General features: G+C 45.5%; 3 protein-coding genes across 4 annotated transcripts; all 3 read left to right on the top strand.

Annotated features, from left to right (window-relative positions):
• The first annotated feature begins 30,834 nt into the window (after positions 1-30,834).
• LOC115772511 (NACHT, LRR and PYD domains-containing protein 12-like) lies at positions 30,835-60,783 on the top strand. The gene is made up of 11 exons (XM_030718801.1): positions 30,835-30,873; positions 32,270-32,408; positions 46,698-46,930; positions 47,049-48,543; positions 48,605-48,778; positions 49,860-50,033; positions 50,459-50,632; positions 51,082-51,255; positions 58,029-58,202; positions 59,014-59,187; positions 59,767-60,783. Exons 2-11 carry the CDS (start codon positions 32,281-32,283, stop codon positions 59,783-59,785), a joined length of 2,919 nt encoding a protein of 972 aa, XP_030574661.1. The 5' UTR covers positions 30,835-30,873; positions 32,270-32,280; the 3' UTR covers positions 59,786-60,783.
• Positions 60,784-61,001: 218 nt separating this feature from the next.
• Positions 61,002-110,075, top strand: fhod1 (formin homology 2 domain containing 1). 2 transcript variants are annotated; one of them, XM_030726229.1, is made up of 28 exons: positions 61,002-61,236; positions 68,923-69,029; positions 71,514-71,578; positions 84,706-84,773; positions 86,949-87,054; positions 87,837-87,931; positions 88,546-88,657; positions 89,517-89,611; positions 89,688-89,831; positions 90,555-90,970; positions 92,912-93,019; positions 93,738-93,827; positions 94,738-94,764; positions 95,277-95,327; positions 98,991-99,139; positions 99,301-99,357; positions 99,736-99,873; positions 100,018-100,184; positions 100,368-100,955; positions 101,913-102,068; positions 102,219-102,401; positions 102,543-102,662; positions 103,911-104,072; positions 104,154-104,344; positions 104,417-104,609; positions 105,255-105,435; positions 106,485-106,661; positions 108,238-110,075. In XM_030726229.1, the coding sequence occupies exons 1-28, from the start codon at positions 61,072-61,074 to the stop codon at positions 108,318-108,320; spliced, it is 4,194 nt and encodes a 1,397-aa protein (XP_030582089.1). In that variant the 5' UTR covers positions 61,002-61,071; the 3' UTR covers positions 108,321-110,075. The 2 variants fall into 2 exon arrangements, with proteins under 2 accessions (XP_030582089.1, XP_030582090.1); XM_030726230.1 differs by lacking the exons at positions 94,738-94,764; positions 95,277-95,327.
• Positions 110,076-111,476: 1,401 nt separating this feature from the next.
• LOC115774732 (sodium/hydrogen exchanger 5-like) lies at positions 111,477-138,754 on the top strand. Its single transcript, XM_030722129.1, is given in 19 exon segments — positions 111,477-111,831; positions 120,675-120,977; positions 122,636-122,799; positions 124,968-125,046; positions 125,122-125,299; positions 125,817-126,037; positions 126,455-126,657; positions 128,701-128,790; positions 129,103-129,173; positions 129,268-129,394; positions 134,697-134,788; positions 135,067-135,193; positions 135,423-135,482; positions 135,484-135,573; positions 137,230-137,299; positions 137,557-137,634; positions 137,637-137,679; positions 138,122-138,638; positions 138,641-138,754. Coding segments are annotated over 19 exon segments (2,982 nt in total).
• The last annotated feature ends 5,425 nt before the right edge of the window (positions 138,755-144,179 follow it).

Below are 144,179 nucleotides of genomic sequence, written 5' to 3'. Positions count from 1 at the left end.
AGTTTAGTAAGCGTGGTGGGAACAGTCCGGTAGTCCCTGGTCTGGTTTTGGCCCTCTGGTGGGTCCCCACCCTGTACTGTAACTGTGCGGCTGAAGTTTGAATCTGCTGCTGCATGGATGAATTATGGGTCTGGTGCTAATTGGTTCAGTTCATCGAGCGTCTCCTTTGCTGGGTCCAATTAAAGCGAACCATAACTCAGGGGCTGCGGCCTGGCAGCCGGGTTTACCGCCGCAGCTAACGCGAGCAGCAGGTACAGAAGTCTGACACATTACTGATGAATCACATGATTCACTGCGTGTGGATGAGCTCAGGCTGTCAGAGCAGCTTCGTGTTTACGGCCATAAATATGTTGTGGAGGCGCGTCTTCGATCCGATGATAGTGCTGTGAGATAACCGGCTCTGCTGTGCTTCCACAGTCAGATGTGTTCAATGAAAGTCTGCTGTACCAATAACCAGGAGCACAATAGCATTTTGTTTTCAGTCCATTCATTTGTCCACTTATTCAGCTCAAGGTTGTGAAATGATTTTGTTTTGTAATCTGTAATTTTCAGATCTGAGGAGCCGATTTTTGTCTTTCCCTTCAGTGAGATTAAAAAACTCCAAATGATTCGTGTAAAGATCTGTTTTTTGGGAGCCACAGGGCACTCCCCCGTTTTCTCCAATTATACGCTGTTCATTTTCCCAGAGGGAGGGGGGGGGGGGGGGGGGGGGGCAACGTCAGAGGAACAAATGGAGCAGACATGCACCAGGCTGGTATTAAACCAGAATCATCCTGTAATATATTCTGTATATAATCCTCATTTATCTTATACTACTTTTTAATACACCCTTCAGTTCGTCCTCTGGCTGAACAAACTGTTTTAGCTCCTCCCCCTTTAAACTTAACCTCTCTAAAAGCCCACTTTCCTCTGATTGGACAGTTTCTGGAAGCCTGCTAAAGGGCAAGGGGCAGTTTATGAGTCTCGGTCACTGGTTTCATTGTTATTAAATACATCACAGTGTTACTTTCACAAATAGTCCTGTAGAGATAAAGCAGGGCATGCTATAAGGCGGCCCACTTTGTGACTGGTCTAACATATGAGTGCGTAGCATCCTTCGGTTTTTCAGTCAAACAGTCTCCATCACTGCTTTCATTGTTAGAGGCAGAGAGGACCTTGGAACATCCAGCTGGTGATCACAGCAACCTCATTCAACAATGAGTGATGTCACTGTGGCCATAATCAGCTTTTATATACAGCAGCACCCTGTGATTGTGATCTAACCGAGTGGACATGCTGGGCCTGCTGCAGATAACCACGTCCATAAATCTGACTTCAGCTTGTTGTAAAAGTTGGGAAAAACTTTGTAACCTGAGAGAAATCTGAAGCTGGCGCCGCCTGCAACAATCACAGCTATATACAGAAAATAAGGGGTCGACTCTGAAACTGCAACACGATGTGGCCGAGTCTTCAGGTGTGGCTGCGTTTCACTCACTGATGCAGGAAATATTCACTTTGATCAGGAAATCATTTAAGTCCTGGGAGCTGAAGTCATGCAGTTCAGCACGTGTGTGTGTGTGTGTGTGTGTGTGTGTGTGTGTGTGTGTGTGTGTGTGTGTGTGTGTGTGTGTGTGTGTGTGTGTGTGTGTGTTGCAGCTGTCTCACTTTTGTACAGCAGAGACCAGAGAGCCTGTCTGTAGGGGAGGAAGGAGGAGGGGGCAAATGACTGCCTAGGGACCTTTGAGCAACAGTGGAAGCGTGGTGTTCACGTGTCCTCCTTGCTCCTCCACACCTCGGGTGAGCCAATCGGGCTGGCCGCCTGCCTGAGATGGCGACGACCCCATCGACGAGGGGAGGACGGATGGAGGAGTGGACAGCATCCAAGTAGAGTAATCCTGGAGCCAGACAAAGAATCCGACTGGGTGAAGCTGATCCAGCGCTCCGATTGGCTGATTGTTTCACCCAGGCCTTCGCTCTGCTCCTCGTCCTACCTGGACTTTGGTTTCAGCTCTGACCTCTGACCCTGCAGACTGGCCACAGTCCAGCCGGGTTCAAACACAGAGGAAATCAATATTTGGTGACTTTAGTCCGAACCCTGTCCATGCCTCTCTCTCATCAAGGATTGGTTATAATTTTATGAAATAATAATAAAATTGATATGTGATAATATGTGTAACGTGTGCTTGTTAATTATTATTTTTAAAAGTGTGTAAAGTTTCCACATACGTTTTTCTAGCATTCAGTACAGCGAGTTTACTCATGCTGCTGTTTGATGGAAGCTGCCGTCACAAAGAGAATCTCATCAGCTGTGTGGACCAGAAGGACCCCCCTCTGCATCACTGATGACTTCATTTCAGCTTGCCGAAGCTTTCTGGGTTACAGAGCGCTTCAGCCTCAGCGAGCTGTGCTCAGGTTTGGTTATGAAACCACTTCTGGCAGCCAGGTTTGGCAGCAGCTCTAAGGCCTGGGCAGTGTTGCTCAATCCACCCTCCCTTTCATCATAGCAGCTCACAAATTAAACATGAGCTGATGGTTCGGAGATAAAACTAATCTGAGCCTGATCTGCACAATTTCAGTTCTGCCTGCTGTTATCTGCAGGCCTGGCTGAGGAAGACTGTGATATGAGTGCAGCACGTTGTCATCACACCACAGCGTCTGACCTTTGTCACCATTAAACTGGAGTCACTCGTTTTTTATGTGTCTGCTGCGACAGACGGCTGCTGGAAACATTTCATCTGCGGGAGGGAGGACTGCTGATGGCAGCCAGCCCTTTTAGAGGCTCTGGGGCTGCATGATGAAGGATGGTCCCGGGGGGCTTCCAGGATTTCTTTATGTGAGGTGGCACAAAGGAGACCAAGGAGCATGCATTTATATCTAAGATGAATAAATATCAAATCAGCAGTTATGATGAATTTAACTGAACAGCCAGACCAGGAGACATGAATTCATCTACATATGTTATTAATCTCTGTCCCCCCCCTCAGCAGATGACCCCCCCTCCCTGAGCCTGGTTCTGCTGGAGGTTTCTTCCTGTTAAAGGGAGTTTTTCCTTCCCACTGTCGCCAAGTGCTGCTCATATGGGGTCGTTCTGACTGTTGGGTTTTCTCTGTATTATTGTAGGGTCTTTACCTACAATACAAAGTGCATTGAGGGGTCTGTTTGTTGTGATTTGGTGCTTTATAAATAAAATTGAATTGAATTGAACCTAAGAAATGAATCTGGTTACACCTGTAAATATATGAACTGAGTGGTTCTTGGTTACAGTTGTGAAGTTGTGGTTTGGATTTTCTCTGGATCTCATGTTCTTATTTTCCCTTATTTTCTGTGCATTTATAGGCTCATCTTTTCTTTTGTAAAATCAACTTTGTGTTTCTTAGTTTTTGTTACAACTACAATTAAAACACAGCTGTCTAGCTTTAAGATTACAGGCAATCATATATTTACACATTTTTTGTACATAAAGGGTTTTTATCCATGTAAAAACAGTCAAATGCTGCAGATAAAGAAGAATTATTATTAGTTTGGTTTATTATGTAAGTTTATGTGAAAGGTTTTGTACATTTAAGCCATATTTAATTTAAAATGATAAACCACCCAAAAATTTCATAATATTGCTGTAAAACTAGTGATTGTGTTTATTATTACTATCAATCCTTTCTGATTATATCAGCTGTGGTAACATTGTCGTGCTTTTTTTGCATAAATCATCGTATTTTCCATGTTTGCTGTTTTCTGTTTTCTTTACTGTTTAAAAGTTATTCCAACCTATGAAGGTAATGGATTCAGCTTTTTAAAAATATCCAGAAAATAATAATTACACTGTTAATGACGAACCCTGTCAAGTACATATGGATTGATCAGACACGATTCCACATAAAATCATGTGTATTTAATGGATATTAAAATTGAAAGACCTGCATTTGACATTAGCTTTACTTTGTTTGATCCTTCAGGATGGCACCTCTGTGGGTGCTGTAAGGTTTGCTGTGCGTCCCAGTGCAGCACAGGGTGGCAGAGATGCAGGAGACATGAGGACAGCTGGACGGGGCTGCAGAAGGGCATCACCCGGCAGCAGGAACAGTATCTGCAGAACAAACACTGCCAGTCCCACAAAATTACCTAATGTGCAGGTTTCTGACCAAACTGTTACAAACTGACTCTGTGAGGTTCCGTGAGGACTCCTCATAGGAATCTGAGGAATATATTAAAGGCTTGTTGCATCATGCATCCTCCTACCAACACGTACCTTCACCACTTACCCAGCGAGGGTCAGCATGTGAAAGGTCATACTCTCACATCACCAGTTTAGAATCGCCCGCATGTCTTTGGACTACCTGAACTTCACACCAAATCAACTCGACCGTAGGCCTGAACTTTAGCCACACCCAGGGGGGACACAGTGGAAGTCAAAGGTCAACTAGAAAGTTCACCCTGTTGGTATTAGAGGGTTCAGGATGTCATAAACAACAACAGGACCAAAAATCAGGTGGAAATTCCTCATTCTGCTGCTAATTCATATTTGATAAGGTGGTCTCTTTAATGTCCATCCATCCATGGATGTTGACTCTCATTAATGCGTCACTAAAATTTTAAAATGAAGACTGTGCACTGATAAAAATGATTCTGCGGTGAAGTAAATCTAACATAACTGAACTGTGAAATCAACAATAAAAAATCAAGTTAGTATCTTTACACAAATATACATAGTAATGAGGTCAAAAACATTTGTTCAAGATACAAGACACTGTAAGTTTTTTCAGAAAATAAATTGTTCAAGTAATAGGAGCCAATCTTTTTAAGTTCATCCACACAACAAAAAATAATCTTGTTATCTTCACTGCGTTTCATCTGCGTTGTTCATTTGATATAGACCCTTTTCACATGACGTTACACAACTTCCGTTTGGCCTCGATGCTTCCTGTGGATGGAGTTTACACAGTCTAATACATTTGCCACAAATACGGTTTTAGGATATACTATGACATGCAGACAACACGTTCAAAACTGGACAAAGGCTACAAATTCTTCACTGAAAGTCATGTATTTATATATATATATATATATATATATATATATATATATATATATATATATATATATATATATATATATATATATATATATATATATATATATATATATATATCACCATCTTTAAATATTTAAATAGCTGGGGGCTCATATATATATATATATATATATATATATATATATATATATATATATGAGCCCCCAGCTATTTAAATATTTAAAGATGGTGATGCATTTCTAAGATAAACATAAGAGTGAATAGTAGGTATTACTTTCCTTATATGCCTTTTATATTATCTTTGCCAATTTATGATAACATTTTACAATTAAAATTTTTAGCAGCTTAAACTAACTATTAAAAGAGTCATTTTGCATTACAAACATGTACAGGGAGGTGATTAGTGTGACTGTCATAGTATGAAAGGTCTCATGACATAATGAAATCTATGTTGAAATTGACATATCTCGCTTTGCAGGTCCTCTTCCAGATCCTCACATCATGGCCAGCAGGGAGAAACACGTCCACTACCAGGGATATACAAGCTGCTGCATGGACTTGAAGGGATGAGGAGCTGATCCTCTCAATGAGACAGAGGCTCGATCATTTCTATCATGACATCTACATGGATGTCTTCTTAAGTTGTAAACCCTGAGGAATGTGGGTTAATATTGAAATGCAACTGATATGCCTTTCGTAAATACATTTTCTCTGCCAATGCAAAATTGACTTAAATTGTGTATGTACTTCACACACACACACACACATCTAGTTTTTTTTCTTTTTTGTAGCCCCTTAACTGGCAAGGGCCCGGTGACGGGCCGTTTGTAGTCTCTTTTATATGGCAGGCTAGACCCTCCCATTTTTATTGACACGTCATTCGGCCAATCATGTAACTGGCTGCACCAAATCACCTGACAAAGCTACGTGACGCCCTCTGAGTATTATTGGCTCTGGGAAACCCATTTCTTAACATTATTGGCCGAATGAGGTGTCAGTCAAAATGGGAGGGTCTAGCCTGCCATATAAATGCACTTCATTCGGCCCGCGGACCAGACGCAGCCGATTAAAAGGCTATGAAATGGGTTGTTCAGAGCCAATAATAACCAGAAGGCGTTATGTAGTTTTTGTCAGGTGATTTTTTTGCTGCCAGTTAAGGGGTTAAACAATCATTGCTCCATGTACAGTGTTTAATAGAATTATTAAATGTTTGCAATAAACTGCCACAGACCTTGTTTCTGCTCACAGTTGTTTTTGAGTTGGTTGTATTTTATGTTTCCTCTGTTCTATCCATGGAAACCACTTTAATTTCAGTGCTTTTATTTAGCTTGTATTTTGTATAACAGCTTGAGCTAGCTGTTTGATTCATGGAGCTCATGTTGAAGCCAGGGAGCAGAAGTGAACACATGAGTCAACAGTTCTTTACTCTGTTGCCTGTTTTACTTGTCAGATGTTTCTAGAAGATTCAAATGATTCGTTCTCCTTTGATAGGAGAAAGTTTGGGGAAAATTCAGTTCAATTCATTTCAGTCCATTTTTATTTATATAGCGCCAAATCACAACAAACAGTCGCCTCAAGGCGCTTTGTATTGTGGGTAAAGACCCTACAATAATACAGAGAAAACAGTCAGAACGACCCCCTATGAGCAGCACTTGGTGACAGTGGGAAGGAAAAACTCCCTTTAACAGGAAGAAACCTCCATCAGAACCAGGCTCAGGGAGGGGGGGGTCATCACTGAGGGGGGGCTGAGGGGAGAGAAAAGACATGCTGTGGAAGAGAGCCAGAGATTAACCCTCATTTTGCTTTCATACTACACATCATTGTCAATTGGTCTGGCACTTCTAGGGGAGACAAAATTTCTCTTTTTTTGGTATGTTGTTCACATGATATTTGCATATTCAAAATAAAACAAGTGGCTCAAAAAAGTGATAATTTCTGACATGAGAAATGCTTTTTTCCCCCAATATCACTCCTTTGTTTATGAAGTTTTTGTCATTATCAGGCATGCAGTCCAGATAAGATTGAATACATGTTCAATATGAAATGCTACTTTAAAATAACAACTCTCATTTTGTTAGGAATAGTAAAATAGTGAATAGAATCTGTATTTGTGCTCAATCTGTTATAAATTCAATAAATTTCACTTTCAGAAATAATTTTAGATATCTAAAAAAATATATATGACTACAAATGAAATTAGCTGTAGCTCAGGAGGTAGAGCAGGTCACCTACTGATCGGAAGGTCAGTGGTTCGATTCCTGGCTGCTCTGGGCTGCATGCCAAAGTATCCTTGGGCAAGATACTGAACCCCAAGTTGCTCTCCGATGCAAGCATTGGAGCATGAATATGTGTGAACGTTAGACAATAACTCATGGAAGTGCTTGTGTGAATGGGTAAATGTGAACGTGTTGTATGAGTGCTCAGAGTAGAAAAGCACTATATAAGAACCAGTCCATTTACCAAATAGTTTTGCTTTACATGTACATGCAAAAATCAGGTTAGTTCTACTTAAGAAAAATCATTAAATACATTTAACAAAATTAAGTAATTTATACAAAGGTTTTTTGTTTGATCTACATAATGAAATGAAGTTGCTTTTACTTGCTAATTTAATTTACAACATTGAAAAAGTTGAGTGATTTATACAGAGTTTAGTTTTGCTTAATCTACTTAACAAAATTAAGTTCACTTTACTTGGATTTTATATTTCATGTAAAGAAATAAGTAAGTACTTTAAGCACAGAACAGTCTTGCTTGATCAACATAAATAAATTATGCACATAGTTGCCTTAATTTGATTATGTAGATAGGGCAGGATATTTTTATCAGTGTGTTTCTTCTAACTAAAGTAAAGAAGTTTAAGCCTGACTCATGGAGAGACTTCACATATTTCTGTGTCATTTGTGTTTTTAATTTCATGGTGAACCTCTTTAGTTGTTTTTCAGAAAAGTCCAGCTAATCTAGTCAGTGACAGGATATCCAGTATGCTCCTCAGTGCTCATAACATCTTCACATCAAGCCTCAAATCACCACATCTGGTAAACCAGGAATCTTTACTGTGTTGGCAGAAATCTGATTAAGTCACATTAACAGAGAAGGTTCATCTGGGACAGTTCATCCTTGTTAATTTATAATGTACATGTATAATAGAGCTGCAGACAATTATACAGATAAATAAGATGTGTGTTATCCAGTGCAGAGAGATACCAGCTGCAGCTCTGTGTTGTCAGGGTTCTGCCTCCCTGAAGAGTGAGAACGCAGCTTTAAACAGTGCCGTCACCATCGTCACCGCATCTCTACACGATGAAAGTTTAATAAATGCCATCATGACTACATCGCTCATCTAAGTGCTGATCACTGAACGTTCAGTTTAACCTCCCACTCTCAGCTGCCCGTGTTTCATCAGATGCATACAGTTTGCAACCGCAGCATCACGTTAATACCACGATGGATGACATCACATGCAGTCACAGTCATTAAGACTGCAGCTCCATAAAAAACATCATGTCAGGCAGTGAAGCTGTGCCTGCACCTGGATCTCTGGGGTGGGGTGGTGTGGGGAGCTAAGGTGGGCATCCTGTGGGTCTGGTCATCCTGTGCTGCTGGGGCTGTGCCTCGGCCCCCTGGTTGTGCTGGCTGGTGTCCTTCCTGGGCTTTGGGTCTGTTGCCTGTGTGGTGCTGTGGGCTCCTCTTTGTGGATGCTGCCTGTGGAGGACCGGGTTGTCCTCAGAACATAAATCCCGACACTGGCTGGTTTTGTGTCTTCATCCTTGTTTCAGTGTCTGGTTTCTGGTTTCACTGAGATGCATTTTGCGGCGTTTGAAATTATTTGAGGAAGATCACATGTATGTCTTCACAAATACATCAGGAGAATAGCAGGTGACTCAACCAGGTACTCAGCTTGCTACCTATTTCATCTTCAGGAGCAGGTCACCTGTCAATACTTTCCACCCCACCCCCACCCCGACAGTGAAACTGTGATTTATTCTGTTGGATTAGTTGCAGATCAATTAAACATGAATTATTACATATGAGTGAATTAAACTCATTATAAAACGACAGTAAATTAAAACTGAATGAGCAGAGGGAAACTTAATTCAATTACAAGTATGTGGTGACTCGTACTCACATTAATCTTCAAAATGAAGGAACAGAAACAAGCAAGTAAACATCCTGAACTGAATTCTCTTTGTTAGTAACATCAGTGAACAGATGATGCAGCTTCACTCTGTGCTGTGTATTCTTTCCTATATGAACTTTAGTTTTCAATGATTCTTTGAAGACCTTTGTATGATATACTTCTTTGATTTAATAAGAAATAACCTTCCACACACACTATATTACCAATTATTATATTACCTTCACACACACACATGAACCTGAGTAACATCCATTCTTAATCCAGAGGGTCTAATATGATGTGGGCCCACCCTCTGCAGCTATAACAGCTTCAGCTCTTCTGGGAAGACTTTCCACAGGTTTAGGAGTGTTTATGGGAATTTCTGCCCATTCTTCCAGAAGCACATCTGTGAGGTCAGACACTGATGTTGGAGAGAAGGCCTGGCTCACAGTCTCCGCTCTAATCCATCCCAAAGGTGTTCTATCAGGCTGAGGTCAGGACTCTGTGCAGGCCAGTCAAGTTCTTCCACAGCAAACTGGCTCATCCATGTCTTTATGGAGCTGCTTTGTGCACTGGTGTGCAGTCATGTTGGAACAGGAAGGGGCCATCCCCAAACTGTTCCCACAGAGTTGGAGCATCAAACTGTCCCAAATGTCTTGGTATGCTGAAGCATTAAGAGTTCCTTTCACTGGAACTAAGGGGCCGAGCCCAACTCCTGAAAAACACCCCCACACCATAACCCCACCACCACCAAACTTTACACAATGCAGTCAGACAGGTACCGTTCCCCTGGCAACCACCAAACCCAGACGCCTCCCTCAGATTGGCAGATGGAGAAGTGTGATTGATCCCTCCAGAGAACACATCTGCACTGCTCTAGAGTCCAGTGTCGGTGTGCTTTACACCACTGCATCAACACTTTGCATTGAGCTTGGTGATGGAAGGCTTGGATGCAGCTGCCATGGAAACCCATCCATGAAGCTCTCTCTGTTCTTGAGCTGATCTGAAGGCCACATGAAGGTTGGAGGTCTGTAGTGATTGACTCTGCAGAAAGTTGGTGCCCTCTGTGCACTATGACCCTCAGCATCCTCTGACCCCACTCTGTGATTTTACGTGGCCTACCACTACATGGCTGAGTTGCTGCCATTCCCAATTGCTTCCACTTTGAATTGTTGCACAGCTGGTATCCTATCACGCTGGAGTTCACTGAGCACCTGAGAGCGACCCATTCTTTCACTAATGTTTATAGAAGCAGTCTGCATGCCTAGGTGCTTGGTTTATACACCTGTGGCTGTGGAAGTGACTGGAACCCCTGAACTCATTGATCTGGATGGTGAGTGGATACTTTTGGTAGTATAGTGCAGGTCCTGTAGAGCACTAAGTTGAATATACACATTCTTAAGGGAAAACTTCATTTTAACCAAGCAGTTAAACAATCAGCCAACCACTGTGGCAGCTGCTGCTGGTTAGGAGCGCCATCAAAGAGCAGTGGTGTGGATAGCTGTGTCATACAGCTGGTCTGAGTGTTTTGGAAGCTGCTGATCTCTTGGATTTTTCACCATAAGTGTCCACAGAGTTTACTGGGAATGGTGAAAAACCAAAACTATTCAGTGAGGAAACAACATGCTGAGGAGAGGAACAGAGGTCAGACTGGAGCTAATAAAGAGACAACATAATTCAGTTAAACACTTTTTACAAGTGTGATGAAAAGCAGCTGAACAAAGATGAGATGGAATCGGGTGCAACAGGTGAAGACCTTGTGTGATTGAGATGGGTAGAAGATGACAGATAACTGGGCAACTGAAGACTGGTATAATGAATCTCCATTTCTGCTAAGGCCACAGATAATAGGTTAGAATCCTCTGAGCCAACCTGCTTCATATCAACAGTCCAGGCTGCTGCTCTTGGTGCTACAATAGTGTGGGGAATATTTTCTTGGCACACATTAGGCACCCTAATTCTTTGAGGTCTGAGTCATCATTAAAACGTACCCTAATCAATATCACTATGCCATTACAGCAGTATAGATGTTGCTTGTAATGTGGCTGCTTAAGTCCCTGCCATTGGTGGCCATTCACAGAGGTGAAGACGGGTATATATGCTACAGCTTTTTACCTGTCTCCTCTGCGCTCCTACCTGACATGTCATTTCCAGGCTTAAGGCCTTCGTCTCCAGCAGGTATGATTTCAGTGGCTTTGATTGTTTTCTGGTCTCTTTTGAGGTGCTCAGAGTAATAATTGTTCTCCGGAGCAGCAGAGTTGCATGCCTCTGGTATTTATACTGGCTGCATAAAGCAAGCGTCCTGTAGCAGTAAGCCTGTCTCTCTCTGTGTTATGAAGCACCTTTCTGAGACTGGGTCTCTTTCATACATATTTGTTTAATATGTGCATTGAAGGACATATCCTGGTCAAAAATGACTCCAAGATTTCTCACAGTGTTACTGGAGGCCAAAGTAATGCCATCCAGAGTAAGTATCTGGTTTGACACCATGTTTCTAAGATTTGTGGGGCCGAGTACAAGAACTTCAGTTTGATCTGAATTTAAAAGCAGGAAATTAGAGGTCATCCAGGCCTTAATGTCTTTAAGACATTCCTGCAGTTTAACTCATTGATGTGTGTCATCTGGCTTCATGGATAGGTAAAGCTGAGTATCATCTGCATAACAATGAAAATTGATGCAATGCTTTCTAATAATACTGCCTAAGGGAAGCATGTATAATGTAAATAGAATTGACTCCCCATTTACATGAATGTTATGTTTATATTTGTTTTCTGATTAGTTTTTTTTTAATTTAGTGCCTTTTTCACTTTGTTTTCGTCTCTTTTCAGTTGCAGGAGGCTGTGGTGGAGGCAGTCCTGGTGGTGTGGGTGTTGGTGCCTCCCCTTCCTTTTCTTTGTGTTTGCTGTGCTTCCCTGGGATTGTGGTCATCACGTGTCTGAGTGACTTATTTTTTTGCTTTTTGGGGGGGACCCCATCCTCCCATGCACTGGTCTCTGACAGTGGCGGTTTCTGATATGGGCGACATGGGCAGCCGCCCAGGGCGGCATTTCATCTAGGGCGGCATGACCGCCCCCCTCCCCCCAACGCATTGCGATCGCCGCAGCAACGCCTACCGCACTGCTCCACTTGTGGGATAATGGGCGCCCTCTATTTGCTGTGTATTGCATGTAGCTTTCTGCCATGGTCAGACAGGTTGTAACAGAAGAAAAAGGGCAGGCGGGGGATTCTCTCTCTGTCTCGCTGTCACTGCTTCACTCGATCGTCACACACACAGCGCTGCCCCGCCCCCTTCTCCTCTCAGCCTGGGGTGCGAGTCGAGTGAAGCAGTGATGGCGTGAGAGTGAGACTGTCAGCCGGGTTCATTCATTCATGCCTGTACAGTTTGGGCCTGGTTACAGCCAACAGTAACCGCTGAATTATAAATAAAGGCGACTTTTGCTGGCAGTCTCTTGCCAAACCTTTTATCCTCACGGACACTGCCATATCAAGATTAACACGAAGTGTATGTCCTAATATTGAAAAGTTTTGCGAGATCTCGCAAAAGTAACTCAGGATCTCGCAAAACTTTTGCGAGATATGCAAAACTGACTCTTTTTTTTTTTTTTTTTCCTCCCATGTTCCACAGAATGAATCTGTGCGTCTAATAAAATTAGATGCACACAACTGATAGAACACAAAGCCAATTTCATTTATAATACTGTAAATATGGTCATTAAATCACAGTATTTGTGTGAACCCGAATCCTGATAAAAAAAATAACACAAATACGAATCTAGACAGTTTGGACAAATGTTGGTGGATGGCGCAGTGTTGCCAGATTGGGCAGCTTGTGAACACATTGGGGTGGAATATTATATAGATATTTCTATATAATTATAAAATTATATAGATATATAATTTTACAATAAAAACTTCCTAAAAACCTACCAAATATGGTGAAAAGCAGCCAAAATTTTAACAAGTTACCCAAAGCTTGTATATTTAAATATATATCACACCTGGTGCTATTAACATGAGTTTCAGTGGAGGTTTTGTTGTGTTGGGCTGGCAACTGTCAGTCAGATCTGACAACCCTGGGGATGGGCGGTGGTGGTGGCGAATTGTGGCAGATGGAAAGGAAAAGGTCAAAGCCATCAGGTGCACAGTTTAGGAAAAAGAGAAAAGAAGAAGAGGAGAAACAAGCAAAGATAAAGGTAAGCAGAAGCTCTGGAGCTTGAAAAAGGCGACTGGACTTCTTTTTGTTTCTTGAAGACGTTTCACCTCTCATCCGAAAGGCTTCTTCAGTTCTCAACCAAATGGTGGAGAGACCCAGGTATTTAAACCCCTGTGGGCGTAGTCCCCTGGAGGTGGTTATGACCCTCTATTGATCATGTGCTTGAACACATGTGCCCAGGTGTGAAGGGGGCGTGGGTCATATTTAATCAGTGGTTTCAGTTGGACAAGATTCAGCAGTACATCTGCATCTGAAGGAAAAAGGGCACTCTTTTGAGGATGCCAATGTCCACATTTTGGACAGGGAAAACAGATGGTTTGAAAGAGGAGTGAAAGAAGCCATCTATGTCCACTGTGAACAACCATCATTGAACAGAGGAGGTGGATTACGTCACCAACTTTCCCCCGCTTACAGTGCTGTCCTGAGCTCCCTTCCCAGACGTCTCAACCCCCATTCACACCTTTGTTCCAGTGACCTCAATAGGCCACAGGAAACAATGGAGCGGAGTCCTAAGTTGGTTTCAACTGAAACCACTGATTAAATATGACCCACGCCCCCTTCACACCTGGGCACATGTGTTCAAGCACATGATCAATAGAGGGTCATAACCACCTCCAGGGGACTACGCCCACAGGGGTTTAAATACCTGGGTCTCTCCACCATTTGGTTGAGAACTGAAGAAGCCTTTCGGATGAGAGGTGAAACGTCTTCAAGAAACAAAAAGAAGTCCAGTCGCCTTTTTCAAGCTCCAGAGACTACTATGACCTGGATGACTGAGAATCTACACAGACGTAAGCAGAAGCTGTGTAATATTTCAGTTTCTTCCATGTTTTTTCAAATAAAAATTTAAAAGAAATTCTGAGTGTGCCTGTGATGGTGGGGGGACCTTCTGTTAAAGCCTGTCTGTCAGACCATGGCAGAAAGCTACATACACCACACAGCAGTCGCTCATTACCCCCCCAAGTGTAGTAGTGCGGCGATCGCTATTGTGTGTGTGTGTGGGGGGGGCGCCGGCGGGAATGCTCGCCCAGGGCGCCAAACAGGCTAGGACCGCCACTGGTCTCTGATCACCCCCCCACCCCCACCCCTCATAGGGCCCCAGCTGCTGTTCCTTAGTTTTTGTGTGCGTTTAATGCTTTTAGCCTTAAAATAAAAATTGTATTGTTTTCTCCTGCCTGGGCAAAGCTGTGTGTGCTTTTTTAATTCCCTGGGTGAAACTCCCAGGTCTGGCAGTTTGGTAGGATTGTGTCAGTTATCATTTCTCTGATTTGTGTTTGATAATCATTCCTTTTCACTCACTCCTCCCATCACTACACCATGAAAATATGTTGTTGTTTTTTTTTTTATTTTGAAAATTGTTCTTCCCAGTCTTGGAGTCCAGGGAACCAAAAGCTAAAATTCTGATATCCAATAATACACTATTTACAAGTTTAGGGTTGGACTGAAGAGGGCTCATAAGGAAAATGGTGAGTGTCAGAGCTCGTCTCAGTGTTGCTACTAACCACTAATCTGATGTCAGTCAGAACTGTCCAGATTTAAATGTCTGTTTATGGCCACCGTTCATATCTCATAATGGCTGCTTTCAGCAGCAAAATGCTTCATGTCACACTGGAAAAGTTAGACTGGTTGAATGGACTTCAGTGGACTTCAGTGGTCTTCCCCTGATCTGAATCCAGTAGAAGACCTTTGGGATGTTGTAGAAAGGCAGATTGGCAGCATGAATATGCAGCTGACAGATCTGCAGAAATGATGTGATGAATCATGTCAACAAGCAGAATTCTGAAGGAAGGTTTCCAAACTCTCATCAAGAACTCAGAGCAAAACGAAGCCAGTGTTATTCTGTTCCTAATAAAGTGCTCGGTAAGTGTAAATTCACAACCTTGGACAGCCTTGGGCATTTCATGCTATGTTATGATTTTAAGCTACATCTGGCTTGAATGAGGAGCACTGGCAGAATTGCACATTTTTTAGTAAAATATAGTTTCATGCAGGTGTTCCTCAGTAAACACCCGAGCACAGCGAATGGTTCTGGGGCCTCGCCTTAGTGTCCTGAAAAAGCTTCTTGCTAAGAAGAGTTTTTGGCCTCCCTTTAGGAAACAGAGCATCTTCTGGGCAGTGAACTAAAGTCGGTGATACTGAAGCTCATGTGTTTTGCTGGCATTCGATTCGGCACCGCTTTTTTGCCAAAATATTCATAGGGAGCAGAAGTTTATTCATGTTTGAGGTGGGAAAGCCTGTCAAGCAGAATTTAGAGCATCATGGGACCGCTGCAGTCAGCGTGGAAACTCATGAATCATAGAGATACCCTCCACCATCCCTCCGCCAGTTCACACTGAGCTGTGTTCCATTAAGAGAAAATCATGAAGAGCAAAAAAAAACAAGGCTCCAAACAAAGATGATATCTGCAGTTTGACCTGTAACTGTGATCAGACCCCTGTCATGGCCCTGGGTGTGTTGAGTTTTGCATTTTTCCTTAAGACGTTAGGTTGTATTTAGTTTTTGTGCTCATGGTATTAAGTTTGTGCTGCTGTTACTCTGCTCTTCTGTGCGCCTTCGTCTCTGAGTTTGTTTCCCGGTTGGTGTGTTCACGTGACCTAGTCTGTGTTTTATCTCTCCCTGTCTTGCATCTTGTGCAGCGTGTTCAGTTTTGCCCCCCCGGACTCGTTACTGTGATTCGTTTCACCTGTTTTCCCCGGATGTTTCCCATTGTCTCACGACCTGGTGTGTGTGTATTGTCTGTGTTCTTGTCAGTTATTCACGTCGTTAGCAGTGTCTTCCCCTCGTCAGTGGTGTGTCTGTACTCGGTTTAGTATTATGCCTTTAGCTCTGCTCTTGGAGGAGATCTTGTACTTTGCTTTTGTTCCCTGTAATGGAGTAATGTAAGCTTATGGCTGTGTCTGGAGTACTGCGTTTGGGTCCAGCCCTGCCTGCCACACCGCTCGCTATGACACCCCCATTTACACATGAAGTTAACGAGGTGCCTGTATCTGGATACAGACCACCAGGGCCTCAAAAGCCAAATGTTCCCATCATATATCTTCTGTTTTTCTTCATTTTCTGCGGTTTCTAATGTGTCACAGGTCATTCCATGTCAGTTCATCAAAGGCATCAAACCGGAACAACTCGGAATGGAAAAATTCCAGCAGAAAGACACTTCTTCAACGGAGCTGTGCAAATTTTCAGGTCCCAGCTGTCATTAATTGAGGAATCAGGTTTTTTAAATGACATGGATGGACAGACTCTAGTGCTTGAACCAGGTCCTTTTTAGGGTTTTTTGGTTTTTTTTGGGGGGGGGGGGCATTCTGACCACCCCCTATGGGACTAAAGAGGGCTCATAAGGTAATGAAACCTGCAGAAATATTCTAACAGTGGTTGTATATATATATATGAGTGATGGGCAGCAGGAGGAGTACAGAGTACTGATGGAGCACTCTTTGGAGTGCTGTTGGAGGAATCATCAGTTCCTGAATGAGAATAAAACCAGAGACATGATGATCATCTTCAGAAGGTAGAAGATGGCTACATGACCTGTGTCAGTCCTGGGACAGGATGCTGATATGGAGTACCTGGGCATTCACATCGATGACAGGCTGAACTGGAACAACACAGAAGCTGTAAATAAGAAGAGGATGAGCAGGCTTTGTTTCCTAAGGAAAATGAGATCCTTCATTGCAAAATGCTGACGACTCAGCATCAGTCGTTTTGGTCTGCTGGGGGAGCAGCATCAGAGCTGATGACACCAACTGATCGGGAAGGCTGGATCTGTGATTGGCGGCAAACTGGACAGTTCTGAAGCTGTGGTGGAGAGGAGGTTGCTGAGCAAACTTTTATCCATCATGGCCAATCCCGTGCACCCTCTGCACCACGTACTGGACAAACTGATTCTCTGTCCTCCCCCCATCTTGACTTCTTTGCTGCTGGTCCTCAGCAATCCACTCCACTCGTCCTCCCTCCACCTCCTAATAGCCTGCCCCCCTCCTGCGGTAGCCCACCTCACACCTCCACCCCTCCCCCACGCATCACCTCTACAGTTAGCAGCGTTTTCACCCGTTTACATGGAAACAGAGTCCAGAGCGTTTCTCCAGCATTTCCACTCTGGAGCCAGTTTTATCGTCCTCATGCCGTTCTCGTGTAAACGGGAGGCCCAAACACAACAAAATGTTACCGTTTTCATCTGAAAAAGTTATTGTGTAAAGGGGCCTTAGTCTCACTGCTGACCAGGTGAGAAGACCCCTGAAGAGACTCCACACAAACAAGTCTGCAGGCCCTGATGGGGTCTCCCCCAGGGTGCTTAAAGCCTGTGCCACCCAGCTTTGTGGAGTACAGCACCATGTCTTCAACATGAGTCTGAGTCTCCAGAGGGTCCCTGTGACGTGGAAGACATCTTGCATTGTTCCTGTTCTGAAGACGATGCGACTCAGTGACGTCAAGGACTACAGGCCAGTGGCACTGACGTCCCACGTAATGAAGACCATGGAGAGACTGGTCCCGGATCAGCTCTGGCCCGTGGTCCAGCCATTTCTGGACCCCCTCCAGTTCACCCATCAGCCCCACCTGGGAGTTGAGGAAGCCATCATCTACCTGCTAAACTGAGTCTAGGCTCTCCTGGATAAGCCAGCCAGCACTGTGAGGATCATGTTTTTGACTTCTCGAGCGCATTCAGCACCCTTCGGCCTGCTCTTCTGGGTGATAAGTTGACAGTGATGCAAGTTGAAGCCCCCCTTGTGTTCTGGATTGTTGACTACCTGACTGGCAGACCACAGTATGTATGCCTGCAACACTGTGTCTGACTGGAGAGGAGCTGGACTTGCTGATGGCAGTGTCAGAGAGGAGGATGCTGTCTAAGCTGCAGGCCTTTGTGGACAGTGGCTCCCACCCACTCTACGACACAGTGATGAGACACAGGAGCACATTCAATGCAAGACTCATCCGAGCACCACGGGAGGTCATTCCTGCCTGTGGCCATCCAACTCTATAACTCCTCCCAGTGTGGTTCATCTGTGCAGTTTATCATGTGTGCAATAATCTGATCTGCTTATACAGCATGTTCCAGATTCATATTTATTATCACAGCCACTGACTTTACTTTGTGTGTGTATTGGAAATTTCTCTTTTTGGTTTTTAAATTATTTAAATGATTAGAGTTTATTGTTTTTAGATGATAAATGGTTGCAGCTGTAACAACTCAAAGTTCCCTCTGGGATCAATAAAGTATTTCTGATTCTGATTCAGCCTCCTGCTTCCAGGTGACAAGGAAATGACGTACCTTCATGGAGCTTCCTGATTGGCAGAGCTATTAACTGTTTTTTGTTTTTTTTTTCAGTGGTGGAAACAAGCTTCCATATATTTGTCTGTATTTATTCTGCCTGCTGATGCGCTCTGTGTGGAGACATGTGATGCTGAGGTGGTCCAGTGCTCAGTGCTGTTATTGGACAAAGAGGCTGCAATCATTTCAAGTACAAAAACCTCAGCTGAACCTCTCACAAACACACAAAGCACAAACACATGCACACTTATTCAACGGCACTTCATTAATCATTGTACCTCTGTCTGTCCGTCCAGCTCAATGGTGCTGCTTGTTACATCAACTGGTTTTGAAACTCCTCCCCCGGGGAACATGGAGGCAGCGAGCAGTGCCAGAAAAGCACATCAGGCAGCTTGGCATGTCAGAGTAGGAGGGAAGCACATGCGTGCTCAGCTGGATGAGGAGGCTGGAGTGGAGGCGCTGGCTCTCGGTGTCGTGGAACAGAGGAGGAAGGAGGCCCAGTTGAGCAACAGCACCGGGCCGACTGCCACCCCTCACCCAGTTGGTTTGTTCTCTGATTGGCTGTGGATGTGGGGGGAAGGTGGCTTAGCAGCAAGCGACCCCCTCTTAGCGGTAGCCCACTGAGACTCAGTTAACACGTGCTGTCAGGGTCAAGCCCTCGAACCCCCGCAGAGTCGTTCAATATGTGGAGCAAGGTGCCAATTGCACCACCATTGTTGCTGCAGGGACCACCAGTACTGAAGGCCAGGACAGTATTACAGTATTTCAGTGTCGAACTAATATCCTACGTTCCTATGCACATGCAGTAGCACTTAGCACTCTGCAGTATTACTGCTCACCAACACCTGATCACCAACATTTTTCCAAGAGATCGATGAACAAACAGAACTAATTGACTTTCTCAAACAACCTGTTTATTGCAGATCTGGGACCAGTACTTTTTATACTATACATGCTTCCCTTAGGCAGTATTATTAGAAAGCATTGCATGCATTTTCATTGTTATGCAGATGATACTCAGCTTTATCTATCAATGAAGCCAGATGACACACATCAATTAGTTAAACTGCAGGAATGTCTTAAAGACATAAAGGCCTGGATGACCTCTAATTTCCTCTAAATTAGAAACATCCTTTCTCAGAGTGATGCTGAAAAGCTAGTTCATGCATTTATTACTTCTAGGCTGGACTATTGTAATTCATTATTATCAGGCTGTCCTAAAAGCTCCCTGAAAAGCCTTCAGCTGATCCGAAATGCTGCAGCTAGAGTACTGACAGGGACTAGAAAGAGAGAGCAGATTTCTCCCATATTGGCTTCTCTTCATTGGCTCCCTGTTAAATCTACAATAGAATTTAAAATCCTTCTCCTCACATACAAGGTCTTGAATAATCAGGCCCCATCTTATCTCAAAGACCTCATAGTCCCATATCACCCCAACAGAGCACTTCGCTCTCAGACTGCTGGCTTACTTGTGGTTCCTAGGATACTTAAGAGTAGAATGGGAGGCAGAGCCTTCAGCTTTCAGGCCCCTCTTCTGTGGAACCAGCTCCCAGCTTGGATTCAGGAGACAGACACCCTCTCTATTTTTAAAATTAGGCTTAAAACTTTCCTTTATGATCAAGCTTATAGTTAGGGCTGGATCAGGTGACCCTGAACCCTCCCTTAGTTATGCTGCTATAGGCCTAGTCTGCTGGTGATCGTAGAGATACCATTAAGGAGGACTTGTTATAGATTTTTGTACTGTTACAATAGTAGATGCTCATATTAAACATGGTCAGTGTTTCAGATATTCAGGTATAAATATGTCCTCACTGTGAGCCAAAAGCTCAGACTTCAGACTGCTCTAAATGCTCTTTTCAGGCAGTTTTTTCTACTCTTTGCTCTGTATGATGTCATAGAGAGGGGATATTCTTAACATGGGTAGCTCGGGCTCATAACTGGCTGTGAGCAAATAAGCCCCACCCGCCTGCCTTTCAAACCTTCTGTTTTTTAAGGGGCAGCCAACAGGAAGAAGGCTGGTTTACAGGGAGAGGAGCTAAAACAGTTCGTTTCAAACAGAGGATGAGCTGAGGGCCTGCAGAGGTCTGTACAGGATCACGCAAAGCTGCTCCAGTAGATACTGAGAATAAAAACATGGAGCTGGGAATGAGTAAAAAAGACAAAAAAGAAAAAAGCAGAGTTCGTCTAATGTGAGCAAACCTATCATAAATGGAGTTTGATATTCTCTCAGAGTGACAGCACCTCTGAGATCACAGGGAATATACATGATTCAGCCGTGTCTCAGTTCACTGAGAAGGACTACTCAACATCACTGGAACAGAAACAAGCTGAGTGTCATCATGGAAACAGACACAATCAAAGCTGCTTCTCTGTGTGATTAAAAGCTTCGTCCTGATTTTGTTAGTATTTGTCTGTCAGTGAGTCGTCCCAGGAATTTTTTCCTCAAGTAAACTGGAGTGTTTTTACACCAGGCCTTACTCAGCAAATCCATTTATTCTGATTCAGGATGAGGACCCACAGTCTGAAGGTCCTGTGATGGGGAAGTGCAGCTCCATCACTGTGTGCTGCACACAGGTTGAAACAATCACACCTGACTCCTGCCAGCAGCCTGCAGAGTGACAGGAGGCACGCTGCTGCTTGTAATCAGATCTCCCCCAGGCTGTGGCATCTTCTCATGATGCAACTGAAGAACAAAATAAATCATACAAATACCATGATGACATATCACACCCCTACACACACATCCCCACACTGACCTATGATTCTTCTTGAAGAAGGAGCTGAGAGCCCTCCTCCAGCTGCCTGCACACTGGAGGTTGTGCAGGTTCAGGATGGACCTGGCAGCATGAGAGCTGCCTGTTGCGTAACCTCTGATTATCCAGGCATCTTGCCATTATTCAGCTGGGTTTGTTATTCAGATCTGGGTCTGTTGGTGATGGAGCGCTCCGTAGCATCTTATGAAGCCACAGGCTGCTTAGATAAGCATCTCTTCAAAAGTTACAGAAATCTGTCAGCTGGATGTCAAATTAATACTTGATTCTGATTCGCTGGTAGCTGTTAAAACAACAAACACTTAAAACATACCTGTAGTTCAGGTATTGAGCTGCAGGTAATAATAGAACCATTGATGCTCCAGCAGGTCAGACTGGATTTCAGTTTGTGGGGGCGGTGCATGTTTCCAGCTTGCCCAAATGTAAGAGATTAAAGATTATATATATTATAAACTGATTCTTTAATTCTAGGACATCATACAGAATTTTTATGTGTGTGTGTGTGTGTGTGTGTGGGGGGGGGGGGGGGGGGTGAAGAAAGAGTTCTTAGCCCACAATCACCACATTCTCAGAGGCACAAAAGAAATCAACCCTATTTAGAAGACAGCCACCACACAGTGATCTGATGGCTGATTGCTTTTATGCTCCACATCAGGACCGCCTCCAGGTCGGACTGACACCTCACCCTGAGAAGCCTGTCCCAGCTCAACTGGTTCCTTTCACTGTGGAGGTGCATTGGCTCGACTTTGAGCCCCTCTTGATTGACCGAACTCTTCATCCTGTCTCTAACTGTGAGCCCGGACACTGTCCAGAGGAAGCACATTTCCACTCACTGGTCCCCACCCGGAGCTCGTGGTCAGAGGTGAGGGTGGGAATGTGGATCGGCTTAATGCTCCGCTCTCACTGCAGCTTCTGCATCGCTGCCACGCTGCACCAAACCATCTGTCAGTCTCCTGCTCCACTCTCACTACCCCAGAAACTTAACAGCTTAATCCAAAATGCAAAAGCAACCAGTGTCTCTGACATGTGTCAGTGCAGCAGCAGCCAACACTTTGTGTAGAAGCTGGACACACACTTTACTCTGGCTGTTGATTGGCTCGTTGGGGGCAGGGGTGGAGCCATCGCCATGCCTCTGTCTTCTGCTTCTCCTCATCATTCAGTCTTTAGTGACCAGCATTTTTGTGGTGTTTTGAAATTATGTGGCAGTGTGAGCGAATGAATGGCTTTAAAAAGTGAGCCTGTGTATGTGCTCGTTGCTGTCGGTGCCAGATGGAAAGGTAACGCTGATGTTTCCTGCCCATAGATCTGCTGTTAGTGAAGGTGCTCAGAGGCTGGCTGCAGTCAGGAAGTCTCCACAATAACCCAGTAATGAATTATTAGTGGATAAAATGTTTATCCTCACATCTTAAAATAATACGGCACACCTGCAGGATGACACAGACTCACCTGTGTGAGATTTTCTTGTCGGTGCTGGTTTGTGTTTTATCAATAATGGTCCTGTTGACTGAGAGATTTACAGCCAGCACAGAGCCGTAAAAACCTGCCTGTTATTTCAGACCTGCAGCCAGAGCATTCCTGGCCTCAGACCAGCGGCAGGTTCACACTCATCGTACGCAAGAATAGACACGGTGTTTTTCCTGCCTGGTTTCAGGTCTGATACCAGATCAAAGGTGTGTTTGCTCTGCAGCATCACAGTGGAAAACACTCCTCTCTGTGGTTCAGCAGCAGCGCTCAAACAAAAGCAGCTGTCAATCAAAGACATAGTCCATTTGTGACAAACACAGAGAAGCACGAGGACGACCGTCAGGCGTCATCTTTACGAAACCGCTCCATCCACAGAAGAGATTCACAGCCGGGGGGGGGGGGGGGGGGGGGGGGGGGGGGGGGTTAACCCTTCAGTTTCCAACATGAGAGAAGTTTGAATGTTTGAAAACAGGCCAGGCTGTTTCTGTGATGATGTCATTACAGGAAAACAGCAGCAGAGAAGCTCAGACATCAGCTTTTGTCATGGGTCTAAGCTGTGTTATCAACCTACGGCAGCCTCACCCATAGCTCCTCTGTGAGCATTTGCTTTGATAGTAAGCAAATATTCCTGACATAATAAGTTACTTGACTAAATAATGAAGTGGTTGTAACAGCCGCGGCTAAAAAGTACAAGTTGAAAAAGCTGAAATGATGATTTATTACTGAAGTTTATTTATTATTATTTATATTATTTATTATTATTATTTATATTATTATTATTTATTTATTTATTTATTACATTGTTTATTTCTGTATATCTCTTGATTATATTGATCATACTAGATTATAATATTTTCATAATATTTTTATTTTAGAGAGTTTGATTTTCTGTTACATGGCACTGAACAGGAGTGGTCCTCCAATCTCATTGTACATCCTGTATAATGACAATAAAGGCATTCTATTCTAAGTGTGCTGAAACATCCAGCTGAGAACTGCAAACTTTACCACAGACAAAAGCTTAAGAAAAAACACTTTGATGTGCACACAGTGGTGCAGTGGTTGCTTCACACTGTTGTCTGTTCTGAGTTTGAATCCACTGGCCTGCTGGGCCTTCCTGGTTCCTCCCACAGTCCAAAGACATGCATGTGGGTTAGCTGGTGATCCTGACCTGGCTGCAGGCATGAGCGTGACTGGTTGCCTGTCTCCAAAGCGTACCCTGCAGCTGGGACAGACTCCAGCAAGCTTGTGAGCCTGAGGAGGATAAATGGATGGAGCATCCAGTGGGTCCTGATGGTTTCTGTTGATATTAAGTACGTGTGAGTTCATGTGACCGTCCTGTGGATGTGTATGATTTTATAATAAAAAGTGTCACGTTTGATTTGTCAAAGTCTGTATAAGAAGAGGAACTGTCTGTCACACTTCTCAGCTTTCTGTGGTCTTTTGGACTGCATGTCCCCCTCAGCACTCGGGGCCTCTGTGGGTGGAGGAGGGGGGCGTCATAAGGGGGTCCTTCCAGAGTTTGCAGGCTGTCCATCACTCCTCCTGTCCTCCCCGCTCTGCTCAGCAGAGCTTGCATAAGATGACGCTGGACTCGCTGCTTGGTCTGTTTATCTGATTGTTCTGTGTGTATTTTTAACTTCTCTCTAGAAACCAGGCTGATGCAGTGGTTGTGAAACAGCTGGCGAGAATGATGTGTCATTGCAGGGTGATTTGGCTGAAATTGCTGGCTCAGCATGATGGATACTGGAGTTTAATGAAGCTAGTTGCAAGAAGAGGCACCGAGTTGCTGGACCGGAGGCTGCTCTGCATCTATCATGCATCTTGATTCTTGCATCAGTGCTGTGATCTCTGACCCCATCGCTCTGGTGCACCAGTGGTCCAAAATGCTCACTTAACACAGGCGCACTGTGTTTCATAGCTGCTCAGTCCAACATGTTTTGTAACTGTATGAAGAATGAACCGCATTCTCCCAAATGATATTAACTCATTTAGAGTTCAAACTCCTAAAGGAGCTCATGAAGCCACCACCAGAATCTACTCGAGCTCCTCACTCCTGACAGGAAGTCATGTTTGAAACGACTGATTCGTCACAGCAGCAGAACGCAGGAAGAGTTTGGCATCTGGGCTCTGAGCTCATCAGTCCTCACAAATATAATGCACATGGATAGATTAGGCACACAGAAGCTGGGACAGTGATGTGTGGACGTGTCCCAGGAGCCAACAGGTGGATGTGGGCGTTGAAAGAGCAGGCAGATGCAACAACAGCACTGAGAGAGACAAAGGGGAACTGTTGCTGCTTATACAGAACACCAAAGCAGGAGGGTGTGTTTGCTGTCTGATGTGAGGAGCGTGAGCCATGTAACGCTGCATGTTGCAGTGCACCTCGAGCTGCCTGGCCTAGCTCGTAGTTCAGGCAGGACCACTATCTTCAGTTCAATCAAGCCGTGTGGTGTAGTTCTCTTCTGAGAAGAAGCCTCCAGCACAGAACAGAGAAGGCATCAGCGACAATGACATGTCGGGCAGAGCATGGAAGGAGGAGTTGGGGCACAGCGGTAGCAGCTACAGGCAGGCTGAAACAAGTCAGATAAACCAGATGTTAGATCTACCTGCTGCATGTGCAGAAGGGTGTCACTGAGCCTTCATGGGGGGGTCACACTGAGATCAGCACCTGACTTCAGAGCCTGAACGCACTTACATAACGACTAGGCCTCAATCACTGATGTATCTAAACTCTTCATTATTACAGAGTTCAATGACCCGCTGTGAGGGTCCAAGGACCTGCACCCGAGAAGGTGCTCCTTCTCAAATACTCTGGAAACATGGAGAGGACAGATCCTGTGGACAGAAACTACATAATGAAGCTTGAAATGGACTTTAGAGGAACTGCAGTTAAAGACCACGTGGGCTAAATGAGTTTAAATATCTGTGATTCTGATAAAAAAATATATATATATTTCTATGGTTTAAATAAGCTCAAAATCTAAACGGTCCTAAATGAAGCAGCAGGAAATGTGTGGCTGAGGAAGGTAAAGTGAAGTCCGCACCAGCTGAAACACGATGGTCAGTGGATAGATGGTGCCCCCTGCAGGCCGCGTGGAGCATGTCGGTCCTTCCTGCGCAGCTCTCGCTCAGATCTCTCCGACTTTAAAGCAGGGATCCTCAAATCCAGGCCTCGAGGGCCGGTGTCCTGCAGCTTTTAGATGTGTCTCTGCTTCAACACACCTGAGTCAAATATAGAAGTCATTAGCAGGACTCTGGAGAACCTGACTGCAGACTGAGGAGGTAATTCAGCCATTTGATTCAGGTGTGTTGGAGCATGGACACATCTAAAAGCTGCAGGACACCGGCTCTCGAGGCCTGGATTTGAGGATCCCTGCTTTAAAGGCTTTCAGGAAAAAGCCAAAGCGGAAATTGCATCAATAATAATAATAAATTAGATTTTCACTGCATCGTCTCTGTGAGGATGCACACTTTAATATATCTGATAATGAGATCATGAGCGTTTGGTTTGTGTGTGTCTCCATGTGATGTAATAAAACAGAGACCTGAGTTTCTTTCTCCACGAAATCACAGCTGCACTGAAAAAAATAAAACAATAACCAATTTAAAAATCAATAAATTCACCTAAAATTAGAACAAAAGGTTTCTGTTTTTCTCAAAATGATATTTTATATGCATGAAATCATAAATTCACTTATAGATAACTGTGCTTTCCAGACTTGTAACTGATTTGTGATTGTGCGCGTGTTTACATTTACACAAGTGTTAGTTTAGTTTAGCGTGTGTGTTGACGTCACTCTCTGATGCTTCTGTGGTGATCAGCTGAGCAGCAGCTGGTGTGAAGTCACGTGTGGGGCGTTTAAGGACACGTCAGTGTTCAGCAGCTTCTCTGCTGCCAAACCAGAAATGATGCTGTGAGCAAATCAGACCTGCCGGGCAGACGGGGACAGATGAAACCTTCATCACAGGGAAATGTTTCAGAGCCTCACTCACCACTTTATTAGGAACACCTGTACGATTGTGCAATCCGACACAATAGTTCTGTTTGTTCTGTTTGTCCCATTAATCTCTGTTAATGGAGTGGGGAAACTATTAGACACACTTTTCACTATAATTAAGTTTATTACTCCATCTGCTATAAAATCAAAAACCTGTAATGTCAAAGCTCTATAAAAATAAAGTTTGTTCTGTTCCAGACTGGTAGCTTACTTATCAGCTAATCAGCTAGCTTGGTTAGCAAGCTGCATCCTGTCCATATGCATAGACTCAGATACCTGCTAATTGGTACTCAGTAACAAACTAATAAAACACCAGAATTTCTCCAAAACTAGTGCAAAGTTTCTGTTTGCAGTGTGTTATATGTCAGATAATTGTTTTAAAACCACAAACACAGTTCAGTGACTCAAATTAGCTGAGGTGAAGCACCCACCTGTCAGTCAGAGCGGTTAGGTCTGAATTTCAAGCATCAAGAAAACACACAAACACACCAGTTTATAAAGGAGGACTTACAGAGACCAAAACCTCTTTTTTTTTTTTTTTTTTTAAACACCAAATAAACCTGACTCATTTTTGGAGTCAGCCTCAAATGGTCATTTGAAGGACTGCAGGTTTGGTACTTCTTCATAGGCTTAGTCTTTCATCCCCACATGTGAGGTAAATTCTCAGGAAATTTTGGAAAGTGCAGCTGAGTCTGAAATAATTGTTTCTGCCTCCATTACTGCTCCTGGATAACGGATGCTCAAAGAGCAGTTAACCTTGATGTGGTGGTGCCTCCAAACACATGCAGTCAAAAGTCCAACAGTCAAACGACCCCCTATGAGCAGCACTTGGCGACAGTGGGAAGGAAAAACTCCCTTTAAACAGGAAGAAACCTCCAGCAGAACCAGGCTCAGGGAGGGGGGGGGTCATCTGCTGAGGGGGGAGAGAGAGACAGGACAAAAGACACACTGTGGAAGAGAGCCAGAGATTAATAACAATTAATGATTAAATGCAGAGTGGAGTATAAACAAAGTAAATAAGGTGAATGAAAAGAAACAGTGCATCATGGGAACCCCCCAGCAGCCTAGGCCTATAGCAGCATAACTAAGGGAGGGTTCAGGGTCACCTGATCCAGCCCTAACTATAAGCTTGATCATAAAGGAAAGTTTTAAGCCTAATCTTAAAAATAGAGAGGGTGTCTGTCTCCTGAATCCAAGCTGGGAGCTGGTTCCACAGAAGAGGGGCCTGAAAGCTGAAGGCTCTGCCTCCCATTCTACTCTTAAGTATCCTAGGAACCACAAGTAAGCCAGCAGTCTGAGAGAGAAGTGCTCTGTTGGGGTGATATGGTACTATGAGGTCTTTGAGATAAGATGGGGCCTGATTATTCAAGACCTTGTAGGTGAGGAGAAGGATTTTAAATTCTATTCTAGATTTAACAGGGAGCCAATGAAGAGAAGCCAATATGGGAGAAATCTGCTCTCTCTTTCTAGTCCCTGTCAGTACTCTAGCTGCAGCATTTTGGATCAGCTGAAGGCTTTTCAGGGAGATTTTAGGACAGCCTGATAATAATGAATTACAATAGTCCAGCCTAGAAGTAATAAATGCATGAATGAGCTTTTCAGCATCTACATGGACATTAAAATCACCCACTATAATTATTTTATCTGACAAGACAAGAGTCAGGCTTTCAAAAGAATGAAAACTTTGTCTGGGTCTTTGATTAATTAATAAGCTGGAATTGAAGATTGCAGCTACTCCTCCTCCTTGACCTTATTGATGCTCATTTAGCCTGGAAAAAGAGTTTTATGTTTAATAATCCACATTTAATTGTTTTATTCTTTGGTGCAGTTGATGAAGCTGTATTATTTGTTGTTTTTGAGTTTTTATGCTTAAATAGCTTTTTGCTGATTTTAGCTTTGGTGTTTGGTGGTCTGGGAGCAGGCACCGACTCTATGGGGATGGGGTTTTGGGGGGATGGCAGGAGGAGAGAAGCTGCAGAGAGGCGTGTAAGACTGCAGCTCTGCTTCCTGGTCTCAACCCTGGGTCGTCAGGTTTTAGGAGGGTTAATAAATTTGGCCAGATTTCTAGAAATGAGAGCTGCTCCATCCAAAGTGGGATGGATGCCGTCTCTCCTAACAAGACCAGGTTTTCCCCAGAAACTTTGCCAATTATCTATGAAGTCCTGTCAAAGCAAAGGACAGGAGCACACCTGCACATACCTGATGAATTTTAGCAGAGACAACAAAGAATGTGGAGAACCAGGAGAGAAAAAGAAACGTATCCCACTGGGAGACAGAAACCCAATGCAGGTTCACTCCTCTGGGAGTGCTGTATTACCAGTGCACGAGTCTGTGGCTAAACTGGTGTAATCCCAGTGTGACTGTTTTGCAGTGTAGCTGGAAGGAGCTCAGAGAGATTCAGGAAAAAGCAGACAATGAGAAACAGCTGTGCTGATGGAGTCAGAGGTAGTAACCAGCACTGCAGAGCCAAAACCACAACAGGCCAAATTTTCAGGGCCAGTTTGTTAGTTTCCACTTCAGAAGTCAAAGGTTAGTTAAGTGAGAGCGAGAGCAGGAAATAACGGGGAAAGGAACACAAATATTGATCGAGAGGTTTCTACATATTAACCCCTCACCCTCATTACTTAGAGACACCCCCCCTTCCCTTCCATGTCTTTTCCCTTCCTGATTCCTTATTCCTTCCCTTACTGCCCAGTATCCTTCAGTGCATCTTTCATACCTCTTCACTCCTTCCTTACGCTGGTCTTTTGCTCCCTTTCCTACTCATTCCTTCCCTCCTTCTCCTCCTCCTTGCTGTTCATTAATGATGCTTTGACTGGACAGATAAAACTTAAGGTTGTCATGGAAACAAGTTTTACTGGGGGCAAGTCCTCATTCAGACCCAGGTGGGTGTGGTCTCTGTTCAGTGTTGCTGTGAATGATTGATAGTCGAGTTAAAATGACCAACAACACTCAATTTATCATTTTGGCCAAAGTCCGTGTGTGTGTGTGTGTGTGTGTGTGTGTGTGTGTGTGTGTGTGTGTGTGTGTGTGTGTGTGTTACAACCTGTTTCATCACTTTTCTTATGCAATCACATTGCAAGCTGTCAACCACTGAAATGTAGAGAAACGCTGCCACCTGCTGGAACAAACACAAACTGCACTTTCCTTCATTGATTTATTCATTTATTTATTTATATTTCGCTGCTGTTGAAACACTGAAACATGTAGCAGAAGCCGTCCTAAGAAGAAGAGATTACGGTCAGGTTTGTGAACGTCTGAGGATCTGCTCAGGATCTGGGCAGCTGACTGCTGATGGACTCAAAGGAGATCATTAGATGAGGACTCACTGGACTGAGATCTGTGATGCTCACTCAGGCAGCAGCAGAAGGCCTGAGAGCAGTTTCTCACACAAATGTATGTCTCAGCTGACAGATGTGAAAGAAATACAAAAAATGGCAAAATGATAAAGACCACAGATACTTTTCATTTGCAGTCATTTGTGTTTCTCTGAGGACTGTTACGGGTCAGTATCCAGAGGTCTCCTGTGGCTGTCTGACTGATGCATGACTTCACCACACTGACTGGTTTTTCCTGCATGAAAGCCTTCAGTTAAAATACATTTATGCATTGTAATGACCCCTCACTGACCTGCTGTAACTGCACAGCTCTAAACCATCTGCAGACTTTGATATTCATCTCTGGATTATAGGTTCCTGACCCATCAGCAGCGTCATCTTCACTTTCTGTCGATCATCACAAAACCTGGTTTACTGTAAACTGCAGTGACCCACTGAGACATGTAGCATCCAGAAGCAGCTGTTTGTTTATCAGTATGAAGTTCCTGGATGGCGGTCTGAGGACTGCAGCTGTAAATGAAGTAAGATCACTTTCAGTTTCTGTGTGTGTGTGTGTGTGTGTGTGTGTGTGTGTGTGTGTGTGTGTGTGTGTGTGTGTGTGTGTGTGTGTGTGTGTGTGTGTGTGTGTGTGTAAAAACGAAAGTAAAGCCTTCACTGACTCCATTTTAGAGTCGACAGCAGGAGGACTTCGGGTGAGTGTTATTGTGTTACTGTGTGTTATTGTGATGTTAGAATAACCGGATTAATTTTAAAGTCAGTTCCCGGGTTCCGTCCTTTTATCCTCCTCCTTCCGTTTATCTGAACAGCGGAAAGACGAGCCTGAGGATCCCGAACCTTTTAGCTGAGGTCCGTAAACGTCAGTATGTGAGGCTACACTCAGCAGAAGCAGCAAAAGAAGGGCCGTTATCGCCGTCTTTAATACAGGACACGCTGCACGTCCCTTTATGAAAGATGGTGGCGCCCCGCAGTGACGCACCACCGCTCTTTGTCAACCTTTTATGAGCTGTCGCACATTTCATGCATTAAAAATATCCTGCAGCATTAAACCAGATCAACGTGTGACAGATCGCAGGCGGTGCATTTATTCTCTGCCTGTTTACACTCGCTCGGCCTGCTAAAAGCTGACATCCGGGCGCACCGGAAGCTCTTCCTCAGCAGCTCCGGCTCTCTGTTGGTGGATATGTTGTAGAAAATGTGGGAAAAGCTCCTCTGCAGCGCTCAACCATAGACTGTCCTAAGGTAGATCAGCACAGCTTAGCTTGAACCTGGTCTCAGGTCTCTGGTCTCAGGTCAGTTAGCTCCTCCTGCACACACAGTGGCAGTGCTGAGTGAGGGTGGCATTTTCCAGATGTTGTTTCCAGAGGTGCACCTTTGAAGGGAATCTGTGCATTTTATCTGTGCTCGTGAGCAGGTTCTCATATGCATCCAAAGCTGAAATATACCTTTCATATGTGCCTGCCTCACACACCACTCATCACTTGGAAGCAGCTTTCCATCATCTCATCTCATCTCATCTCAAAAACACTTTTATTTCCTCCAACACTCGACACACGGGCCTGTACCATCGGACCTCCGTATGGAGCAATAAGCCTCCACACGCTTTATGCTCCTTTTCCTCACACAAAGATACAAATTTGAGAGTAGCTTTGAGAGCTCTGTCAGACCCCTCTGTGGCTTTAAAGTTGCCTGTTTCTCAGTGTGATGGTCTTTAGGCTTGCTTGGGACCATGGCACTGAGCTTTTCCTCATCCCAAGCAGAACCGAGTCGGTGCAGTCGGATCTCCAGTGAATCCAAATGAAAGAGAACTTTCTCTGTATTGCTTCAAGCTCGCTGTTGTTTCTCTCTTTTGCCACTCACACCAGCATCTTCTGGGTCCAGGACTCCAGTTCAGAGTCTGCATTTCTTTCTTTTTGAATATTCATCCATTGTTGTTGTGCCTCACGTCACAGCCACTTACTGCACACATTTAATAAGGTCATTACTGTGCGCCCGACTGCCACCCACTGATGTGACTCTATTTCTACATATTTGCATCAGCCAGTTTCCACTGTTTCAGTAAAATGAACCTTCTGCTGTTTTTCCTCTCAGACTGATTGAAGATGAGTGATGAGGTGTTAGAGGAGGACAGACCAAAGTCTCCAGGATCCGGCTGTCTGTCCATGAAGAGCGACTGCTCCAAAGGAGAACCTCTAAACTTCAGTAATGAACCTTTGTCCTCAGACACAAAGTAAGAGACTCTTTTCAAAACCCTGTTTAATTGTTATCTGTCATCCACCTGGTCCTTACTCAGAGTTTCTGTCTGATCATTTCTTAGTAACATTTACATTTACTTTAATGGATTACACAGCAGTGGGGAATAAGTTTTATTACAGTAGAAGTCTTTCTGAAAGTGCTGTAACTAAGTTTAAGGATCTAATTCCTTCATTGTTATGCTCTTCAGTGCCAACACAGTGCAGAGCAGCTACCTAAACTCTGCTCCCAGTGAGGTCGATTATCTCGTCAATAGTTTTACATCCTCACTGCGTATAACTTTGGATACTGTGGCTCCTCTGAAAAGGAAAGCTTCAAATCAGAAGTGCCTGACTCCGTGGTATAATTCACAAACGCACAGCTTAAAGCAGATAACCCGAAAGCTGGAGAGGGAATGGCGTCTCACTAAATTAGAAGATGCTCATTTAGCCTGGAAAAAGAGTTTGTTGCTCTATAAAAAAGCCCTCCGTAAAGCTAGGACATCTTACTATTCATCATTAATTGAAGAAAATTTAAAATTAAAATTAAAATAGTTACTTCCTCCAAACCATCAACATGTTCATTAGTGTTGGAATCTGCAGGATGTGCAGATTTAATATGGAGTAAGACCCAAATGCAGATGCGTGCAAGCAGGCTGAGTTTAACGAGAGAGCAGATTTCTCCCATACTGGCTTCTCTTCAACACCCACAGGAAACGAATCCGACTTATTACCGGCTAAGCTCCAAGCTCTCACTGTGGTTGTACAGAGACTGAATGGCGCTTACATTTGTTTAATATAAGTTGTTTGAATTTTTAAGCCCTTGAATCCCCTTATACAATCTTGAGATTAGTTTGTGTAGCAGTTCTGAATCGGTTGCTAATGAGACGAGGACACTTGCTCTGGTCACAGCTTTTATTTCAGTCCCTTTAAAATGGGGAACGAGGGGCATTGGTTTGGTGTACACAGCCGGGCTACACTCTCTGTAAGACGTGGATGAAAGAAACATCGATGATTTAAAATCTATTATTTCACAGGCTGGAAATAGATACAACCCTATTAACATTTATAATGCCTAATGCAGTAATTACATATTTTCAAAGTCTATTAACACAGTCTTTTCAGCTGCTAGCTTAGTTTACGAGTGGAGGAACAAGTCTTACCATCTCAAGCTGCTTGTCTCCCCTGAGCGGGAAACAGCAGCTGTGACACATGTAGCGGGGGTGTGTCACGCCATTTAATGTCCCCAAGCAACAGGTGGCGATAAGGAACCACAATAAGGAGCCATAGTAGAAAGCCATGATAACATTAACGGCTTGATACAAAGAAATATATTTACTTGAAAAAAAAGAAAAAAAATATACATAAACATTGTAACCTGTATTAAAGTACTATTAAACAATACACAGCAATATTTCCGACCTAGGGCCTGACAGGAGGATTTAAGTAAAAGGAGGGGTGACACTCTTAAGCTGGACACAAATAAATTTATTAACAAAATAAAAGCAAATAAAACTTCAGTTCACATTTCTCTTCTGTTTGTTTCCAATAACACAAATACACTTAGGGATTGTCCCTTTCTGTTGACAGCTCTTGTGGAATAATAACCAAAATAAAAAAATAGATAAATAAAATTGTCCACCCTTCTCTTTAAATTTCTACCCGGGTAGTAAAAATCCTTAAGTTTATCAGGGTCTTTTTATCTTCCCTGATGGAAGCAACAGTTTAAAGTTTCTTCACTTGAAATGTTCAGTTCAGTCAAAAGTGTTTCAGTCAACCGTTTGGTTTAAGTTCAGTAAGGTCAAAATATCTGTCAGTCAACTGCGCAGTTTTAGTTCAATTAGGGGCCCCCTATTGGTTGTCTGCTTAAGCTTATCTGTTATCCAGTGGAGAATCGTGTGCATCCAAATCCATGGAACCAATCTTTCACTCCTCCGCACCGCTGCAACGACCACTGTTGTGCCTCCTGCTCGCAGTGGATCTGCAGTCGTCCTCTCTCAGAATCCGACCGTAGTCATAAAACCAACCGGAGAAAATCTCGACCAATCACATCAACTCGGCTCCTCCGAATTCCTCCCTCACAAACAACAAAAATCCAAACACGGTTGTTACACTTAACAAAACCTTAAATTCAACATTAAAGAAGCAACTCGATTACGTTTTTGGCTAAGCTAGGTTGCTAGAGCCGAACCACGTTGGCTTCTTTGCATGGTGTCTCGCTTTTTTTTCCTTCCTCCTCTTTCTTCTCTGACCCCATGGTAGGTTTGGATCACCACATAGGCACCTAGCGCCCTCTGTGGGACATTTCAAGAAATTGCAAAAAAAAATAAAACATACATTAAATCCAATGGTTTTTTCTCTGTAAAACTCATGGGGGTTACATCCTCCCCCTCTGACCTTGCATGCGTCCCTGCATGCTCAAAATTCTACACAATCTCAGACATTTCAGGTTGAAATTGACAAATATGTAGTCCAGTATCAACAGTAAGTGCTTCAGTAAGAGCTTGATCTAAACCACTTAGCAAGGACTGCATGACTACCACCAGAGGATTCCCTAATGATGGATATGTCAGTCTTTTAGGAAGGGTTCTTTCTCGAGTAGATTTCCTCAATTCCACTTTTTCTGCATTTCCTTCCACTCCATGAGCCTCATCCACATCAGGAGTCTGAGACTTCTTAATTATTTCATCCACACCTGGGTTTCCAGGTTCAACAGCCTCTGGTGTTGTCTCAGCTTCAAGGGCTGTGATCTCATGTCTCTTCTTCGACTCTTGTGGTTGAAAGGTCAGTGCTTCTGGGTCAAGAGTAGATTTCTCCACTGATTCCTCAACCTCAATTTCTGGTGCTGGATTCTGTGGTGCAACACTATCAGGCACAGTTGGGCTGTTTCTTTGCCATGAAGAATCCTTTACAACTTCATCACTTTCCTTTGTGGGACTGGCTTCAACACTGGAACTTGGTCCAGGTTCAGGTGCATTATGAACTGTATTATCCATCCCTCCTTCATTACCGGTAGCATTTCTAGCACTGGTAACTGTGAAGCGTGGATAATAATACTCAACACCATCCTCTTCATCATCACTTTCTGATAACACAGTGTTTTCATCATCATTTCTGTCAGATCTGCTCCCCTTAGCTGGACTGTCGGGCTCGGACCCTTTTGAACCACATTTGGCTCTGGTTTGGCTGGGTCCCTGCTCTACAACTGTAGGGGGCAGAAAACCGCAGGGTAGCAACAAATCCCTGTGCAGCACTCTTTCTGGCCCATCGGAGTCGCAAGGTGCAACGACATAGACCGGTAGATCTCGCACTTGCTTCACGACCTTGTAAATGGTCTCACTCCATTTGTTGGCTATTTTGTGTTTCCCACGGATCCCAACATTTCTCACAAGGACACGATCTCCAGCCTCCAGCTTTGACTCTCTGACTCTCTTGTCAAAGCGCTGTTTATTGTGAAAAGCACTTTGTGCACTGTGATCAGCTGCAATCTTGTAGCTCTCTGTTAGAGTTTCTCTGAGATTCTTGACGTACTCAGTGTGAGACACTTTCCCTTGTCCAACAGGGGTCAGACCAAAAGCAATGTCAATAGGTAGGTTGGGTTGTCTCCCAAACATGAGCTGATATGGGGAATACCCAGTAGTGTCATGCTTGGTGCAGTTGTAAGTATGCACTAATGGTTGCACAAAGTCCTTCCATTTAACTTTGTTCTCTTCCTGAAGCGTACCTAACATGGCTAGAAGAGTCCTGTTAAATCTCTCCACAGGGTTGCCACGTGGATGATACGGTGTCGTTCGGGATTTCTTTATCCCAAGCAGGCTACACAGCTCCTTTATGAGAGTGGATTCAAAATCCCTCCCCTGGTCGCGATGCAACCGCTCAGGGAAACCATAATGGACAAAGAAGTTGTTCCACAATGCCTTTGCGACAGTTGTCGCCTTCTGGTCAGGTGTTGGGACAGCCACAGCATACTTAGTGAAATGGTCTGTCATAACGAGTATATTCTTAGTACCTCGTCCATCTGGCTCTAAGGACAAATAGTCAATACAGACCAATTCCAGTGGTCTGTTTGTCTGAATGTTTACAAGAGGAGCACTGCGTTCAGCTCTGGCCTTTTGCCTGATGCAACGCTCACAGGTTCGAACTTTGTTGTCAATATCTGTTGCCATGTGTGGCCAATAAAAGCGATTGCGCACCAAGTCCATAGTGCGATCAACTCCCATGTGGCCAGTGGCATCATGGAGGCTTTCTAGAGCCACATTCCTGTAGCTCTGTGGTAAGACAAGTTGGTAAGTAACCTCTCCATTCACCATCCGCTTTCTGTAGAGCACTTCACTGTTTAGAACCAGCTGGCTCCAAAGACGTAGCATGAGTTGAACCTCTCTATCCTCACGCAGTCGCATTCTGTATGAAAGTCGCCTCCCTCCTTTCAGCAAAGAGATGACCCGGCCAATGGCAGGATCCTTCTTTTGCTCAAGGGCCCAGTCTTGCTGGGACAGGCAGGGTAATGTGCATGACCCTGGTATCAAATCAGCATGGCAGTACTCTGGTGGGATGACACCATCGCCAATAGCTAGACATTCGACTGGGCTCGATACAAAAGGAAACTCATGGTCGGTGTTGCATGTTTGCTGAGTGAGGTGCCTCTGGCAGATGATTTTTACAATGTCTGCTGAGACTCCTGGTTCCTCTTTCTCCTGAACAACCCGGGACACGAACCGCTTTATTTGGTTGTCCTCGTCCTCAGAAGTATGGTCTGTCCCACTTTGGAGATGAGGCCGCCTCGAAAGGCTGTCTGCATCTTGATTTTTCTTTCCAGCCCTGTACTGTAACTGGAAATCAAAAGTCGAAAGACCAGCCAACCATCGATGCCCTGCAGCATCCAGTTTGGCGGTCGTCAGTACATATGTCAATGGGTTGTTGTCAGTTACTACTGTGAATTTTGCTCCATAAAGGTAGTCAAAGAATTTATCTGTCACAGACCACTTAAGAGCAAGGAACTCTAGTTTATGGGTGGGATAGCGCTTTTCACAGTTGGATAGCCCTCGGCTAGCATATGCTATCACCCTCAGTTGACCATCTTGCTCCTGATAAAGAGCTGCCCCTAATCCATGCAAACTTGCATCAGTATGCAAAATATAAGGCTTTTTAGGATCTGCAAAGCCTAAGACTGGGGCGGTCGTGAGTTTGTGAATCAGCATGTTAAATGCTTCATCACATTTTGAAGTCCATTTTTCCGCAAATGGTTTCTTTGAATCAACAACAGGGGTGTTCTTTGGATTTCCCCTACCAGACTTCTTAGACGGTATGAAGCCTGCTGTCAGATCATTTAGGGGTCTTGCTATCTTGGAATAATCTCTAATGAATCTCCGATAGTATCCCGCAAACCCCAAAAATGATTTTAGCTCTTGCATGTTCTTGGGTTTCGGCCATGTTGTCAGAGCAGCTATCTTTGCTGGGTCTGTCTCCACTCCTTTCTCTGACACAACGTGCCCAAGGTACTTGACAGATGTTTTGAAAAACTGACACTTCTCGGGTGAGAGCTTAAGTCCGAATTCTCTCAGTTTGCCGAGGACACTCATTAGGCGTTCTTCATGCTCCTCAAGGGTGTTAGAGAAGACAATGAGGTCGTCTAAGAACACTAGAACTTCCCTAAGGTTCATGCTGCCCATGCACTTCTCCATCACACGTTGAAAAGTACTGGGAGCATTGGTCACACCCTGGGGCATGCGATTGAATTCCCAAAATCCCATTGGTGTTACAAAGGCTGTCTTATGCTTATCCTCCTCAGCCACTTCGACTTGGTAATATCCTGATTTTAAGTCCATTACTGAAAACCATTTTGAGCCTGTTAGTGCTGAAAAGGCTTCTTCAATGTTTGGTAAGGCGTATGCATCCTTGATGGTCTGGCTGTTCAATTTGCGATAGTCAATGCATAGCCTGATCGTGCCATTTTTCTTTTTTACGACCACAATGGGGGATGCAAATGGGCTTTCGGATTCACGTATGACATTGGCATCATACAGTTCTTTTAAATGTAGCCTAACGGCCTCAAAGTCTGAGGGGTGAATGGGCCTCGGTCGTTGCTTGAAAGGAGTAGGGTCTGAAAGTCGTATGTGATGCTTTACTGCTGTGGTGTGTCCAAAGTCTAAATCATGTTTGGCAAAGACATCTGAGACAGAATTGAGCTTCTCAGTGACTCTCTTTTTCCACTCTTCAGGCAGAGGGGAATCACTGAAGTCAAATTTCAGGGGACACGCTGAATCAGGTGAGTGGATGTTATTGCATATGGCAGTTATAGTGGTTTGGGGATCTTTGCCTGCATCACCGACTTTAGTCTCAGCCAGTGGTAATGGTGAGATGGACAATGGTATGTGGAGTTCAGCCATGTTCTGACTAGCAGGAACTCTGACGACATGAGCGCTCTCATTTTTCACAAGAATGGGAACTTTAAAGGATGTCTGAGCTGGGGCAGTCATGATATAACTGCAAAATATTAGGCCACCTGGTAAACTGGGAACTGTACCTTCAACTAGCAATGGTGTGCCTGGGGAAACTGAAACGTTTCTGGTGTAGCCCGTCAAAGCAACTTTACCACCTGCTGGTATGGTAACACACCTTTTACTCAACAGTTTTACTTTCCCAACTCTTGCATTGTCTTGTTCATTGTCATGTATGCTATACAATCTTTTGATCAGTGGAGGATTAGCACAGTGCACTTGTTTGTTGCTGACACTAGTCTCCTTAGAGGTTAAATAGGTTTCATACAGTACATCCAAAACATTTGTTCCAACCAGAACAGGAACTTCTCGATTAGCCCTACAATCGGGTACAATGAGGGCTAGAGTGCATATCTCCTCAGGCTTCCCAGCAACTCGATCTGGAAAGAAGATGCTCAACTCTGTGTACCCCAAATAAGGGACGGCTTGTCCACCTGCACCTTCTATATCTAAAAGGTTTTTCAGTGGTTGGATTGATCGCGAAGGCAGATGGAGCTTATGAAAGGACTCTGACACTGTTGTGACTTGGGAGCCTGAATCGAGGAGACACAAACACTGGACTCCATCAATGGTCAGTGTAGCAGTGTGCTTTGAACCAACTAATGCATTTAGAATGGCCTCTTCTGACATCTCAGCCATAGGCTGACTAGCTTTTCTGCGCTCACAGTCATGTGTGAAACTTTGTGCTGATTGGGGACTTTGTTTTGGTTGGGCCTCAGTCCATCCCTCTACTGAAACCCGGTCCAGTTTAAAGTTTGACCGTACTTAGCTTTCCACTCATGCTGTTTAGCTTTCAATTCCTTGTATTTCTGGTCAACCAGATCTTTATTGGGAGCATTTTCACATTGTCTAGCAATGTGGCCATTTTCACCGCATTTAAAGCAGAACCAAGGTTTTGGTTCGGGCCTTGGGACATGTTGTCTTGCTAGCTGCGTCTGAATTTCAGCTGCTTGTGTCTCTAAGGCAGCCTGGGGGGGCTTTTGCTCTTGTTTTTGTCTTCGTTGAGCTCTCTTTTCTGTGAGCTGCACTTGCAGTTCGGCCACTTGTTTTCTAAGGCTTTCTGTCTCTGTTATGTATTTCTGTAGTATTTCTGCATTGGGGTCATATTTGGGATTGTTGTCTGAAACAGACTGAAGTTGTGAAGAAAGTTTCACCTTAGAACTCCCAAAGTGGTGTTGCATTCTATCCATTTTAACTGCTCTCCTTTCCTCTTCTGTTCGCAGCTGAAGGAGTAGTTCTGAAAAGTCAGGTGGTGAATGCATTTGAAATTTTTGTTGAGGAGTCAAGAGCAAGGTTTGATCCCAGCAGCCACGTGTAAACTGTTTGAAAAGCTGTCGGTTGGCATCCGCTTTGTGTACGCCATCACGTCTGACTGCTGTGTTGAGAAGTACTTGTAATCTTTGAAGATATTCAGATGCTTTCTCACCTGGATTTTGGTGAGTGTTAAGAAACTTGGCAAAGATTTCCTCGCCATCATCAACAAGCCCATATGCTGACTGAAGGAGTCTGACATAATCACAGGGAGATGCCTGTGTTCCAAGCTGCTTCACAATGTCTGAAGCAGGGGAAAGCAAACTTTCCAAGATCATCCTTCTCTGCACGTCAGTGGGTAAGCCATCTTGAAACATGAGCTCAGTATGTAAGCACCACATTTCAAAGTCAACTTCTCCAGGAGGTTTGGGCAACCTGCCTGAGAAGGAACGTAATCGTTTGGAGCCTAAGTTTGAAGTAGGAGCTGTTTCAGTTTTGATAACATGCTCTACTATTATTCGTTGCACATCTTGGGGGTTCAACACGTCATTGTCAAATGCTGCTGAAGTGACTGATACAGCTTTTCTCTTGGGTTTTGTACTTTTATTTGAGAACGCGGAAGCATACTGAGTTGTAGTTGGTGAGCTAGGCTTAGGACCTTTAGACACATGTGATGTTTCACTACTGTCTGATTCAGCCTCAGAACTTCCTGACTCAATGGAGCATACTGTTTCTGGAGCAACTTTACTAGGTGCTGCACTTACTGGAGAAGAGGGCTTACTCAATAGAGGAATTATTTTGTCAAGGCTGTCTAAGCACCATTTTACAGTGGGGTCTCTAGCTGTGGCTATTTCACATGGAAATTGTGGTTTTAGGTGTGTAACCACTTCCTCTGAATCAAACTCAACAATGGCCCTTGTTGGGTTCAACCTGACTATCTTGGACACAATACCATATGTCTCAAGGAGTTCAGAAATGCCTTCATCTGTGTCATCACCAGTAATACCTAGAGCAAGGACTGACCTCTCTGGAATTACATCATATTCTTGACCAATATCAGTAGTGGTAGGCATGTTTATGCTCTTAGTTCAAACAGTAATCAATTGGCAAATTTTCAGAAATAAAACTCTTTGAATTCAACTCCTCCTGGCTGCTGGCTCGCCACAAAAATTCTCTTGCTGTAACCTGTATTAAAGTACTATTAAACAATACACAGCAATATTTCCGACCTAGGGCCTGACAGGAGGATTTAAGTAAAAGGAGGGGTGACACTCTTAAGCTGGACACAAATAAATTTATTAACAAAATAAAAGCAAATAAAACTTCAGTTCACATTTCTCTTCTGTTTGTTTCCAATAACACAAATACACTTAGGGATTGTCCCTTTCTGTTGACAGCTCTTGTGGAATAATAACCAAAATAAAAAAATAGATAAATAAAATTGTCCACCCTTCTCTTTAAATTTCTACCCGGGTAGTAAAAATCCTTAAGTTTATCAGGGTCTTTTTATCTTCCCTGATGGAAGCAACAGTTTAAAGTTTCTTCACTTGAAATGTTCAGTTCAGTCAAAAGTGTTTCAGTCAACCGTTTGGTTTAAGTTCAGTAAGGTCAAAATATCTGTCAGTCAACTGCGCAGTTTTAGTTCAATTAGGGGCCCCCTATTGGTTGTCTGCTTAAGCTTATCTGTTATCCAGTGGAGAATCGTGTGCATCCAAATCCATGGAACCAATCCTTCACTCCTCCGCACCGCTGCAACGACCACTGTTGTGCCTCCTGCTCGCAGTGGATCTGCAGTCGTCCTCTCTCAGAATCCGACCGTAGTCATAAAACCAACCGGAGAAAATCTCGACCAATCACATCAACTCGGCTCCTCCGAATTCCTCCCTCACAAACAACAAAAATCCAAACACGGTTGTTACACTTAACAAAACCTTAAATTCAACATTAAAGAAGCAACTCGATTACGTTTTTGGCTAAGCTAGGTTGCTAGAGCCGAACCACGTTGGCTTCTTTGCATGGTGTCTCGCTTTTTTTTCCTTCCTCCTCTTTCTTCTCTGACCCCATGGTAGGTTTGGATCACCACATAGGCACCTAGCGCCCTCTGTGGGACATTTCAAGAAATTGCAAAAAAAATAAAACATACATTAAATCCAATGGTTTTTTCTCTGTAAAACTCATGGGGGTTACAACATGAACTGACTTTCACTGTGGAGTTTTGAGAACGTTCATCTAAATTAACTTGCTACATTTGCATCTGGAGTCTGAGTAGCAATGGGATATCCCATATCTCTCTGCTGTCAGGAATAACATTTTGTAAATGATGCTGTATTTGAAGATACCAATAAAAGTCTGTATTTTTTAAACAATACTGACTCTTTAATGAATTAAATCCTTTCATATTGTTTCTGTCAAAAAAGTGCAGTATGCAGTTAATCCGTGTTCAGTCCAAGTTTTATAGGTCGCGTCAAGTTTATTTGCTGGAAAATCAAGATCATGCACACCATCTCAAAATCCCAGCTTCTTCATGCCAATCGTTCTTATTAAGAAAGTGTACCCACTGTCTCTATTGCAAATCAAAAGATTATGAATCCAGTAGTCTCTCATTCTGTTAAACTCTGGTCCCAAATAAGAAAGTATTATAGATGGACAGACACGTCAGTTCTTAGTCCATTGATAAATAATCATGTGTTCCCTCCATCAGTCTTAACACTAGAACTACCAGACTCCTGCCAAATGGCAGTTATACCTTTAAATCCCAAGGTGCTGCCAAATGGCAGCTGTGAATTGTGTCATGCAAATGAGGCCAGCACAACTAGACACTAGACGACCCCCTTTCATTTGTAAATGCAGCCATTACCTGCCAGACCTGGAGGTTCAAGCACAGACCTTAGGGGGAGGGGTATGCTTGAGCAGAGCCTAGAAGTCTGAAATGCCTGAGACATCTCTCCTGAGTAGGGACTAGAAGGGGCTTTCAAAATGCACTGTATTGTTTCACTCATCACATTTACTGTATCATATAAACTTTTGACCATTTCATACATTTTTACATGCCCTTTATTCAGCATCGGTCAACAAGACAAAGTAGGCTTCCTATTGCCGTGTACTGTAAGGAAATTCTAACTGTAAATATCTGTAAAACTATTATAAATCATTTGTGTTCCATAGTCCATACACAAATGCCCTTGTGTAAAGCTGCCATTAACTTTAGAGTGTAAGTTTTTATTTGATAGTGTTTTGGCTTATTTTCAAATATTAATTTATTTTTTTATTTTGAAGTTTTGAACTGCCATACTTAGAACTCCATATATGTATATATAAGTTCTATGTGATTGTTGTTATGTTATGTTTTTTAGGAATACTTTATCTCAGTATTGATGGACAGTTGTATACGACTATAAAAGGACTGAAGACGACCAAAATATTTATCCAGCACATTTTTATTGGTATATTTGTTACAGATTGTCTGAACACATCTGGCACTGCCACAACATCTCCTTTCTGCATTTTCCACATGTCAACTTGTTGCAATAAACACAACGCTTAGTGGCATGGTTATTCTTGCAGCAACACTTCACCTGGCACAATGCCCTTTTCCCTGTGTCAGGTGAGAGTGGTTTCTGCTGAAGGTTTTCCTTATGCACCGCCTTGGCTGCCATATGAGACTGTGCAAGCTCTCTTGCAAGCTTCACCAAGAAGTCCGTCCGTCTCTCTTTGACCCCAGCGCATGCTTGGTAAAGCACATGTGCATTCAGTGCTGCAATGTCAATCAAGTTGTAAAACACAGCGACTGGCCAACGCCGTGTTCCTGAACGCACAGTGTACTTTCGCACCATCTGGTCCATGACATCCACACCACATTTCAGGCAGTTGTAGTCGGTGACTGTGTTTGTTTTTTTTTTCCGGGTATCCCCAGTCTCCACCACACTGTGCATGCTACTGAGGATGCAGACAGTCTTTCTCCGTTTGGGCGCGTAAATGGTCAGTGTGGCACCAGAGGTTGAAAACACCTGTGTGCTGAATTCCTCATGGGCCAAAGTCTTTTTGGCGGAGTCTGGAAGCTCACGGCAAACCCTGTTTACTGTGCCAAGGAGTGTGGTCTTCCGGCTGAGCAGTCGTTGTGCTAGTGACAATGATTAAAAAAATTGTCTGTGGTAACGGTTCTTCCTTTGTCCATAAATGGTTCCATAAGCTTCATCACCACATTTTCTGATAGTTTTCCCCCGTGGGACGACTGGGGTCTTTGCCAAGATATGGGATGATGTTGCATACATACTTGGATTTCAGGTCACATGCCACCCAGAACTTTATGCCACACTTGTCAGGATTTGTAGCACTGTACTGCAGGAAACAGCAACGGGTCTTAGTTGGAAAAAGTTGCTCATCTATGGTGATGTGCCTTCCTGGGTTGTAAGAGGTAATGCAGTTGGTAACAAAAGACCCCCAAATGTCAGAGACTGCAGCATACCGATCATTTGCAACTCGTTCATTGCGTGTGTCCTTGTCATCGAAGCGTAGGTGCCGCATGATGTCCTGGAAGCGGTTTCGGGCCATAATCTTGCTGATTGCGGGCACTCCCAGTGTTGATGATCATACATCATGCACCGCTGGAAGGCGGACAATCCCTCGCAGGATGAGGATTGCAATGAACGCCTTTAGTTCAGGGAGGGCCATGAACCAGTTTCCCTGCTGTGTCTGGCGTGCATGCTGGACAGTCCACTCCTGAATGGTCCGAAGCATTTCCAGAGTGATGAAACAGAGGAAACTCTGTAAGCGACTCGACACCTTTCTTCTGGCCAAAGCAGTTGGCTCTCCATCTGTGGCATAACAATCAATTGGGCTGTGATGCAGAGGCCTTCTGATCTGTTCCTCACGCCACACTGTGCCGTCTTTTGCCGTCTCTGTCAGTCACTCGTGTCTCCATGCGACCTCTCTTTTCTGGAGGTGGCGAAGTTTCCTCATCTACAGGGTGACCATGTTTGAGATTTGATTAGTGAAATGTTGAAATAATGTGCAATCACAAAGATATTCGTCTCTTCCTAAAACGCAACAAACGGCAAACGAAAATAGGAAATTTAGGAATCTTACCAGAAGAATTTTCAGAGTCGGAATTTAGCACAAGGGTTATTTCATCTCCATCGGAGTCACAGGGGTTGACATGGTTGAGGATCATGTCCAAAGCTTGCTGTGTGCCGTAAACCTTTGGCATCTTTGCTTCTCAGTCAACAGAGTAGGTGAAATATGTGTTGTGACCTGGCTTTTTATACACCTGGCGACCCTGAGTCATCATTGGTCATCATTGGTAACCCATCCCCACCCCCACACACATTCCAATCTACTGGCCCCGTGTACATAACAAAAGGTGGCCTAATGAGATGTAAAACTGCCATTTGGCAGCGCTTGGTAGAAAAAGGAGTAGAGGGAAAATGCTGGTAGTTCTAGTGTTAAACACATAATTTAAGCAGTGGATCCATAAAGAGATTCAATGTATAAAAGATTTATTTATTGAAAATGTTTTTCCCACATTTCAATAAAACAAGTTTCTTTAAATACCTACAGATTCAAAGTTGCCTAAAAAGCCTATTTCCATCCTTCCCCAATCAGCCTCCAGCCTCCTCTATGGAGACAATCCTTCTGTTTGATCCAGTCAAAAAAGGCTTAATTACAAGGATCCATAATTGGCTGTCACAGGAAGACTCAGCACCTCCATTAGACCACCTGAAAAAAAGCTTGGCAAGAAGATCTAGGAATGATCATTACAGATGATCAATGGTCTGAAGCCCAGGAATATGTTCTACTTCTGTGTGTGTGTTAGGCATGGCCTTTTACAATTCAAGGTTTTACACAGGTTGCATTTATCGAAACTGAAAATGTCAAAGATGTTTCCCTCTGTTGATCCTTCCTCTGACAGGTGTACACTGGGACCGGCCTCACATGTGTTCTGGAACTGTCCACACATTATTACATATTGGAATATTATTTTTCAGACCCTTTCCAAAATGTTGAAAAAACAGATCAAACCTGACCCACTTTTGGCTCTATTTGGTGTGAGGCCGACTTCTGTGCAGGATGGAATGATCCGTTCCTGACTTTAATGGCACAGAGACTGACTTTGCTATGTTAGAAGCAAAAAACCCCTCCCTCCCACTGAGCTTTAATGAAAGATATTTTGGGACATTTAAAATTGGAGAAAATTTAATATTCATTAAAGGGGAAATCTAATATTTTCAACTCAACTTGGCAGTGCTTTTTAAATTATTTCAACACAAATATATGATTTGTTTATTTTGGTATAACGATGCAACAATGTCCTCTGATGTTTGCTCTTTTGATTTTATGTACCCTTTTTGTTTTGTTTTGTTTTGTTTTGTTTTGTTTTGTTTTGTTTTGTTTTGTTTTGTTTTGTAACTTGATGGCAAAAAAATCATCAATAATGAGAAGATTAAAAAAAAAAGTGTAACCAGAGGTTCAATGGTAAAATAATCCACTGATTTCCCCGTTCAAATTGTTTTTTTATCCCCTAATTTTCCTTTGTGTCCACAGAAAGAAGAGGAGTTGTGTCTGTGAGGAAGAGCGGCCGTCCTGCTGTGCTTCCTGTCAGGACGTCCTGAAGGATCCGGTCTCTACCAGCTGTGGACGCTGGTTCTGCAGACAGTGCATCTCCTCATACTGGGACCAGTCTGCTTCATCAGGAGACTCCTCCTGTCCCCAGTGTGGACAAAGATCCAGAACCACAGCTGGACTGCAGACAGCCAGTCAGAGCAGCTGTGGACAAAGTAAGACTGAACATCTGTCTGCTGATGGACTCATTTCTGAAAACTGGACTTCTTGTTGTGTTGTTGACACATTTCAGAGTTTCTTTCTCTTTAGTCTCAGTGTTTTTCTGTCTTTCAGCAGATGCTGGTCTGCAGGAGGTTTTAGAGGAACATAAGATCAGTCTGAGGAGGAGATGTGAACGTGTGACTGAAGGAAGTGATGAAACAGGAAGTGGAACCCTCCTGAACAGGATCTACACTGAGCTCTACATCACAGAGGGACAGAGTGAAGAGGTTCATACCCAACATGAGGTGAGGCAGCTGGAGACAGCTTCCAAGATGGACGCCCTCCATGACCATCCAATCAGGTGCCACGACATCTTTAAAGCCTTCCCTGACCAACAGAGACCCATCAGAGTGGTTCTGACCAACGGCGTCGCTGGAGTTGGAAAAACGTTCTCAGTGCAGAAGTTCAGTCTGGACTGGGCAGAGGGCTTGGAAAACCAACATGTCAGTGTGGTGATGCTGCTTTCATTCAGGGAGCTGAACCTGATCAGAGATCAGCAGTACAGTCTTCTGGAGCTGCTCCATGTTTTCCATCCAACATTACAGAAGGTCCCAGCAGAGAAGCTCGCTGTCTGGAAGCTTCTGTTCATCTTTGACGGCCTGGATGAAAGCAGACTTTCATTGGATTTCACCAACAGGAAGCTCGTGTCTGATGTCACACAGAAGTCATCAGTCAGCGAGCTGCTGACAAACCTCATCGAGGGGAAGCTGCTTCCCTCGGCTCTCGTCTGGATAACTTCCCGACCTGCAGCAGCCAATCAGATCCCTCCTACATGTGTGGACAGGCTGACAGAAGTACGAGGCTTCACTGACGCCCAGAAGGAGGAGTACTTCAGGAGGAGATTCAGTGATGAAGAGCTGTCCAGCAGAATCATCTCCCACATGAAGACATCCAGGAGCCTCCACATCATGTGCAGAATCCCAGTCTTCTGCTGGATCACTGCTACAGTTCTGGAGCACATGTTGACCACAGAGCAGAGAGGAGAGCTGCCCAAGACCCTGACTGACATGTACTCACACTTCCTGCTGGTTCAGACAAAGAGGAAGAAGAACAAGTACCATGAGGGACATGAGACGAGTCCACAGGAGCTGATGGAGGCTGACAGGGAAGTTCTTCTGAAGCTGGGGAGGCTGGCGTTTGAACATCTGGAGAAAGGAAACATCATGTTCTACCAAAAAGACCTGGAGCAGTGTGGTCTGGATGTGACAGAGGCCTCGGTGTACTCAGGAGTTTGTACAGAGATCTTCAAAAGAGAGTGTGTGATCTTCCAGAAACCAGTCTACTGCTTTGTTCACCTGAGCATTCAGGAGTTTCTGGCTGCAGTCTACATGTTCCACTGTTACACCAGCAGGAGGACAGAGGAGCTGAGGGACTTCCTGAGGAGAGACTGGGAATACAAAAACACCTTCCCATCTATGGATGCCTTTCTACAGAGAGTCATGCAGAAATCCCTTCAAAGTAAAAACGGCCACCTGGACCTGTTTGTTCGCTTCCTTCATGGCCTCTCTCTGGAGTCCAACCAGAGACTCTTAGGACATCTGGTGAGTCAGACAGAGAAGAGCCAAATGTCAAAATGTATGAATTAAATATTTTTGTGATAACATGTTTTGTAACGTGTGTCATCACAGATTTTGTGGCTGTCAACTCTCAGAGACTCACTGTGAAGTTGTGGCCTCAGCTCTGAAGTCCAGCCCATCCCATCTGACAGAGCTGGACCTGAGCTACAACGACCTGCAAGATTCTGGCGTGAAGCATCTGTCTGCTGCACTGGACAACCCAAACTGTAGACTGGAGAACCTGAGGTCAGGTCACAGACTTTTTACAGGTGGCGCAATAAGTTTTTGGACAATTATGCCATTTTTTTATAATGCTGCCTTTGTACATACGCCTCTGGATCTTAAATCAAACAATGAAATGTGATAGAGCTGCAGACTTTCAGCATATTTAAAGGAGTTTGACAAAAGCGTTGCATTAACTGTTCAGGACTTAGAAGTATTTTTATTCATAATAACCCAATTTCAGAGGTTTAAACTAACTGGACTAATAATTTTATATCAAAGGACTATTGAAAATCCTTTGCAGTCAATGACTGCTTGAAGTTTTTGTCATCACCATGCAGTTCTTTCTGCCTTGAGATGCTCTGTGAGGCCTTTGCTGCAGCCACATTCAGCTGCTGCTAGTTTGTGGGTCTCTGCCCTCAGTTCTGTCTTCAGTAACTGAAAAACATGCTCTGCTGGGTTGAGATCAACTGACTGACTCTACTATTGAATATTATCCCTTTAAAAATCTTGGGTTGGTTTTGCAGGATGCTTTGGCTCGTTATCTGATTGCTCTGCAGAGTGCCTTCTGATCAGGAATGCAGCTGAATCAGAGCAGACAGTAACGCCCTGTACACTTCATCCTGCTGCTTCTATCAGCAGTCACATCATCAAAAACACCTTTGTTTTTTGGGGGGGTTTTTGCACAGAAGTAAAAATACAGATATAACCTGACTCAAATATTATGCGATTAAGGATAACGTGCTATTCTGTGTATTACTGTAAAGCTGATGTTTAAGTAATCTCAGATTAAGGCATGATGTGACCCTCTGCTTGAATAAATCAAATATTGAGCAGCTCATGTGACTGATCTGATACTAATTCTGTTCTAAGAGGCTTGACTGAGGTCAGCAGCACGTTTGTTGATCTGTGTTGGCACGAACACACCTTTGTGCTCATATTTGGATTATGTCTTCAGAAGGCTGACCTACAATAACATGACAAGGTCACCAAACTCATGTTATAGAAAGCTCAGTGGTTATTACATAGTGACACTGAACTGCACATTTAAAACATTCAATTTTATTATTGATTATTTTATCTACATATTTTATTCTTTGTTTAGACTGGAGGGCTGCAGGTTGTCAGAGTTCAGCTGTGCATCTCTGAGCTCAGCTCTGAAGTCCAACCCCTCCCATCTGAAACATTTGAACCTGAGTGACAACAATCTGCAGGACTCAGGGCTGAAACAGTTGTGTGGTTTTCTGGAGAGTCCACAGTGTAGACTGGAAACTTTAAGGTAAACTTCTGAGACTGAGGTTTGTTATCTTCGACCATTTAATAGCTTTTCCTTTCTCGCCTTGCCGGGGGCAGGTATCACAAGATGCAGAAGAACGCTTTTAGTAACACTCAGAAGTTCCTACAGAGCAATGCAGAACATGGCTGCCATACTCAGAAGTCATGATCAAGGATTTGCATCCAGACCCACAACTTTTTATTGTTTTGTTTGCTTGTCATGAACAAATAATAATAATAATAACAGTAATGTAGAGAGTTTGTTTGGAAAATTGACTTTTTTTGCCTGCTACCATGTCATGACCAAGGTTCATCGGTGGCCTTTTGATGAAGAGTTTGGTTATAGATTTTGGCCACTGCAGTAAAGCTGCACAGTTCAAGCCTGGAATTATCTGTGATTTTTATCTGCATGTTTTATTTCTTGTTCAGACTGATTCGCTGCAGTTTCCCAGGGACCAGCTGTGCTTCTCTGGCTACAGCTCTGAGGTCCATCCACTCCCATCTGAAGCTTCTGGACCTCAGTCACAACAACTTGCAGGATTCAGGAGAGGAGAAGCTGTTTGGTTTTCTGGAGAGTCCACAGTGTAGACTGGAGACTCTCAGGTCAGACACCATGATTTACTTCTTTACTGACATGAATATGATGTTGTGGTGATGCTAAACTACAGATAGGATCATCATGCAAAGTCTGTTTTCTTCAGAACAGTGAGTGTTCTGGAGCAATGCTGAGCTAAGGACTAAAAACTTCATATGGGAAGAAAAATCCTCGACTAGATCATTCATTGTTTTTCTTCTAAACCTTCTTTCTTCTGATAGTGGCAGTGGCGCAGTGGGTAGGCGCTTGCCTTGCAGCCGGAGGGTTGCCGGTTTGAGCCCCTGTCCCTGTTGTGTCCTTGGGCAAGACACTTAAACCACATTGCCTAACGGTAGCACCGGTCTCTGGCTGCATGACTGTGGATGCTCGTCTCTGGATGAGTGATCTGGAACCATCATTTCGTTGTGTGCACAATGACAATGAGTTGAATCTAATCTAATCTATATTGTTTCTTCAGGTTACGGAGCTCCAGCCTGTCAGAGATGAGCATTGTCTTTCTGGTCTCAGCTCTGAAGTCCAACCCCTCCCATCTGAAACATCTGGACCTTGGTGACAACTCGCTGCAGGATTCAGGAGTGAAAGAGCTTGCTAATCTTGTGGAGAGTCCGCACTGTAGGCTTGAAACTTTGAGGTCAGTTTATTCACTTTCTGTTACAGTTAACTTATCCAGAGGTGGCAAAAGTACTGACATTCTGTACTTAAGTAGAAGTACAAGTACTTGTGTTAAAAAAATACTTTGGTAAAAGTCAAAGTACTGGTTCAACTTCTTTACTTGAGTAAAAGTAAAAAAGTACAGGCTCCAAAACGTACTCAAAGTAAAAAAGTAAAAGTAGTTCTTTGGAGGACGTTTCTACCTGCTATTTTTGTGTAAAGCTAACTGAACCTCATTATATATTATTGTAATAATATAAAATAATACATGAGAACACAAACGTTATTCCAATCTAAATTTTAATCCTAATGAATGCACTCAGCTTGAATCTGTTCTGTAGGACACAAACTGTAGCTCTGTTTCTGTGTCCTCCATAGTAGAGGGTGACTGTGCCTCCACCTAAACACCAACATGAGGATACTCAGGGGTTACAGTGGGTGTTATGTTGCTCCCTTATAGTGTCACTAAGTAAACATTATTACTCGACACACAGAGCATGGAGGACAACTTCTTGCTGGTTCACTCATTTGTTTATTATGCTACTGTTGCTATCAGAACCCCTATATGCCCTAGTGGCGGTCTGCCCCTCTGGTGGTAAGTATTGGTAGGACATCTCTAGGTTCATACATCACATATCTCCTCCCCACTAAGATTTGTTGTCAGTAACAAAAACATTTCTTAGGAAACAAACGTAAGACATTATATCCCCTTTTAAACTACATGAGATTATTTCTTTCTTTACTTCTCCACAACATTACCAGAAAATAGGAGAGTTATGTCACAGCTTATAATCACTTCAAATATCAAAACTCAGAACCATTTAACAACATTCTACAAGAGCAAACATTCTTAAACATTCTTCAACTTTTTCTTTTCTTTTTTTTTTTTTTACAACATCTTGGAATGTCAACATTGTTCAACTCTTTTTTTTTTTTTTTGTGGTTGTTAAGTTTACTGATCCCTGTAACGTACCGGCGGACGTGTGATCCTCACAGGATATCGTCGTACAGTCCCTGTTGTCTCTGAATGTTCTGTGTGTGTCATTTCTGTGGACTGTGGTGTCTTGAGTGTTTTGGGTGTTTTTGGTGGTGCATGTGGTGTGTGTGGCACTGTATCAGTATCCTCCTTCTGTTGAGGTGTATTTGGGTCAGGTGTGGTTGTCTGAGGAAGTGACAGCGGACAACTCACAGGAAAACTCCCTGCAGTCTCTGGTGGGTCTGACTCGGGCCGAGTCAGCATCTGGTCCACATGACGCTTCCAGACCCCTTGTGTACCCACATGTACCTTGTAGGACACTGGTCCGGTCTTCTCGATCACCACAGCTTGCGTCCACTTATCCTCCCCCCTCCTATAATCACGCACAAGCACTGGCTCACCAAGTTCAAACTGTCTCTGTTTAGAGTGTAGCTGGCGTCGTTGCTGTTGAGCCTCTTGTGACTGGTGCACTGTTCCAGCCATACTTGGTTTCAGGAAATCCAGTCGAGAACGCAGCTTGCGTCCGATGAACAGCATTGCAGGGCTTTCCTTGGTTGTTGCATGGGGGGTGTTACGGTAGGTCAGGAGGAACGTATCCAGACGCTGCTGCACTGGTGTAGTTCCTCTGGAAGATCTCAGAGCGTGCTTGAAGGTTTGCACAAATCGCTCTGCCAAGCCATTGGAGGCAGGGTGGTATGGTGCTGAGCGAATGTGTTTGACTCCATTGGCTTTCAGAAACGTGCTGAATTCTTCAGAGCAGAACTGAGGGCCGTTGTCGCTTACAAGACTGTGTGGAATGCCATAGCGACTAAAAAGTCCCCTAAGCACTTGGATGGTTTTGCTGGATGTGGTGCTATCCATGACGTGCACCTCGGGCCATTTGGAGTGTGCGTCCACTATGACCAGGTACATGTGCCCTTCAAATGGACCTGCAAAGTCCACATGAATCCATTCCCAAGGACTGGATGGCCACATCCACGGGTGTAAGGGTGCTAGGCCAGGGTCTTTCTGCACTCGTTGACATGAGTGGCATGATTTTGCTTGGTGCTCGATCTGGGAGTCGATGCTGGGCCACCAAACGTAGCTACGAGCTAAGCTCTTCATCCTTACTACACCTGGGTGTGCTGAGTGTAGCTCTGTCAGCACCCGGGGGTGCAGTTTGGGTGGCACAATCACTCTCAACCCCCACATAAGGCATCCGTGCTGCACAGTGAGATCATGGCGGCGCTGGAGATAGGGAGACAACTCACCTGCGTCCTTTGCAGCTGGAAAACGACCAGTTGTGACCATTTCCATGACACGGGACAGGGTGGAATCCGACATGGTGTGACGCTTGATCTCGGCGTTGCTGACTGGCAATGTGTCCAACTGTGACGTGTAGAACACCTCCACTGCACCTTGTTTCTCACTGGGGGCATGAGGGAGCGGTAACCTTGACAGTCCATCAGCGTTGGCATGTAGGGCCCCCTTTCGGTACTCAATGGTGTAATTGTGAGCGGAAAGCATGAGCGCCCAGCGTTGCATGCGAGCTGCAGCCATGGATGGTGTGCTTTTCACTGGACTGAAGATGGTTGTAAGCGGGCGATGGTCAGTGAGTAGCGTGAATGTATTGCCATACAGGTACTGGTGGAACTTGCGTACTCCAAAGACTATCGCTAACGCCTCCCTCTCAATCTGAGCGTAGTTTTGTTCTGCTTTGCCGAGAGTTCTGGATGCATAGGCGATGGGTTTTTCATCACCATCCGGCATGACATGCGAGAGAACAGCTCCGACCCCATAGGGTGAAGCATCGCAAGCGAGACGGAGCGGCAACTCAGGGTTGTAGTGTGTGAGCACCTCTTGTGATACCAGGAGTGCTTTGGCTTTCTGGAACGCTGATGCACAGGCTGACGTCCACTGCCATTTCTTTTCTTTGTTCAGCAGTTCATTCAACGGCTTTAGCACAGTGGCCAGATCAGGGATAAAGCGTCCATAATAGTTTAGCATTCCTAGGAAAGATCGAAGTTTACTTACATCGCCTGGTGCTGGTGCTTCCACGATGGCACGTACCTTCTCCGGTGACTTGTGGAGCCCAGCAGCATCGATGATGTGGCCCAGGTATTCCACGGATTCCTGGAAGAAGAGACATTTCTCTTGCTTGAGGTGCAGGCCGTATTCCTCTAGCCTGCTGAGTACTGCATCTAGAGTTTTCAGGTGTGTCTGCTTGTCAGGACCACTGACCAGTATGTCGTCCAGGTAGCAGTGAGTGTGTGGCAGTCCAAGGAGCACCTGGTCCATTGCCTTCTGGAACAAGGCGGGCGATGACACTACACCAAACGGCAAGCGGTTGAAGCAGAACAGTCCTTTCTGTGTTGAGATGGTCAGCAACTTCTTGGAGCTCTCTTCTACTTCCATCTGTAGATATGCATTAGATAGATCCAGTTTACTGAAGCGTTGACCTCCAGCGAGAGAAGCAAACAAGTCCTCAATACGTGGAATTGGGTACTTGTCGATGCAGAGAGCTGGGTTGATGGTGACTTTGAAGTCCCCGCAGAGTCTCACGGCGCCGTCCTTCTTGTTCACAGGCACCACTGGCGTAGCCCAGTCACTATGCGCCACAGGTGAGATGACGCCAAGCTCAGTGAGGCGTGCCAGCTCAGCTTCCACTCGCGGTCGAAGAGCATATGGCACATTGCGTGGTGGGCAGAATTTGGGTACACTGTTTGGTCTTAGAGTGAGCCTGGCTTTCACTCCTCTCATGGTGCCTAACTTATCGGAGAAAACAGCGGAGTGTCTCTTTAACACTGTCTCTAAGCTGTCTGTCTGTCTGTACTCAATTGCATGTACAGTCTTTAAGTCTCTCCAATTTAGTTGAATGGCTCTCAGCCACTCCCTGCCAAATAATGGTGGAGCATCTGCCTTCACCACATACAGTGGCAAGACAGCGTGTTGCTTGTTCAATGCCACTTGCACTTTAACAACTCCTTCTGGTGCCAAAGGCTCTCCTGTGTATGTCTTTAGTATGATATCAGTGGGTTGCAGAGGAAACTTATGCAGCTTTCGTTTGTACAGTTCCCAAGGAATCAATGACACTGCAGCCCCTGTATCCAATTCCATCTCCATTTTCTTTCCGTTAACTGTTGGCACTACTGATATGCGTGAATATTTCCCTTTCTGAGACACTGCATACAGTCCCAAGTCACTGTCACTATCCGATTTCGTTCCTTCACTTTCACTTTCATTCGCCTCGACGTGATGGATCTTTTTCTTTCTATCTTTCACGCTGCGTTTGTGTGCATTGCTTTTCTGTTCAGGCTTAATATCTTTGTTTTTATGTTCTCTTTCATGACTGCTTTTTGATTTACTCCTGCACATTCGTTTCGTGTGGCCCTTCCTGACTGCTGGTCTTTGTACCAGCAGTCATCATCACTATGATTTCCCTTCCCACAGCGGCGGCATTTTTCACCTTGCGAAAACACTGCGTTTACTTTCAGGGAATTACTTAACTGCTGTACGTCGCGTGCTGCTGTCTCTGCTGACACTGCATGTTCAACAGCTTTCTTGAACGTGAGGTTTTCCTCAGTCAGAAGGCGTTTCTGCACAGCTTCGCATTTCAATCCGCAAACAAATCTGTCCCTCAGAGCGTCCTCTAGGTAAGCCCCGAACTCACAGTGTTCCGATAGCTTCTTGAGCACTGCTACATACTGTGCTACCGTTTCTCCTTCCCCCTGATTTCGCTTGTGGAACCTGAACCTCTCGGCTATAACGAGCGGTTTCGGTGTGAAGTGATCTTTAAGCACAGTCACAGCCTGTTTGTAAGTCATTGTGCCAGGTGCCACGGGAGCTACTAAGCTACGAAGCAGTCCATACGTTTTAGGTCCCATCACACTGAACAGTACTGAAACTTTCTTAGCCTCATGAATGTCATTAGCCACCACGTAATGCTCAAAACGTTCAATATACGTTGCCCATTGCTCACCAGACTCATCGAAAATGTCCATATGTCCATATATTCCAGCCATCATACGTCTTTCTGGGATTACGTGCACTGTAGATGAACTCGAAGCACTCGATGTCCTTGTATCCGCAGATGTAACACTAGCTGCACTCGGGCCCTCCGATGATGGTTGGCTCATAGTTGATCAGCACATTAGCTATCCAAAAACGCGGGTGTTCATTTCGGTCCAAAAACTTGCACAAAGCTGACTTAACTTTCACAGCCAGTCGATGAAAAGTATTCCGAAATACACGACTCGTCGCCAATTTATGTTATGTTGCTCCCTTATAGTGTCACTAAGTAAACATTATTACTCGACACACAGAGCATGGAGGACAACTTCTTGCTGGTTCACTCATTTGTTTATTATCCTACTGTTGCTATCAGAACCCCTGTATGCCCTAGTGGCGGTCTGCCCCTCTGGTGGTAAGTATTGGTAGGACATCTCTAGGTTCATACATCACAGTGGGATTCAGAAGGTGGAGGAACTTTAAGATCAGCTGTAGTGTCTCTGCATGGGGAGAAGAACCACAGCTTTCTATTGTAGCTGCAGTAAATGATGTTGGTGTGCAGGCTGTGATCAGCTGACCTGCTGCTGCTGCTCTGAGGTTTACTGCTCTGTGTGGATGAAGTGAACTCACAAAGATGTAACCCAGTATTTCACAGCTCTCTGAGCTGATCTCCATCCCCTACACTGACAGCATACAGGCTGTAGAAATGTTGGATTCAGTGACCTCAGCATCAGCAGCTTTGATTCAAACTCATCTCTGCTGCACTGATGTAACCTGTAACTCTGACCATGAACACAGCCTCTGTGCACCAACACAGAGCTTTACTGTAAATACAGTACAACAAGCTAACCTGTTTATCACACACTAAACTGCAGTATTTTCATACAATCTTTTTAATTAAACAAAGTCAGCATACTTCAGTTTATTTTCCAGTCCTTACCTTTAATTCTAACCTCTCTTCTTCCTCTCCTGTCCTCTTTCTCCATCTCTGAGTGAACTTCTCTCTCTTTGCTTTCCCTGAAATACAGCAGCTCTGCTTTTAGCTAGCTGTGTAACAAACTGCACACACTTTGTGTGTTTGCTGATATTTGTTGAGCATTTAGAAACACTGCATTTAAAATTACCTGCCACATGTTACTCCCTTCATGCTCGCTCCTCTTCAGTAGCACTTATTAAGCTGTTTATGTGCTGCGAGCTCAACTTACAGACTCGGTCCGGCCCGCTGTAACCCCTGATTATAGCGCTATAAATGATACATAAATTATATGGGTTTGTGTATTTAATCCCTTTGTACCCGATAAGCCCTGGTGATGGAGGATACACCAGTACGATTGTCTCTTATATGTTATTACTCCTCCGTTTAGGCTCAGATCATTTGATGTTTGACGGCGCACTGACCGGAAATGCAAACTTCTCTCTGACATGTTAAAAAGTAACGAGTCTGTTTGAAAATGTAAGAAGTAGAAAGTACAGATACTTGTGTAAAAATGTAGGGAGTAAAAGTAAAAAGTAGTCAGAAAAAAAAATACTCAAGTAAAGTACAGATACCTGAAAAATCTACTTAAGTACAGTAACAAAGTATTTGTACTTCGTTACTTCCCACCTCTGGTCTTATCATTATCATTATATAAGGGCATAAATTGGTGGTGATGTGTGTAACAAGATACTGATAATAACAAAAGCCCCTTAAATCATTTTAGATAAAAGCCTGTTGATTAGGAAAAGTACTGTTAAAACACATCTGATTGGATCTTCAGCTGTTTTATCTCCACATGTGATTCTTTATTCAGATTGAGGGGCTGCAGCTTGTCAGAGATCAGCTGTTCTTCTCTGAGCTCAGCTCTGAAGTCCAACCCCTCCCATCTGAAGTATCTGGACCTGGGTCACAACAAGCTGGAGGATTCTGGAGTGAAGCAGCTGTCTGAGCTTGTGAAGAGTCCACGTTGTAGACTGGAGACTCTGAGGTGAGTAGAAGGTTGGAGTCGGTCCATCCTGTTTCAGCTGCACTGGACATTCAGCGTTTTGTGTAAACCTGTAGTCCTCTCTGTGGCTGCTTACAGCTGAGAGGAGAACAGAGACAAAGATGGCGACGAATCAGCAGCCACGATCTTTTTGTGTTCTTGTGTTTAATTTGATAAGAAGACGCCAGGGTTATTATAGTTAACGAAAACGAATGAAACAGCGAAAACTGAAATTGAAAAAACATTGTTGTTAACTGAAATAAATAAAAACTACAATTAAAAGGAAAAAACGATAACTAACTAAAAATGTATTGTGAGTTTAAAAACTAACTAAAACTAACTGAAATTATAGATAAAATGATCTTTCTTTTCTTGTTTGTCATTTTATTTAAAAGCCTTGTTCAGATCATTTTTCTGCTCTCTGAGTTTAAGCTGGGAGCGCTGTCAGGCAGCTGTGTGCGTGCGTGTGCACGAGAAAGCGGCAGAGTCGCTCTGAACCGACGTAACCTGACGTTCACCTCTGGAGAAACGTGACTACTCGTCGGGTCCACGCAGCCGCAACGCTGTGATGAACCTGTTCAGTCCTTGTGCGTTTACTTTATCAGTGAGAGAATAACAATCAGGAATAATAATCAAAGCATCAGTATAAGGACTCACAACTGTCAGCAGATTCCTGGAGGGAGACTGCTGTCGGAATGGACGTGAGGAAATGAAGGAAGTGGAAAAACAGGGACAAATATGTTTGCAGCCAAAATACACACCTTCAGAGAACCCTCTTGTGACTGAATAATTTTATAGTTTTATTTTCTTTCAGATTGCACTGGTGTAGCTCCGAAGAAATCAGCTGTACTTCTCTGAGTTCAGCTCTGCAGTCCAATCCGTCCCATCTGAGACAGCTGGACCTGAGAGGAAACAAGCTGCAGAGTACAGGAGTGCAGCAGCTCTTTGAGCTTGTGAAGAGTCCACAGTTTAGACTGGAGACTCTGAGGTGAGTCAGTCAGTGCCTCTCTGGACAGTATTGTAACTAAACACAGTGTCAAAGGACAGATCCTGTAAGTGTTTCCTGTAACTATGCAGGCTTCTCAGGTCCTGGATCCTCTGAGAGTGAAGACAGGCTTCTCAAAGAGAGAGAGACCTCATCCAGCCAATCAGATTCAACCAGAAAGGGCAACTAAGCAAACTAACTGTCATTTTGTCACAGGTCTGAGATCAGTCTACCAAAGCCTGCAAATCGCTGGCTTGTATTTCAGAAACTCCATGTTGCCTGAGATCAGATCTGCTCAAATCCAGTCGTCGTATTCGTATATCTGTCTCTCACTAAAGCAGTAATGAAGCCTCGAGAACTCTGAGCAGGTGAAACAGACTTGATGCTGAAAGCATCTGCAGGTCTGTGAGCTTCAAGCTGAGCGTGGTCATGTTAACATGAAGAGCAGAGAGAAAGCTGGATCACTGCACGGCCGCTCTGACTGAGGTCCCTGCTGCACTTCATGCTGGATGTGCTGCATCACTCACAGCTGATGATGAGTCTCTGTAAACACTCATACAGTGTTTCCTCTTCTCTCCACAGATGGCTGCCATTTTGGTAAACAGGGCGATGCTGTGGAGAAGCTGTGACCTGATGATCCACGGAGGTGGGAGCAGCAGCAGGTTGTGGGCGGAGACCCTCTGCCTGTGTTAGTGGGAGGTGCAGAGCAGAGCTTCATCCAGCGGTTACTGACGGAGGAACAAGTGCAGAAAACTGATGTGAACACTGCCACAGATAATCCTCATATTATGCTTTAGATGTCTGATTGTAAAGGGCAGTGTACATATGTTGAATGTGCGTCATTTTATTTGGATTAACTTCAGCAGAAAAAGTTTTTTGTTTGTTTTTTTACTGCTACTTCTCACATTTTTATGATGGCTTTTCCTGTACTCTTGAACAGTCATGTATTTGCAGTCGTGTGTTTTGATGACCTTCACTGAGGTTTCACGTCAGCATCGAGGAGCCTTTTCTGTCTGATTGCACTGTTTATTAACACTAATATTTTTAGCATCACTCTTTCAGCTGTGGGGGAAAAAACAAACAGGAGACAAAACTGAGTGAAAAGCTTTGTACTGCAGTCAGTCAGCCACCAGAGGGCGCTGCTGAACAACAAGCTGATTGTCCTCATGAGACCTCGGTAGCATCGCAGTGTTTTCATAGATCTGCTCATTTTGTCACACTGGGCCATGAAATAAAAGTCATATTTACATGCAGGCATCAGCATACGTCATTCCTGATGGGTCGGCTCAGCGCCGTGTCCTGAAAGCACACACAGGCATGTCCAGATACACACACACCACCGGCCACTGTGAGACACATCACACAGCAACATCCTTTACTCAAGGAGAGCAAAGAAGAAGAGAGACATATTATCTGTTTGTTTGTTAACCAGTATTGATACTGATTGGAGGATGGTGCTGCTACAAAATAGAAGTGTCTAACCCGGATTAGCAGCAACTGTCCATCAGCTCTGACTGTGGCAGTTTGACTAGTTATGCATGTTTATATGTATGTACACACATATATACTTTATTGTCCTCTTAGGAAGATTTGTCATGGACTCAGGTGCTGTCACAGAACCTGGCTTCATAAAAAATCTTTTAAAAACTGACAGAATGAGAAACAAATACCATCTCCTCCTCAGAAAGGTGCTCTGTTGAGAATTTGTTGGGAAAGCGTTTGTTTTACTTTGAAAGCGCCGGAAGTGCGCGCGCATGCGCTGCCGGCAGCTTTATTTCCGGAGCTGGAAACTTTCTCCTCATTTAAAAGTCCTTCCAGCGGAGGACGGACACACACCGACAGCTCGCACTTTTTTTTTAGCCGCAGTCGGGTCGCGGTCGCACGGCCATGGCCTCCATCGTCTGCCGGGTCCAGTACCTGGAGGACTCGGATCCGTTTATCTGCACAAACTTCCCCGAACCGCGGAGACCTCCGACGGTGGACCTGGAGGAGAACCTGCCGCTCAGCGAGCAGATTGCCGGGATCCACAAGCTGCTGGAGGCGCCGCTGAAGGTGGGTCACCGACGGACTACCTGCTTAACCTGCCCGGAGCTTTAAACGCTTTACAGCAAAGTGTGGCAATAAGCTTTAAAATGTAGTGACGGAGAAAAAGAGGAGCTCAAAGCCTCAGAGACGATTCGCTGAAATCCGTGCAGTTTGAATCATGGCACACCTCCGCAGCAGCTCTTATTTCCATTGAGTACAGAAGGATCGGCTTTATTAATCCTCGTTTATTGAGGCTGTATCAGATTTTTCAGATGAGAGCTTTTTCTGTGGCTGCTTCTGTTTATTCGGTCCTAAGTCCACTTTTCCTGTCAGGGATTCAGACTCGATCAGAACTTAATAACTGCACTCAAGTATTTAATGAAGGTACAAAACTCTATAATGTGCCTTCAAAAAATGGGTAAAATGTTATAAACTGAATAAATGCAGTTTGAAGTGAAAACAAACTGAAGAATCTGAAATAAGAAACTAAAACCGAAGGCTGGATCTCCACGTGTAATCTGGGGACACCTGAGAGGTTTAAGGGAGCAGCTCAAACCCTTCAGCGTCCCCACAGGGGGAACCATCACTGCTTTATGACTTCCATCACTTTATTTAGTCTTCCTTCTCTAACAGCTGTGAAGGAGTCGCCCAGAAAGGCTCCCTGACTCTGAGATCGGTGTGGCAGAGCGCCGTCCTGCTCAGGCTGTTTGGAGCCATGATCAGGTGGATGGTGGTCCTCACAGCAACATCCATGTTGCTGTGACATGTTATTTAACATGTCAGTGGTTTTAAGGTTCTGCTTGATTGGTGTATTTTTTTAAAGTTCTGTTATTTATAGATTCTTATATGAATCGTGGATGTAATTTACTCCTATGGAATAAATGCAGTGCAGTCAGACTTCAGTATTTCCCTCTTCCCCTATCAAATTATAGAGACCTCAGATCACCCTAATAGAGCACTTGGCTCTCAGACTGCTGGCTTACTTGTGGTTCCTAAGAGCAGACTGGGAGGCAGAGCCTTCAGCTTTCAGGCCCCTCGTCTGTGGAACCAGCTCCCAGTTTCCTCCCCCACCCCCCAGCCTGATAGATACCCCCCCTGTGCCCGGCTCTGCCTGAGGTCTCTTTTTATTCAAAGGGAGTTCCTCCTCCCCTCTGTCGCCTGGTGCTGCTCACAGGGTGAGCAGGTCTGTATAAATCAAACTGAAGAGCGAGGAGTGTCACTGCCCTTTAAACATGTTTGTACGCAGAGTCTCTCCACAGTGATCCGTCCTGTCAGAGCTGAACACGGGCTGGAGGTGCTGAGTTTTATGCGTCGCTGTTTGGAAAAGCGGAATAAGCTCTGAGCTCCTGTTTCCTGTTGCTTGGCTGACTAATGGTGCTGCTTTGTGCTAAGGAGTCTGTTTTTCCAAACAGGAAGTGACTGCAGCGTCCTGTCACTCAGGCTCACTCAGCATTATGTCAGCGTGCTGTCACACTGCAGTTATTTTATATGTAAGCACACATTCCACAGTTATCATAGAGGCTGAAGTACACACTCCAAGATAAAGTGATTACACAACATCACTGACAAAAACCCCGTCTGTTCTCTGAGAGCTTCATCCTTAAACTGTGTCAGGATCTGTGGCGTTAGGACCCACTCTGTGCTTCAGTCAAGATCAGCTGTGATGAAGACATGATGGAGCTGTGGCTGCTCACAGGCTGACCCCAGAGCAGCGATTTTTCATGTTTAACCGTTTTTGTGACCGCAGACGAGTCTGATCTCACAAACTAAAGGTTTCTGTCCCACATGGACTAAAACTCTCCGAAGCTTCCTGAAGATCAGAGAAATGATTCGCCCGACTTAAAGGCTGTAATTAGACTGCGCTTTCACTATCAGACGGTGTTTTGGTTACCAGTGTTGAAATCTGTTCATCTGCTCTTTATTTCCTTTTACGCCTAAAATCATTACCTTGAGCCTTTTGTCACCTTCCTGTGTTCTCAGTCACGCACCTGGTTAAGGTGCACTCATTGTACTGCCTTGTGGTAAAAGTGGTATTACACAAAAGTACAGTCATGCACATAAAATTACCTTTTTTTTTTGTTACGTTCTCACAATAGTTTAATTTTGAAAGGTTTTAAAACATTTTTGAACACTTGTATTTGCAGTAAGTACTTTTTTAAAGCTGCAGCATGTTCACGCAGCAGCACAAAGCGAGAGCGAGCCGGCCACAGCGTCTGATGCCCCCTGGATTCATTCTTCACTGTCACAGCTCAGTGAGGCCATGTGGACCTTTTCACCTGTCAGAGGAATCCTTTTGTAATGACTCGGCCCTGCAGAAACCTGCTGCTCATGAATGAAAGAATTAAATAAATTAAGCTCCTTTTTATATGGAAGCTGCCATGAAACCCTGCAGAACTTTTAGTCCTTTGTTCAAAGATCCAAACGTTTCTTCAGGCTTTTGGTTGATAAAGAAATGAAATAAAAATCCTCTTCGACATTAAATTTGGGGTAAGTTTGTCGGATCGGTGGTCCTCGGTGGAAACAGCTTTAACAGGAACTCCAGAGGATGGCGATGGCCCATCAGAAGCTGTGTGCTGTGAACAGTTAGTCCATCCAGTAAGAGTAATTTACTGATGATGACTCTCATGCTTCCCTCATCTGTCTTGGCCCTGCTGCTCTAAATGCACAAGTAGTTTTCCAGGACAAATTTCCAGCTTTTAAGCTTTTCCAGCTTGTGGAACGTCAGCGTTTGAGCTACCGAGGTCACAGCTGCACACAGGAAAATGGGAGCCATGACTTCCAGAAGCTGGTGGAGGCTCTCAGAGCCTTTGGTGAATCCAGAACCACACTTGTTCCAGCTGAAAAGCCTCTCATGTGTCCCTCCATGCTCCTAGAAGAAATGGAGCTGTGCAGCTTTGGGCAACGATCAGGCTGCAGTGACCACAAGCATGCAGCAGTGATGAGAAGCTACAGCAGCTGTGCACAAACTAAGGCAGCAGGAATATGAAGCATGTCAGTCTGAGCTGCCTGATAAGGAATTTTTATTGTCTCAGCAGAATCTTTTTAATCTTTTTATTATTTGACGTCTTAAAGAAGTCGTATCTGTGTCAAATAGGCACATTTTCCCTCTGGTTATTAAAGGAAGGATGAAGCAATCATTACTCAGCAGTTCCTGTTTGAACACGTTCTAATCGAGCTGCAGAAACACAGCGTTTCATGTTTCATCTGTTTCCCTGCGAGCTCCCATTTCTCACTTTTACCAAACTCAGGGATTCATGGCCGTCACGTGATCCTGACAGCAGCCTTCCCGAGGCGGTCGGAGCCTGGCTGGAATTTCGAGCATCAGATAAGCGCCAGGGAACGCTGGTCCCTATAGATTACATTCCTCCACTGACCCCCTAATTGTTCCCGTCTTGCCCCAGGGCTCGACCAGAGGCAGCCCCCCGCCTGCTTGATAGATTTGGTGAGATGATTAAAGTGGTACGGAGACATTACATCTGCTCTTCTGCATGAAGCTGCTTTTCTTGGGTCCTCCTGCTCCACGGGCTGATTTCTGGAGGAAAAGGGTGGGACCTGTAAACAGGAGATAAGCTCAGATGGATGCACAGGCGGATGTAATACTAAGAGCAGCGTGTCGATAAGAACTGAACTTTTCCTTCCTAAAATTTGAAGGCAGCAGTTGCACAAACACAGACTGATACCCACAGTGAGCTTTAAATAGGATCAAAGTAAATTAGCAGCAGTGTTTGTGCATGAACCTGTCAGCTGACTCCGTCTGACCTTTCATGCATGTTACACACAACAGAAGAGCCTCCACATTAGAGCAGCATCATTACTGGAAATGCTCCATCAGCCCAGCCCGCGGCTATAATAAAGCTTAACAGGGCACTGCTTTCACTTCTAATTCAGGTGCTTTGCTGTTAATTAACTCTGCTTTGCAGACAAATAAGGTGTTTATTCTCCCAGAAGCAAATGATAAACTCTCTGCATTCATGATTCAACTGAGGATTACAATATAATAAGGTGACTCTGTGAGCTGCAGAGGCTCGTCTTTATGGACGTCTGAGCCGATGTTGGACATAGTTTGACGGGCTGTTATCTGTTGTGTATCTGTCTGTTAATGTGTTGTCACTGATCCAGGCTGGCCCTGGAACCCTCAGATTGATTGGCACATGCAGGCACATCATCAGGCGCTAATTTTGGGAGCGCTTGATTTGCCTTTGCTTTGCATTTTATTGGCGGAGCACACATTCTCAGAATTAACTGTGCAGCCGTGACCCCCACACATTTGTGTTAACTTGTAATGATTCTGAAAACAAGGTAGAGAATGGCTCATTTATGGCTGCATTTATCTGTGGTTCAAATGGGACTCGTTTTCACTGCTGGATTTAAAGTCAGTTGACCTGAAAACTCGTTGATTTCACTTACAGCTCGTCTGTAGAAGTAAATCCATGAATGACCTGCAGTCAAGGGCGTAGGAATGAGTTTACTATTGGGGGGGGGGGCATATTGGAAACCTGAAAGATCCGTAAATACTCTGAGGTGGGACAAATGCACCTGTCTCCAATATTGGGGGTGGGGGGGACAGTGCCTATGCCTGCAGTTACACCATCAGCTGAAAATGTGGAGGTGAGCCTCCTCCACCTCCTCTGTGCAGCCTCAGTCTGACAGGGAGGGTTTGTGTTGTTGGAGGAGAAGAATGTGGTTCTGCAGGTTTAGCCTTAAAGGAGGTCAGATTTGTGTGATTATTGATTATTCCACATTCATACCTGACCGCGGCTGGCTGAGCAGGATGGTTATAAATAGACACAGAGCCGGCTGATCTGTTTGCTGCTTTGAGACAGTAAAAGGAAGGAATCCATGCTGCAGAAGGTGCAGAAAGTTTGATGTGTTGGGTTCAGTTTGTTTTTGCAGTCATGTGTGAATTAAAATAGTGAAAACACAAAAGCAGGAATAAAGATGGAGCACTGATGGAGCAGCACTGACTGGCTCACAGATGAGCATTTAAATTGATTTTAATCCAACAGCCGTCACAGATCTGTACCAGCTTTGGAAACGGCTGCAAAATATTTACAGCAGTGAAGGTGACGAAGGTTTACTGGCACAAAGATGGAGCTCATTACAGATCATTAGGCCTGCAGCTATTGATTATCTTAAGATTATTCCATCGATTAATCGAGGAATGCTTACATGGTCACATTTTTTTTTAAATAATCGATTGACTCTAATCGTTGCAGCCCCACGGATCATACTAGGTTTGATTTTATTTTTGTAGTCTTTTGAGTTTTTATTCATGGAGCGCCACAGGGTTCTGTACTGGGAGCAGTTTGGGAACATTACGTGTATATAGTGTTGCAGTTACGGTGTTCTAGCTAGCGGTTGATCGCCAGGCGCCGCGCCTGCTGAGACGCCCCTCTCTCCACTCCCCCCGACTCCCGAGGGGCTCCGTCAAAATGTTTTTTATGCTTTAATCCCTGATTAGCAACTAAAAATGGAGCTGCAGTAGAAACTTAATTTGGAGGATGTTTGTGAATAAAAAGCATTACAGCATTAAGCTCATGCAGCCCCAGGTTTTCAACAAAAACAACAGCAGCTGTTTCATGTGCAGTCTGTCTGCACAGCAAGCACAAAGAGGCGGAGCCTACTGAGGTGAGCTCAGGTGGAGCAACGGAAACAGCTGGAGGGCCTTCATCAACCACCTGATCGGCAACATGAAGAAAAGAGAACTTTGTAGCTGCTCCATCCACCCTGTTTGTGTCACACTGAGAAACATCTGCAGTACATAAGTTAAAATATGCTGATGAATTGTTAATACGAAAAATTATTTATCCGATTAATTGGAGTAATCAATAGAATACTCGATTACTAAAATAATCGATAGTTGCAGCCCTACTTGTATTCAGAAAGCCATAGTCAGACATTAGTTTTCAGCACCAGTGGAGCTATGAGAGGCCTTCAAGAGAAAACTACAGGTAGCTGATATTCAAATGTAGGAAATACTTTTAGCAGCTGATCGATAAAACATCTGGTTTATGGGTTTTTTTGTTGTTGTTTTTTGTGTGTATGCTTTTTACATGACTTCTGCAGACCCATTAGTGGAAGGAAGCAGCACTCTGGGACACATTAAATGCATGATATAAGTGTAACTCTTCTGGATTATATGCAAAAATGATCACTATCGATCTAATAAGGCCTGATTTCTGTGTCGGTCCTTCGGACATAACTGAAAATCCTCTCTGAACCTAACCTGACCTCCAGACACGTAACTACACGTCCACAAAGACTGATTACTGCCTAGGCTTCAGAGGTGCTTTCTGGTTACATATGTAGACCCCGTCACTTAATTAACAAGCAGGAGTGGCATTTAGCGGTTAGCATTAGCTTGCTAAATAGCATTAGCACCCCTCCCCCCCCCTCCTCGGAAAGGGGGCGGGGGGGGGGGGGGGGGGGGGGCTGAAAAAAATTGGCTAGAACCCTGAGTTATTTTTATCCATGCAAACAGATGCACACATCAATTAGTTAAACTGCAGCTGACATGTCTTAAAGACATGAAGGCCTGGATGAGCTGTAATATTATACTTTTAAATTCAGACCAAACTGCAGTTATTCTTAAAAACCTCAGAAACATGGTGTCTAACTCTGTGAGCAGCCCGGATCCTTTTCACATTAAATATGTAGGGCTGCTGTCTCACAGTGATGATGTCACACTGCTCCTGAATGGTCAGGTCCCATCACATATTATCCCTGCAGAGCTCTCAGACTGCAGGCTTACTTGTCATTGGTGCAGCCTCAGCTATCAGGCTGTGATGATCCGATGACCCTGACCCATCCTCAGTTATGCTCCTATGAGCCGGGTTTGGATCACTGCGATTCCTTCTGCTGAGTAATGTTGGTGCCCCTTCTTCTAATAATTCTACTGTATCAGTAATTCACAACAACGGGCATCTAAAGGCCCTTTATACTAGAAGTGGCTGGTATAATCTGGATAATTTTCCTTTGTCTTTATTGTGCAGAAACCAGATTATTTACATATGCAAACTCAGTAAAATCAGCTGGAAGGGTCGCGTTTCTAATCTTCATGTTAAAGTCGAGTGTTTTCTGCTGTGCTGAATGTCATCTGTTACATTAATGTAATGTGTAATGAATTTCTGTGTGAAGCAGGAGGACATGGATCTCAGGATGATACTGAGTGAATCTACTGCAGGAGCTTTGCTGCTGCTACACTGCAGTGTGTCATAAATGGATGAATCGGTGCAGAGAAACTGTTCCTGATCAGTTCATTGAAGTTGTCACCTTTTAAATTTCTGTGTTCTGGAGCAAAGCTGCTGATAAAGGAGGATTGTTCCAGGTTAGACCATCTGGGTGTATCTGCTGTGAATGTGCCTGAACCTTCAGGTCAGTGCCCAAATATCAAAATGTGCTCCTGTTGAAGGGTTAGGGTTAGAGATGTGGGTGCAGCTTTAGTGTGGGACTGATGCAGATCAGCAGATATCCGGGCCGGATTATTTTCTCCCACATGAGTTTACAGACAAAGATCCGAGAAGCTCCTCGGTTAAACCGGTCCAGTCAGTTTTGTTTGTTGCTGCAGGATCGTTTTTACCGACAGCAGAGATCAGCGACCTTTCACACACATCTGCAGCTGAGCTTTGTTATGATTCAGTAATTATTACAGCTGATCACCTCTCTGACACGTGTGTGTGTGTGTGTGTGTCTGTGTCTGTGTGTGCACATCAGCTGGAGGACTGCACCCTCCAGTTGTCTCCGAGTGGAAACTATCTGGACCTGGACTCTTCTTTGGCTGAGCAGCGAGACGAGCTGGAGAGCTTCTATGAAGATGTGGCGTAAGAAAAACTTTACGTGTGTGTGTGTGTGTGTGTGTGTGTGTGTGTGTGTGTGTGTGTGTGTGTGTGTGTGTGTGTGTGTGTGTTTCCTGCCAATAGTCTATTTTTAGCATGTATTTTTACAAGTGAGTCATTAATGCAGCAGCCAAACACGTCATGCAAAGACGGGCTGTCCTTGTAACCCCACAAACACACAGAAACAGCCAGACTGGACCCCCCCCCCCGATCCATCTAACAAACAAGTGATGCACCCCCACCCTCCTTCCCCCAACACTGACAGCCTACAAGATACCAAAAGATTCAAATAAGAAATAATGCTGTGGGAAAGGGCTGAGTTAAAAAAAGAAAGGAGCAGCACATTTTTCCTAAAACAAATGATGGTGGTTCAGTTACACAAGTATGGAAGCTCGTTTCCACCACTGAAAAAATACTAAAAAATGCCAACTCAAAATTTAGAGTTCATGAAACTCACAACGTCCTTCAGAGCTTACCGATTGGTAGAGCTACCTCGAAATTTAAAGCTAATAACTCAAAATGTTTCTTAAAATTTTGAGTTAGTAACTTTAAATTTTGATTCATGGATTTTTTTCTTTCATGGATGATAACAAGCTTCCACATGTAAGCATGCTGCCGTTACTTAAAATAATATTAATCAGGGTAATAATAACATCAAAATAGAATAAAGGCCAGTCTCAATAGCTGGGGATTGGTCTCCCTGGGCCTCCACCCAACACACACTCCACCCGACCCTACGACACGTCCTGCAGGCGGTGGCCTACAGGAGGGCGGGTCCATGTCTGCGCCCGGCTGGGCATCATGGGCTAATGCCCGGCCACCAGATGCTCTCCCTCGAGCACCCTCCCCAGGCCTGGCTCCAGGGTGGGGCCCCGTTGACCCTATCCTGGCAGGGGTAACGGTTCCCTTGGTGGCTCTTCTGAACCGCTCTTTGTCTGGCCCCTCACCCAGGACCAGTTTGCCATGGGAGACACTACCAGGCGGCAAAGCCCCTGGACAACATGGCTCCTGGGATCACTGGGACACACAGACCCCTCCACCACGATGAGGTGGTGATTTACGGAGTGCTTCAAAGTAGAGCCGCTGCTCCTCCACATCGAAAGGAGGAAATCTGACTAGGATGCCTCCTGGCGTCTCTTGCATGAAATGGTCTGGGCATGTCCCACTGGGAGGAGGCCCCGGGGCAGACCCAGGACGCACTGGCCTGGGAACGCCTCAGGGGTCCCTCCCAGACGAGCTGGAGGAGGGAGGTCTGGGCTTCTCTGCTTGCTTACTTTTTATTTTTATTTAACCTTTATTTTATTGGGGAAAATCTCACTGAGATTTCAAATCTTTTACAAGGGCGTCCTTGCCTCAGGCTGCTGCCCCCGCGACCCAGCCCGGATAAGCGGAAGAGGATGGATCGCATAAAGGGAACACTTAATTAATGTCAAATAGAAATATAAATGATCAAAATAATAATAAAAGTACTAAAAAAAAAGAGTAGAAATAAAATGAAAATAAGCTTCTAAAAGAGTACATTCATTCATCCATCCATTCACTTCCACTTATCCTGTTCAGGGTCACGGGGGGGCTGGAGCCTATACCAGCAGACATAGTGCGAGAGGCGGGGTACACCTGTACAGGTCACCAGCCTGTCGCAGGGCCAACACGGAGAGACAGACAGCATCCACACCTATGGGCAATTTAGAGTAGCCGATTAACCTAACCCCAGTGTGTGTTTGGACTGTGGGAGGAAACCCACGCAGACACGTATTCTGTGAGGCAGCAGTGCTAACCACCACGCCACCCTGCTGCCAGTACATTTATGAAAAAGCCAAAAACAATGAGCAGTAATAATAATAAAAATAAGTTTGCTGTTCTCCCTGTGACTCTGTGGGTTCTCTGCAGGACCTTATATCCTGCAGACAAGCAGCCACCTTTACATTTCTCCTCCTCCTGCTTCTCCTCCCCTCTCGCTCTCATTCTTTCCGTGCCTCCATGCTGTCGTTCTTTCCGTGCTGGGATCCCAGCATGCCGCGGTCTGACTGCAGCGCCGTATGTGGAAACTGAGCTGTTCTGGGATCACCTCACAGCTTTCTGCCCACAGTCTGTATGTGACGTGATGACGGATTATCCCGACACGCTGCGGTTAATTTGAGCTTTGTCAGAATTAGTTTTAGTTAGAATTTAGTTTTGTTGGTCACCTGAACATGAAAATCTCAAATCTGATAAAACCCACTTCTTTTCCCACAGTAAGGTTTAAAAAAGCCTTTTTTTCCTTTGGAGGTTCTACGTCTGCTTCTATGCTCATCCAGTGCTCTCCCTGTGTGTGTGTGTGTGTGTGTGTGTGTGTGTGTGTGTGTGTGTGTGTGTGTGTGTGTGTCTCTATCACCGTAATTTGATTAAACTAAGGTAATCCAGTCCGTTAGGAAGCTGTGACCCCTGAACTTTCTGGGCTGAGTTGTGATTGTTTCTTATTTTCCACAGGAAAGGAAAGAAGCCCATCGTGATTCTAAGGACTCAGCTCTCTGTTCGCGTCCACAGCATCCTGGGTAATTATCTCCTGCTTTACTTTTTCCCTCCGTCCTCTCGTGCAGCTCAGGACTGATGAGTCAGGGGAAAGTCTCAGTCAGGAGACGCTCTCCTCTCTCTTCCACCGCAGTGACGTGCTGCTTACACTCAGCTGGGAGGATTTCCTGCTCAGAAAATACAGCAGCTGCCTCCTCTGCATGAAGTGGAGCTCAGGGTTTGCCTCTCAGCAGGGTTAGCAGTAGCTCCTCTGAGTAGATTGGAGTAGATTCAGAGTGTCCTCAGATCAGGCTGCTGGACAGTGTTTGCAGGATTAGTAAGACTGACCCTGACTCCGACCACGGCCTGCTACCAAACAGAAAACGCCACCTTCTGTCCTACTCAGGTTTCCATAGAAATGGATCAGATGAGCCCCCCCCCCCCCCCCCCCCCCCGGGCTCGTCCTGGTTACGAGAACAGCGGGCGGGGGGGTGGGGGGGTGAGTCAGGAGTGTCAGGACTATATTAGGAAATGTGCTGATGATGTCACTCATTAGATCCAACCTTTTCCTCGCAGCAGCCTCATCTGTCTCATCTGCAGAAACCAGCAGAACCTGTTTGGCTCATTTCAGTCCTGCGGGTGTCCTACAAAAGCAGACTAATGGCCTAACGAGCTATACCGAGCTTAGTCAGAGCTTTCTGTGGCTCTCTGTACCTGGCAGGGTGAACGCAGCCTTAGTGGGAGCAGGTTATGTTCATGTTTTCTCTGATTCTTTGATTTTCAGCATGTTTTAAATGCTGGGTGGAGTCTCTGTCAGGGAAGATGTTTATACGTTGTGCCAGAGCTGAAACCTGTGCAGACGAGTCCTGTGATATGAAACGGTGCAGCCTGCAGCTGTGCTCCTGGTGGTGGTTACAGGGTGAAACAGCTGTTATTTTCCTTAAAACAACAAAATATTTTAAGTTTCTTGAATTATGCTTCAGCGTTTCTCATCTGATGGAAGTGAAACATCTCCTCCCAGACTTACAGGCGACCTGGCAGCGCTGTCAGGATGTGAACTGTACCAAACAGGCAGTACAGAATAAAGGAAGGCACATTCTGAGGCCTTAGCTTGGCATAGGTTTAAAGAAATGGCTGTCTCCCTCTAATTAATCGCTGCCAGCACACCATCCGATGTGCACACCGAGGGCTCCAAGTCAAACACGGCCACCAGGCTGCAGCAGGTGCATGCTGGGTGTGGCCCGTCTGCCAGGTAATCATCAGAAACCCCCGAGGAGCTCAGTAAGACACAGAGCCTGCAAATATTTCATTTATTATCGTTTCCAAACAAAGAATGTTTATACTTTATCATTAGTTGTTTATAAACAGTTTAAACTGTTTATCTCTGTGTTGCTGATGCTGCTTCATTCTGCTTGTTGTTTTTAGTGTGAGTCACTCAGGAAGTCATTTATGTAACCTTATTAAAGGGGGCCCGTTCTGCCCACTCCAACTCCGGATTTTATTCTTGCACCCTTCTAGAGTAGCTATTAGTCACAGTTCAAAATCATCCTTAATTATCTTGTACTGTGCCTTAATTAGCTCGTACTGCGTCCTGCTGCAGCTGCTCTGAAACAGTTTAGCCCCTCCCCCTTTAAAATAACTTCCTGATTGGCTCTCTCTTTCTGAACAGAAGGTTTTAAGAGGGGGTGAGTAAGCATATCAACACTCTGTGACATCATGCAGAGGTAAAATTAGTGTGTGTAAGTAGCCTTTAAAGCCTGAGCTTTAGGCTCACAGATACAGACCTCTTTATTTGATATAACCGTCAGCCAGTGGAGCAGCACTGCACCAGGAGACAAAAATCTGGATAAAACACGGAAATGTGTAATGGTTCTGCCCCGGCTGCCTTTTTATTGTTGGTTATTTTGTAACTGTGTGGGTCGTATCAGTCAGTAACTCAGAGTTCAATTTTCCGTCCCTTTGCTTTGGTCTCCTCGACCCTGAGACCAGCAGTCATCGACAGCATGGAGCTCAGTTCATTTGTGCAGGTCTACATCCTAGGGCTGGGCGATATATCGAGTTTTTAAAAAATATTGATATATTTTCATACGCGATATAAGATGAGACAATATCGTTTATATCCACATAGTCTATGTCGCATTACAATCACACTTGTAGCTCCACCAGTTCACCTTTCTCTTCTCCCAGTTTGTCTCTGCACAACGTCACAACATTAAATATGCCAATTGTTGATTTTTGAGCAGTTTCTCATGATCTACAGCTGAATGTTAATAAAAGTGTCTGACATTTGGGACGTGTAGCTTTGACTCTGAAGGGCCTTTTTTTATACCTTTTGGGAAGAAAAGATATCAAGATATATATCGTATATTGCCATTCAGGTAATAAATATTGAGAGATTACTTTTGGTCTATATCGCCCAGCCCTACTACATCCTGCTGCCCCTTTAACATGAGGCTGCTGCAGTGTCTGTTTACACACCACAGAACAGTTTGTGTGAAGGTGTAGGTCGTGCAGTCGGATGCTGATAAATAAATGGAAACTGGCTCTGGGTTTGTGCTCAAATTGAGATCTTAGGCCTCCCTGTTTACATCAGTGAATAGAGACGATGTTACTGTAGTGAGTTCACCACGTCTGCACTCTGTGTTTGTGGCTGATTCTGCATTGTTCAGTGTGTCTTGGTTCGGGCATGATAATAACGGTTAAGTTGGTCTTCTGGGCCCGTCAGCGGTTGGCTGAGCAGCTCGGTGTTGTTTGCAGCGCAGACAAACCTCTGCTCTGGTTTTTGGGCTTTTATTTTTAGCTTTTGTCCTCTTATCTGAGCCTGTGGTGTTGCTGCTCACAGCAGCGTGAGGCAGGACTGAGCTTTGAAACGATGCTAGAAAGTTCTGCAGGCAGCGTGTGAAACAGGAGCGATCTCAGAGGATCGTGCAGCAGTTAAATGATGCAGAGGACAAACTACACAAAAACACAACTGAACTGTGTTTAGCTGCACTGTTTTTAGGTTTATCACAGACTCAGCATTAAACCCGTTATTCTCTGAGGTTCCAGCTGCAGGTGCACCAGTTTTCACAGTTCTGCCTTCTTGTGTTTTGCATCTCTTGGTTGCCGTCTCTGCTCTTTTGCATCATTTTGTGTGTCTGAATTTTGTTTCCTTTGAGGGGTTGGGAAACGATGCAGGAAGGTTTCTGAGTGTGAAATGAGTGATCTCAGGATCCAGTAACCGTTCAGTGACAGACAACCATGAACTTCTTTTTGTGTTTCTTTTGTGCCTTTTTGTAATTGTTGTGTGTCTTTGTGAGTGCTGTTCTGTTATCATGGCTGTTATCACGAGCTTCCTGTTAAGCTAACAGGATCTTCTTGTTTTTATTAAAATGTTTTTGCCGGTGTTGCTCCCAGTGAGCCAGAAACAGATTAAAAATCTTGGTCTTTATCATTCGGGGCTGTTGTGTGTCTGAGGATTGTGTAACATAGGCTGAAGGTTGCCGTGTGCTTGTTGAGATCAGTGTGTGGTGGTCCTGTAGCTGCAGAGGTCTGACTTCAGTTGGTCAGAATCTCCTCTCCTGGGAAATGCTGAACTTTCCCAGAGTAGCCGCTGTCAGCCACTTATTCCCTCCCTCTCCCTCCTTCCCGTGCTGCCTGGCATGACCCCACCCTTCCTGCTCCGGAGGGGATTTCCCAGCATGCTTCCTCCTTGGAAGCCGCGCTGTAATTTGTTTGCGATTGAGAGCTCTCCATCCTCGCTGCAGTTCAGTGACTCACAGGGCTGAAGTGACGGTGCTTACGTCGTCCTCCTGCTTCTGTCGAAGATGCTTTATTATTATTTATTGATTCTGAAGGTGTTTGTAAAGGAAAGCATTACTGCAGCATTCAAGAGAACCAATCAGACCTCATTTACACGAAGAATGAAGTAAATACTAAAACAAGGTGACCTGTGAAACTGAAAAACAGGAATTTAATAAAACGAATGAGCAGGTGTCAAACACGACTGTCCTCAGATCAGTTTCTGACTGACGGGCTGAGGTTTCACTGAGGAGGTGATGAAGATGCACCGTCCTTACTGTTGGACCTGCAGAGGTCTCAGACCTGGGTTCAGGGTTCAGGTTCAAGTTCTGTTCAAGCTTACAGGTAAAAACCTGCATCTGTTTGTTTGTTTTCTCTTGTATAAACATGAAGCTTAAAGTCACCTCCTGACAAGACTCTGCATGAAGCACAGTGTCACGGTCCAGGTGTGTCTCTGTGTGTGTGTCTGTGTGTGTGTGTGTGTGTCTGTGTGTCTGTGTGTGTGTGTGTGTGTCTGTGTGTGTGTGTGTGTGTGTGTGTCTGTGTGTGTGTCTGTGTGTGTGTCTGTGTGTGTGTGTGTCTGTGTGTGTGTGTGTCTGTGTGTGTGTGTGTGTGTCTGTGTGTGTGTGTGTGTGTGTCTGTGTGTGTGTCTGTGTGTGTGTCTGTGTGTGTGTGTGTCTGTGTGTGTGTGTGTCTGTGTGTGTGTGTGTCTGTGTCTGTGTCTGTGTGTCTGTGTGTGTGTGTGTGTGTGTCTCTGTGTCTGTGTGTCTGTGTCTCTGTGTGTGTCTGCGTCTGTGTGTGTGTGTCTGCGTCTCTGTGTGTGTGTGTGTGTGTGTGTGTGTGTGTGTCTCTGTGTGTGTGTGTGTGTGTGTGTCTGTGTCTGTGTGTGTGTGTGTCTGTGTGTCTCTGTGTGTGTCTGCGTCTCTGTGTGTGTCTCTGTGTGTGTCTGCGTCTCTGTGTGCGTCTCTGTGTGTGTCTGCGTCTCTGTGTGCGTCTCTGTGTGTGTGTGTGTGTGTGTGTGTGTCTCTGTGTCTCTGTGTGTGTCTGCGTGTCTGTGTGTCTGTGTCTGTGTGTCTCTGTCTGTGTCTCTGTGTGTGTCTGCATCTGTGTGTGTGTGTGTGTGTGTGTGTCTCTGTGTGTGTCTCTGTGTGTGTCTCTGTGTGTGTCTCTGTGTGTGTGTGTCTCTGTGTGTGTGTGTGTGTGTGTGTGTCTCTGTGTGTCTGTGTCTCTGTGTGTGTCTCTGTGTGTGTGTGTCTCTGTGTCTCTGTGTGTGTGTGTGTCTCTGTGTCTCTGTGTGTGTCTGTGTCTGTGTGTGTGTGTCTCTGTGTCTCTGTGTCTGTGTCTGTGTGTGTGTGTGTGTCTGTGTCTGTGTGTGTGTGTGTCTGTGTGTGTGTGTGTGTGTCTCTGTGTGTGTGTGTGTGTGTCTCTGTGTGTGTCTGTGTGTGTGTGTGTGTGTGTGTGTCTGTGTGTGTGTGTGTGTGTGTCTCTGTGTGTGTGTGTGTGTGTGTCTCTGTGTGTGTCTGTGTGTGTGTGTTTCCTCCCCTCCTGCAGCAGCTGATTGGATGCTGCCTTGTCGTCCTGAGTTCAGTGACTCTTGTTTCCTCTGTTAATGGTAAATGGTAAATGGACTAGTTCTTATATAGCGCTTTTCTACTCAGTCAGAGCACTCAAAGCGCTATTACAACATGTTTACATTCACCCATGCACTCCCATTCATACAAGCACTTCCATGTTTGCTAAGCTAAGTGCTTTTTAATTAACTATCATTCACACACATTCATACTCCGACGGGACGGTCGGAGAGCAACTTGGGGTTAAGTATCTTGCCCAAGGATACATTGGCATGTAACCTGGAGTAGCCAGGAATCGAACCGCTGACCTTCTGATCAGTAGGTGACCTGCTCTACCTACTGAGCTACAGCCAGTCTGTAAGTCTTCAGAGTTCGTCTTTCCCGCCGTGAGAGAAACAAAAGCATCAAAGTTTCAGAGAATCAGCAAATAATAAAAATGAAACTGACTCATGTTTCAAACATCGTCTCCAGGCGGTGCTTCACAAACTCGTGTCGGCTTCGACGCTGACGGCTCCGAAGCTGTTCTGAGGTCTGCAGACCGCCATTGTTCCCTTCTTGCCAACAGTCTTTGTCTAAGTCAGAAATAGAATGAAATGCCAGCCAGTCCACCCAGTCATCACAAACACACAATAAACACAATAAAAACGTCCTAAATGTGTTATTTTTACTGAAACAGGAAGTTAAACTCCAAACTGTAACACATGTTTGACGGACCCTGAACCTCTGAAAGCTCCGTGCTGCTGCTCAGCAGCCTTTACTTCCTCCACAGGTCATTTAGTCTATCATGCCAGAAAATTAGGAACACCCACTTTTTCCAAAACCCCCAAAATGTTCGGCGTACATCAAATCTTCATGATTGGGTAACGAGCTCATTAATAGTGTCTCACTGACATCGAAATCGTGTTCAGTGTGACGTCCACGCCGTGGTGAGATGATGGGTACCGTATTCAGCTGCAGTCGGGACAAAACTACAATCATGGCTTCCCTGAGAATGACGCCTCTGTAGAAAATATCGACACAAGCAAAGTTTTTCTTTTGATGTTTTTAGTGAGGCTCTTCCTGTGGGGTCGGACTCGATTAGCAACGCTGACACTGACAGGAAATGCCACACTGAGATAAAGCAGCTCACTTCCTGTCTCCACAGGACAAATACAGGAATCTTTCCCAGTGTCCGTCTGTTTCAGTCATCATTATCACGCTCATTAATCAGCTCCACGAGGCCCTGCTGTTGCTGTTTTATTTATGAGGAACCACCACTCCAAAATAAATCTCTACAAATGTGTTTCCATGTCAGTCACATGGACGTAAACAAACTTTACTGACTCTCTGACTGCTGCTGGAGGGAAGCTTCAGCGCTCACATCTGACCTCCTCCACTCGTGTCTCTCAGCCTGTTTTTTCCTGTTTGCAGACTTTTCCTGCTGGTAGCAGCGAGAGGAGAAGATCTTTGTCCAGATGTTTCTAGTTTTAACCATCACTGTGTATCAATGCTGCACCTAGATCTGTGGTTAAATGGTGTGTGTGTGCTGAGGGAGGTCCAGGTGAGCCCCAGGTTTTTGTCTCAACATTAAGCATCGAATGAAATAAGATTGGATTTACTGTATTCAAACATCATCAGGGCACCTGTATGAAAGTGAGGAAGGTGACACAGCAAACCAGGTGAGGAAGCACCAACATCGGGAGAAGCTGCCGATGAAGCGACCTGAGCTGCTGCTGCAGTTTGAGTCCTCGTTTGTTACTGATGCCGACGTGATGACGAGCACGGGAGCTGAGCCAGAGACGGGGAGACTGGCTCTGCTCCAAAGTGCTGTAATCCAATTATGCATCAGGATTTTTATCAACATTCCAGATGATAAATCCGGTTTCTGCAGAAATCAGGACTCCGTAACAGTCGGAGCCTGTAAGCAGACCAGCAGAGCTGATATTAATGAACACGTCTGCATGTCTGCACTGGCAGAATACGGCCTGTTATTACTGTGTCACAGCCTCTTACATGCAGTTCCACTGAGCTGCAGTCTGCATCGCGCTCGCGTCCTGCTGTCGATGTAAAGCTGCAGATCAGGGTTTAAGGATATCCAAACATCTGCCGTGACCCGTCTGTAGTTTGAAATACTTTCATAATTTTATGAAGTGTGAGTGGAAATGTGGCCGGGGTTCTCAGTAACATGAGGTCAGATGGATGTAAGCTGGTATTTAAACAGGAGAAAGGAGGGATGGAGTTCTGCTGCTGCTGCTCGGTCACACAGACCGAGGTTTGTGTTGGTGGATCTGCAGGTCTGTGAAAAACCCTGAAAATAGTTTCTTTAAAACTCCTGAACTCTTTAATATTTTGTCTTAAATATCAGTGCCTGTGTTTTTAGTCCAAAATGAAAAATTAGGCACAATATCATTGTTTACTCTTTGTTCCTAAAACCAACAAACCTTCATTGAAACTTTTATTCCTAGTTTATTATTCATATTAATCGGTTTTTCTGCTGCTCCTGGGTCCATGCTGCATTAGGTGGTGTTTTTGTACTTTGCTCTTGTATTTATTTCCTTACTGTCAGTGTGATGGTGAAGCAGGCTTGAAGTGATTTGCTGCTGTTCTGATCTCGTTGGAGCTTCAGCCTGGAAAAGCAGCTGACTCCTTCGGCCTTCACGCAGTCTAAGTGTGGGAGTTGAGTCAGGACGCAGGAATTTCAGCTGCTGCGTCTGCGCTGCATCATAAAGCAGTTATAGCTCTTTATGATCCGGGGACGCGCTCAGCTGTGGCAGTGAAACTGCGGCTGGCTGGTGGCCATCTTGGCTCTAAGATGGGTGTCTGAGTAAGTCCTCGTCCTCTGAGGGAGTGTTTTATCTTGAGCTGCTGTCAGCAGGTGGCACCGTGTCTCCGTGACAACAAACGATCTTTAACGAGCTGCAGAGAGCTCGCACGTTTCCGCCCTGATGGACGCTCTCCGCCTCTACAACAGGTGGCGAGTTAGTGTGGCCCATGAAGACACAACAGACACACTAATAGCAGAGCTCCAGTCCAAAGCTGCAGCACGTCTGGTGATGTCAGATTACTTTGGAGCATTGAACGCCTCGCGGGCTGTTCAGGCACCTGCAAGCAACAAGAAGCTGATCCGAGCTCAGTGCAGGAGGATCCGATCAGATCTGTGTTTGAAATGGATCACATGATAAACTGCAGGCGCACACTGGAGACACCTCACTTCCTGTGCAAACAGGAAGCAGAACGAAATCATTGGAGGTGGAACCACCTGAAACAGGTCGAGGCACATGCTTCATAACAGAAGGAAATATTATAGTGATTGTGCAGGAACAACAGGAACTGTTAACTTGTATTAAACAAGTTTGACACCAGCTGTGTGTTAAAGTGAGGCTGCAGCTCAGAAAGCTGCTGCAGGTCGGGTTCAAATCGAAGCTGCACAGATGGATTTGAGATGTTTCCACTCCCAGAAATGATTTCAGAGCCTCAGTAAGTCTGAGAGAGGATGAACCTGATCACTGTGACTCAGTCATGAAGTTATCCTAGTCAGAACAGAAATGAGCAGATTTGGTGCCTGTAAAGGGTTAATCAGCAGTGTTTGTTGGAGCTAAACTTTTGTTGTTGTGCTGTTGGTCCCGTGCTTGAGGCCGGGCGGGTTTGTGGGTCACTGACAGGGTTGTGAATACAGTGAAAATGGGTGTGTAGTGCTGACACACATGAACAAATCAGGAGGCTGCAGCTGTGACTGCACTCAGGTGTGACTGCAGCATTGTGGGAGGGGGGCGGGGGTGAAAGCTGCTCTTTATTTCACTCAGGACTCTTCCACATATTTCTCTTACTGCGTGTTGTTGATGCAGCTTTCTGATGGTTATCTCTGTTAATGGTCGGTGAGGTGGAGCCCAGTGTGAGCCGGCTCAGAGTATTACCTGAGTGTTCAGCACATAGACCTGCAGCACATAAACAACCCCCCCTTAAATCTGGCCTGTTTCTCAGGAGCTGCAGTCTGCTGTGCTTTTGTCACCAGTGTTTATTTGGAAGTCTTTTGAAATGCCTTCAGCCGGCTCCTCCTCAGCCTCAGGTGATTGTAACGTTGGTGGGAACAAACAGGACACCGAGACGTGGCAGCAGCACCGCGCTCACTGACTAAGCAGCTGAGTCACAGCTGATTTTCAGCATTAAAATACAAACAGGACCTGTAGCATGCATAATGATATTTGCAGCCTTAATGTTTGGAGAGTCTGTTTCTGCACTGAGACAATGAAAACCTGGCTCCAGATGAAGATGACCAGCATCCACGTGTGTTTCTGCTTTGGGCTCCTTCAGCAAACTGAAGCCCAAGTGCGACTCTGTGGTGACGCAAACACTCATCCCTGTCACGTCATCCTTTTATTTCTGGTCTGTGGTGAAACACTGGAGCGGTTGTGAAATATTTTGGGACTTTTTCCATTCAGCTCCAGCTTTTTCAGCCCAGATGTGGAGACCAGCTCTGGGCTGATTGGAGTCTTTGTTTCAAGCCTCAGAGCTGCGGGGGGCTGCTGTTCCCATCGGGCGGGCGTTGGTAAAGTTTGAGCTTTATTTGTCTTCGTGTCCGCTGACAGGAACTCTGCAGCGACCCCCACCTGCCCCTGTCTGCACGTCTGTAATCTGCTCTGTCTGAAATATCTCCAACTATTCATCCGTCAGCTGTAATTTAGTTGGAAATGATAAGTCACCTCTGCCCACTGAGCAGACTGAAGCCTCTGAAACGCTGCTCAGCCCTCTGGAGACAAACACACCAGCTCCAAACTTTACTGCCAGACATGGAAACAAACTTTTAGCACACATGAAAAATAAACGGAGCCAGTGGAAGTCATCAGAAATCATCGGGTCAAATGTTTTCCATCATGTACCAAAGTGACTTCAGCAGGAGTTTCTGATTCTCGTTCCATCGTGTACTCTCTCTGGTTACCTCGTGGAGCCAGCTGACCAATCAGAACAGAGCTTTTCAGGTGGAGCTCTTAAAGAGACGGGAGCTAAAACAAGAGGCGCTGCATAAGTCTGATCCCACTGACCACGACCACTCAGTTCAATTCAGTTATATTTTTATAGCCCCAACAAACTGTCGCCTCAAGTGCTTTAAATTGTAGGTAAAGACCCTACAATAATACAGAGAAAACCCAACAGTCAGAATGACCCCCTATGAGCAGCACTTGGTGACAGTGGGAAGGAAAAACTCCCTTTAACAGGAAGAAACCTCCATCAGAACCAGGCTCAGGGAGGGGGGGTCATCTGCTGAGGGGGGAGGACAAAAGACACACTGTGGAAGAGAGACAGAGATTAATAACTAATGACTGAATGCAGTGCATTATGGGAACCCCCCAGCAGCCTAGGCCTATAGCAGCATAACTAAGGGAGGGTTCAGGGTCACCTGATCCAGCCCTAACTATAAGCTTTATCATAAAGGAAAGTTTTAAGCCTAATCTTAAAAATAGAGAGGGTGTCTGTCTCCTGAATCCAAGCTGGGAGCTGGTTCCACAGAAGAGACGCCTGAAAGCTGAAGGCTCTGCCTCCCATTCTACTCTTAAGTATCCTAGGAACCACAAGTAAGCCAGCAGGCTGAGAGCACAGTGTGGGAATCAGGACTCAGTCTTGATCCCCACACGAGGACATTCTGGATCATCGTTTCTCTCGAGTCTGTAAAAGTTCTTCGAAATCTCTTTTTTAGCTCTTGTTTCAGTGTCGGTGCGTTTCAGTAAAGCAGGAGCCTTTGGGTGACAGCAGTGTGGTAGCTGTTCTGATATAAGCAAATCCTGGTGCAGCATGACAGTAAACTGGAATCAGCAGTGAGCTCTTTAAAAAGAGGAAAGTTCAGGTTTAGTCATATTGAGTCCATAAGTTTTTGGACAGTTTGTGCCTGTGGATGATCCACCACAGTCAGCCTGTGATCGAAGAGCAGGCTTTCACCTTTAATTCAAGCTGCAGTATTTAGGAATTACAGATGTGTTTATACAGAGACATGTCTGTAACCATCCATCATAATGCTACAGTGAGTGGGTAGTGATAAACACAGCTCTGAAGCTGGGAGCAGCTTAACAACATTTGTGGTGAAACTCTGTAAAGCTCTTAAAACCGGGACTCTCAGCAAACAGCGCTGATCACACATCCTCCGTCCTGTTGTGGTCGTTGTTGCCGAGACAGCTACGAGCTGGCTATTACATCACATAAGCTTCGCTCTGATTGGCAGTGCAACTGGCTCTCACAGGTACGTATGCTCAGGGGAGCTTCCCTGCAGGTGCTTCCCCTCAGAGCTGTCCGGGAATGCCTGCTCCGATGGTTTTGCTGACGAGCAGCTTTTGTGGACAGCTCGGTCATATTCAGGAATGTCACGTCGTCCGGTGAAATATTTCTGTAGTCGTCTAACAGCAGGCGGTGAAGCTGTTCATCATCACAAGCACAAATACGCCTGTTACTGCTGTAATGCTGCTGTCGCTGTAGCGCTGTGTCTGTGAGTGTTTGGATCCCACACAAATATCATTACAGAGGCTCTTAAAGCCTCTCTGACACGTAAACACTGAACTTCCTTGTTTTGGTCAGATGTCATTGCTGCAGCGAGCCTCTCGACCAATCACAGTTGTTTAAAATCGATCGGTTAGTGTTGCCGTGTACGAGCGGCTGCTCGAGGCCGTGGTCCACTCAGGACTGATTTATAGGTTACATGGCAACAGCAACCTCTGCTTCTCATGACTTCCAGTCACTAAAGGCCATGGTTACTGTGTGTTTATATTTATTTCTGTTTCATATCCTTTTTCTTTGATTTGTATCCCGGAGACATTTTCTCATGAACTCCAATAATCAGTTCTCTGTTTCTGAACTGTCACTCAGACAGTTCGGTTTGTTTGGCTTCAGCATCTGATCCACATTATTTCCCAGAGCTCTCAAGGAGCAGAGGAGACCTCATGGAGCGTGTTGGGTGTCACGCAGAGTAAAGTCAGACATGCTTTTTGTTTTTAAATGCTGGTAGGGTGGATATTTTAATGTTGGATATTTTTGGTGCCGGTCTCACGGCATTGGATGAGCTGCAGCTCCTGATGCTTCAGTTTGACCCTGGAGGTTGCCACGTGGTTATGAGGCAGCCTGAAAGAAAGGGGGCAGTGTTTCAGTGCTGCTTACAGCTAAAACTGACACAATGACAAAGTGTGTTTGTGGGCAGAGGAGAGAACAGAGATGCTGCTGTCGGTGTCCAGGTGACCTGCAGGGCTCATCTATGTACTTTGGTTAGTGCAGTGATGGAGCAGTGGGAGTGGTCTGCTGGGGGTGGATACAGTGATGGAGCAGTGGGAGTGGTCTGCTGGGGGTGGATACAGTGATGGAGCAGTGGGAGTGGAGTCAGAAAACGTGCGTTTAATTGAGCTTTTGATGACGTCATCTCGTTAAGTCTCCCTCTGTGTGACAGCAGCTTTGTTGTTCTGGTTCTAACATGAGTAATAAATTCAGAAAGGTTTCTGACATTATTACTCATGTTAGAACCTCATGTTAGAACCTCTCCATCTCCTGGTTTACACCTCTACATGCGGATCACCTGCAGAGGTGGAGTTTATGTTTCAGACCATCAGAGACTTTGAATGCTGACCAAATGAATCCTTCCTGCTCTCTGCTGATGCTCACTGTGTTAACATTTAGTTTCAGTTCTGGTCACGTCCTCCTTTCTTTTTCTTCTAAACGCCTTTCAAACATGTCAGTGACACGTCAGAGGTCGTGACCTCTGAAACAAAAAGCAGGAAATGGTTTTGTTTTGTGGTACTTCCACAGTATGATGATGTGTTTATGATGCCACTGAAATATTAACTAATTGTGATTTCCTGTGTCTGTTTCAGAGAAGCTGTATAACTCCCATGGCCCAGAACTGCGGCGCTCCCTCTTCTCTCTCAAACAGCTCTTCCAGGTAACCCACTCACCTGTCAGGACTCCTCATTTAAACGCAGGCTCAGCCTCTCAGACATGACAGTTTTCAGCAGATTTCACTGCATGTTTTCTATGTTTTGTCACACAGAAATGATTTTCATTAGAATAAATTTTTGTGCTTAACTCGTCTGGAAGCTGCTTGTTACCGAGGAAGCAGGATGATGCAGATATAAACGTTTACAAAGACAGGAAATGCAAAGATTCAGTGATTTAGCAGTTTGTGTATGCAGTGTATCATAAAGATTATTGAGATGTACTCTGATAAACATTAGAAATGATTTGACCCTCACACTAACTTCCTGCTGGTCTCCAGCAGCCACCTGATGCAGCGTCTTTGCTTCCTGACAGTCTAAAAGCAGCTGTTAACAGCTTGAAGCAAAAATGATTTTCACCCTCTCAGATCCATTTTTCCTGCATGAATAAAGTCACCCAAACATGTTTCTGATATATCTGTGAATCATCTGCAGTCTTCAGATTTCTTCAGTGTCCTTTGGCACATGTGCTCTAATTGCAGCAGGTATTAAAGTCGCACTCACAAACACACACATGTTGCAGCAGCTGAATTTGGTACTTCAGGTCAAAGTTCATCCATGAGCAGCAGCTTCCTCCTGTTCCTCTGTGCTGCAGGTCAAAGGCAGAACATGATGAAAAAATAGGGTTCAGTGCGATCTTTAGGACCACGGCAGTTTATAAGAAGCTGGCTTCACAGTAAGAAGCAGCTGCAGTGACGTCCTGTTTCTATATTAATACAACAATAACACACAAATATAGCACAAAGTCACAGGACGGGTTTCTGAGCAAAGACAGTGAAACTCCTCAGACTGAGAATCTGTTCTGGGCCAACAGGAAACATCATCCCAGCAGATTTATTTTTATTAATTCCTTTATTTAACTCAGGAAAACTCCACTGAGAGCCAGATCTCACATGCAGGAGGGACCTGGGCAGAAAATCTGCAACACAACAACCTGGTTACACAAAAGTAAAACAAGTTGAAGCATATAAACAAGTTTAAAACACACATTGCAAAGCAGTTTAAAAGCAGTGACACATTAAATGACTCACGTTGCTTGTTTTTAAGAATTGCTCCAAAATAAATCCAGTGATATAAAAATGTGACATGTTGAGTTCAGACCGGAGCTGAATCCATGCTGTCGGAGCCGTAACGCTGCTTCACTTCACTCTGTTCTAACATGTGGAACCAGCAAAAGAACGATGTTGTTGGAGCGTAAAGAACGGGCAGTAGGAGATCGTTGTAGGAGAGATATTAAATTAGCTGGAGCCAGTTTTATGAATCAGGATCATCGAGTGATTGCATCTCCGTACGCTCAGAGGAGGACATTCAGCTTTTGCATACAGTTCCCAACGACGTGTAAGACGTCTGCTGCCTGTTACAAACCTTACAGCGCAGTGACAGACTGCATTCAAGGACTGAAGACATTTGGTTGAAGCATTCATATATAAAACATCTCCATAATCCAGGAGTGGTAAGAAGGTTGCTGATACCAATTTTCTTCTAGCTTGGAGAGAAAAACAAGATCCACTGTGATAATAAAACCCAATCTTCATTCTCAGCGTTCTTCTTAAAATGTGCTTTTTAAAAGAAAGCTCTTTATCCAATATAAAGCCAAGGTATTTATAGTTGGTGACAAACTCAGTTTGTGTACCTGTGGTAAGCAATAGGAGGATCTCTGATAGTCTTCTGGAGTGTGAGTGCTTTCGTCTTATCCACACTCAGAACCAACTTAAATGGCCTGCAGAAGTGAAGAAGAATGGCAATAGATTGCAAAAGTCATCTGCATAAAAATGATAAAACACATCTGACAAATTATCACACGTTTCAAAGGTGAGAGAAAAACCAAGATGCCCAGGTTCGAACCCGGGACCTTCTTCTGTGACCTTGTTGTGAACCTCTGAGCCAGGTGCTGCTTTTGTGCTGCTGAGTGTCAGCTTTCAGAGAATATTTCCTTTGTCTTCTTTCAGTGATCTGGCTGTTAACAGTTTCTCTCGTGTGTTGCTTCATATTTCTGTCTGTGTGAGGAGCCTGCAGGCTAACCTCAGTGCATATTAAAAACAAGCAAGGAGGAGGTCTGATGTGTGTCTGCAGGTCCGGCTGCATCTCTGAGACCGTTTTAAACGAGTCTCTTGTGTCTGCAGGATGATAAAGACCTGGTTCCAGAGTTTGTGGCCTCAGATGGTCTGACGTGTTTCATTAAAGTCGGGGCGGAGGCCGACCACAACTACCAGAACTACATCCTGAGAGGTGAGACTGCACCGACACGCTAAGGGTTAAAGGTCTCCTGCATGAATTGAGACCCATGATGATCCAAAGTGGTTGGCCCAGTTAAACAGAAACTTGAACCAGAGCTCCAAAAATGATTGACTGAATGAAGAGACCTGATCTGAAGGAGGTGACGGTTTCTGTCCTGCAGGACTGCTCAGTCTCTGCTTTAGCACTAAAGCTCCTTGTTGAGAGGTTAGAGCTCATAATCCTGCAGTTAATCCACCTGGGCAGGTGTTTAGGAAAAATGCAATATCACAGGTACATTTACACAACCTGAAAATCTCAATTATGATCAAGTTTTTGAATCCTCTTGTTTTTGCACATGTAAGCGTCTCATCCTGGTTCTGTGAACCTAAATCAGCTCTTATCCTGGCTTTGAGAAGCTCTGCTTAGTTTAACTTCATTTTCTTTCATGTCAAATTACACAAATCATTTCAACGGGCAACATTTTGGATCAGCTGACAGAATTAGAAGCCTAAAAATAACACGTGTAGATTCTTCTGGCTGCTGCTGGCTGACAGAAACGATGGCAGCAGTGAAACTGGGCGCTCTGGCTGGAAACAGAGCCGCGGGACGCGTGCTCCGATCGGTGGATGCTGACGCTCCCGCCTCCAGTCACAATGGAAACGGAGCTTCAAGCTTCACACGTCCAGCAAAGCCACAGAAAGCTGAGTCAGCGCTGCAGATTATAGGCTCCTCTGCAGCTGCTGGACCCTGCTGTGGAAACACCAGCACTCATCCATCTGTCTGTGTGTCCTCAGCTCTCAGTCAGATCATGCTGTTTGTGGACGGCATGAACGGAGTGATCAACCACAACGAGACGGTGCAGTGGCTGTACGTTCTGACGGGAAGCCTGGTGAGTCCTCAGACGCACATCGGCACCACAACTCTGCTGAACACACAAACTCTGCTAAATCACATCAGGTCCTTCACGTGGACGCGACGCTGATCGTCAGCAGTTTGGCTTCAGTCTGACTTTACAGCAAACGTGAAAAGTGGGAACATTCCCGATGATGAGGAAAGTCTATGGAATTATGTGCATGTGCAAAATGGGGCGCTCACTTCATTATGTTTTAAATCTTCACAGCTCTAATTTTAGGCTCTTATTTTGAAGGGATGGATGAATTTATGCATGAAAACGAGAATTTATGTCTTATTATTTATTATTATTTACTAGTTATCTGTCAACTTTATTAGGTACACCTACAGACTAATGATGCTACATGAGCAATAATGATGTCATATATGTCCTGATCTAATTGACTTCCTGTTTATGGATGACACCCTGAGGGATAAGATCCTGAAACATAACGAAGCTGCAGAAGGAGCCGCCTTCTAAAAATACATTAGAGCAGGTGGTTAATGGGCAGCCGAGCACCCCGGTGATGGAGTAAAGTGTAGTTTAATGAGTCAGTGCAGTGGTGTGACGCCCCCTGCTGGTCAAATACTTAACACATTTGTGTGTTTCAGTCTCGTCTGGTGGTGAAAACTGCTCTGAAGCTGCTCATTGTGTTCGTGGAGTATTCAGAGTCCAACAGTCCTCTGCTCATCAGAGCGGTCAACACAGTGGCCACAGAGAGAGGTACACACACACACAGAGAGAGGTACACACACACACAGAGAGAGGTACACACACACACAGAGAGAGGTACACACACACACACACAGAGAGAGGTACACACACACACACACACAGAGAGAGGTACACACACACACACACACACACACAGAGAGTTACACACACACACACACACACACACAGAGGTACACACACACACACACACACACACAGAGAGGTACACACACACACACACACACACACAGAGGTACACACACACACACACACACACAGAGGTACACACACACACACACACACACAGAGAGGTACACACACACACACAGAGAGAGGTACACACACACAGACACACACAGAGGTACACACACACACAGAGAGAGGTACACACACACACACACACACACAGAGAGAGGTACACACACACACACACACAGGGGTACACACACACACACACACACACAGAGGTACACACACACAGACACACACAGAGGTACACACACACACACACAGAGGTACACACACACACACACACACACACACACAGAGAGGTACACACACACACACACACACAGAGAGGTACACACACAGAGACACAGAGGTACAGATACACACACACACACACACACACACACACACACACACACACACACACACACACAGACAGACACACACATTTCAGGTTTCTCAGTTTGTTGATGTGACATCACATTAAACTGTAACGTTTCCTTTATCAGCTGATTATCTGCTTCTAAACTCACCATGTGAATCACTTCATAAGCGAGCACAGGCAGCTTCACCAGGTGCTGCATGATGATCAGGAGTGTGTGTGTGTGTGTGTGTGTGTGTGTGTGTGTGTGTGTGGCAGGTATGAAGCCATGGAGTTGTGTGATGGAGGTTCTGGAGGAGAGGAACGGCTCTGACACGGAGCTGCTCATGTTCGCCATGACACTCATCAACAAGGTAAACCAAACTCTCACCTGGTAAACGAGAAGCTGTGAAGTCAGCGGGTCAACAAACGTTTGTGTGTCTTTGTCAGACTCTGGCGGCGCTCCCGGACCAGGACTCGTTCTACGATGTGACGGATAAACTGGAGCTTCTGGGGATGGAGGCCATCGTCCGCAAACACATGAAGAGCAGCGTGACCGAGCCGGAGCTGCGCACACAGTTCACCATATACGAGGTAACGGCCGGAGCGGGGGACAACATTACAGAGGCAGGAAGTCCGACTCTGAAAATCTGGCTTTCAATTCCAAACACATGTTTAAAACTAAGACAGATGCCACGACAGACGAGAAGCTGTGCGATCCTCAAACCTCACGGCCAGTCGCACTGATCGCTAACACGTCGGGTTTTAAAGCTGACCTGGGGTCTGCCCGTCACAGTTCCCAGTTCTTTTAAAAAATCAGGGAACATCTGTGAAGAGCCCATTAGTGCTCAGCAGTATATGACAGTTTCTGAAGAACACGTGCTGCAGCCAGGACGGAGGCTGCTGGTTCCAAACCAGTCTGCATGCATTTCATCAGCATGTGGTTGGCCTGCTGCAGCTCACACATCTGAACCTGTACATGTACCTGTAGTATAAATCCTCTTTAACAGGACACAGTGACCCTCAAAGTCACCATGAGAGTAAAAGCATCACATTTCTCAGTTTCAACATTTAAAATGTTTATTTTCAGTTAAATATTGTCTTTAAATCACTTTACAAACTGTTTTCATATTTCACACAGCATCCCAACTTTTTTGGAGCTCATGTTTTCCAGAACAAACGTGTCCTCGTCACAGTGACGGTGCTCAGTGAGGATGATGCAGCAGCAGTGATGGTGCTGATACGAGAAACATGCAACCACTCAGTTACCCTTTTGTGTGTGTGTGTGTGTGTGTGTGTGTGTGTGTGTGTGTGTAGAATGCTCTGAAGTATGAAGATGACGAGGTGGATGACTCCTCCCCCCTCCTCCGTAAAGAGAGAAGAAAGGTGGCCACCGGCGAGCAGGAGGGACAGAGGAGCCGCCGCCACTCGTCCAGTCAGAACCTTCCTCCCTCCAGCTCCCCCACCCCTCCTACCCTCTTCTCCCCACCTTCTGCCAACTCCTCTGTATCACCAGCCGCCTCCCCCTCTGTGTCCCCTGCTGTGTCCCCCGCCCTCTCCTCACCCAGCCCCACGGCGGGGCTCGGTAGCAGGCCCTCGTCCCCGCTGGTCTCTGACCCCGGCAGCTCCGCCTCCAGTCCGTCTGGATCCCGGAGAGGGTCTCCAGTGCCCCCCCAAACAGCCCCCAACGGCACCGTGAGCGCAGAGCAGGGAACAAAGACGCCGCCCAGCCCGTAAGTTCACTCTGCTCTTTAACTGCGATGATCAGAATCAGGATGTAATCAATAACAGCGACTAAGACAAAAGTGTGGCTGAGAAATCCTCAAAGTACAGAGTCGGTGAATAAGTGTGACCTGTGACCTCTGAGGAAGATCATAAAGCACTGAAGTTTCACTGAGCGGTTGAAGCAGGAAACCAGCAGCTCCTAAAGTCGATGTATTCAGAGGAAACGAGCCGAAATCACGACCTGTTAATCAGAGGCCGCGGTCAGACTGCATCTCCCTCGGGCGCTGTGCTCCGAGCCGCCACCTGCTCCCTCCGAGTTTACCAAGTTTAGGCCGACAGACGCACGGACGGAGCGAGGGGTGGGGGGGCTGTTTTGATTGGAAGCAGCTTTTCTGTGAGTTCAATCAGCAGGAATGTTTGTCCTCAGCGGGTAAACCTCTGTGCTCGTTTGGCCTCTGCAGAAGCGCGTGTAAAGAGACGCCGTCAGGCCCGAAGCACGAGCAGACGGCGTCCACACGAGCCTGTTTTTGTTCCTGCAGAGCTGAAGAGGAAACTGCTTTCTGTCAGCTTCAGCTTTCACAACCAAAACTGGAGAAAATGGAAGCATTTCAGTTTTAAAGACTTAGTCCAAGTTCATGAAAAATGTGCGAGTTAATGGTCATCATTTATACGGCAATAAGAAGCCATCAGCCACAACACCAAACTCCCTGAAAGCAGGTGAACAACAGCGAGCGCGTCAGAGCCATGGAATGTTTTCCTGGGAGATTTTTGCATCCTGGCCTTCATGGTGTGCACTGATGTTTAGGTGGGCGGTGTGTGTTCAGGCGAACACACTCCCGTCCCTCACAGCCGTCCTCCCTGATGGAGGACAGCGCTGCACCTCCACATGCAAAAACTGCTCAGGAGCAGCTCGAGAACACAGCGGGGTGCAGACCTGCTCTCTGCATCCAGCTGAATATCTGCAACATGTGCAGGAAGAAGCCCGATCGCCACCTCACAGCCAACAGGACCCAGTGTTCCACTCCCACCTTCCTGGTACCGGACCCCACAGGACACCACAGTGTTCGGACCGAGTGGGTCAGATGTGTGGTTTGATGTTGTGGCTGATTGGTGTATGTTTTTATAAAGTAACGCTTTACTGTCCCAACTGGAAACAAAGAGCACAGGGACGCTCTCAGCTGCTCCTCGGGCAGCACGCTCTGATTAAGGTTCAGTTTTTAAAGCTATCAGAAACTTCTGAGGCTCTCAGAGACTCACAGGATCACTGAGTCCACACCTGATGCTGCCCATTCATGGGAGCACTTTTGATCCGTGACAATATTTAGCAAAATAAATCAGGATATTGTCAGCAAAGCCTTTTTTCCATATAAAATCATATTCTGTGCTTCCCTCTCTTCAGTGCTTCCTGCTGTTGGGTCTGAACTCTGAGATCATTCCTCCTGATAAGCCTCCTCTTCAGGATTTTTAGAATCCACACTCCGTAAAAATCCGAGCAGAGTTCAGCAAAGCCCAAAATGATAAGGAGGAATGAGTGAATCAATCAGGTCAATATGGTTTTTATACGTCTTCATTTAAAGCTGTATAAAAACCATCAATAATATCCCCCACCTCGCTCCTCAGTTTAATAAAGGTGTTGATGCTTTAAAGCAGCTCATGTTCATGATGACTGTGTTGATTTGTGGCAGCTGGTTTCAGTCTGAGCGCCTTCACCTCCAGGAAATAAAAAACTGGATTTTCAGCTTTAATTGTTTCACGTTAAGAGGAAGCGAACGGCTGCAGACGCCTCGAGTTAAACCTTCTCTCGCCTCTGGATACATTTTCTCATCTGGGCCTTTTTCTGGTGTTTCTGCTCATCTGGGTGTCTCGGTGTTGGTTTACGGTCTCTGATTTAACCACCCTCCCCCTCTGTCTCTCTCTGTTTCTCTGCTGTCCTGCATGTTGACCACTAGGAGTCGCTCTTTCCTCAGCCACCACATGTCATCTCTGGGCCTGAGCAGGAAGTCCAGGCTCTTCTCCAAAACCAGCTCCATCTCTGAGGAGTATCCGGATGGCTGCAGGTCTGTAGCACTGAGACTGACCTCAGACCTGCAAGCAGGACTCCTGTCTGTCTGCTGCAAACTAACCCTCTGCAGTCATGTTAGCGCCCCCTGCAGCCTGCAGAGCTGTCCACTATCATACCTTTAGTATTTCTATGACTTTGTTTTTTTGCAGAATCATAATCAGTAGCACGCATTCATCAGAGCTTTATACACACACATGAAGTCAAACTGCACTGGTTTGATTCACACATGAACCGTTGCTGTAGGAAGGCTGTCACATTCATGTGGACAGGTGAGATTGGCACCATGTGACACGAGTGTGTGCAGGATGTTCAACATCCACTGCAAAGATCACAGCTTACATTTCCACGTTACTCACCGTGGACCCACAGACGTTTGCTCATCAGCACTACAAAAACTGTCTGAAACAACGACAGGAACTCATTTAGGACGCGTTTTCTCCGACGTGGTCACATGATGCTCACTGACCACTCAGGCTGCAGATTTGGGTCAATGTTCAGTATTTACAGGAGGCTGGGAGGGAGCAGCTGACACACACACACACACACACACACACACAGAGCAGTGTTGGAATGAACTGGCAGAGAGCAGTGTTTGTAAAGCAGTCTCTCTCTCTCTCTCTCTCTCTCTCCATTCTTGGCTGTTTTGCTTATTTTCTCTTTGTGTGTGTGTGTGTGTGTGTGTGTGTGTGTGTGTGTGTGTGTGTGTGTTGCAGTCCGTCCTCCCCAGATCTCTCTCAGCAGGAGAATTCCCAGTTGAACCCGGAGCAGCCCGGCATCAAGACGGACACTAAAGCTAAAACAAAGTGAGTCTGCTCGTTTCTCTCTCGTGTGTCTCTGAGGTTTTGGGGGCGGGTCTGACGGCGTACCTGTGCAGGTTTATCTCTTTGTGGTTTGAGCTGCAGGTTTCTGGAACTTTGTGGATATTTTAAATGATCCCGTCTGGATCATTGCTTTTATTATTTCTGGATAGTTTAATTTGTTTTTAATAACTCGATTAAGGTCAGAAATTCATGGAATCTTCATCTTTAAGCTTCCATATCAGGATAGTTTCTTTGTCTCTTCTTATATTAATGTTATTGTGACTGGTGGAGTTACCAGTTCTCGTGTTTCTGTATCCAGATCATTTTCTGGATAATTATTTATTTTTAGATGGATGATGTTGTGTTTTTGGATAAATTCCTGACACAGTTTCGATGTGAGATTAAGATCGTTTCTGGATTTATATATTTTTTTTTATAATTTTTTTTTTCCTCTGTAATTTCTCTGAAATGTTTCTAAAACTAAAATCTTTTTTTTTTTAGTTACAGTTTCTTTGTCATTTTTAATTTATTTCTTTATTTTTTTCTATTTTTGTTATTTTGTTTCTGTTTTCTCTTCAGTTTTTCTTTGAAGTCATTTCTTCTTCATCATCAGAATTATCTGAACGCTGATTTCTTATTTTCATCTTTGCAGAATTGGTTACTTGTTTCCAGTTTTTCTTTTCACATTTGTGAGTTTTTCAGAATTATTTTTCTCACTGATGATTTTCATTTTATTAAAATGGGGATGAAGCTGTCAGAGCTGCTGAGACAGTAAAATGGCTTCAGTTTGTCCAATGATGTCCCCCACCCCCACCCCCATTACGATGCTATAATGTTCTCTCTCTCTCCTTCCTCCTCCAAAATTCCTGCTCCCTTATTTTTTTCTCTTCCTCTCCTTTTATTCCTCTCCCAGCTCTGGGGAGGATGAGGAGCTCTTGTGGTAAGTACCCATCTCTTCTTCCTCCTCCTCCTCCTCCTGCTCCTCCTCCTCCTCCTGGTCCTGATCATCCTGTGTGTCTGTAGTTGTGTGTCTGGTGTTTGGCTGCATGAAATAAGCCTTTGACCAGTTCAGTTAAATTAATATTGAAGGGGCACCTTTAACTTACCTGACCACATTCATTTATTTACTTTAATGGTTTCTTTTCAGGTGTTTCTGCCTTTTATATCTTATGTGAACCTCTTGTTGTTAGAAGGTGGGTTACCTGTAACGTGGCCTGGCTTTGAAAGGGCTCCTTTAGGGGCTTTTACATACCTGTTGGCAGGTTTTACCTTAAAGCAGCAGGTGACCAACATCCAGCTGCTGCCTGAACAGGATGATGGGAAGCCTGCTGTGTGTGTGGGTGTGTGTGTGTGGGTGGGTGTGTGTGTGTGTGTGGGTGTGTGTGTGTGGGTGGGTGTGTGGGTGTGTGTGTGTGTGTGTGTCCTGCTCAGATGTGTGTTGTGTCTCTGCAGCCCAGGTGACTGTAATGTAAATCAGGACAAGCCGGTGCTGAGGAAGTTTCAGTAAGTACTGCTGCAGCCCCACTGCATGCTGGGAGCTGCAGGGTTGTTGGGCTCAGATGCTTCTGGTGTTTGTGTGTTTGTGTGTTTGTGTGTCCCTTTGTGCAGACTCAGCAAAAAAATCCTCATTATTTAAATCATCATATTTTAAGATCCAGATTTAGTTTGTGTGCTTTGGGGTTAGAGGTGAATCAAGGTGATTGATGTACTGTCCTTTAAGGTGACGGTACTGTGTGTGTGTGTGTGTGTGTGTGTGTGTGTGTGTGTGTGTGTGTGTGTGTGTGTGTGTGTGTGTGTGTGAGAACTAGTTTGCTTCTGTGTGTTCAGATCAGGGTTATTATAGTTAACGAAAACGAACGAAATAATGAAAACTGAAATTGAAAAAACATTGTCGTTAACTGAAATAAATAAAAACTATAATTAAAAGGAGAAAACGATAACTAATTAAAACTGAATTGTGAGTTTACAAAACTAACTAAAACTAACTGAAATTATCGATAAATTGACTTTCATTTACTTGTTTTTTTTGTTGTTTTTTTTAAACCTTGTGGATTGATATGAAATCATTTTTTCCGCTCTCCGAGTTTAAGCTGGGAGCGCCACAGGACAACTGTGTGAGTGCGTGCGCATGTGCGTGCGCTCACCGCGCTGGTCCGCCAAGAAAGCGGCAGAGTCCCGTATGGAGGTTCTTTGAGTACAAGAGCACAGATAGAATCGAAAGTCTTGTTGTGGATGATGAAAAATGTGCGGAACATTTCTCAGTCAGGAAAAACCAGCAACATCAAAGTCCACCTCAAACTGTTGCGTCCTTGTGCGTTTCCGGCTACTTTATCAGTGAGAGAATAACAATCAGGAATAATAATCAAAGCATCAATATAAGGACTCACAACTGTCAGCAAATTCCTGGTAGGAGACTGCTGAAACTATCAGGATGGATGTGAAGGAATGAAGAAAGTGGAAAAAAAACAGGGACAAATATGTTTGCAGCCAAAAAACTGAGCACAAAGGACCAAAAAAGAAGTCCCAGCCTGCACCGCATATAAAACACCTGCACACGACCACGAGGTAATTAACACACACACCAGCTACACAAGCATAAATGTGGACATGAGGTCGGACACTTCCGTAGGTTGTGTACAAAGACCCTGCAAGTTTAATTAGCAGCATCTAACCAAGCTAGCTCCAAAACAGAAGCAGCTTCAGGTGGTGAGAACATCAGGATGCAGCTGGATTTGAGCTTTGACTCCTTCAAAGAGTTTGTTTTTGTTTAACACCACATGTAGGTGTTATTAATCTGCTGCACTGATGCTGAAGCTTATTGTGGAGTTTATTGTAGAATTTATTGAGTTTGGGAGTTCATGTTTTTCTTTGTTTCTCCCTGATTATGCTCATGTGTGTCCTTAATATTACACACATTTAGCATGCAATGCTGCTGTCTGTGAACAGCCGGTATCTTTTGTTGAGTTTTCATTACACAATAGTCACTTTTGTGCCTTGAATCTTGCACCTGATTAGGTATGAAAATACTAAAACTAATACTGAAACTAACTGAAACTAAGCATGAAACCAAAAATAAAAACTAATAAAAATGAGAAAAACTGCTCTGAAAACTAATTAAAACTAACTGAATTAAAGAAAAAAAAGTAAAAACTAACTAAAACTAAACTATAATGTAAAATCCAAAACTATTATAACCCTGGTTCAGATCAAATAAATGTATCTACTAATCAAGGACAAAGAATGCAGCGTGTAATAGAGAAAAGGCTCTAACAGAGGCGATGACATGAACAGGATGGAAACAGATAATGGATGCATGGGTGTTCATAAGCATGTCAGGGTCTTGAGCTGCTGCAGCAGGATGTGCAGTAACAGCTGGAAGAAGCTCACAAAGCGATGTTTGTAATGTTTTCATGTAAAGTCTCAGAAAAAGTCTCTCTATGCTAAATGTAGATGATCCCAGCATAGAAAGCTGAGCTGCTGTTTCCTCCTCGTCCGGGTCTGTGTCCTCCTGCGGTTCAGACCAGAACAATAGAAACTCGTAAAGAGAAGCAAAAATGTAACTGTGTGATTTTTGGGAGGCAGCTGCAGCCACTAAACACAGACATGAATCCCAGATTGTTGATCAGACCTGAACCCAGCAGCTCTGCGGTCCCTCAGACCTGGACCGGGTCCACCTCCAAAACTGCAGAGGTCAGATCAGCTGCCTGCATGGAGCTCCACCCTGACAGCATTAAACTATATCTTATACATTAGCACATCACTTATTACTGTGTATTAATAAACAGGGAAATCATAAAAGCACTCAATAAAAACTCCTTTTGTCATGTTTCAGTTAGAAAAACTTCCATCAGTAACTGAAAGGTCAAAGACCTGGAATGACACTGATCTGTAGTGAGGGTGGAGAGCAGGTGGAGGAGAGCCTGCAGGGTGAAGGTTTGCAGAACAGAGCAGTGAAAGTCAGTAGAAGCAAGACAGAATCCATGTGTGTGAATGAGAGGGAGGCAGGTGGAGAGGTGAAGGTGGAGGAGTTTAAATACCTGGGCTCAACCCCCCAAAGTGACAGGCAGTCCACACGAGAGTTGAGGCAGGGTGGGGCGGGTGGAGACGAGTGTGAGGGCGACAGAAGGAGAGCAGCGTGAGGGAAGGTTTACAGGATGGTGGTGAGACCTGCTGTGATGGACCTGTTGGTATCAAAACACTGATAAAAGATGGAAACGATCCCACAGCGGCACAGACGCGTCTGCAGGTCGTTTCCACAGAGTCACGTCAGGAAGGCGTCTGCTGCTTTTTCCTGCAGCAGCTCATCGGTCCTGTGAATCTCTGCCAGTGACGCCTTTTACTCATTCATTCGTTTATTTTGGCACATTTTTCTCTGTGCAAATGTGTAGAAGCAGCTCCGGAGTCGGGGGGAGGAGACCTGAGACGACCACAAACAGACACAATATGAAAAGAACAAACTGACCCTGCAAACAGCCAAAGGGCAATAACTGCGAGCGCCACAATGAACCAAAAGTGACTAAAAACAACTGAATAATAAAAACATATAAAGTTTCTGTGTGTGTGTGTGTGTGTGTGTGTGTGTGTGTGTGTGTTGTCTCAGCAGTCTGAATCTCAACATATTAAAGTCATAAATCTGAGCTGGGTGGACGTCTCAGTGCTCCACAGGCGGTGTGTGTGTGTGTGTGTGTGTGTGTGTGTGTGTGTGTGTGTGTGTGTGTGTGTGTGTGTGTGTGTGTGTGTGTGTGTGTGTGTGTGCTGATGGTGGTGGGGCTGACTCTGGTCCTGAGTTTGGTTTGGTCTTTGGTAATGTTGGGTGGAGTCTAATTGCTGGTGTTTAATCTGCTGGTTTGGTTTTGCAGCTGAGAGTAAAACTGAATCTGAATGCTGCTCGTTAATCACTGATTGGCTGCAATGATTTAATGTTAGATTCACTTAAAGGGACCTTTTCTGCTCATATTTGAATTCTGCCACCGACACTGCTGATTGGCCACAATCCAGATCATCAGTGTAACATTAGAAAAAGAAAATAAGAACATGCTGATTGGTCCCCTTTGCCCTGAAGTTTTGCCTCCCTCTGAGAACAGCAGCATGTGAACGCAGCAGCTTTTCCTTCCAGGCGCGGAGCCTGAGATCAGGTCTAATTCCTGCTGACTTTCCTCTCCTCAGAGGCACCTTCCTGCGCACCCTCGCTGTTGCGCAGTTGGAGAAGAAGAGACGAAGTAAAGACTTCAACAAGCTCAAGCCTGATGAGCCCATAACTCCAACCTTCCCGCTGACGGCAGATGAGGATGGAGCTGAAGAGCCGTCGCATCCCAGTAAGCCTTTAGATTACAGTCACAGTACTGCACACAGCGTCCTGTCCCTTTAATGGAGTGTGTGAGCTCAGAGTCACCTTCCCCTGTGTGTGTGTGTGTGTGTGTGTGTGTGTGTGTGTGTGTGTGTGTGTGTGTGTGTGTGTGTGTGTGTGTGTGTTCAGCTCCAGTACCGAGCAGCTTGGAGACAAACGGACTCTCAGACTCCCAGAATGACCCAGGTGAGATGCTGCAGCTGCCCTCCAGACCTTGCCTTGCACTCTGTGCCTGTGCTGCCCTCTACAGGCACAGAGAGGAACTACAGAAACAGCCTGTATACAGTCTGACGCTCGAATCAGTCAGAAACCTTTATTGTTATCAATAAGCCGCTGATCAGTGCTTTACAAGTATTAACAGTAATATCCACATATACACACATACACACATTCATACATAAAATAAGTGAGTAAGAACACGATAGAAATACAACATTCTCACAGCAAGTATCTTCACATTAAAGCGGATGATCCACGTCTTCATCTGAATCCTTCTCAGTCTGAATTTGAAGAGCCTTTAAAAACTAAATGAAGCTCTGACCCTGAACGTGTTCCTGTCTGCAGCGGCGCCTGAGCAGCGTCAGAGCAGCACGCTGTCCAACGACACAAAGTTCAGGCTCGACATGCTCTACTCAAAGACGGGAGCCGTGAGCCCGCCTGCTGCTGCCGACACCGCCCAGGAAGAAGGAAGCTCCACGCCAGGTGAGAGAGCTCACTGTGTGGTCTTATTCTTGTTAATAAAGTTACAAAAACCTTCTATAAACATGTTTGTTTTTTTTAACTTTTCTGATGATTCAGTTTCACACTCAGACTTTAAGAGAGAACTTGCGATTTCTTTCCCATCAGGTGACGATTTGGGTGGTCGAGGTCGTGTCCTGGAACGATTGTCCAGCTTCAAAACGCACTCAGCAGAGCCCGCCACCCCCAACGAGAGCAGCGCCTCCCGGAGGGCAGAGCTGGAGAGTCTGGGAGGATCAACGCAGGCGGCTCGAGCCCGACTCGCTGAAGAACAGGTCAGAACATTAGGAAGCCTTTCTGTCTGCAGATGCTGCTTTTTAGCTTCTCCGGAGGGCGGCGAGCTTTTAAAAGGACTCCAGTTTAATGCTGTAATCATTATTTATTCATGTGTCGGCTCATCGGTGAGAAATGTTTGAAGGATGAACATAATGCTGATAAATGTTTATATGCACCATCAGAACCGTTGCCTCCGGCAGCAGAGCAGCATCGACATTGAGCTGCAAGCCCGCCGTCTGGAGAGCACCCAGATGACCCCGCTGGGCCCCGGGGGCTCCGCCGACGCGTGGAACCAGCTGCAGCCGAGCGCCGCCGCCCTGCGCATCAAAGACCTCGACTTCTCTGACCTGCTGGACGAGGAGGACATCGACGTCTTGGACGTGGACACCTTCGACAGCTCCTCTTCATCCTCCCGCCTTTCTGGCATCCCTCCCCCTCCTCCTCCCCCACCTGGTGTGGCTCTCCCTCCTCCTCCTCCTCCTCCTCCCCCACCTCCTCCACCAGGAGGTCTCGCGCCCCCTCCACCTCCTCCACCTCCACCAGGTGCCCCTCCTCCACCAGGGCCCCCCCCTCCTCCTTCCATGGGGGCCTCTCAGAAGAAGAAGAAGACGGTGAAGTTGTTCTGGAAGGAGCTGAAGCAGGCAGACGGACCTCAGAAGTGTCGCTTCGGTCGGGGGACGGTGTGGGCGTCTCTGGATAAGGTGGCAGTGGACACTGCTCGCCTCGAGCATCTGTTTGAATCCAAAGGCAAAGAGCTGCCTGTAGCCAAGGTGGGTGTCTGTTTACATAAAGCATTTATCAAAAACCCTGCCTGAGACCCCCAGAGGCCAAAGCCAGAGACCAACAAGATTACAGGATTCGGATGATGATCCAGGGTCAGTGTGGGTCCATCAGTATCTGCATGTTGATCAGCAGAGGAATGTCCCAGCTCATTAAAACTGTCACAGTTTGTCCACCAGGGGGCTCTGACGAGCTGTAAAAACGCTCCTCAGGGAGCAGCGGGATCGCCTCACCCTCTGCTTATGTCATCATTTCCTTCAGAAAATTCCACCAATCAGAGCGGAGAAAATGGCTCAGCTGCTTTAAACTTTAACCGTTAATATTCATAAAGAGAGCTGGTATCACTTTATAATAAGTTAGATAAACTGTTGCTTCATTATTGTGTTTGTGTCTCTGTAGCTGATGAGAGCCTGACGTGATGGATCCTTCCTGATTCCCAATACCTGATTATGTATTTAATAATCATTTTATTACTGATGAAACTTTAATCTCAGAGCATCTAAAGACACACATGAGGCGGCCGTCTGTGTGAGGCCCGTCTCACATCCACATTTTCATGTTTTTTTCCCTAAAGTGAACCAAAAGTTTTAGTGTCAGTAAAACCTGAACAGGAAATGACCTGTACTCAGTTTACGCTCCGTAACAGCCAATCAAAAATCTCTATAAACGCGTGTTTTCGGTAGTGACTTTAGGACCATGCATTATAACCTGTCTGTTAATCAGCTCATCAGGAAGTCTTTACTTTAGTTTAACGGTCAGTTTGCCGTTGTTGTAAAGTGCGGCTGTGACGCGTCGATCATCAGCTGATATTTTTTCCAGCACCATCACAGGAAGCATCGCTGAGTCAGCCGTGGTGAAAGCCGGCATTCCTGCAGCGGCAGGCGTGGATGTTTCCATGCAGAAAACGATGCTGACGTCCTCATCGTGTTTTTCTCGTTTGTGTGCAGAAAGGACCTGAGACCAAGAAGTCTGAGATTCTGGTTCTGGACCCAAAGAGAAGCAACGCCATCAACATCGGTATGACCGTCCTGCCTGCAGCCCACGTCATCAAATCCGCCATCCTCAGCTTTGACGAGTTCGCCATTAGCAAGGAGGGGATCGAGGTACGAGGAGCTCCTGTCAGAATGATTCGAGCTGCTGTTGGTCAGGGCTGTATTTCATCTTTAACCCCGTTACAGTGAAACTAGCATGTTTAAGTAGATTTCAGTAGAATGTGGTCGATCCAGCCATGACCCTCTCTGTGTCCTGAGCAGAAGATCCTGACCATGACCCCAACAGAGGAGGAGAAGCAGAAGATCCAGGAGGCTCAGCTGGCCAATCCCGACGTCCCTCTGGGCACAGCGGAGCAGTTCCTGCTCACCCTGGCCTCCATCAACGCCCTGACGCCCCGCCTTCAGCTGTGGGCCTTCAAGCTTAACTACGAGGCTCTGGAGAAGGTAAACGGGCTGACTCCAGATCAGTAAAGATCAATGCTGTTTGTCAAGATTACAGAAAAGGAGGAATGATGAAAGCTGGTGGAGAGCCGGCTCGGCTGCTATTACTGAATGTTGAGACGGTGCGTCTGTCGCCCCCTGCAGGAGATAGCTGAGCCGCTCTTTGACCTGAAGCTGGGCATGGAGCAGCTAGCGTCCAATCAGACCTTCAGGAGAATTTTGGCGACGCTGCTCGCCATCGGAAACTTCCTCAACAGCTCCAGCGTGAGAAGAGAAGCCACACCCACACACCTGAGACATCCTCACACATGCACACAACATCACAGTGTAGAAACTCACAAACTTCACAGCTGAAAGTGAAAGTGAGGCCTTCATTCAGCAGAGTTCAGAACAGCCTCACTGGTGGTTTGTTTCTCTGAGCAGCCCCTCAAACACATTAAGCTTTATGATGTTTCCGCTGCAGCAGAGCAGGCGTTACAAACAGCTGCCGCACAGCTCGGTCGTCGGGCTAACAACACGTTTCCCTCGTGGCCCGTTAGCGTCTAACAACAGTCTCCAATCAACAAGGTCAGCGAGCATGTTAGTCAGAGCACCTCACCTTCCTCCGCTGAGTCCTGCTGAGTATTCCCCGACGTCTCCATGAAAACACATACGTCTGTTTTATGATTACAGCATTAAACCTCCAGTAAACGAACCAGAGGGACTGACGTATTTATGTATTCACACCTTATTAAAGGTGAAGTCAGATCCACATGATTGGTTACTGAGTCTGAACTGATGGATCCGATCAGACTAACGGGACAGAAAACAGTTTAACTGATCTTCTTATTTCTGTGAGCTTTACCTGCAGACCTTTCAAATCCTCTGTGATACCAGCATGAATGATGGGTGAGTTCAGCCCTGTTTAACCTCACATAGACAGAATAAGAGCTGGTGTAAAGTCCTGAGCCGCTGAGGCCTGCAGAGCCACAAAGACCAGTTAAATACGAGCATCAGCTGTTTCACACTAAACTGGGAGGTGAGATTAGATTAAAGTATGAACCCAACAGTGTAAATATCAGAGCATGCAAGCACTGGACACTATACTGGCATTAATATCCCACAATGCAGTGCAGTAGGAGCACAGACTTTCTGGACGGTGATCGAGGCAGTTTGCTCGTGTCTCCAGCAGCCAGCGCCGCTCTCGCTGCTGTTTACCTGCACAGCAGCTCACCTGAGCGCAAAGTTTGGGATTTCAGACTTTCCTGCTGCAGGAGGGCTGATCAGACGCCTCTGTGGCGATGGATAAGAATCTCAAACGTGCGCGTGGACGGCGCCGTATTTACATACAAAATTTATCTCGTACTGAGAGCGAGGAACCTGCTGAGCAGCTGAACTGGTTCAGTGGGTGAAGCTCAGTTTGTTGATCCTCCAAATAAACAGTGAAGATCAGAGATTTCAGGCTGAGCTCCATCCTCTGACCCTGTGTGTGTGTGTGTGTGTGTGTGTGTGTGTGTGTGTGTGTGTGTGTAGGCTAAAGGCTTTGAGCTTAGTTACCTGGAGAAGGTGGTGGAGGTGAAGGACACGGTCCACCGTCAGTCTCTGCTTCATCACACCTCCACCCTGGTGGTAGAAAATTACCCAGAATCCTCTGACATCTACTCTGAGATCCCCGACATCACCCGCTCAGCCAAAGTACAGTACAGCTCCGCTCTTCTCACCTGTACGCTGCCCTTTGTAAAATCACCAGGTGCTGACCACGTGAGTTTTTTTCAGGTGGACTTTGAGCAGCTCTCGGAGAACCTGGTCCAGCTTGAGAGACGCTGCAAAGCATCATGGGACAACCTGAAGCTGGTGGCCAAACATGAAACCAAAGCGGCGCTGAAGAGCAAGTTGACAGACTTCCTGAAGGACTGCACGCAGAGGATCATCATCCTGAAGGTCGTCCACAGGAGAGTCATCAACAGGTGAGGCGCCAGCGTTCACACAGACACGCGGTCCTCACCAGAGCGGTGCACTGACTCCTCCTCCTCCTCCAGGTTCCACTCCTTTCTGCTGTTCCTGGGTCAGCCGTCCTCCTCGGTCAGAGACATTAAGGTGACCAATTTCTGCCGGATCATCAGCGAGTTTGCGCTGGAATATCGCACCACCAGGGAGCGAGTGCTCACCATCAAACGGAAACGAGCCGTTCACCGAGAGCGAACCAAGACCCGCGGAAAGATGATCACCGAGGTAAGACTCTCCTCTTGCTCATCGGAGGGGTCAGAGGTCACCGGCAAAAGAATCAGTTACTTGATTTTTATTCGGTGCTGCTCGGTTAAGTCTTTAACATGGCCTTTAATGTGTGCATAGTGCCTATATAACAGTTTTATTAATGATAGAACAGCAGCAGTTTAACATATTTGTAGCTTTTCTTTGGTGGTTTAGTATAATAAAGTGCACAGATGATGTCAGATCATTGTACCAGAAGGCTCCAGCACTACAAACATGCTGCCTGTGTTGGCACACCTCTGACTTAAGCCCTAATTAAATTCAGATGGATGAGTTATGAAGCAGTTTCCCACCTATGTGCTTATTACAGCGGAAATAAAGAGTAAAATCCTTTCCTGCATCAGGCTGTAACGTTTATATGTGTGTGTATATATGGTTGCAGGTACAAAATACATTTCACTGTGCATTGTACTGTGTATAACTGTGCATGTGACAAATAAACACTATCTTATCTTAGCATGAGTCTGAGACTAACTCGCATTTGGAGTCAGCCCCCAGTGGCTGCTTGAGGAACTGCAGTTTGTGGCAGAGAGGGGTAAAAAATATCAGCACTCAGATCGTTTTTTTTTTAAGTGAACTCATCCCAGTTCTCCTCCACTCCCACAGACGGAGAAGTTTTCAGGGGCGGTGCCGCAACCGGGCAGCCCCTCCCCCGTCTCTGTGGCGACGGAGGCGGAGCAAGATCGGGAGGAGGAGGAGCACGAGAACATGAAGAACCTGCTGATCAGTCGCAGCAGCACCCTGACCTGTGAGCCGGGAGGCCTGAGGCGCTCCAGAGCTGTCCGCAGTAAGACACAACTGTCAGCCTCGAGTTTCCTGACCGACCGTTTCTTTACACGAGTGTTCGACCAGTTTAATGACATAATGAGCTCCAGTCTGCAGCACGAGGTTCCCCTCATTCTTATCTGAGGAGTCAGCAGGACGCAGAAAAATGTGATCTGACCTCACACAGACTCGGTCCACTTTTTCTATTGCAGCAAAGCATGAAAATATGAATATTTCAGCTCAGCTGGAGCTCAAAGACAGACCTGAGTCTTTGCCTCCTTTTTTCTGCTGAAGACTCGGGTCAGACTCGGGGTGAGAGCAGAGGTCTGCTTTACTCTACGACGGGTGCACAAAAAACTTGGTGATTGTCTCCCTCAACATCACATACTTCCTTATACAGACCAGCAGCTTTTATTCCTCCAGAATGATTTCATTTTTAAAGTGGTCACATTTTTATTGGGTCATTAGTGAGTCTGCTAAACCCGACACTGAAGTTGGAGTAAAAAATTCAGATAAAAATGTACTTCCTAAAATCTGACCCTGTACCAGCACCCAGGGACCGGGCTGTCGAGGCCTCCTCTCTGATCCACGGAGCTCCTACAGCTCCTCAGTGCACCCCCGCCCCGGCCGGCTCCACGGTGGCTCTCAGTTACCTCACTCACCCACGACCCGTTTACTTTGGGAGACCCTGCCAGGGGCAGATTGCCAGGACGATGTAACTCCTGGGATCGGGAATCGGGACAGACTTGGAGTAGAGCCGCTGCTCCTCCACATCAAAGGGAGCCAGTTGAATCCCTGGGATTCCTCCTGGACACCTCCTAGGTGAGGTGTTTCACGTCTGTCACGCCCTGGGACAGACCTAGGACCCACTGGAGACGTTATGCGTCTCAGCCTGATTTGGTGTTCCTCCAGGGGAGCCGGAGTAGGTGGGTGGGTGCCCCCACGACCCTGACCGGTATAAGCAGCAGGAAGGGGGATGGATGGATTGTTAATAAGTGGTTCTTGTTCCTCGAGCAGGCATAGCGTCCTCGTGTTTCCCGTCTTTGCTAATGTTCTGGTTCTGGTCCTCAGGTCTCGGCAGGGTGAGTCCGCCCAAGATGGCTGTAGCCAAAGAAGATGGGGCGAGCTCCCAGGACGACGCCACAGATGACATCATGGACCGACTCGTCAAGTCTGTTACCCAGAATCCCTCAGCCAGAGAGTCCAGCCCCAAAACCCGCAAACGGTCCCGACTCAACAGGAAGTCACGTGAGTATGAAATCAGGTCCTGACATTGAAATGACACGTGTGACCGGCTCTGCGAAACACAGAAACCTCCGTTACACTGTCCTGGAGTCTGCTACGAGCCGCTCGGGTCTGAGTGACGTTCAGCATCAGACGGCGAGCGTCTGTGCGGATGTGTGCGTGACTTCCTGTTTTTATCGTGACCGCACAGACCTGTGGCGGAGCGTCTACATCAACTGCACACGCGCCCGCAGCGGGCTTCAGACTTCGACTTCAACTCCCAGGGTGCATTGCTGCAAAATGGTCTTTGTGCTTACAGCATGTTTTTGCATTAGCTCCATATTTTTAAAGTCACAGTAGCTTTAGATGAATCTTATACTGGGCCTTTATGCAGCCCTCAGTTTGTCATCTGTCTCACTTTAAGCCCCGCCTCCATAATACCTGCTTTCTTCTAATTGGCTAACTTCCAGAAGCCTGCTGAGGGGCAGCACCCAGAAGAAACTTAATTTTAATCATTTTAGCCATCTGAATTTTTTCTGATTGGCTGTTTTAATTTGATATCTTTGAAAATGGTTTAAGACTCCAGGTGTTTACGAATACCTTTATTAGTCCCACAATGGGGAAATTACGCACCGGCTCTGCTGAAGGTCGAGTCCCCGGAGCTTCAGCCTGTGTGCAGACACAACAGCAGCTGTGTGTCCAAAACACACTCATATCTGTGCAGCTTCATATCACTGTTTGCACTTCCTTACTAAATCTGTCCACAGCAGATAAGCATCAGCTGCAGACGAGCTGCTCTCTGAAGAGTCATTTCATCATGTTGGAACCAAAAAGACAAACTGAAGTCTCTGATTGGAACATTTCAGCCTGTTTGACCTTCAGGAGGTATTTGAATGCAAAAACGTGAAAACCTGCAGCTTCACTTTATTTATTTGAAAACAACTGAGCTGCATTAAGCTGCACTCCTCTGGCTCTGCATCAGCTTGGACTGTGAGACAGCAGATTTGTTGAGTTATGGCTGAATGAGACGGTTACATGTTGTCTGGACCTGCAGCAGGTTCCAGTTTGAGCTCCTGTCGGCTCAGAGGTGACGGGCTGCACACAGACAGAGCCCAGACTCTGCCCATTCAAAAAAAACTAATTTAAAAGCCTTCCCTGATTTAAATGTGTATGATTGCCTCCTCAAGGTCATCATCTAGTGCACACCTGCTCCACTCCAGCCTGTGTGGGATACTTTAACTTGATTTCTGGGACGAGGATGAAGACGGCTTGTCTTTTTTTTATGAGCAGAGTCCTGAAACTTAACAATCGCACATCAGGTTCCTCCAGGTAAAAAAGGTTCTACCTGGAAGAACCTGTGAGTTCCTGCTCCGCTTTGGACCGTTTAGATCTGAACTAACGTGTTAAAGCAGCAAAGAAACAAATGAGTCTGAGGCGGCGCCTTACTCTAAACTGAAGACTGATGGAGTTTCAATTAGCATGAAATGAGCTGCAGTCTCCTGTAATAATGATCTCTTTCTGTGTGTGTGTGTGTGTGTGTGTGTGTGTGTGTGTGTGTGTGTGTGTGTGTGTGTGTGTGTGTGTGTGTGTGTGGTTTCAGTGAGGAGGACTCTGAAGAGCGGCCTCGGTGTGGATGTGGTTCAGGCTCTGGGACTCAACAAGCCAGCAGCAGACCGAGTCTGATCGGAGGGCGGAGCCGATCGGTTACACAGACTGAACCCAGACCAGCTGAGAGGCTCCACCGAGACTCGTCTTCCTCGGCTGTTCAGACGCTTTGCTGCAGAAACAGCTGTGAGGGGGAGTTTTCCTGGTTTCCTGCAGCTTTTAAACCTCCATGAGGAAATCTGAGTGCAGATCTGCAGCTTTAATGATTTTACTGTAGATTCACTGTCAGGTTTGTGTGCAGAGTCAGAAACGCCTCCGTCCTCTCAGAAAGCAGTTTGTCTTGATGAGGTATCAGTTCTCGTCCTCCTCATCTCTCGTGTTGACTCTCAAACCGGTGGTGTGTCTGTGGCTCTGAGTTCATCGGGATCTTAAATCATATCAGCAGACTCTTCTGGGTTTCTAACACGCGGCCCGCTTCAGGAGTTTGTTTTTGTTACTTCTGTTTCTTCGGGTGTTAAGTTTAGATTTTAAACTCTAGTTTTGGCGTTTTGTTGTGTTTTCCACTAATTTAAGACGCGTTTGCACAGCAGGAACTTTTCCCAGAGGAACGTTTGGAGTCCAGACTGCTGCAGGAACATGACCCCTCCCTCACCTGAAAGTCAGAGTTCAGCCGTAGTTCAGTTCTTCTGCAGCCCGGATCCTTTCTGATTGGACCGTGTTTTGTGTCTCAGCAGTCCGCACGTGTCACTTCATATGTCGTCATCGTTGTTGTTCGTCTGCATTACTGCCACCTGCTGGACTGGAGGGTTTAAAACACGCAGTTCAGCCTGACCTTTGTGGGTCTCTGCAGCACAGTGTGAGGCGACTGAATTATAAAGCTCCTGGGACTAAAATTTCTCAGTGTAAAGTCTGCATCAGCCTGATGGTGAAACCAGTGAAGAAAAACCTCTCCAGCATGTAGTTTCATCAAACTTAGGCGAGGCACTCGTGCTGGTTTGAGTCTGAACACGAGTCCTTTAAACAGCTGAAGCTGGCGTGGGAGCAGTTTGTTTATTTTATTCTGAGCGTCAAACACGCCGTCCTCAAAAATGAAATAAAGGGAAATAAGTCATCTGGCACATAAACGTTTTAATTGGTGGGTGCAGTCAGGTGATCCAGGCTCAGTTCCTCTCTGTTTCCAGTCTTTATGCTGACATAAGCTAACCACCTGTAGCTTCATTAAAGGCTCCGCTGGTGTAACGATCAAACCACAGGCTCTGTTCACTGGCTGTTCTGGAGCTTTCTGTCTGATAACACCACAAATGCATCGACTCAATGAAAATATGTAACGCTGATCGAAGGCGGCGCCAGAAACTGTAAATGAAACATCCTCGAGGCCAGATCGTCCTACCACATTCACCGTGTGTGATTTACACTCCGAGCTGCACAGAAGAGTCGGTGTTTGCTGTCACAGCGTCACAAACGTTCAGTTAGTTCACATAAAATACAAAAATGATCTACACAAACCTGACGCACAGTTCAGTGTGAGTTTATCAGGTCTGTTTGACACAAACTGACTCGATTCAGGCTGTTTGGAAACGTTTCACTACACTAAGATCACTGGGTTGGGGGGGGGGGTGTTCAGTCAGGATGTTTTTTGCACTCAGAGGCGTTTTTTTCCTTTCTGCTGACTTCAGATCAGTTTGTGTCAGAAGCTTCTTCACATTTTCTTTCAGGCTCAAACTGATGAGGAGGACTTTGTTTTAACTTAAAGAGCAAAAATAAAGCAGCATTTTATAGAAATATTAAATGGATGAATGTGTCGCTGGTTTAATAAAGATCTTTAAGAACAGATGTTTACGTTCTGTTTTCTTTGATTAAACTCTTTCACACCCACATTTCTGTCATTCATCATCCCTCACCTCGTGTTCCTGCATCACCCGCTCCACCTGCAGCCTGACACACACATTCACATCTGTGGGCAATTTAGACTGACCAGGTAACCTAACCCCACTAACTGCATGTCTTTGGCCTGTGGGAGGAAACCGAAGAACCCACGCAGAAATGGAGAACATGTAGACTCCACCTGGGCCTGGATTCAAACCAGGATCTCGCTGTAATCCAGTGGTTCTCAAATCCAGGCCTTGTGGCCCGGTGTCCTGCAGCTTTTAGATGTGTCTCTGATCCAACACACCTGAATGAAATGGCTGAATTACCTCCTCAGTATACAGTCAAGTTCTCCAGAGTCCTGCTAATGACTTCTATATTTGACTCAGGTGTGTTGAAGCAGAGACACATCTAAAACCTGCAGGACACTGGGCCACAAGGCCTGGATTTGAGAACCACTGCTGTAATCCAACAGTGCTGTTTCTTAAAATAAATGAAACAAATTAACAATAATTATCAGCTTGTCTGGACAATGTTTTAATGGATTTGGGTGACGAGTGTCTTTCTTTGGTTTGAGCTTTTTAAATATCTCTCGCTCAGAGTTCCTCTTTGCTTTGAGTGATGATTATGCTGCGATCTTGCTGCTCCGGTACAGTCTGAGTTTGATTCAGAGGCAACCATCCTCCATATACAGTCTGTTTGAGGCCCATCAGGTGTCGCTCTGTGGCGCGTTCGTGTGTGTGGATGAGAAGAGTCTCTGGAGCGTTTATTTTACGCTGAACCGTTTTACAAAATGTTTCCATCAGTTTGTATTCATCGAACAGTCTCTGGGGTAAAGTCCCACAGATGCAGGTTTTGGACCTTAATGAGACTGCGAGCCAGATGTTTCCTCACGTGTTTGTTTTGCAGTAATCAGATTTTAGGAGGGATGTTTGCAAAGTTCACACATATACACCGACACACGTAAAAACACATCAGGACCGGAAATGTTCTGTCACTCATCCTTCGGTCCTTTACGGTTATTTTTCTGATCTATCAGCTGTGCTTAAACCTGACGTCACACCGAGCAGTATCGATATGTGACGTCAGCGGTGATCAGCAGCGAGCAGCAGGTCAGCTGTGAGTCACTCAGGAGTGCTTCACCTGCAGCGTCTCCGTCTCTTTAAAGGGGGACGGGGCGGGTCATGTGCAGCTCCGGTGTCCCCTCCTCCGTGTCTTACCGGAGTCTGAGTGTGTGTGAGTGTGGGTGGGTGCGTGTGTTGTGTTGATGTTGTAAACCAGCTCCCGGCCTCGCTCTGCGTCCTCTCCGCGTCAAGGTGTGTATATAAAGACCAGGAGGATGTCAGCCCGCTGAGCTCCGGGGACAAGATGCTGCCGCTCGGTCTGATGCTGCTCCTGCTGACGGCCGCCGCCGCCGCCGACCCGGCCGGGACGGGCGCTCCGCCGCTCGGGGGGCCGGGGCTCGGCTTCTCTCCGGCGGTCCCCGCCTCTCCCTCCGCCCCGCCGCTCCTCCTCCTCCCGCAGCCCGGGGCGGAATACGGGGCGCCCGGTGTCGCCTTGGCCCGGTCCGCTGCCGAGGAGCCGGCCGGCACCGGAGAGGAGGAAGACGCAGGGGAGCATCATCACGGCGGCGGGTACCGGGTGGTCCAGTGGGAGTGGAGCTACGTCCAGACTCCGTACATCATCGCCATCTGGCTGCTGGTGGCCAGCGTGGCCAAGATCTGTAAGTGTGCCTCTGTGTGAGTGTGTGTGTCACAGCACCAGTACCCAGACTGGAACTTTACTGGTCTACCTGCTGAAGTTTAGAGTCAGAGTGACGGCTGCAGCCACGGCCGGACTCTCCTCCTGAGGGGACCCGGGCCCCAAACCAGACATGCCAGGCCATCGTGACTCTGAGGGTCAGGGTGGAGGGTTCAGTGAAGAGAGCAGCAAAAAGGATTTCTGTCCTTGTTGTTTGACTGTGAACTTGTTGAAAGTCTGAGTTTAAAAGAACAATAATTTCATTCTCTGACTGCAGGCTCGGGATCATCACCGACCTCACACCAAAATAAAAAGGAAGAACTGGCAGGAATTCAGATATTTCATGTGACCAGGCCATTTTAGCATTATGACCTGGTCATTTAAATAAGTCTCCTGTCTCAGCTTCTCAGGGGGGACTGTTGCCATCTTTTTGCTACAATAGTTAACATTTTGTATTTTTGTAATCAGATTTTTATGCTGTGGATTTGGAAATAATAATGGGAATTTTACATGATGAGGAAGAAAGTGACATGTTTGATTGTCAGTCAGTACATACTGAAAATATAACAACATTGATGTCATCTAACTGAAAATAATTAAGCTTTTTAAGATTTTGATTACACCTGGGGCTCTCATTTCCTCTTTATTAATCCATCGTTGAACCACTTTTATTTATTTATATAAAATAATATATAAAATAATAATTATTATATATATATATTTATAAATATTGTGTGTCTGTTGGACTGAATAGTCCAGACAGAAATGAGATAAATCTATAAAGCAGTTATCACAGCCATACAAACACATTTAGCTTCTTGTTGATGAGGTTAGACGATAAATGCAGCTCATAAAAGGAGCCAGATTAGAAAACTGAGTTCTGAAAAATTAAAAAAAGAAACAAAAACATATTTTTTTAGTGATTAATAAAAAAACTGCCAACATGAAAGCAGTGCGATCATTGTGTTGTTTTAGTAAATCAGGAAAAAAGACTCCACAACAATGAGTCATAGTAAATCTGTAATCATCCATTCATCAATTTAGGTTTTATATTTATACAAATTTAATCTTCAGGGAAGATTTGTGCAGATAAAGTTATGAAGATTTCACAAACTTTTGGTGGTGTTTGTTGGTCTCACATCTCTGTAAATGTTATTTTTTAATATTCTCACAGCAGTTTGTAACATCAGGACTTTGAAGTTCCTGATTAGTGTTTGTGATCAGTCCACATACTGACTCATCTCAGTGGAGTCATTGTCTCCAATAGGCTGCGATCGTCCCAGAAATGGCACCAGTTGTTAAATACTTCAATCAACAGGCCTGAGAACGTGTTTATTAATGTACTGGGATTACCTTAGTTATTGCTACATCAGTCCCAGTGCTCACCACCTCCCCTCCCAGATTAATACCTGAGATGTACCCTTAAGAGAACAGGAGAACACCAGAAATGAATAAAATAAATACACACAATGCAGGGCGTTTGGAAGGTCGAGCTGTTTAAACAAGCAGCATCTCATCAAGCGCTGATTTGTGTTCTTTACAGAGTGCAATAAATAAATAAGCGGATTGTGGTTTGCATATACCACACAGACTCCCACTGCTGCCTCAACACACTTCAAAGTGTTTCAAAGCCCAGATTAAAGAGAGTGCCTCTTTCTCCACAATAGAACAGTTTAGCTGGCAAGAATTAAACCTGTAGGACAAGTAGCTTACTGGCTGCTCAATACCAGCTGCCTCAGCACCTCGTTATCACCTCTTTTCAACTGGAAAAGGTCCCCCAGACAGGGAGCAGAGGGAAGTGAGTGTTTAGGGGTGTGATTCTTGATTTTTCAGGTGCAAAAGGCCATAGGTCCAGATCCCGGAGGAGACCCCATTTTGTTGCAAGTGGCTCTAGCTTGTAACAAAAGGAGGAGCCCCCACAGGTAGATTTGGAGGCTGGAGGGGCTGGCTGTGACATGAATCCATCACAGAGCACATTTTTTCTCAGTTTAATATTTTATTTGTATTATTAATTATTGTTAGAAATGACTCAGTTGGGTTAAAAAAAAGTTCACAACTTAGCCACTTTTTTGTAGCTCAGCTTTCTTGGTTGGCAGGCTGGTTCCTCCTCAGTGAGGCTGACCGGGAGACCTGAGAAAAGTTTTGTGCGATCACTTTGAGCTTCAGTGGCTCTTCAGGAAACATTTGTTTGTTTCTTTGACACAAAATACACAGTTAAATGAGAAAGAGATGGCTATGAAATAATTCAAACAGTAATAATAACAAATAAATAATAAACAAACAATAAACTTTATTTAGTATTAAAGTGTGAACAGAACATAGAAACCTTTGAATGTTGGTTCATGAAAGCTTCAGTGTTTGAGGATGTTTCAGAGCAGAACCAGACACACACACACACACACACACACACACACACACACACACACACACACACACACACTAAACTCTGCATTCACCTTAAAATGTAATGATTTCTTTCACACCCCCCAAACTGTGACTGTAGATTTAAGTGGAATCCCTGCTGACACACAGCATCAGTGATGCTGGTGAGTCCCTGTGCTGCAGGACAATAACATGCACATGCACATGCTGCATGCTGCGTACTAATGTGGTAATATTACTGACACACACACACACAGACTGTGGCTCTGTTCCAGCTGGCTGCTCTCATTCAGATGATTTAGAGGAGAATCAGCTGGTCTGGTGACCTCCTCCTCCTCCTCCTCCTCCTCCTCTCCTTCCTGTCATTAAACCTGAACAGACGCCTCTTGTTGCATTTCTGGTTTCTGTCCCTCTGAGGAGGTTCCCGGGTCACAGACTGCCACATGTGGGTTAATCCACCACTGAAGATCCCCTCAAACAAATGCACCCTTTCCTGCTTTCTTCTTTGCATCAAGAACTGAAGTGAGCAGCTAGTAAATGCTAAACATTTTACTGATAAAACAGGATATTTGTGAGGGTTTTTTTTTAGCTTCATATCATCAGAGGGAACCGGTGGTGGAGCAAAGTCTGTGTGCAGCTCTATTTTCCTCCATGGTCTCCAGAAATATTTAATATATTTTCCAGAAAATCATGAAAAGAAAATGTCAGTTATAGTTTTCACACCTTTCTTCCCCTTTTCTGTGTGCTTGTTTATCTGTTCTACTGTACCGGTTTCATCACAGCCTGTTTTTGCCCCCCTGAGGTCGAGTTTTTGGCAACGTTTTTCTGTCACTCCGTCTGTAAACTCGACTGATTCTGATCAAACTCTGTAGGCGTGTAGAGGTCAGAGGTCATGTTAACAATCCATGCAAATTTGCCGTACATCCACTGAGGTCTTTAAGGTCAACTTCATGAACTTAGACACTATGATTCTTACAGGTGTGGTGACAGCATGGAGAAATTACTGTATAAAGAATATCAGGACACATTTGACCTCTGACCTCACTTTTACGTTTCACATCTGCCCTTTTTTTCTTTATCTTTAAAGGAAGGCTCGTCAGGAGAACGAGCTGCTGAGTTAGAAATATACTGCAGTATAATATCATATAATAAGCTCAAGTTATTCATTTACAGATCAGTCCTGTTATCAATGACCTGCTCCACATGTTTGTGTAATCACAGTAAACCTGCTGCCCTGCTCTGATTTACTGCACTGCAAAAGTTGATTTAAAAAACTAATGAATACATATAAAATATGATGTTATTCCCTTACAGGGAAATGCTGCCCGGCGGGGAACATCTTGGGGACTATTTTCTACTGTGGATGAATCAGTGTTTGTTGCTCTGTTTTATGGCAGCAGGGCGGTGTGTGTAGCAGTGACTCAGTGTGTGTGTGTGTGCGCACTGATGAAGGGTCACTGATGAGTTTTGATTGTGTCACGGTGGAATCAGACGTCTCAGAGTCGCTGTTAGTCGTTATTGTCAGAGCTGCGTTTGTGGGGTATAAATGTTCATGTCTGGGCTTCATGCTGAGCAGCTAAATGTTCTCAGTGTTTCTGTCCTCGCTGTCCGTCTGGTGTGTAGGTGGCTCAGCTGTGTGTGTGTGTGTGTGTGTGTGTGTGTGTGTGTGTGTGTGTGTGTGTGTGTGTGTGTGTGTGTGTGCGTGTAGAAACCGTACAAAGCAAATAATAACATGCTTGTCTTGATAATAAGTACAAAAATCTGAATGTTCCAGATTTTATTTTAGAGTCTGAGACAGTGTCGCAGAAGCTCAGAGACCTGATCTCAGTGAAGCAGAGGATGATGGGAGTTCTCGTCTCTGTCTGCTGTGAGTCGGGCAGAAATCGTATTCATGGATGACGTTGAAAGTTTTATTCAGCCGATGCTGTGTGCCTCATGTGGAGGATTCGGCCGTGGGGATGACCCAGCGCTGTGACCCGGGGTCAGATCAGTGTCACTGAGAACATGGAGCGCTGTTAGAAGGATGCGGTCCCACCGATGGGAAAAATGAAAAGCACAGTTACACAGTTTAAAATGAGCGGCTGTTACTGGAAAAGTGAAGTCTGCAGAATATTCAGGAGACACGATGATGCAGTGGAAGGTTCTGGTCTCGGTTCTCCTCTTGAGCCGGGCCTTTCTCTGTGGAGTTTGTTTGTTCTCGTGTTCTACGTCTGTGTGGGTTTACTCCTGCAGTCCAAAGGTATGCTTGTTAGTTTACCTGGTGCCTGTGAATTAGTCGCATGCGTCGATGTGAGCGTCAGTGATTGTTTGTCTCTTGGTGTCCAGGGTGTAGCCTGCCTCTCATCCACCTCAGCACACCTGTGACTCTGGTTTGATTAAGTTGTTGTTTGTAGGCATTGTAATGCAGTTATTAAGATAAGATAAGATAGTGTTTATTTGTCACATGCACAGTTATACACAGTACAATGCACAGTGAAATGTATTTTGTACCTGCAACCATATATACACACACATATAAATAAGAAGAATAAAAATAAAAAAAAAGTAATTCACACTATACACTATATACTATACACACAGAATTATAGAATATTATAATATTTACATTGTGCAATAATGGTCCAGTTAGGGCTCAGAGTTGAGCAGACGGATGGCTTGTGGGTAAAAACTCTTCTTCAACCTTTCAGTCTTAGCCCTCAGGCAGCGGTAACGCCGGCCTGATGGGAGCAGGGAGAAGAGAGAGTGTCCGGGGTGGCTGGGCTGTTTTAGGATCTTCATGGCCCTCAGCCTGCACTGCTTGGTGTAAATGTCCTGCAGGTTGGGAAGGGTGGTTCTGATGGTCCGTTCAGCTGAACGAACCACCCTTTTTAGAGCCATGAAGTCCTGCTTGGTGCAGTTTCCCATCCAGGTGGTGATGCTCCCACGCATGATGCTCTCGATGGTGCAGGTGTAAAAGTTTCTGAGCACCTTGAGTGGGAGCTTGAAGTCTCTCAGCCGCCTGAGGAGGTAGAGACGCTGTCTGGCCTTCTTCACAGTGATGTTTATGTGATGAGTCCAGGACAGGTCCTGTGAGATGGTCACTCCCAGGTATTTGAAAGTGTCCACTCTTTCCACTTCAGCACCACTGATGACAAGTGGATGGTAGTCCCTCTGCTGCTTCCTGCTGAAGTCCACGATCAGTTCCTTTGTTTTGCTGACGTTGAGCAGGAGGTGGTTCTCCTGGCACCAGTTCTCCAGGTGGGAGACCTCTCTCCTGTAGGGTGTCTCCTCATTGTGAGAGATTAGTCCCACAACAGCAGTGTCGTCAGCAAACTTGATGATGACGTTGGACTCTGACGTGGCCTCGCAGTCATGGGTGTACAGTGAGTACAGCAGAGGGCTGAGCACACAGCCTTGGGGGGATCCGGTGTTGAGTGTGAGGGAGGATGAGGTGAGGTGACCCACTCGTACCACCTGTGGTCTGCTGGTCAGGAAGCTGTGAACCCACCTGCACAGGGATGGGCCCAGGCCCAGGTCCAGCAGCTTAGAGACCAGCCTGGAGGGAACTATGGTGTTGAATGCTGAGCTGTAATCTACAAACAGCACTCTCACATAGTTCCCCTTACCAGTGTCTATGTGTGAAAGGGTCTTGTGGAGGAGGAAGGATATGGCGTCATCTGTGGATCTGTCTGGCCAGTATGCAAACTGTAGTGGGTCGAGGGTGGTGGGCAGTGAGGAGGTGATGAATGTCTTGATGAGTCTCTCAAAACACTTCATCACCACAGAGGTGAGCGCTATGGGCCTGAAGTCATTGGGGCTGCTGGGGTGTGGTTTCTTTGGGACAGGGACTATGATGGACTTTTTAAAGCAGGTGGGAATCACACACAGTTTCAGTGAGAGGTTGAATATCAGTGTAAACACAGGTGCCAGCTGGTCAGCGCAGGTCTTAAGGACACGTCCACTAATACCGTCTGGTCCAGCCGCTTTCCTGGTGTTTACACGTCTAAACGTCCTCCTCACGTCGCGCTCCGTCACAGTGAGTGTCTCCGCCCCTCCGGCCGGGAGCGCAGCGGGCTGTCGGCTTCCCGACTCAAAGCGCGCAAAGAAGATGTTGAGTTCATCAGCCAGAGAAGCGTCGTCACTCACCGGGTGTGTGTGTGGTGCTTTGTAGTCCGTGATGGTGCGTAGTCCCTGCCACAGTCCCCTGGGGTCAGACTGTTGTAGTTGCTGTTCCAGTCTGCGGCCGTAGCGATGTTTAGCCTCTTTCACCGCTCTGCGGACGTTGTATGATGCAACCTTGTAGTCCTCCATGTTCCCAGAGGCGAGGCCGGAGTTGTAGGCAACGGTGCGGGACCTCAGGGCGTCGCGGACAGATTTATCCACCCACGGCTTCTGGTTGGGAAAAGTCCTGATGGTCCTCCTAAGTGAAGTGTCTTCAACAACTTTCCCAATAAATCCCACAACAGTTTCCGTAAACTCCTCGATGTCTCCGCCCGCGCTGCTGCGAAACATGTCCCAGTCGGTTGAATCCAACGCACCCTGCAGAGCGGCCTCTGTTTGATCAGCCCACCGTGTCACTTCTCTCACAGCAGGGGGTTCCTGCCTGAGCCGTTGTTTGTATTTCGGCATGAGAAGGACAGAGGTGTGGTCAGACTTCCCAAAAGGCGGAAGAGGCTTTGCTTTGTAGCCATCTTTGAATGCAGAGTAGCAGTGGTCTAGGGTCCTCTCTCCTCTGGTGGGGCAGTCGATGTGTTGAATCAACTCCGGTATCAGCTTTTTCAAGTTTGCACTGTTAAAGTCCCCGGCTACGATGTGAGCCGCATCACGGTGGTTAGCCTGATAGGTGGAAATAGCCTCATGTAGCTCGGATAGTGCAGTGTTTGTGTCCGCCTGAGGTGGAATATAGACGGCACTGAAGATGACCGAAGTAAACTCGCGGGGCAGGTAGTGGGGACGGCATTTCAGGGTTAGGAGCTCCAGGTTAGGTGAACATGATTGTTTCAGAGGGACAACATTCCTACTGTCACACCAGTTGTTATTAATCATTAGGCACACACCTCCTCCTCTTGATTTTCCAGACTCACTCGCTCTGTCCGTGCGATGAACACTGAAGAACTCCGACGGCTGTACGGCGTGGTCCGGTATGAGGGGAGTCAGCCATGTCTCCGTGAGACAGATGATGTTGCAGTCCCTTATGTCCCTCTGAAACTGTATCCTGGCCCTGAGTTCGTCCAGCTTGTTATCCAGTGACTGGACATTAGCCAACAGGATGCTCGGCAGTGGCGTTTGGTGCGCTCTGCGCCTCAGCCTCTCTCTTACGCCGGCTCTTTTCCCTCGGGGCCTTGTCCGTGACCTGGTCCGTCCTTTGTTTGAGCTGGCCCACTGGAAACGCAGTATCTCCTGAGGCCAAGTCGGGTCGGGAGAAAAAGGTGTCAGAATACAGCCAGAGTGCTGTATTCTGATATTAAAAAGAGTCTGTCTGTCATACGTGATATGACACAGAGCAGGCGGAATTATAAAGTCCAAAATTAGAGCTAAACCTAATATATACAAACAAAGCGTAGGAGCAGGTACGACGGCTGCTGACCTCACCGGCGCCATCTTGAATCACACACCTAATAATTAATGTTTGCAGCCTCACAGTTTGTCTCAGATGGGTTAATGTAACCATGCAGCAGCGGTTTTATAAAACTAAAAGATGAAGAATAAAGGATGAGTTATAGTTCTCCTTCATTCTCCTTCAGCTGATCAAATTATGGAGGTTCTAATGAGGAAATCAGGGGCTCCTGGGCAGGTTCCCAGTTTGCCTGGTTGGTTGCTCCAGTCGGTGCTCCAGCCCCGGCTGATGTAGCAGAGCCGTCTGATTGGTGTAAATGAATCATCATGGAAACAGACACACAGCGTATGTTTGTTCAGTCTTTGATGTTTTTTCTCCCTTTGTCCTGATTTATGAGGAGCATCACCAGCAGAGTGTGTGTGTGTGTGTGTGTGTGTGTGTGTGTGTGTGTGTGTGTGTGTGTGTGTGTGTGTGTGTGTGTGTGTGTGTGTGTGTGTGTTGTGACTCACCACAGACTTTGATGGATTCATAACTACATGTTCAGGGCTGTGCACAATGGTGCAACTGTTTTTGTTTTGTTTTTCATCAAACACAAAAATATCAACAATTCAGAGCAGATAATTCACTCTTCACATCTCTGCACGTACACAGTGTGTCTACGCCTGCGAGGTCTAAGATGAATGGTGAGTCAGGAGCTGCAGAGTCAGAGGTTTGCAGAGCAGGTGGAGACAAAGTAAAGCTGAAGTAGAAATTAGGAGGAGAGGGAAAAAAGAGGAGCTGCTGCAGGAAAAAGAAATGGAGAAGGTAATTTTAGACGAGCAGAATGAAACTTTAAAGAGATGGAGGAAAAAGACGTCACGCAGACCTTTTCATGCGTTGTTTTATAACTGGTGCATCTTGTCCTGCAGTGTTCCACTTCTCCCAGCGCTTCACCACCGTGGTCCCAGAGAGCTGCATGCTGATCCTGCTGGGTCTGGTCCTGGGCGGCATCGTTCTCATAGCCAATAAGAAGCAGCTGTACCAGCTAGAGCCCAGCCTCTTCTTCCTCTTCCTGCTGCCAACCATCGTGGGTGACGCCGGCTACTTCATGCCAGCCAGGCTCTTCTTCGACAACCTGGGAGCCATCCTGACGTACGCCGTGGTGGGGACGCTGTGGAACGCCTTCTGCACCGGGTTCTCTCTGTATGCTGCCAAACTGCTGGGGTTCATAGGTCAGTAACTGGAGGGTGGGAGGGGGGTCATAGGTCATAGGTGTGCATCTGCAGTTCTACACTGCCCCACGTCTGTGCAGAAGGAATTACAGTCTGCCCTCAATCCGTGCTATTCACAGCCATCAGGCTGTTGTTCTCTGGGTTTAACCTTTGAGGCTGCGCCTCTTTCCAGGAAACCAATAACTTGGAGTCATTTCTAAACAAATATGAACTAAATGTGCCAGAGAACAGCATTTAGTGTTCAGTAAGTGCAGAACACTAAAATAATGGTGCTCATTTCCAGTTCTTTATTTTACTCAATCAGAGTAGCTTTGCACAGTTCAAAGATCAGCACAAAGCTTGTTTATCTTATTATGGTCGGCCCTCCAATTCATCCTCTGTCTGAAACAAGCTGTGGGCCCTCCTCCTTTTTAACTCACTGACTTCATACAGACTGAAAAAAACCCTGAAACTGAAAACCTGAGAATTTTTCTATGGATGGGTAGATGTATGGGGGGATGGATGGATGGGTGGATGGGGGGATGGATGGGTGGATGGATGGTGGATGGATGGGTGGATGGATGGATGGGGATGGGATGGATGGATGGATGGATGGATGGTGGATGGGGGGATGGGGATGGAATGGATGGATGGATAGATGGATTGGGTGGATGGGGGGATGGATGGATGGGTGGATGGGTGGATGGCTGGGGGAGGATGGATGGTAGTGGATGGGTGGATGGGGCGGATGGATGGATGGGTGGATGGATGGATGGATGGATGGATGGGGGGATGGATGGATAGATGGATGGGTGGATGGGGGGATGGGGGGATGGTGGATGGGATGGGGGATGGATGGATGGGTGGATGGGTGGATGGATGGATGGGGGGATGGATGGATGGGTGAGGGTGGATGGGTGGATGGGTGGGTGGATGGATGGATGGATGGGTGGATGGGTGGATGGGATGGATGGATGGATGGGTGGTGGGTGGATGGGTGGATGGATGGATGGGAGGATGGGGGGATGATGGATGGGATGGGTGGATGGATGGATGGGGGATGGATGGATGGGGATGGGTGGATGGATGGATGGGGGGATGGTGTTGGTGGAGGGTGATGGATGGATGGATGGATGGGTGGTGGGTTGGGTGGATAGGTGGATGGATGGATGGATGGATGGGGGGATGGATGGATGGGTGGATGGGTGGATGGATGGATGGGGGGATGGATGGATGGGGGGATGGGTTAGTTGTACATATGCTGATCTCATAGGAAATTTTGGCCATGTTTAGTATGAGCATCTTCTGTTCTCCAGAGCACACCTCCATCTGCTCACTGCAGATCAGTGTCATCTGCAAACATCATAGTCTCCTGCCAGACTTCATCACATATCAATATCTTTGATATTTCATGGCCTCATAATTCCCACCATGCAGCACATGTATGACCTGACCGCTGGTCCCTTTGAATGTAGTCTAGTGAAGGATTTATGGGTAATTAGTGCGTATAAAGTACTGCGAGTACACTGAGAAACACTGAAGAATCTCCTGATGCTGATGATAAAACTGGAAACTTAAAACTGGAAAGTTCCTGTTAATGGTGTGATGTCCTGATAACAAAACTCTCTTCACATTTGCTGTGTGTTTACATGTGTGTGTGTGTGTGGGTGTGCGTGCAGACGAGCGTGTGCAGGCTGGACTGTTGGACTTCCTGTTGTTCGGCGCCTTGATCTCAGCCGTCGACCCCGTGGCGGTGCTGGCCGTGTTCGAGGAGGTTCACGTCAATGAAACACTCTTCATCATCGTGTTTGGAGAGTCACTGGTCAACGACGCCGTCACCGTGGTGAGAAACACACAGTCAGACTCTGTGAGGCCGTCGGACTGCATCCTTTACACCCCTCAGCTCGCTCGACCGGTCTGATTTAAAACCAAAAATCATCAGAAAGGCGACAATTCTGCCTCCACAAGGGATGGGGGAAGGGACAGGCCACACACACACACCACACACAGACACACACACAGACACACACAGACCCACACAGACACACACACACACACAGACACACACACACACACACCACACACAGACACACACACACCACACACACCACACACAGACACACACACCACACACAGACACACACAGACACACACACCACACACAGACACACGCACACACACCACACACAGACACACACACCACACACAGACACACACAGACACACACAGACACACCTACACACATACACACAGACACACACACACACACATTAAACACACACCTTAAATTTGAAGCTGACACTTTGTGTCCAGTGTGGCAAACAGATGCACGTCCCCACGATGTGAGGAAAACCAGTACACAGAAACACAACACTTACATGTAAAGGCAGAAACACACTGTGTGTGAACACACACACTCACACATGCCTCATCATGTCAGGCGTGTTGCTGTAGCAACAGAGCAGCTTACGAGGTCAATAATGACTAGGACACAAGGACACACTGTGGGCTGTGCTTGTGCGAACACTTCATACCCACTTGTTGCATTTGTAGTACTAAGTGTTGTAGCAATGAAAGGCTGAGTATCAGTGCCAGCAGGTCCAGTGATGATGATGATGATGCTTCATGAGAGGCAGATGAATGACATGAGTCTGAGCAGCAGAGCTGCGTGATGAACGCAGACCACAGTCAGAAGAGCAGAACCGCCACATTTTCTCACATTTACTGTTTGAGAAAGCTGAGATTAATCAGTTGTGAGGAGATTAACACTGCGACTGTCTAATCCTCAGCAGCACTCAGAATATGAGCTAATCCCACAGAGAAATGGAAAAAAACCAAAGTGTGGGAGAGCTGCAGTCATGACCTGCAAGTCCAGGAAGGAGGAAGGAGTTCATTTTCTCAGGCTCGGAGAGCACTAATGCTTCTCAGTCAGTTTATCATCACAGTTCAGGCTCGGCCGAGCGCTGCGTGCTTCCCAGAGGCCGAATGCTGTAATTTAATGTTGTCACGCAGCACACTAAGGTCCTGTAAACAGTAGGAATGCCTGGAATTCCTGCTGTGAAATGATTATTTGTGAGCATGGAGCGGAGATTCGTATGGCGTGAATCAGCTTAGAGAGGACGGGGGGGTTCCCACTGTGAGAGCATAAAAAGAGAGCACTGAAGGGGGCTGATATCCAGCTGGTTATCACCACGGTTATGTTAAAAATTCAGCAGTTTGGTGATTGGCAGCGTGAGAGCTGACCGACACCTCGCAGCCCCTACATGAGACTGTGACATCACATGTTCATCTAATTCATGCTGAGTAGAAAACAAATAAAATCTTAGGACCAAAACTGAAGCACAGACTTCTCCTTATTTCAAAGGGTCACCACAGAAAATAAATCTTCATATTTGATTTGGAACAGATTCATACACAGAAACTTCCCACAGGACTGACCCCCTCCTGGTCTCAGGGGTCAGAAATCTACTGCATGTAAGGCAAATGTGTAAACCGCTGCACCACTGAGCCATGAATTACATCAAAAATGCTCCAGCAGCACAGAAATGGTGCTGAGGTCCAGCTGAGTGACTTCATGTAGCTGCTGGCTGCAGCTGCCACGGCCCTGTCCTTAAAGCTCGTATGGATTTATAGAGCACAAAACAAAAAGGTAGAAATCGAAGCAGAAACATGCTGATTTCAGGAGTCCGACTCACCTTTGGAGGCAGCCTCAAGTGGCCACTTAAGGAACTACAGCTGTTTAGCACCTCACAATGAGTTCATTTATCAGCCCCAGGGCTGAGGTCTCTGTAGTGTCTGTGAGCACTCCTGATCAACATAACAAAAAAGAATGAGGCACCATCTGGTGGCTCTGTTAAGGAACTGCACTTTACAAGAACCAAGAGGAATCACAAAATTATCAGAACATTAAAAAGACCCAACCATCAGTGGGTTCGGCCCAAGCCTAGAAAACACTTTCCTGCACACTGGTGATCAGACCACTTCCAAACTGCACCTTTCTGTGCTCTGCAGGTTTTATATAAAGTCTACATTTCCTTTGTGGAAGTGGGAGCAGAGAACGTGCTGACAGCAGATTACTTCAAAGGAGTCGGTGAGTCCACAGAGAGCAGAGTTTGATATGAAACTCACTGCTGTGACTTACCCTCCTCCTCCTCCTCCTCTGCAGCGTCCTTCCTCATCGTCAGTATCGGGGGGACCATGGTGGGTCTGATCTTTGCCGTCATTCTGGGCTTCATCACTCGCTTCACCAAGAAAGTCCGGATCATCGAGCCGCTCCTCGTCTTCCTGCTGGTCTACTTGGCCTACCTGACCGCCGAGCTCTTCTCCCTGTCCGCCATCCTGTCGTAAGTCCGTCCACTATCATTAGTTCAATCGGTAAATAAAAGATGGAGGAGTTTCTGCTTCTGAGGCGCGACCTGAGCAGAGAAGTGTCATAAACCTGCATTTTCTCTGATCGTCAGCCGGGGGCGACTCCTCTGGTTGCAGAAAATCTGATTGTATAGAAGTGTGTAAGAAAATGAGCCTCCGGCTCACCTGACCTCAGTAAACACTGTCCTGATACGTTTTTGGTCTCAGTCTCTGGTTTTAAATCTTACTGAACACAATAGACTCCAATAGAGTCAACAAGATAACATTAGATGAGCTGTCAAGGTGCTACTGCACCATTTCTGCACAAGCGTTGTCAGACTGAGTGACTGAGCGGGCACTCCTATACAAGCATGCAGCATCCACCCTGAGTCCACACACCGATGGGTGATGACAGGCTGGCTGCATCCATCTTTTATATAGTCTGGTTTGAACTTTTAGAGCGTGACCTCTGACACCGTGATAACATGTCTGTCTCTTTTCATCACGTCTCAGCATGACCTTCTGTGGCATCGGAGCCAACAAATACGTAGAGGCCAACATTTCCCAGAAGTCTCGAACCACAGTGAAGTACACGATGAAGACTCTGGCCAGCATCGCCGAGACCATAATCTTCATCTTCCTGGGCATCTCAGCCGTGGACAAGTCAAAGTGGGCCTGGGACACGGGCCTGGTGTCCTGCACCCTCGTCTTCATCTTCATTTTCAGAGCTGTCGGTCAGTTACCCCCCCACCCTTTCTGAAAGAGTTCAGCATCTAACTGGGGTGTGTTTCAGAGATCGAGGCTTCCTCAAGAAGCAGAAATAATGAAACATCTGCTCGATGCTCACTGGCAGAATAAAACTGCTTTGTCTTTTTCTGTGTGAGCTTCATTCAGTGACATTTAACATGGCTGATCTTTAACTGAGCACGCTCAAATGTCACGCTCATATCAGATGGAGGAAAATCTCCCTTTTAACCTTTAAGCCTTTTCTCCTCCACCTGCTCCACCTCTCCCTGCTGATACGTGAACTTCAAAGCTTCAAAGAGGATGCACAGAATTTTAATCATGTCCAGAAAATATGTCCAAACCGCCTTCAGCTTCACCCTGAAACAGAAAATCTGATGACGTACAAACTCTCACTCCTCCTGCAGGTGTGATTGGTCAGACCTGGGTCCTGAACCGCTTCCGTCTCGTCCCATTGGAGAAGATCGACCAGGGGGTGATGTCGTATGGCGGTCTCCGGGGGGCGGTGGCGTTTGCCCTTGTGGTGCTGCTAGATGGCGAGCAAGTCAAAGCCAAGGATTACTTCGTCGCAACGACGATCGTGGTCGTCTTCTTCACCGTCATGTTCCAGGTAGCTGAGGCGCCGCTCTGCACGTTCCTCGAAATCCAACCAAACGAATCAAAGGGGTCAGGTGACAGACGGACTCACACTGTGGTTACACGATTCACATACAAAAAGAGGAGTAACCAGGGGCGTGGCCAAAGGGAGACCCGAGGCGGCACTGCTCCCCTCATGTTCATGATGGTTAAGTTCACAACAGAATCATTAGCGCTCTCCAATTTCAACCTATTTTCAACATACATCACCTTCACTGCACCTTCTCATCACCCCTCCATCCCTACACCTCCACCTTTAGACATTCGACACCCCCCGGACCCCATTCATGTAGTCTGAGCTGTGGCAGGAAACGAGGAAATCCTGTCATACCAAGATTGTTACACAGAAACACGGGAGTCAAAAATCATTAGTTAACTAAGATGAAATAATAGAGATGTAAATATAAAAAAAAAGGCATAAACACGTGAACAAATAATGAAATGAAAACATGTCAGTAAAGGAAGATCTTGAGTTTGGCTTAAAAAATCTGACCAGCCTCAGCAGCACTCAGGTCATCAGGTAGTTTCATAAACGTGGAGCACTTAAAGATGCTTCTCCGTGAGTTTTAGTTCTAATTTTAGGCACATTTAAATGACCTGAGGGCTTCTAGTGTTAAAGTTAGAAAGGCCTTAAACCACTGAGAGTCTCAAACACCAGTAAAAGGATCTTAAAATCCACTCTGAAGCAGACTTGGAGCCAGTGCTGAGACCTTAGAATTGGTGTAACGTGAGCTTGTTTTCTGGTAATACTAATACTCATCAGCAGACGTGCAGCTGAGTTCAGGAGCATCAGGAGACACAGCAACATAAAGCTGTGTATCATCAGCATATGAAAGTATGAGTGATCCACAGTATCACTGCGGTTCCAAGTGAATCAGGAGGAAACAGAAGGTAAGGAGGACTCGGTGATACATCTTGTTTCTACATTAATTTTTTGTGAAATGCTGTTTTTTTACCCTAGAGAAGGACAGGTAACAACAGCAGGTGTAACCATCCCTGTTCTGAGGTTCCTTCATCCACAGACAGTTTTCTTTCTACTGCTCTCGGTGCGGTTCTGCACAGCATGCAGCCAGGTTGTCCTTGATACCAAAAAGCAGAAAGTCGGGTCATTGCTCTCCAGTGAACATGACCGTTTAAGGCCTTCCCATGATAGCTGTAACTCAGCAGACAGAGTCCGCTCCAAACAGTCAGGATGAGGATCCAGCATGGACCGCATCAGGATGTTAGGAGGACTGACAGGTCCTTCTTTCCCTCTTCTCAACCCTCGTGGGCAATGCACACATGCACGTCCTTCATATCATATTAATTTAGGTAAAATAAGCACATCCAGCTTATCTATGTTAAAAACATCAGAAGCAGCCCAGTGAATTAGAGTGTTTAAAAAGTGCAAAGCCACAATAAATCTAAAGACTGCTCATGAGTTCGTGTTCAGGCTGAAGGACCTTTGATTTCTTCTCTCCCATCATGAATCACAGACCTCAGCAGATGGTCGTGGCTCCAAAAAAGTCTTCTGTTACTGAGTTATTGCCTCAATGAAACAGATGATGGCTTATCATTTGGATAATAACATAAACTGGATTATGATGATATCATCTCTTAAGGTTTATGGGCTGTTTCACAGATTCATTAGACAAACAGCAAAAGCAAAACGTTCAGACTGAGACTTCTTCAGAGGGAGCTGCAGCAGAGACATGAGGCAAAGATATGATGCAGTGCTTTTGGTTTTGGGAGGTTTTAATGTTGAGGGATCAATGTTGATACTCTTCTGCATCAAGACTGGAGTTAAAGCAGTGCCAGAAACCAATATTATTACTGTTATTATAATACTGCTGCAGCAGGTTCATGAATATGTAGAAAACATTCACTGGTGCCTTCAAACGTTTACACAGCAAAGATAAATGTCTGTGTCTGTTTTTGATGGTTTGGTCTCACTGTGATAGTTTAGCTTAGACTGCAGAGGGCAGCTGTCCACATACTTCTGACCAGAACCTCTCTGAGGCTCTTCTGTTCCCATCAGGGTCTGACCATCAAACCGCTGGTGAAGTGGCTCAAAGTTCCTCGTGCCACCAACAGGAAGCCCACCATCAACGAGGAGATCCACGAGAGGGTGACACTTCCTCCTCCTCCTTCTTTTTCTTCTTCTTCTTCCCTTTCTCCTCCTCCTCCTTCATCTTCTTCTTCTTCTTCCCTTCTCCTCCTACTTCTTCCCTTCCTCCTCCTCCTCCTTCTCCTTCTTCCCTTCCTCCTCCTCCTCCTCCTCCTCCTCCTCCTCCTCCTCCTCCTTCTTCTTCCCTTCCTCGTCCTAGTTTTTCTTCTTCCCTTCCTCCTCCTCCTTCTCCTTCTTCCCTTCCTCCTCCTCCTCCTCCTCCTCCTCCTCCTTCTTCTTCTTCTTGTTAACCATTCTCACTGATGTCTCCAGGCTTTCGACCACATCCTGACTGCGGTGGAGGACATTGCAGGGCTGCAGGGATATCACCACTGGAGAGACAAGTGAGTTCCCCCGACATCACTGTATCATTATAGCAGCATCAGAACGAGCTCCAGAGTCACAGTGTTTGACATGTTTCTCTCTGTCTGAGCTCAGGTGGGAACAGTTTGACAAGAACTACCTGAGTAAGCTGCTGCTGAGGAAGTCTGTCTACAGGAAGAGCGAACTGTGGGAGGCTTATCAGAAGATCAACATCAGGGACGCCATCAGCGTCATCGACCAGGTAGGAAACAAACATCTAATTATTCGTATCATTAACTGCAAAGAATGAAATCTGTGAGCGAGTCCTTAACCTGAGTCAGAATGACAGGAATTCTGTTGAGCTGCTGTTCATTAATCATAGTTTTAACTAGAAGCACTCAGAGAGCGCAAACCTCCACCAAGGCCACAGGGTCACTGATGCTGTAATACGTGTATCTAATCTGGATCCAGATCGTGATCCGGATCACTGCCAAAATTTAATCACTTCTTCCTCTTGTCATTTACAACCACTCCACCAAATTGCACCAAAATCCATTCATAACTTTTGGAGTAATCCTGCTGACAATCAAACAAACCAACACGACCGAAAACATAACCTCCTTGGTGGAGGTAACAATGAACAGCAGCAAGTAAAAGTCCTTGAAACTCAATTTTGGTTTTTGTGTTTAATTTCTGGGCAAAACAAGACATCTGAATATGAGAAGAAGACTGTATGGGGCCTGTAAATGTATATAAGGTGTAATCTGTCTGCACTGACAGTGACTTGCACATTTCATGGACTGAGTGACGACATCCTGGCTGTGAGTTACTGTAAAAGCCACCAGGTGGAGCCTGTGGGCTGCAGTTTGGTGGAGGCTCTGTGTGAAGCTGAGAGACAACAGAGCAGAAACATTTAACGTAGGATCATTCATACAACTCTGGGTGCTTTTACTTTGACAGGCTGCAGCTTTGTAAGAAACCTTGGATAAAACAGGTGATTCAGAGCTGTTTGTATGTTTGTCTCGTCATGTGCACATCATTTTCTCCAATTTTCACCCGATTCTAGTCTTTGTTTTAAAGGTACAGTCAGCATTTTTTTTCAGGTTATTTAATAGAAGAAAAGAATATTGTCCTCATAAATATACAGAGATTTGTGTGTAATTACATCTTCCAACAAACTGATGCCTTCTCATAAACTCATAAACATAAAAACATAAACATAAAAATACATTGGAGCGGCTGCTGCTGCGTGGAAGCCACCATGTTGAATACAGTGGGTGAGATGGATGTCGTCGTGCCGCCTCATCACATTTTATATACATGGCCTTATAGGTTACTATTGATGATAAGATCACAAACTATATGTGACCAGTTAACATTTGTACAGATAGAATTTCATCATCTTATGTCTTTCTCCTACTCCACCACTCCTCTCTCCTCCTTCATCTCCACCTCACCCTCTTCCTCCTCACCTCCAGCTTCATCTCCTGAACTGAAGTCAGGGCTCTAACACCCTAAAAGCTGCATAAACATGCTTATTTATTCCCAATACTGCTGCAATTACTTACTGTCAACAGATCAGACATGCAGGGCTGGACTGGGGCAAAAAATCAGCCCTGGCATTTTTGGCTTAGACCGGCCCACAACTATGTCTTAGAAGCATTTCACACTGTCTTTCTCTTATTCAATGTGGGCACTTTTGCTAATAATACTTTTATACTTTTTTTAACACTTTGTTTAGTAATGCTTAAATTGCAAAGCTTCTACTTATTTAGCTTTTTTTTTTTAAATCTGTTATTTTGATTTTAGTGCTTTTTAAAACATGTTTAAGCAGCATAGAGGCTACAAATTCAAACTACTGTGCAGCCTTTAACACACCTTTAACCTAATTATCTAAAATGCTATGGTGTAGCCTAAAATGGACACTTGCTGCTGATCCAACACTTCTCGGCCTTGACCGTTTGCTATTTTATCAGATTAAGGTGCCACGGCTGCCAGATGTTAGGAAGTATGCAAATACCAATAAATATTGATACTAATCAATGCCATTGCTCATCATTCTCATGTAACAGAGCCTAATGTTACCTCCATCACCTCAAAGTCCCTGTATTATCCTACTGTTACTACCTTCGTATGTGCTACACTTTCCTGCTCACTCTGTCCCTCGGTTTCCAAAGCCTGCATCTCTGGCTGCTCCTCTCCCTGCTGCTGCTGTCTTCACCTACAGCAGAGGGGCCCAAGCCTTGAAGGGGCCCTAAGCAAGATTTGATTTGGGGCCCCTTCATACCACTTCATTGTCCCCTGAACGTAACCGTTATTAATGCTGGAGGGTTAAAGTGGATTATTAATTTTTTTAGGATGCATTACTGTTTCAGCCTTTTCAATTCAATTTTATTTATACAGCACCAGCTCACAACAAACAGTCACATCAAGGCACTTTGTACTGTAAAGTAAAGACCCTACAATAATTACAGAGAAAACCCAACAGTCATCCTAATCTTAAAAATAGAGAGGGTGTCTGTCTCCTGAATCCAAGCTGGGAGCTGGTTCCACAGAAGAGGGGCCTGAAAGCTGAAGGCTCTGCCTCCCATTCTACTCTTAAGTATCCGAGGAACCACAAGTAAGCCAGCAGTCTGAGAGAGAAGTGCTCTGTTGGGGTGATATGGTACTATGAGCCAATGAAGAGAAGCCAGTAGAAATCTGCTCTCTCTTTCTAGTCCCTGTCAGTACTCTAGCTGCAGCATTTTGGATCAGCTGAAGGCTTTTCAGGGAGCTTTTAGGACAGCCTGATAATAATGAATTACAATAGTCCAGCCTAGAAGTAATAAATGCATGAATTAGCTTTTCAGTATCACTCTGACACAGAAATATTAGAGCGTAGCCTACTACATTAAATTACTGTTGTTACAAGTGTACAAATCTGGGCAGTTAGAATAGTCTCTTCTTTCTTTTAGGAAATTGGCATTTGTAAAAAATTAAAACAAACCAAAAAAGTTTCATGACAAATGTGGATGAGCTTGGGGGCCCCCTGGTGGTCAATGGCATATGTCGCCCATGCCTCTGGCCCGCTCTGCCTACAGCTGCTGTTGCTGGAGCATTGCTGTTACAGAGGACGTGGAGGCTACAGCAGCGAACATGTCTGTGGTCTTTGCACATTTTGTAACATTTTAACCGCTTCGGTTTCTCCATGTTCCCTCTCCTTTAACACAGGCGCTCAACACTGAAACTACTAGCGGGAGTTACAGGGAACCACGCAGCGAAAGGGTGGGGCCGCTTTCATCCTATATGCTGATTGGTTCCATCCACTGTCTATACTGAAGATGGGCCAATGGGCCGCCCCCTCTAAATTGTGGGCCGGTCTCTTAGAAAAAAAAAAAGAAGTGAAGAAAATAAAATCCAACAGCATCGGCCCCTGAGGACTGTCGGCCCACGGGCAAATGCCCGGTACTCCCGATTACCAGTCCAGCCCTGCAGACATGTGACCCTCTCATTTCCGGACAGCTGACAAGACCTGGCTGAACAACAGCAGCTGATTATAAGCTAATGTTGGCACTATGTTAATGTTAGCATAATGTTTTTCAGACCCTTCAAAGTGTCTGAAAAATCACACTTTCCCTCTGAGAAACATCCCCACATCATATGAGAGTTTATTCTGTGTCCAAGTCCAGCAATGTTAGATCCACCTCAAAGAGTTTCACTAATACCAGCTAACAGCAGCTAACAGAGGCTGACAGCAGCTAACAGAGGCTAACAGCAGCTAACAGAGGCTGACAGCAGCTAACAGAGGCTGACAGCAGCTAACAGAGGCTGACAGCAGCTAACAGAGGCTAACAGCAGCTAGATCAGATATTCTGTGAAGGTTAGGGTCATCACCAATAATGAGTTACACCTTACAGGGTTAAACTCACATACTCAGCCACGTCAGTGTCGTCTGACATTCACTCTGGTTATTTCTGTAACACTTAGAAAGCTAACTTTTCTATTTAGTTTTATTTTATTCTGGTATTTTATTCTACTGAGTCATTTTAGAGCAGCCAGACTGAAAGGGAAGGTTTACAGGATGGTGGTGAGACCTGCTGTGATGGATGGTTTGGAGACGGTGGCTCTGACACAAGGACAGGAAGCAAAGCTGGAGATGTTAATATTTTTACTGGGAGTGAGCAGGATGGACAGGATTAGAAATGAGTCCATCTGAAGGACAGCTCAGGCTGAGCAGTTTGGAGACAAAGTCAGAGAGGCTGAGGTGGTTTGGACATGTGCAGAGGAGGGAGAGAGGATATACTGTACAAAAGATGGAGCTGCCGGGCAGGAGGAGAAGAGGAAGATGTCAGAGAAGATTTATGGATGAAGGAGGACATGCTAGAGTTGGTGTGACAGAGGAAGAACCTGGGATAGGGTGAGATGGAGGCAGATGATCTGCTGTGGAAGATACTTGTCTGCTTTGTTGCTTTATTCCCAAGTTTGAATGTTTTTAAATCTGTCTCAGCTTTCTCTGAGTCGACTTGTTGATGTTTCCTTTGACGAGTCTGAAATGAAACTTTGCTCCTCTGCAAAGTGAAACAGACCTCGCACGAGCTGAAAGCTTTAATAAATCACTGAAACACAGTGAGGGGCCTCCAGGCGAACGCTCAGTCCTCCCTCGAGGCCAACGTTAGAGTCAGAGCGGCGGTCAGTGTGATTTATCAGGAAAATCCTGAACAGATTTATGGGGGAACCAGGAAGGCTTCATGAAGCAGAACACAGCTTTATTATATGTATATCCATCTTTTTTCCATTGTATGTATGTTTTTGAGGAGCATAAAAAATACCCCCTCCAAAAAACCCAAAAAGTTTGTAATAAAAAAGATTCACAGCAGAACTGCTGTACGCAGAATTAAATAAAATCAATAACTTTATTGTTTTAATCTAATTTATTCACTTTCTGGCTAGAGGCTGATGTCAGTGACAGTCTGGCACATGTTCCTACATGAAACGTGTTTTCTTAGTAAACGGGTCGTGATTCTGGAAATAGATTTTAAGCGATGTTTTGAGCAGCATAAGGTGTTTCCCACAGCAGATAACTCATAATCTGAGTAACTCACACCAAAACAGCCTGGATGGATAACAGCAGTACAGGTGAGAGGGGTGGAGAGCTCCAGTTCGGTGATTAGCAAAGGTGAAGCCAGATGGCTACAGTTCTACCTGTCAGGACACCTGTCAGTCAAAGCGGCCACACCCCTAACTTCAGTATCCGGGTAGATAAGTTATTAAAAGAAAAAGAGTTGTTATGAAGCTGCAGAGTCTCTTTATTTCTGCTGTACAGACATTTTAACTGACTGCTGGAGCCTCTGCTGGACATCAGAGGAACTGCAGCTTTTGGCTCTTCAGCAAAGGCTTCATTTCATTTTCATCCTTTGAGGGGACCTCATGGTTGGAAGCACCAAAGAGTAACTTTATGGTTATACCAGCTGATTTATAGGCTGTTCACCTGCAGGAAGCCATGTTTTCACTGCTGACATTCATCTGTGTGTGTGTGTGTGTGTGTGTGTGTGTGTCTGTGTGTGTGTGTGTGTGTGTGTGTGCAGGGTGGGAACGTCCTGACCTCGGCCAGACTGTCTCTGCCCTCGATGGCCAGCAGAGCCTCGTTCCCTGAAGTCACCAACGTCACAAACTACCTGTGAGTCACATGACTGCAAAAACTGCCCAGACAGAAATAACAGGAAGTCTTCTGTCACCTGCTGGTGTTTGTTCTCACACAAAGACAAACAATTATTGGTCTTCTTTGAAGCTTCAGCCAAAAATCAGATCCCAAGTTAAAACCAATAAAAGTTTCAGGTTTCAGCCTCCGCAGCTCCAGTTAAACCAAAAAGTCTTAACTTTAAGATGTTTCAGACTGAAGAATGAAACTCTCTGCTCTGAATGACCTGAATGGATGCTGATGTTTGTCTGTTCCAGCCGGGAGAACGGCAGCGGTGTGTGTCTGGACCTCCAGGTGATCGATAACGTTCCTGGAGCCAAAGTGGAGGAGGACATGGAGACGCACCATGTCCTTGCTGGGAACCTGTACAAACCCAGGAGACGGGTCAGTGTGCTTAAAGCTCTGGACAGTGTGCTAGAGGGTACTCAAAGGGATTTTAAGATGTTTCAGGGTCTCTAAAGGGATCACTGAGAACTTTAAAGAGGCTGTAAAGCCAAAACAGCGAACACCAGAGCAGCAGGGGTCACTGGGATTAGCTGTTCCTGATGAAATGTGTTGGCGTGTCCGAGGCCGATCCTGATCTCTGACTGAGTCGTGGTGTGCTTGGTTTCAGTATCAGTCCCACTACAGTCGTCACTTCATGCCGCTGGGGGAGAAGGAGCGTCAGGACCGGGGAGGTGTTTCAGAGGAACATGAGGAGCCGCATGGAGACCTTCAAATCCACCCGATACAAACGGCACAAGAAGGAGCGCAGCCTGAAGAAGGTGAGACACGTTTATATAGAAATCACAGAAAAGGAGTGTCCTCCTCAGGGCTCAGCACTAGGTTTTTAACATACAGTTTTAGGCTGGTCCAGGGTTTAGTCTGCCCCACTTTCCATGTAAAGCAGGCTGGCTCTGATGCTGAAATCACGGCTCTGGGTATGGACTGGATTTGGGCTCATTTTCAGGGATGTTTTCAGTCAGTTTCCTGAGTGCAGACTGGCAGCATCAGCCTGCTGCTTCCTCTGTTTTTAAAGTGTTGCTCTGCTTGGATGTTTTCAGAATGATCAGACGCCTCCTGGTGGTGATGGAGAAAAATTGGAATATGTTTGCCTCGGTTTCATGTTCACAGTCAGACTATAAATGGACGTAGCCCCTTAACTGGCAAGGGCCCGGTGACGGGCCGTTTGTAGTCTCTTTTATATGGCAGGCTAGACCCTCCCATTTTTATTGACACGTCATTCGGCCAATCATGTAACTGGCTGCACCAAATCACCTGACAAAGCTACGTGACGCCCTCTGAGTATTATTGGCTCTGGGAAACCCATTTCTTAACATGATTGGCCGAATGAGGTGTCAGTCAAAAGGGGCGGGTCTAGCCTGCCATATAAATGCACTTCATTCGGCCCGCGGACCAGACGCAGCCGATTAATAGGCTATGAAATGGGTTGTTCAGAGCCAATAATAACCAGAGGGTGTTATGTAGTGTTTCAGGTGATTTTATTTGCTGCCAGTTAAGGGGTTAAATCAACATTTTATGGCTGAATGTTGTGTAGACAGTTTGATTGTGCGACCTCGTGTTGTGTGACGATAACTAATGTTGACTGAGCTGTGAGTGAGTCACTGAGCTGTGCGCAGATCTTCAGCAGCCTGATTTTGCTTTACTGTCATCAGGCTGGTTTTGGGATAAATGCTCATCATGCATCTTTTTTTTTTTTTTGCACAGTACAGGTTTCATTGTTCCAAATTCTACATTTTTATTGTGTGCATATCTGTAAGTTCAGGAAAGCAGTGATCGTTTGCAGCTCAGTCTCATAATGTGAGGGTGAGCTGGAAGGATCAGCGAGGGTTCACTGTTTGCTTTGTGTGGGTGAGGCTGATTATACAGATGTGATTATTCATTTAGTTACTGATGCACACAAACATGAAGCTGTGCTGACTGAAGGCGCAGTAAACTGAAGTCTACAGATGGAAAATTACCTGCTGATTTCTTTAAAAGAAAAGAAACATGTTCTGAAGCAAAGCAGGAGCTGTGTTCACAAAGGATCCTGTTCAACCACTAACAGCCTCTAAATGACACAGCGGCGTCCACAGATTGGACCCGCGGTGGATCGGTGTTTGGACGGGACCCACAATCTGTATTTTAGACTTCTGTAAACGTTTCATACACAGCTGAGCACGCCGGGACGGTGACGCAGAGACACAGTTCAAAGGTTTTAATCATGATTTCAGCACACACACACACACACACACACACACACACACACACTCCTGTTTGTCAAACAGCCCCCTGACTGTAACGTGAGCCCGTGAGGCAGCTGCTGGATTACAGTGTGGAAGCTTTGGCCGCGGTCTGTCATGAAGGACGGAGCGCTGCTGATTGAAGGCCGGCTGCTTCCCGCTGCGGCTGACTGAGTTTGTTCTCTCCTCTTTCAACAGCGGCGAGGATCCGACGTCAAGGAGGACGGCGGCGACAAACCCAGACGCAACGTCAGCTGGCAGGACAAAGGTAACGACGCTGAGAGAGCTGCAGCGGCCTCGGCGGGCCCTTTCCTCCTCCCGACACACCTACACCTGCGGTTTTTCTGAACAACCAATCAAAGATTCCTGTCATCATTTTACAGAAGATTTATTTATGGAATCCTTTTATTTAAAGGAGCCGTTCAGTATTTAATAAGGTCACATGATCAGATTGATCAGCCAGTGAGCTGCAGACTGAGCAGCTGATTCGCCCCCCCATCAGCAGCTGTGAATCTCTGTGTGCAGATCCGGTGGTTGTTCCCGTGGAGCCGGAGGAGGGCAAAGCCGAACATTCGGACCCAGAGAAAGACGAAGACGTTGGGATCACTTCGTGGCGAGGAAGGCTGATACGCCAAAGCAGCGACCCAATCAGGTAAAATGGACTCAACAGAAACATCTGGATATAAACGATGGTGTGTGATGTTATTGATCATAAGGCAAACACACTTTAAAGCATTTCTTCAGTTATTGTCTGTTTTCTTCTAAATTGACCATAATTTTCAAATAAGTGAGTTTTAGGGTCATAGGGTCAAAGACTTTAACACAGACTTCTTGTAGAAACCAGAGGAGTCCGCCCCTGCTGGCTGTTAGAAAGAATGCCGATTTAAAGCACTTCATCCTTGGACCCAGAGGCTATGACCAACTTTGATTTACAGTCTATGAGGTGAACCCTAAATTGAGCTCACATGAATTAAAAACAATGATGAGTAAACAAAGGAAAGCAGGAGGCCCTCCTTTTTCTTAAAGGTGTAGGAACCTTTGAGTCTTCCTGCATCTGCTGATCAGAACCTGTCCTGCTGTTGTCTCCTCTTTCAGTCCCAGCAACTCTGGAAGGGTGCCAGATTCCTCTGCTACCACCACCACCACCCGGACCCCCCTCACCACCACCTGCACCCCCTTCACCAACCAGGGAAGACAGTCATTTGCCGTGGAAGGGCAGTCTGGGCTCGCCTCCCCCCTGTGTGTCTTTGGAGGCCACAAAGATCATCCCAGTGGACCTCCAGCAGGCCTGGAATCAGAGCATCTCCTCTCTGGAGAGCATTTCTTCACCACCGGCCCCTGCCGAGCCCGTCCACCCACGGGTGAGCGCCCTCTCCAGACTGGGCGGACCCCGCCCGGCCTCCTACACACCACCTGGCAGTGCAGCAGGCAGCACATTCTCCATTGGAGCTCAGGTGTCGCAGGGCTCCTTCCTCTTCCCAGACAAGAAGAAAAAGAAGGAGAAGGAAGAGGAGGAGGAGGAGGAGGAGGAAGGGAGAGTGTCCCCAGAGATGCAGCCACTCATGTCTTCTCTGAAGCCTCCTGGTCCCTTGCCACCATCCTCCACCACCCGCCTGGTTCAGCCCCCAGCTCCGGGAGGAGGAGGCCCCCCTGCGTGTACCTGAGGAGCCTGGTGACAGCGCCCCCCCCTGAGCCTCACAGCCGAGGGCCCACCCAGCTGTAACAGCAGGGCCCAGATCAGTGAAACATCAGCCACCTGCAGAGCAGGGCAGGACTCCCACCATTCAGCAGCTTCAAGACACGCGCAGACATCATGTGCTTCTGTTGGGCCATCCAATAGGAAGCCAGCTCATCATCCATCCTCCCGCAGCTGCAACTCTTAGATTTGATCTTCTCTCTTGTAGTCTGAGCTTCATGTGACCGATCCGCAGAGGTCAGAGGTCACTGCTGGGTTTAATCTGCACCAGCTGTTACAGGAACCTTTCAGATTAAAAGGTAGAGGCAGGTGAACAGTTCATTTAAAGTGTCTGATGGTCCAAATTTCATTGTCATCAAATCTCATGTTTAGACTCAAACAGCAGCATGTTGGTTTCTCTCTCCTTGGTTTCAACTTCCTGTCTTTAGTCCTTTGTTTCTATTGTTTTTTTTTTTACCTTAAAGCAGGTAAAATGGGGTCAGACTGGTGGGACTCAGAAAGCTGCTGGTCTTTGTGGTTTCAGGACATAATTGTATAAATTAGCTGAGGTCCTGTCTGTGGCTCTCTGCTCTGCTGAAGTCCTAAATCTCTCTGAGAAGGTTTAGTCATTCCTTCCAGCAGCTCTCTGTAGCTGGATCAGATAAACAGGAGGACCTGGTGTATTTGTTTGGAACTATTTTAGTGGCAGATTAATTGACTCTGAGGAAGGTGGAGAGCATGTCAGAAGTTTGTTTTCAGGGTTTTCTGCAGATTAATTTTAGAAGTGGAGGGACCACAAAACAATAACTATCTGTTCACCAGCTGGAGGGACTCGGGCCTGGAATCAAACCACCAACCCTGTGATTAACAGACAAAAACTCTGCTGCTAACGCCACAGCCCCGTACATGTTCTAGCTCATCATCATTTAACCCTTTCATGCATAAATTATGAAAAAGGCAAGATTTTTTTTTTTTCATGGAGTTACAAACAAATCCACTCGGATAGACACCACGCGTTTTAACCTTTGAACCAGAGAAATATGGTTTAACAACCGATAACAGAAAGTGATATTGCACCCTCAGATCTGCTGTTCCTGCTGGCTAGTATGCCTCTGATCCTGTTAATTACATTCAAATAACAAAAATGATAAAATCAACTTCCCATGGCTGACCAATAGGTGGCAGTGTGTGGGATATGCAGAAGCATCCACTGTGTTGATGCCGCTGTAACAACAACACACATGCATATAGAAGAGACAGCTTGGAGTAGCTGCCCACTGCAGGAGGGGGTCTCCTCACACTGGGGACAAACTGAGACACCTTTAAAGTGGCTCACACTGCTGAGAGTGGATGGGTGTTATTTAAACAGGGTCACAGCACACCACGCAGACTTCCTGTCAGAACGTCCGAAACAAAACTTCTGCCTCCGCCTGGGACGGTGGAGCTCTGTGGTTTGCTTTCGCTGTTTGAGTCTGAACTTCGTGTCCTGTAACTTCTGACCTCTGTTTGGCCTCATGGACAGAATCAAGTCACTGCTGCTGCTCTGCTGTAGGGAAATCTGTGCATTATTGATCAAATCTGCAGTTTCTATTTATGTCACGACTTATCAGAATATTCCTGCTGCAGGTGCACAATAACTGATGGAGGAGGTCTACTTTATTACAACTTAGGGCTTATTTCATACAGCAGCAGATATTTTATTCAGTTACCTCAACATTTTATTACAAAGTGCAGGAGTTATTATCAAGCCACACAGTGAGTACAATATAACCACAAATTATGACTGAAACAATCAAATAGCACCTTTGGTTGTAGTAAAGTGCATTCGAACCCCTCTCTGCAGTTGCTGATTTGGGCCTGATTGCATTCATTTAATGCTTCTCACTTTAACATGTTTTATTAATCACGTGTTCACAAATTCAAAGAGTTTTCCTTTAAATGCCCTTTAATCTCTCACTGAAACACCCAGCTGGGAAAAAAGACCTGAAACAAACAAACAGCAGGGGGCGCTGCTGCTGCACAGAGGGGTTAAGGATAAAGGTGTGCACACCTCCACCTGCTGCCACCCTTTAACCAGAGCTGGTAGGAGCTTTTTAAGGTCAGATTTCTTCGCAAACTTGCACCTACGAGTCTGAATGTGTATTTATTCTGTCAAAGCTGCTCGTAAACAGTAAAATCTACAGATGTATTTTGTAAACTGCAGATATTTAGAATCTACAGAGTAGTTTATTTTAAATGACCAAAGTGTGTGAACATTTCTTACGGCGTGCATCAGTCTGTACTGCCTTACTCTGTCTGTGTTCAGCTGCGTGTTGATTCAGTGTTTGTGTCGACTTTGTGTGTCTGTGTGTTTCTGTGTGTGTGTAGGTGGAGGACAGCCTCTGGGCCGTCCTCGGGTTTCCATCCCACCAGCAGGCAGACGTGTTCGTGTGACCATTTCTTTAGTTTTCTCTTGTTTTGCCAAAGGAATATTTTTTGCCTTAACGTCAGAGCTGCTTTTGCTCCTTCAGCTGATCCCAGATCTGCAGCCTCTGCAGCCGCTGAGCTTCAGCCTTGATGTCCTGTCAGCCTCTCAATTCAGAACGCACACAGAACAACAAATAAATAAATGAAACAGCTCTCGTGAGTTCTGGTTTGCACAGAAGCTCATATTGTATCCATAGACTGTATATAAAAGATGGCATCAAGCGACCCACTGGTTTGTGAAATTCTGTTTTGAAGCCTTGAGTCCTTCGTGCTGAGCAAGTAATGACAATTTAGCCACGCCCTGAACCACTCCATGCTTAGGACCAGAGATGTAGACTACACCCCCTCAGGAAGGTGTTTACTGGTGCGTGTAAACACATGCCGCATGATACAATAGACTTGTTTTTTACAACCAGATGAGTCGCCCCCTGCTGGTCATTAGAAAGAATGCCGCTCTGCTTTGGCTTCACTTTTCAGAACCCAGAGGCTAATCCGGCTTTGACACACAGTCCCTAATTTAGAGCTAACCTGTGATTCACAATGTGTCAGAAAGAGGGCGCTACATGTAAACTGCTGCAAATACTGTGTTCATGTCACATGGAAGGTGCATATCCAATCCAGCTACCACAGGTTACCATCGCCTAACATTCAAACTACTGTTAGGGTTTCGTGTTATTACAGGTACTACTGTACAAATAAAACTCTTTGCAAAGGCGAGAGCCTCGCAGTAATGCAAACATCCCAACCTCAGTAAATATGCCGATACCTGCCCAGGTAGGCTGCACTGACAACCTAATTTTATTTTTGTAATTTTCATATGTGAGAACACAAAAGTGTCTAACATATGTTAATTTTACCTTTGTTTAAACTGTTTTTTCACACCTATATAGCTTTAATGACCTCAGTCATAAAGATACCGTTTCTGGATTATTGAACAATATTCGGGTAAAAACTCTTCGGACTCTCTTGGTGTTGGATGAGTTACAGAAGAAGGTGTGTGATGGTTTTGCTCTATAGGAGCTGCTATGTGACCAGTGTGGCTCAGCTGTTTAATAAATTTAGACTACAATATAATAAGTGAGTACTGACGCTGTTTCTCATCTCTGATAAAATACCTCCACAGGACTTCCTGACAAATATCCTGTCATTTGAAGCTGTTATCACCTGTTGGCATCTTTTCAACCAATCAATCAATCGGGGATCTTTATGATCCCCTGAGGGTCATTTGTTCCACACCAGCAGCACAAACAAACAAGTATAACGTTCACTCAGAAACCTGATTGCTTTTAGGATCCCCACATGCTGCTAACCACAGCTAATAATGTGTTCTAATCAGGGCCAGAGGTGCTTCAACTAAATGCCATCAAATACATTTTTTAAAATTAAAAATGAGGAAGGAAAGCTTCTGAGAGCATCTCAGCTGTAAGAGGGCTGCAGACGCTCTCTGCTTTGTTTTGGAGAATATTTTGAGTACTTGTCAAAAATGAGTCAGCTTTTCCTTAATAGCTGATAAATATATAAATATATTGATAAACACTCAGAGAGAGGAATGCAGACTCCTGAGTTAGTGAAAGCAGTGCCCCAAACATGAACCATCCAAATCATAATCGATCATTTAGACATTGAATATGTCAGCTGCTGTATTTGTTTCGCCTTTCTTCTTCACTGTTTCCTTCTTAGCTGCGCCTCAGGCCTGAGCTGGCCTAAGCTCCGAAAAGTCTCCCATGTGACATGAATGCAAACCGAAACAGCTCCTCCTGCTGAAAAAGTCGCTCCGTGTGTGAATGGCTGATGTGCAAAGTCCTGAGCTGAGACAGAGCGAAGCATGAGCCGAGCGGCTGAAGCAGGCTGAAGCAGGCCGAAGCAGGCTGCTGTGATCGGTCTCGTCTCTGCTGCCGCCTCACAGCGCAGCCCTGATAACAGACGACATGTTGCTGCTTGCAGAGGCCCACGCTCTGTAAAGATACTTGAACCTGGAGCGGACGCCGTGGGTGAGCTCGGTGTGTCCTACTGATCGTCGCTGCAGCGATGTCTGAATCACTGACGTGCAGGAATGTTCTGCACAGCATCGACTTTCTGTCTGTTCCCACTGTTTTAGTCTGGCCTGTGATTCGGGCTGTTGTTTGGAAAAATCCAATGAATCGTATCTGTCTTTGTGCCAAGTGTGTTAGCTTTGGCTTCTGCCCACAGAACTAAGAGTCAATAAATGTGAGGCGTGTTTTTCTGAATGAACCCGGCTGCCTGTGTGCTTCTTTATTCTACCTGCTTCCACCTCTTTGCTGCCTCTGACAGCCACAGTTACTCATCACTTTGCAGAGTAACAGAACCTGAAACACCCTCAGACTGTTTGTTTTACTGCAACAACCAATCAGTGCACAGAGTTTTTAAACAGCAGTAAAATTATACCTGCTGTCTGTGATGTACTGTAACACTGCACAAAAATACTATAATATGGAGTACTTATAATATAGAGCGATTTATGCTACTGTATCCTTCTGCTCCATGTTAGAGGGAAATCTTATATTTTTACTTTATTCTCACAGAGTCAGATTAAGGCCTCTTAAATCATTTATGACGTCAGAGATTAAACAGGTAGTTTGGAGCCATTTTGGCCTGCGGTCCCTTTAGCTGTCAGTGAGGGTTTTCCACCTTTATCGATTAAATAAGTGTTAGTAAAGTACATGTATCTCTGAAGTGTGCTCAGTACTGCATAAATGTGTGTCACCTTGTTTTACAGCTGTTTCAGTGCTTTATGTACTAAATAAATAATACTGAGACTTTTTACGTCCACCCCTCAGTAGGTGGCACTTTGATGGCGGTCATCAGTGACCCTCTTCCATTTTGTCACTGAAATAACTCAGCAGATTAAGAGTACTTCTGGACTTGACTTTTGATTGGTGCATTTTCACTGGGATGAACATGAAGCAGTAAAGAAACTGAGTATTTTCCTTCCTGGAAACTCAGCTGTTGCCAGGTCTGTTTTCCTGATGAAGAGACGAGGTTGAGA

Source organism: Archocentrus centrarchus, chromosome 3 (assembly GCF_007364275.1).
Source record: "Archocentrus centrarchus isolate MPI-CPG fArcCen1 chromosome 3, fArcCen1, whole genome shotgun sequence".
NCBI lineage: Eukaryota > Metazoa > Chordata > Actinopteri > Cichliformes > Cichlidae > Archocentrus > Archocentrus centrarchus.
This window is presented reverse-complemented; position numbering and strand designations above follow the sequence as displayed.

Coding starts and splice junctions, on each gene's coding strand:
- LOC115772511 (XM_030718801.1), top strand. CDS start 32,281: ATGAGTGATGAGGTGTTAGAGGAGGACAGACCAAAGTCTCCAGGATCC. Junction 32,409..46,697: donor CCTTTGTCCTCAGACACAAA/GTAAGAGACTCT, acceptor TTGTGTCCACAG/AAAGAAGAGGAGTTGTGTCT. Junction 51,256..58,028: donor TGTAGGCTTGAAACTTTGAG/GTCAGTTTATTC, acceptor TTCTTTATTCAG/ATTGAGGGGCTGCAGCTTGT.
- fhod1 (XM_030726229.1), top strand. CDS start 61,072: ATGGCCTCCATCGTCTGCCGGGTCCAGTACCTGGAGGACTCGGATCCG. Junction 89,832..90,554: donor CACAGTTCACCATATACGAG/GTAACGGCCGGA, acceptor GTGTGTGTGTAG/AATGCTCTGAAGTATGAAGA. Junction 105,436..106,484: donor GCGCTCCAGAGCTGTCCGCA/GTAAGACACAAC, acceptor TCTGGTCCTCAG/GTCTCGGCAGGGTGAGTCCG.